Here is a 144,179-nt window from a genome sequence, read left to right on the forward strand (position 1 = left end):
GTCATATTGGGAAAGGGAACAAGCTGTTATGTAATATGTGGTGGTTCAGGGTAAAGGTAAAAAGCCCCCAGAAAATTCTGAAAGTATAATCAAGTTAAAGGATAGAAAATGGCCCCACCTTGTTATCAAGACTGGGAAGTGGTCTCAGAGCTATATTAATGCCAGGTATTTTAATTAGTAATGGTGCCATTTATTTATGCTTCAGTTGTTTCATATTTTTCACGTCAAAATATAATAAAATGTATTGTGTTTTCAAGGTAGCAGTCTTCTACTTCATCCTTCTTGTGGATAAAAGTTTACCCTATCAGTCACAAGTTGGAAAAATGGCTAGCGTAAAGGTAAGAATTATTTGTTCAATTTGTGGTGAGTGTGTTAGACACAGTCACTGCAACTCTAAAGGATTTAAAATTTTTAATATTATTAGAGAACAACAGTTAGTAAATTGGTGATTTGCAAAATGCTCCCAGAAAGTTGGAGAAGAAAACCTAGATGCCTTGCCATTTTATATATTTGTACAGACACATATACATACACATACCCACACACCATTTGGGATAAGAGTCTGGGATCTGTGGCTGCTCACCTAATAACCCTAATTCATGTTATTTAAAGGAACGTTGTGCTGCATTCAGTCCTTTGTATGTGTCATTCACTGCTTCATTGTCAATATTTAACCCTGACAGACTCATTTAACAAATATGCTTCTGACCAAATCGTAGGTCAGCTCAAAGACGACATCTTGAAGGAGCAACTGAACTTGCCTCCCCTGGCAGGATATCAACCTGACACCCAAATGTGGAGAACATTGAATACCACCTGTTGCTCTGTGAGGGACTATCAGTTTGTATGCAGATGTGATGTGTTGGAGGTGATCACTCCTGTGTGCAGTCAGGTGACCAGGAATGACCAGTAAAATTAGTTAGAAGGGCCAGCTGCCCTTTCTAATATGTACAGTGCAGTTAAAGTAAAAGGTACGAGCAAAAGAGGAATCTATAACATGGATGGACAGTACTGCATAGTAACTAATTGAACAAGCTATAATTGTTGAGGAAACTAGAGGTGCTATCACCATTCCAAGCTTTTATTTGAAACCTTTACTAAAAACTAAGATTGGGCAGACAGTTGTCACTCCAGTTTCCGCTTTTGAGAACATTGCCATAATTAATAGTCATTCAGTTTATCAAAGCGTGACTATAAATTTAATTCCTCAGTTGTTTGTGCCAGATGGCCCATTAGTTCTTTTATTCTTAAGCAATCAACAAAACAAAATGATAGCTCTGTGTGTGGGTGGAATTAGGAAAAGGTGTATAAAAGATGTTATTAACCTCAGAATCCCAACAGGCTGGATCACCACATCTTTTACACATCTTTTCCTATTCCACCCACACATGTCCAGGACCATATGTGATAAAGTTTCAGCATTTAACCACACGTGGTATTCCAGCTAACCACAGTTAAACTTCTGACCTCTGGCACAAGACATTTGTGTCAATAAATCATGTATATCAATGTAGTCTGATTGTCTAGCTACACAATTGAAAAAAGGTCCCCAAGAACTCCTTACGTCAAAAATAACTGGAAAGATTGCATGTACCTGTTAGTTTGTGATCACTCTGAGAACACAGGATGTGTGACCTGGGATTAAAGCCTGTGGCCTATTTCAGCCACCTCTGCTCACTCCTACCACAATCTATTATTTTTAGTCTTTAATAGCTTTTAACATTGCCTTCTTTAATACAGCAAACCCTAACAAGCCTATTATTCATGTTTTCCTATTTGCTGTGACATCTTAAATAACTTCCATTATTATTTCTACAAGCGTGCTTAGCAAATAAATGATGTTTTGCAGAAAACTATATACCCTCCAAGATCAGGTCAGGGATTAATGGTCAACACTGGACAAAACCACCAATCTGCCATCGCTCAGGCCTGCAACCTGGGCAACATCTTTTACTCCAACATCTCTCTAGGTCCTCACATCTAGGCCATAGGTAAGTCTTGCCAGTTCTTTCTGCATAACATATCTAAGAAGTGGTCTTCCATAGCTATCCACAGCTAAAACTTTCATTCAGGCTCTTATCTCACATTTTGATCTACAGCAACAACCTTTATTCCAGCACCACTCTTATCCATTCAGAATGCTGCTATACAGATTATTTTCCTAGCCTGTTGCTTTGAGCTGGTCACCCTTCTCTCTGCATCCCTTCACTGACTCCCTTTGCTCTGTTGTATCAAACATAAGCTACTTGTGTTCAGTTGCAAGGTCAATCATCACCCTACCTAGTTTTCTCTCATTCAGCTTTGAAATTCGATAGGGTGGATTCCCGTATCTGATTGGCCCGTGACGCCAGCCACAAATGCCCACTTCTTAAATTTTCAAACAAGCTCCCATGCTCTCTCCCATGTTGTCCTGCACACTGGGGAGGAACTCCCGGTACACATCTGCAGAACTAACTCAAATCCTCCTTAAAACTCTGCCAAGATGCTTTAAAAAAAACTGGACAACAGCTGGGATGCTGGTGTGCTGATAGTACTACTTATCATGCTGTCTCATTGTTTCCTTGTGCTCCCCCATCTATCTCCATCCATCCATCGTCTTTTATCTTGACTTATACTTAAATTATGAGTTGTTTGGGCAGGGACCCTCTTTTTGTTCTGTTTATGCAATACCTAGCACAATGAGGTCCTGGTCCATGACTGGGGCTCTTAGACACTATGATAACACAAACAACAACCCTCACCCCGGTGGCCATCTTCAAAAAACTTTTCCAGGAGCTAATAATAAATTCTAATCTAATTTCTCCAACCACGGAGTTGCAGTTCAGCCTGGCTTTGTTTCTTTTAGTACCTTTAAAATTATAAATCATTATTCCCTGCTCCCCCACATCCCACACTATTTCTTTCTTCCTAAACACACTTACAAAGTCCCTTTTAACTCTTGATAGAAAGTCCTTTGTTATTGTGTTTGTGCAAATAGATAGATAGATAATTCAATTAAGAAGTTTTAAATTACAAATATCAAATAGTAAAGAGGGCAAATAATTCTCAGCAAGTCATTTATTCAGCATATTTTGCCTTTTTATGAACCATCAGCGCACAATTTAGGATTTATTTGTTATTTAAAATTCTTTGCTAGATAACTTCTGAGACAGATTCTGTTATGTTCAATGGGACTACTCATAACAGTCTATTGCAAAAGTCTTTGCAGGACTGAGGTCCAAGGATTACTCAAAGGGCTAGATTCTACTCTCACCCATGTTATATATCTTACGTCTTAGTCATATGGAATTGAGTAGGGTCACTCACAGTGACTAAAAATTCAGTTGGACAACTTGCATGCATAAAGTTAAGCACATTCATAAGTCTTCGAGGATCAGGGCCTTTAGTCTGTCATTCATTCATCAGCCATTTATTGTAAGTGCTGAATATTCAAAAATCAAGCTGTGCCAATTAGATTTGACTGGACATTGCCATCATATGGTATGTTTCTGTTCCATGATTGTTGAGTGTTACTCTTAGAATCAGGCCTGTGGTGAGTATACTTGTGTTTATGAATTCAAGTTTTGCTTTCCTTGACAATTACCATTATTAAACACATTTACTGTCCCAACTCCTTTACTTTCTGTTATGGTTTTTGTTATAATAGTCTCAGAAAGCATTCATGAGAGTGATGCAAACACAATTTAAACAAATTTAAAAATTAAAAAGGATTTTTTCAGAAGTTTTTTGACTCTTTGTCCAACTTATTAGAATTCTCATAGCTACATCATAATTTTCTATTACATAGCTGCTTATCTATTTTTCTTACTAAACATATCATAAAGTAGAATTAACTGACACCAACACTTCTAATTCAGTGTTATGCAAGAATGACATTTCACTTTTTTGGAAAAGTATATTCTATTGCAAAGACATATTGAATCTTGCATGTGCAAAAAAATGTCATACCTAGACAAGACTGCTGTGGAATTACCATAGTTATCTTTATAATTGGAATTGAGAGAGCATAAAATATATTCTTTCTTTTAACTGACACATACATCCACAGGCTGGTATCTACTTCCCAGATTCTTCCCTTACATGTACCAAAGAATGAAAACTGGAGACATCTTTACATCCATTCAGCTGTTGTTTCAACAGGATCAAATTAGGAGCTTGTACTAATAACCTTAGGATTATAGAATCATATTAGAAACACAACTTGCTGCCCATTTAAGACACTATAATCAAAAGCAACTTGATTTTAACAAGCTGTGATCTAAACTGCAGACTCAAAATGCCAATTTATTTAATGCATTTGACAGACTTATCAAGGTACTGTCATGACAAAATGCTTATAAAGCATTCAATGAGACTGACAGCTGGGTTAGTACAGAACTGAGTCCACTTGATACCTCGTATACACATATGTAGACAAATAGGCTAGCATCTGCTCAGGCTTTTCTTCATCTCCTTGCTAAAATTTCCGTACATCATACTGTGGGGGTGGCAATGAAGAAAATTTTCTTTCCTAAGTAGGAAGTTGCTCTTATGCCGTAGCTTAAAGCAAAATTCTTCGGGTTACCACCACACACAGCAGGCCAGCATCTCCCTTCTTTCCCTCCGTGTCTTGCACTCTAAGTGTTAAGATGTACAGGGTTGCTGCACTCAGTCAATTGTACAGATTTAAGGGAAAAGTATTTCAATGAGCTAGAAATAGATATGACTACATTACAAGGTAACCACAACAAGGGTGTAAACTAGCAACCTTCTTCGTCAGCCTGGGAATTATCAGCCATTCCCAAATCAGTTTTTGGCCCTTACCTCCTCAGAACATTTATTGTCCAAATAATCAGTGAACTCACCAGAGAAAAGACAGCTAGGGCTCTCTACCCAACCACAACTCTCAAGGCTTCCCACCTTCCCTTCTCCAAGTACTATTATGTGAAACTGTACTATACCATACTTCCCTTCTTCTATCTTCCCCTTCCTCTTTATAGGAAACAACTATCCCTTCCTCAGCTGTACCTGATTAGTGAGCAGGGCTGGCTGGTCCCTGGCCTCTGCCCTGAAAGGAGCAATTCAACCTGTCACACAGGGTTTGAACACCTTGAAGACACATCTTAATACTTTGTGGGTTGTATGTTCGCTCTGCACATATGCAGGATAACCACAGTATTCCGCCCCCTGACCCCAAAAAAGAGTTGGCAAACCAAAGGCAAGGGGGGGAATGAACACAGAAGAACTGGATGATAGAACACAATGAGAAGGCAAATGAGGGTCTAGACAGACAATAGGGACAATAAGATAAAATCTCACTATCAGCACTGTGGTGATTTTAGTTATGAGTGTCAGTATATTGCAAAATGTAAAAAGTAAATCTAAAAGAAAATATTAGACTGTCGCTCTTAATGTTATACTATCTAGGAAGAAGAGAAGATAGGGGAATATTAGCCGGCAAACCATACAATCTACTTAAAAAAGCCAATTGCATCCCTAGTGCAACTCTATAGTCTTTAGTGGAGTTACACAGAGATGAATTTGCCCTATGATTTTTGAGTTAACAAATAGAGAGATATTACTTATAATGGGTTCCAGAAACAACCAACAGCCTTTAAAATAAACAACAAACAACAACAAAAACATGACTATCTTCTATTGAAATGGCATTTGGTACAGCAGGAGAAAAAGAAGTTGTTCCCCCAAATGCTCAAATTAACAAAGCAGGATGGATGGGAAATGAGAAGTGGCCTGTAGAAAGCTATAAGTCTCTAATATTTTTAAGGTACAATTTTGACTGGCTGTATTACAACTCTACACAAGGTAATCATTAGCAAATGCAAACCGATAGTTATAAAAAAAAAGTGTTGGTGGTTGTAGTCTCTTTCTCACACACACACACACTCATACAGAGTTGTACGCATAGGAACATCAGAATGTCCTTTTACAACTAAATCCTTTCTCATAATTACTTACTACTTCCTAATCATTACTAGTTTTATTAGCCCATTTATGTAGCACTATAAATATACTGGTTGCTTCTCTGAAGCGCTTACAGTCTAACACAGACAATATAGAACAGGGGAGGGCAAACTATGGCTGCATCTGGCCCTCCAGACATTTTAACCCATCCCTCAAGCTCCTGCTGGGGAGTGGGGTCTGGGGCTTGCCTCACTCCGCACAGCTCCCAGAAGCAGTGGTATGTCCCCCCTCTGGCTCCTATGTGTAGGAGCAGCCAAGGGGCTCTGCACACTGCCTCTGCAGCTCCCATTGGCCGGGAACCACAGTTGGAGCGGTGACAGAAGCTGGAGCGGGGACATGCTGCTGCTTCTGGGAGCTGCTTGAGGTAAGCGCCACCGAAAGCCTGCACCACTGACCACCTCCTGTACCCCTGCCCCAGCCCTGATCCCCCTCCCACCCTCTGAATCCCTCCTTCCCAGCCCAGAGCACCCTCCTGCATCCCCAACCCCTCATCCCCACCCAAGAGCCCGCCCCCCGGGCCGGAGCCCCCCTACCCCCCCAATCCCCAATTTTGTGAGTTTTCATGGCCCGCCATACAATTTCCATACCCAGATGTGGCCCTCGGGCCAAAAAGTTTGCCCACCCCGATATAGAACATGAGACATATAAGACCAAGATGAGAGAAATGTACAGGTAAGGAGATATATAGGTAAGGTCGTTAGAGGTATGTGTACAACGTTGTCCAGCATACAGATAAACTGTATGAGATCACTAATCAGGAGAAGAATTTACGGTGGAAGCAGATTTTAAGGAGGGATTTGAAGGACAACAGGGAGTGCTTGGCAGCCGAGGAGACTGTTGTACTTAGGCAGCAGATAAAAGAACACAAAGCTGAGTGGGAGAAGTAAGGAGAGGGGAATAGGAAGAACACAGGGAGCAAGAGGCAGGCAAGGAAGCAGGATCTCACCCCGAGCTCTGTGGGGGTGGGGAGGACAGCTCTACTGTGACTCCAATGCAGCGCTGTGTTTTTAAAGCACAGTCTAGCCCATAGAAATGACATAAAGGTGTAGAAGCCGAGTACAAAATTATAAATCAGATCTAGCTATCTGTCACACCACTATAATAGCAAAGAAAGAAAACAAACACAATGATTTTATACATCATGTCTGCTTTGGTATTCTTTCAGAGGGAATTTGTTCAGCAGACATGGGAGGAGAGGAAGGTATTTATAGATAAACTAAGTGTTTGATTAGAAATGGCAAACTGTAGGATTTTGTTATTTCATGAACTGGATATTTTAAGATCATCCTGCTTTTCAGGAACTATTCTTTAGAAAGAATTATTTTAATGTCAGTCTACAGAATACTTTTTAAAAGAAAACTAGAATAGCTTCTATGTAGTGCAGAATAATCCCACAGATAAAATTAGTGTTCTGGTAGTAAGGTTCACTTTAAATTTACAACACTTCAACATATGTAGACACCCACTAAGGCCTCGCCTAAACAATCTAAGTTTATACACCCACGTGAATGCTACCTGCTTTTTTATCATCACCAACAAGAGCCAGACAACAGAGAACATGTTCTTATCCTGGGTTGCTATTGATTTCAAATGATGAAGTACACTATGAAGCAGAAAGAATGATGCTTTGCCATAACCTAAGTTGGAACAAATGCTGTAAAAACAACAAAGTGCTTTAACATGCAAATTGAGCAAACGTAATATGAAACTATGCAAGGTCTGTGAATACATCTAGCATTGCCATTTAGAAATGTTATTAAAAGTGATTTTTTCACAATGGAGGGGATTCAGATCTACTACTTTTATGTTTTAACCCCTAAAACTCGTATTTCTTCTTTTGAACTGTAGAAAGAACAGTCAGTCAACTTTCAGGGCTTTGTCTTATAAAATTTTAAAATGACTTCCAGTTATTTCTGTCTGTAGGACTTCTAAGTTGCAATTCCATATTTCGTCTTACTATCTTATATGTTTTTAGCGTGGCATCTTCAGTGCATACCCTACTAATAATTAACGTGAAAGAAAATTTTGTCCACAGCCAAGAAACTGAGAAGTTAGCTGACAAAGCCAGATTCAATAAAAATTCTGCCTTACATAGTGCCATGGATTGTTACTGCCAAAGTTATCAAAAATCAAAAAGAAATTGCTATACAAATCAAAGTTCATGGATGTGCAATTTACTGTGATGGCAAAAACTAAAAAGACTATAAAAGGGGAATGAATGGCAACCAAACTAAATATAATATTTCACTATAAATGTCAAGTAAAGTTATTTTGAAAAAAGTCATTGAACAATTAGATGGAAATGATTCCAACTATTATGCACTATATGAAGTTCACTTTTAATACAGAGAACAAGGGGATCAGTTCTACCATCACTTCATGAAAGGGTCTTTAAATAGCTCTTTTATAACCTCAGTTTTAAGGAGGATTTATTTGGCTATAAAACTTGTCCAAAGATATTTAAATTTTGATTTACAAGGTCTCAGTCTGGAAGCAATTATATTTCAAATTTGGTTTCAGACAAAAAATTGGCTTGGACTTATTAAAGATAATGGAATAGAAATAAATCAATAAATGTTTTAAGGTACCTCTTTTATTCCTTTACTGTAGGCATTGTAAATGTCTTTGTTCACAAATTCAATTGCTATTAGATTATTGTATATTTACTACAATTTTGCAGATCATGGATATTTTGGATACTTATGTGCTTTTTATTTAAGGCCAAATCCTGCTTCAATTAAAGGCCCTGCAATGAGTGCAATATGGATAGTTCCCTATATCAACAGACATACTGATGTCAGTACAGCTTTGTGTAGGGACAATGTATGGTCAGTCTGCATGGTAGTCATTGCAGATTATGGGCCTATGGCCTCAGTTCGGGAAGCACTCTTACAAATGCTTAAATTCAAACACTTAAGTAGTTCCATGGATTTCAATAGGACAACACAACATGCTTAGAGTTAAGGACGTCCACAAGCATTTGGAGGATTGGAGCCTAAGTCAGTTGGAGTTTTAAAAGGAGAAATATTGGGCCTATAAAAGCAGTTTACTGTGAACTGCTATTAAATGAGCCTTTTGCAGAATATTTCATAGGGGTTGTGTGTGTAAATTCAAGCCCCAGTTCAGCAAGGTGTATTTCAGCATGTGTATAACTTTAGTATGTATTTACCTTAATGGGAATTATCACATGTTTTAAATTATGCACATGCTTAAGTACACTTTAATAAGTGTCTTGCTGAATTAGGGCCTTGGTCTCGAGTGTAACATGCAAATCTGTAAATGCCAAAGTTCTTGTCTAGTCACTGAAGCAATATACTCTAATAGCTGTAAGTCAATGGAGTAAAATTATGTTGCATTAAAAAGAGTCCCTAAACATTTTTGAAAGGGACAAGTTCCTCAACAGGGATTAGCACAAAGAAAAGCTTTTTTTTAAAGTTGCCTGCTCTATCATGCATTTCCATGACAAAATAGTTACTCTTCTTTAAAACAAAGGAAGACAATAATAATGGGGGATTTCAACTATCCCCATATTGACTGGGTACATATCACCTCAGGACAGGATGCAGATGACTGCTTCTTGGAGCAGCTACTCCTGGAACCCACTAGAGGAGAGGCAATTCTTGATTTAGTCCTAAATGGAGCACAGGATCAGGTCCAAGAGGTGAATATAACTGGACAACTTGGTAATAGTGACCATAATATAATTAAATTTAATATCCCCGTGATGGGGAAAACACTACAGCGACCCAACACTGTAGCATTTAATTTCAGAAAGGGGAACTACATAAAATGAGAAGGTTAATTAAACAAACATTAAAAGGTACAACACCAAAAGTAAAAACCCTGGAAGCTGAATGGAAACTTTTTAAAGATACCATAATAGAGGCTCAACTTAAATGTATACTCCAAATTAAAAAACATAGTAAGAGAACCAAAAAAATCCAACAAAGTACAAGAAGCAGTGAGAGGCAAAAAGGCATCCTTTAAAAAGTGGAAGTTAAATCCTAATGAGGAAAATAGAAAGGAGTATAAACTCTGGCAAATGAAGTGTAAAAATATGATTAGGAAGGCCAAAAAATAATTTGAAGAACAGCTAGCAAAAGATTCAAAAAGTAATAGCAAAAACATTTTTAAGTACATCAGAAGCAGGAAGCCTGCTAAACAACCAGTGGGGCCACTGGATGATCGAGATGCTAAAGGAGCACTCAAGGACTATAAGGCCATTGCGGAGAAACTGAATGAATTCTTTGCATCGGTCTTCACGTTTGAGATTGGGAGGGAGATTCCCAAACCTGAGCTATTCTTTTTAGATGACAAATCTGAGGAACTGTCCCAGATTTAGGTATTGTTAGAGGAGGTTTTGGAACAAATTGATAAGCTAAACAGTAATAAGTCACCAGGACCAGATGGCATTCACCCAAGAGGTCTAAAGGAGCTCAAATGTGAAATTGCAGGACTACTAACTGTAGCCTGTAACCTATCATTTAAATCAGCTTCTGTACCAAACGACTGGACGACAGCTAATGTGATGCCAATTTTTAAAAAGGGCTCCAGAGATGATGCCAGCAATTACAGGCCAGTAAGCCTGACTTCAGTACCAGGCAAACTGGTTGAAACTATAGTAGAGAACAAAATTGTCAGACACATAGATAAACATAATTTGTTGGGGAATAGTCAACATGGTTTTTGTAAAGAGAAATTATGCTTCACCAATCTACTAGAATTCTTTGTGGGGGTCATTGAGCATGTGGACAAGGGGGATCCAGTGGATATAGTGTATTTAGATTTTCAGAAAGCCATTGACAAGGTCCCTCACCAAAGGCTATTAAGCAAAGTAAGCTGTCGTGGGATAACAGGGAAGGTCCTCTTATGAATTGGTAACTGGTTAAAAGATAGGAAATAAAGGGTAGGAATAAATGGTCAGTTTTCAGAATGGAGAGAGGTAAATAGTGGTGTCCCTTAGGGGTCTGTACTGGGATCAGTTCTATTCAACATATTCATAAATGATCTGGAAAAAGGGGTGGCAAAATTTGCAGATGATACAAAACTACTCAAGATAGTTAAGTCCCAGGCAGACTGCGAAGAGCTACGAAAGGATCTCTCAAAACTGGGTGACTGGGCAACAAAATGGCAGATGAAATTCAATGTTGATAAATGCAAAGTAATGCACATTGGAAAACATAATTCCAACTATACATATAAAATGATGGGGTCTAAATTAGCTGTTACCATTCAAGAAAGAGATATTGGAGTCATTGTAGATAGTTCTCTGAAAACATCCACTCAATCTGCAGCAGCAGTCAGAAAAGTGAACAGAATGTTGGGAATCATTAAGAAAGGGATAGATAATAAGACAGAAAATATCATATTGCCTCTGTGTAAATCCATGGTATGCCCACATCTTGAATACTGCGTGCAGATGTGGTCGCCCCATCTCAAAAAAAGATATAATGGAATTGGACAATGTTCAGAAAAGGGCAACAAAAATTATTAGAGGAATGGAGCATCTGCAATACTTTCAGCTTGGAAAAAAGATGACTAAGGGGGGATATGATAGAGGTCTATAAAATCATGACTGGGGTGGAGAAAGTAAATAAGGAAGAGTCGTTTACTCCTTCTCATAACACAAGAACTAGGAATCACCAAATGAAATTAAGAGGCTGCAGGTTTAAAACATACAAAAGGAAGGACTGTATTTTTTCACACAATGCACAGTCAACCTGTGGAACTCCTTGCCAGAGGATGTTGTGAAGGCCAAGACTATAACAGGGTTAAAAAAGGAACTAGGTAAATTCGTGGAAGATAGGTCCATCAATGACTATTGGCCAAGATGGGCAGAGATAGCGTCCGTAGCCTCTGTTTGCCAGAAGCTGGGTATGAGCGACGGGGAATGGATCACTTGATTATCTGTTCTGTTCATTCCCTCTTGGTCACCTGGCATTGGCCACTGTCGAAAGACAGGCTACTGTGTTAGATGGACCTTTGTTCTGACCCAATATGGCTGTTCTTATGTTCCTACATTCTTGTCAAGGTTCCTCCCCCACTCTGAACTCTAGGGTACAGATGTGGGGACCTGCATGAAAAACCTCCTAAGCTTATCTTTACCAGCTTAGGTCAAAACTTCCCCAAGGTACAAAATATTCCACCCTTTGTCCTTGGACTGGCCGCTACCACCACCAAACTAATACTGGTTACTGGGGAAGAGCTGTTTGGACGCGTCCTTCCCCCCAAAATACTTCCCAAAACTTTGCACCCCACTTCCTGGACAAGGTTTGGTAAAAAGCCTCACCAATTTGCCTAGGTGACTACAGACCCAGACCCTTGGATCTTAAGAACAATGAACAATCCTCCCAACACTTGCACCCCCCCTTTCCTGGGAAATGTTGGATAAAAAGCCTCACCAATTTGCATAGGTGACCACAGACCCAAACCCTTGGATCTGAGAACAATGAAAAAGCATTCAGTTTTCTTACAAGAAGATAATAAAATCTTTTAATAAAAATAGAAGTAAATAGAAATGAAGAAATCCCCCCTGTAAAATCAGGATGGTAGATATCTTACAGGGTAATTAGATTCCAAAACATAGAGAACCCCTCTAGGCAAAACCTTAAGTTACAAAAAAGATACACCGACAGAAATAGTTATTCTATTCAGCACAATTCTTTTCTCAGCCATTTAAAGAAATCATAATCTAACACATACCTAGCTAGATTACTTACTAAAAGTTCTAAGACTCCATTCCTGGTCTATCCCCGACAAAGAAGACTACAGACAGACAGACAGACCCTTTGTTTCTCTCCCTCCTTCCAGCTTTTGAAAGTATCTTGTCTCCTCATTGGTCATTTTGGTCAGGTGCCAGCGAGGTTACCTTTAGCTTCTTAACCCTTTACAGGTGAGAGGAGCTTTCCCCTGGCCAGGAGGGATTTCAAAGGGGTTTACCCTTCCCTTTATATTTATGACACAAGCTGGGTATGAGCGACAGGGAATGGATCACTTGATTATCTGTTCTGTTCATTCCCTCTTGGTCACCTGGCATTGGCCACTGTCGAAAGACAGGCTACTGTGTTAGATGGACCTTTGTTCTGACCCAGTATGGCTGTTCTTATGTTCCTACATTCTTATGTAAAAACCCACCAACACACACAAAATAAAAATAATGCAGATAATTTTAACAGTTCTGTGTTAAGGAATTGATTTAACCCCATTAAAAAAAAAAACACAACAAGCTATTCTCAAAGCAAAGATGCTTGGACTTACCTGTGTGATACCCAATGACATGAAATCCTTGTGCTGCATGCTGGAAACAGAGCAAAGCAGAGACTAAAACTCCTGCCTTTACTTACTCAGCATTTCTATGTATTACTATGAGGGTGTGTGGGGGAGGGGGTACAGCTGTTTTGGGTCTCTGGAGGTAAGGGACTACATAGTCATGCTGAATCCTGGCCCAGTGGTGACAGTAGGACTTGACAATGGCTGGAGTTTAAGGGCTTAATTCCAAACAAGGGTTAAGAGACAGGTCAGGAAGACACTTCGAGCTAGCACTGAATAGATCCATATGAAACTACCTAACCTCAGTAATTTACAGAAGAGGGGTTACCCCAACAAATATGTGGGTTTGCCCAGGTAAAAAGCCAGAGAATGCTTGGAAATATAAGTACAACATTATTTGCTTATGTAAGCAGAGTCAGTATGAGCGCCACCCTGACATCTGGTGGTGAGTTGTGGCAAGTTGTGGAAAAGAACTTCAGGGGCTGATCTCATTTGCATAGGCATACCCACCCTGCCTAGCATGAGCCCATAGCTGCCCAAATGGTCACTTTTGGTGCTGTGGCATCCCTAGTTTCTCTGTTATTGGGGCAGGAAGAATAAATTGTTATTATCCTGATTATGTGAATCAAGGACAGTGGAACTGTACTTGGCCTTTTGTTATGATGGAGGGACTCGCCATCAACTAAGTAGCACTCGCTAGGCAAGGGACTTGGGTTCCAAAACTCAGTGAATTGAGAGACAGTGTGTGTAAAAATACAATACTTCTTTTTGTATGTTTTAAACCTGCAGCCTCTCTCCACTGTAGAATGTTAGAGCTAATTTTGATTCCATTAGGAGTCTGGTTACAGGCTGCTGAGTTGAATTCACTTTGGGCCAATGGTGGACCAGCACTGAGGCTCCCCTACTACAAGCTGAAATCATAAAAGAACTGAAATCACTGAGTGTTGTGTTAAGTAGTGGGAGGAGCCTGAAGATATATTGCAGAGCAGTTTGTGGGATGGCAGGAGCAGCTCATGGGACAGCTGGCAGAGTGGCGTGGCTGCTGGAGCAGAGCAGTTGCAGAATGGCTGGAGCAGCTTATGGGTGGGGGCTGGCAGAGCAGAGAGATTTGTGGGGCAGCTGGTAGAGCAGAGCAGAGTGGAGCCCCATGGAGAAGTGGGGCAACTGGCTTCAGACCATGTAAGGTGCCCCTTAACCCTCCCATTTCCACCCAGGTTGGGAGGTAAAACTGCAGATAAACTTTCGAACTCTGGGGCTACACTGACCAGGGACAGAGACTTTTGGGTTGTTGGACTTTTGGGACTTTGGGTGACTTTTGGGTTGCTGGACTCAAGAACCAAAGGGAAAGGACACGGCCCAATTTGCTTGGGATGGGTTTTGCTCATGGGTTGTGTTATGAATCCTGTTGGTGGTGTTTCCCCAACATAATGCCACATTGTTTCTCTCTGTTATTAAAAGGCTTTTGCTACACTCAGACTCTGTGCTTGCGAGAGGGGAAGTATTGCCTCTTAGAGGCGCCCAGCGGGGGTGGTATATATTTGTCCCAGGTCACTGAGTGGGGGCTCAAGCTGGTTTTGCATTGTGTTATTGGAATGGAACCCCTAGATACTGAACCCGGCCCTTGTTGCTGCCAACTCTGATGGGCAGAAGGGTTACAATTAGTTTGAGGTTCCTGCTAATAAAACATTGTGGAAAAAAATATAGTTAGAAATTTCTGTTAAGCTAGCATCAATTTGTGCTAAGCGAGAATCTTTGCAGTAAAACCCTTCCCATCAGTTACCAGTAAAATCACTCCAGGAGGGTAAGATGCAATCAATATTGCCAGACAAAGAGGAACCGATCACCATGCAATGTAAAGTAGAGTAACTAGCAGAGAAATACCTGTACTATCTAACTGTGCTCATTTGATACATTTAAAAATTTGATATTAAAATACTTGAAATATAAATGTTTAATAAAAAGTGTCTTATAAATAGTAAAATGTTCTTGATATCAAATACGTGAAATGTAACCTTCTATAGGCTTTGTCAGTTTTTCCAACAAAATATTTAGCTATATTTCTTAAAAGACCCCTTTCCCTTAAGGGACTTTTTTGCCAAGGGGTACGGGGGAGGGAGTTTAGGTTGAACATTCAACTCATGGATATGCTTTCAGGGTTAATCATGAGGATTTTATTGTTTAACTCCCATTAAAAACAACAGAAATCTCACAGCCAAATTCCTGAGCATCATAGTTAAAAGTTACCCTGCAGTGCTGCTGTGAAGATTCACCAATTGGTTTTGTTTCAGAGTAGCAGTCGTGTTAGTCTGCATCCACAAAAAGAAAAGGAGGACTTGTGGCACCTTAGAGACTAACAATTTATTTGAGCATAAGCTTTCGTGAGCTACAGCTCACTTCATCAGATGCATACAGTGGAAAATACAGTGGGGAGATTTATATACACAGAGAACATGAAACAATGGGTGTTACCATACAGACTGTAACAAGAGTGATCAGGAAAGGTGAGCTATTACCAGCAGGAGAGCGGTTCTGATGTCTGATTTGTGTCCATTTATTCTTTTACGTAGAAACTGTCCATTTTGGCCGATGTACATGGCAGAGGGGCATTGCTGGCACATGATGTATTTAAGGAAGAGGAGATGTTAGGACTAATCCATGAATATAGTTGATGTATATGGTGGGGGCGCCATTTCAGATGGGGAGGGGAAGGAGCAACTTTAACCATGATTCCAGGTGCTACATTGGCACCTGAAAACTCTAGGGTTTTCTTTGCAGATAATAACTTAGAAATTAGCTGACAGAAGCACTGTATCTAATTCCTATATTTAAACAAAGAGAAATAAATAAATATTAGATCCACTCAACTCTAATAGTATCATGTTCTCACATCTTGTGTCAGGCCACTTCAGGGACACTGGTTAAGTTTAAAATTTTAATCTATATTCTGATTTTGTTACTAACTCTTGAATACAATTGAATTTGAAAAACTGAAACAACTATAGAAAAATCTAGATGACTTTCTATCACTTTTTTGCAGTTCACTAAACGTGGAACAGATCGTTTAACTTTTGGAAACATTCTACTAGGGCAAGGCTCTGTGAGTTTATACTGCACCTGCCTGAGGCTCAAGGAGTGTTACCCTTACTGCAAATAATAGACTAGAAACCAACCATAAACAGGAGTCAAATTGACACTTTCAAGTCACATTTACCATACTGCCAACCCCAAATGTTAAAAAATCATGAATCAGGCTCACCAAAAATCACGAGATTGGCTTTGAAATCATGAGATTATGTAAAAATAATAGATTTTTTGTTCTTTTTATTTGCCTTCTGCTTTTTGAGCCTTTAGGGTGCACTGGGATATCACTTTGAAGCTTTCTGCACAGCCACAAGAGCGAGAAACTTCATTTTTCTTTAAGAATAAAGGCTGAAATCATCACATATCCACTTGACTCCAGGAGCTGGGGCTTTAAAGAAAACAAAAATTATCATAAGACTCATGACAAAATCATGAGAGTTAGCAACACAGCTTTCACTTCTGTTTCAAGGTGAGTTACTTTCCAGAAGGCTCTTAAACTCAACACTACAGCGACTGAGCTGCAGTTCAGGAGAGTATTTAAAAGCAAACACCAAGACAATTCCAGATTTTAAAGCTGGAAAAAAAAATACTTCTGAGCTATCTCAGGGCCACTGCAGGCATGAAAGGAAAATAAACAGGCACAGGAGCTCTGGGCAGCTCTGTCCTGAAAGAAAATTGGAGGGTCAAATCTTCTATCAACCTTAATCATGTAAAATTTCCATTGACATCAGCACCTCCACTTATAAATATTAACATGTGCTCAATAACTATACACTTCATACTTAAATATCTGAGCCATCTTATCTAGGAGAAATAGGTGAGACATTGCAAAGCACTTAGGTACTATGGTGATGGGACCACTTAAGTACCCCAGGTTGAGTGGGAACTTCTCTATACCACTGGTCTCCCTTCCCTGGGTTTTGGTTCCTTCTTTTCACCTATGCCCCTCAAATCTCCCTCTTTTCTGAATGGTTTCAGAGTCGTAGCCGTGTTAGTCTGTATCAGCAAAAACAACGAGGAGTCCTTGTGGCACTTTAGAGACTAACAAATTTATTTGGGCATAAGCTTTCATGGGCTAAAACCCACTTCATCAGATGCATGGAGTGGAACATACAGTAGGGAAGTATAAATACAAAACATATGAAAAGATGGGAGTTGTCTTACCAACTGGGGGGTCAGTGTTAATGAGCCAATTCAATTTAGGTTGGAAGTAGGCAATTCTTAACAGTTGACAAGAAGCAGTCACAAATCACTTTTGTAGTGTTAATGAGACCAATGTAAACAAGGTGGCCCATTTGAAACAGTTGACAAGAAGGTGTGAGTATTTAGCAAGGGGAAATTAGTTTTTGTAAAAACAACGAGGAGTACTTGTGGCACCTTAGAGACTAACAAATTGATTTAGTTTCTGTAGTGACCCATCCACTCACAGTCCCTATTCAGGCCTAATTTGATGGTGTCCAGTTTGCAAATTAATTCCAGTTCAGCAATTTCTCATTGGAGTCTGTTTCTGAAGTTTTTTTGTTGAAGAATTGCCACTTTTAAGTCTGTTATTGAGTGACCAGGGAGATTGAAGTGTTCTTCTACTGGTTTTTGAATGTTATAATTTCTGATGTCAGATTTGTGTCCATTTATTCTTTTGCATAGAGACTGTCCAGTCTGGCCAATGTACGTGGCAGAGGCGCATTGCTTGGCTCAGAGGCTTGGCTGTATTTCTTCTAAGTCCTCTGCATTTTAGCTTCAACACCCTGCAGAGGAATTCCTGTTTTACAGGCAATCATGAGCCCTTTCTTATCTTAATCACCCTGCCTCAGTTTGTAAATAAAATACTGCCTGTCTGCCCCAGAGGCACCTCCTCTCTGCAGAACTCACATTCCACACTTACGCCCATGCTGTAGTTAGGAGCTCTGCCTGGGAGCACACCTCCTGTATGAAACTCAGGGGGCTGCAGGCCCCTTACCCCAAATTGCACCCCTGAAGATGCACAGAACCCTACTTATTTCACTTGTCTGTGGAAAGATTCAACTCACATTTCCGGGTTACTCTTGTGGGTGTGCTAGTGAGAACAGGTTCCATTCTGGTCCTTTGTGGCCAGTTAGTGAAGACTTTTACTTATACTTTTGCTAGAAGCAAGTGCCAGCTATTTCCTGTCAGCTGCATTTCCAGCTAAACAAAGTTACAATTCAAAATAATGCAGTCCATCCTGTCAAACAATCCTTCCTGTCAAACAATTTTAAACATATATTTGAGACCAGACAGCAGCTGAAAAATAAATCATTCTAACTATCCCAAAATAATTGAAGCCAGCAGTGAATTATTCAATACCTGCATATTTCTGCCTGTTTGGTTACATGGAAAATAACTGTTCAGTACTTCTGATTTGCTTTTCAGATGCAGCTGGAGTTCCAGATTTGCTGGTGGCCCACAATGCACCTGCTGCATTTGCTGCCTGGTTGCTTTCCAAAGAATTTTAGTCAAAAAAGAAAAACAACCCCTCTCATTTCTATGCTACTGACAATTGTGTGGAAGCTGGATTTTGTTTTTCCTTTTACATTGCCTTCTTCACATGGCATCTGTGTGACTTGTATGCCATGAGCTCTACAGGAGATGGGCAAGTATTGCTAAAGGCAGCTCTACAGTTAAGCCTATTGCTAAAGTCCTGTAGAGTGACTTCCACTGTTCTGTGAAGCAATGACAATGCCGTAGGGCCAGAATACATTTTTAATCTGTTCTTAGAGGGCAACTGTTATTCACAATCACTGGGGGATAAATAGTGCAACCTAAGGTCCAAAACATACCTAACACAGCTGTTCGTTTCATTCTGTAATTCTTTCTGATGCAATATGAAAATAACATTGCAGATTTAGATTGCGTTCCTAACATCTGTTAGGAAAATAAACTCATCCATTATAACGGATGGTGTGACTGAAACTGTATATATCTGGTGATATTTAAGAGTCAGAATAAGTGACAAGTTTAATCATACAGGCACAAAGTCTGCAAAATGATGTGCTAACTCAGACAGCTATTAACATTAATTGTTCCATTGAAGTGAGTAGGTAATCTGCATGGGCACAGGAGGATTCTGCATGGATGCATAGGACCACATTAACAGATCCTGAGGTAGGATGGGTGCCATAATAAGTAAGAAATATCCTATTATTTTAGAAAATGTTTTTGTCTGATTAAAATACAACAGAGGAAATCTAATTCAATATTTGTTATTGATGTCACAACTAATTTAAAAAATACCTACCTGTTAGGTTTCAGAGTAGCAGCCGTGTTAGTCTGTATTCGCAAAAAGAAAAGGAGTACTTGTGGCACCTTAGAGACTAACCAATTTAAATTTAATTTGTTAGGATTTCACTAATGTTTAGTGACAATTCTAGGTTGTAATCCAGGCCAGTTGTCCACCTTTCCTAGCTGTTTTTTGTCATTCTCTGTTTAGCTATTACCTTTCCCTTCAATGACATTCAAATTATCTTCTAATTAGAAGTGCTAAGAGGTCTCTCTGTATCAGCTAGCCTTTATGCAGACCACCAGGAAAGTTAATTAAGTTTCTGAGAGAGAAACGGAAGGATTGAGGTAGCTCTTTTGTAGAAAAGAGAAGAGACAGCTAGAAATCTGGAATATTTTCAGAAGTGTTTATATGAAAATAAGAGGCAATTAACAGTCCTAAAAATACACTTACACTTGATCAAAAGAAAAAAAAAACACATCTATTTTTAATCCCATAGCATGAGCCCAAGTCAGTTGACCGAGGCTCTGAAACTGATTGCAGGTTGGTGTGGGTTTTTTTGTTGTGTTTTTTGTTTGTTTGTTTGTTTCAGTGTATATGCACTCAATAGCATCTTTGCCTCAATGTAGAGCTATTGCCTAAAGTCATCAACATCCCCACCCCTCCTTCCTGGATTTCTTTTGCTACCGATTGTAAGACACAGTACACGTATCCCCACATCTTTCCCACTCACCCCCACTTATGTCAATGCACCTACTGGGATAATCCTCATACATGTGGATTGCTCAGATTTAAACTGGGATCAGATGGCATAAACCTGATATGTGTGGTCTCTAGCAGAGACCATATACAAGAAAAACATAACATGTACACATATTTCCAGAAGAATATAATACACTAAGACTGTGTCTTAGTTCTACCACAGTGGTTTTAAAATATAGCTTTGATGTTCTTTATATGACGCTTCAGGCTGTTTCATTACTCCCTTTCCTTAAACGTTCTTGTTTACATCAGTTAATGTCTATAAGAATAATGTACTTATGGTTTTCAATCTATTTTTTTATAGAGAGAGACTATATGCTTCCACTCAAGAAATATTAGATTGTATTTTCTAGTTAGTAACACTTATTCTATTTATTCCTTAATATTCTTTGTATCTCTCATTTTTACATTAATATTGCTGTAACATTTTTTTAAAAAAACATTTCACATGACATTTTCAAGGAACAGTGATAATCCCTCACCAGCTAACCTTTAAGAAAAAGGCAAAGTGTAGATCTGATGGTGTTGCTTTGACAAGCTAGGGTAATCTATTTAAGCAATCACCTCATCTCCTGTTACTTTGCTTTAGCATTAATCTGTACTGTAGATGAATATTCTTTGCTAATGTATGGAGTAGGTTCTCTTTTCTGCTCATGTATGTCACCTTTTGCTTTTCCGGATATGGACTTAGTGAGCATAGAGATTGAATTCTGCTCTCAACTTCAACCAGGCTATTCTGGTGGAAGTAAGGGGAAATTTGGGCCTGTGATTTGCTAGAAGCTAGATTTGCTTTGTATTTTGCCAAAGATTATCTAATAGCTCTGGTCAGTATATTAATGCAATACAGTAAGTATAACAATCATTTCTACATTTCTTCATGGCCACTTTTTCAATTGAATTACTTAATAGTTTCTATGAAAGAATATTATGGAATCGGTGGAAAAGATTCAGCAGTAACTACTGGAACTGGTCAAACTATTTTATGTTCTTGTTTTCAGTTACGTTAGCTCCTTTCATATTTGTTAATTGTTCACAAACAGATCACGGTTTTTGATAAGTTGTTTGCTCGTCAGTATTTGACTGACTGCTTTTTGTTGGAAAGGCTCCTAAATTCCATTGATTTCAGTGGGGGCTAAATACTTTTGTGGATTGGAGCCAAAATGCACCTCATTTTTCTTGGCTCTGTATTTATCTTGCTCTTTAGAATGACATCAGGGGAGCACACTATCAGAAAGCTCAAGACTGCTGCTTTCTCACTAGAGTTTATCATCCACATTCCTTTTTTATTTTATATGCACAACACAGGTGACAGGAGGAGCAGCTGCTCCCTTGAGATGCAGCCTCAACGCTGCAACTCCTCGTTCAGCACATCTGGCTGACTTTCACTCAGGATGGCTGAAGACCTTTTCCTGGAAATCTTCTTGGGATTAGATGAAAGGCTGGTTCATCACTGCTGTTGTGCAGAGAGCTGATACATCCAGGGAAGATTCAACCATCGGACACAGCATTTCCCTCATTCCCTTCATAGTCAGGTTTAAACTCCACTGGTTCTCCATAGGAGCTGTGTTGCTATGGCTACAGCCTCGCCATGCATCGCTGGCCAGTTTTGGGGTTGCACTGCCAGGTTGTCCATTCTCTCAGTGCCTGATAGTACCATGCACAACAAATCCTCCCTTCAAGAGGGACTTTCTGCAGCTAAGGGCCAGCTTTCCCAATCCATACTGGCTTCTTCTCATTTGCTTCCCTGAAATCAGATACCCTTCTAGCACTGTGATTTTCCAATCTGTTCTTTAATATAGAGAAGTCCAGTAACTGGTGTTTAATTGGCTCCACACTTTCAGTATTCAGAGTAACAGCCATGTTAGTCTGTATTCGCAAAAAGAAAAGGAGTACTTGTGGCACCTTAGAGACTAACCAATTTATTTGAGCATAAGCTTTCGTGAGCTACAGCTCACTTCATCGGATGCATACTGTGGAAAGTTTAGAAGATCTTATTATATACACACAAAGCATGAAAAAATACCTCCTCCCACCCCACTCTCCTGCTGGTAATAGCTTATCTAAAGTGATCACTCTCCTTGCAATGTGTATGATAATCAAGGTGGGCCATTTCCAACACGAATCCAGGTTTTCTCACCCCCCTAACCCCCCCCTCACACACACACACACACAAACTCACTCTCTTGCTGGTAATAGCTTATCCAAAGTGACCACTCTCCTTACATTGTGTATAATCAAGGTGGGCCATTTCTAGCACAAATCCAGGGTTTAACAAGAACGTCTGGGGGGGGGGGGTAGGAAAAAACAAGGGGAAATAGGCTACCTTGCATAATGACTAAGCCACTCCCAGTCTCTATTCAAGCCTAAGTTAATTGTATCCAATTTGCAAATGAATTCCAATTCAGCAGTTTCTCGCTGGAGTCTGGATTTGAAGTTTTTTTGTTGTAAAATAGCGACTTTCATGTCTGTAATCACGTGACCAGAGAGATTGAAGTGTTCTCCGACGGGTTTATGAATGTTATAATTCTTTACATCTGATTTGTGTCCATTTACTCTTTTACGTAGAGACTGTCCAGTTTGACCAATGTACATGGCAGAGGGGCATTGCTGGCATATGATGGCATATATCACATTGGTGGATGTGCAGGTGAACGAGACTCTGATAGTGTGGCTGATGTTATTAGGCCCTGTGATGGTGTCCCCTGAATAGATATGTGGGCACAGTTGGCAACGGGCTTTGTTGCAAGGATAGGTTCCTGGGTTAGTGGTTTTGTTGTGTGGTATGTGGTTGCTGGTGAGTATTTGCTTCAGGTTCGGGGGCTGTCTGTAGGCAAGGACTGGCCTGTCTCCCAAGATTTGTGAGAGTGTTGGGTCATCCTTCAGGATAGGTTGTAGATCCTTAATAATGCGTTGGAGGGGTTTTAGTTGGGGGCTGAAGGCGACAGCTAGTGGCATTCTGTTATTTTCTTTGTTAAGCCTGTCCTGTAGTAGGTGACTTCTGGGAACTCTTCTGGCTCTATCAATCTGTTTCTTCACTTCTGCAGGTGGGTATTGTAGTTGTAAGAATGCTTGATAGAGATCTTGTAGGTGTCTGTCTCTGTCTGAGGGGTTGGAGCAAATGCGGTTGTATCGCAGAGCTTGGCTGTAGACGATGGATCGTGTGGTGTGGTCAGGGTGAAAGCTGGAGGCATGTAGGTAGGAATAGCGGTCAGTAGGTTTCCGGTATAGGGTGGTGTTTATGTGACCATCGTTTATTACCACTGTAGTGTCCAGGAAGTGGATCTCTTGTGTGGACTGGACCAAGCTGAGGTTGATGGTGGGATGGAAATTGTTGAAATCATGGTGGAATTCCTCAAGGGCTTCTTTTCCATGGGTCCAGATGATGAAGATGTTATCAATATAGCGCAAGTAGAGTAGGGGCGTTAGGGGACGAGAGCTGAAGAAGCATTGTTCTAAGTCAGCCATAAAAATGTTGGCATACTGTGGGGCCATGCGGGTACCCAAGCAGTGCCGCTGACTTGAAGGTATACATTGTCCCCAAATGTGAAATTGTTATGGGTGAGGACAAAGTCACGAAGTTCAGCCACCAGGTTTACCGTGACATTATCGGGAATACTGTTCCTGGCGGCTTGTAGTCCATCTTTGTGTGGAATGTTGGTGTAGAGGGCTTCTACATCCATAGTGGCCAGGATCGTGTTTTCAGGAAGATCACCGATGGATTGTAGTTTCATCAGGAAGTCAGTGGTGTCTCGAAGGTAGCTGGGAGTGCTGGTAGCGTAGGGCCTGAGGAGGGAGTCTACATAGCCAGACAATCCTGCTGTCAGGGTGCCAATGCCTGAGATGATGGGGCGCCCAGGATTTCCAGGTTTATGGATCTTGGGTAGTAGATAGAATATCCCAGGTCTGGGTTCCAGGGGTGTGTCTGTGCGGATTTGATCTTGTGCTTTTTCAGGGAGTTTCTTGAGCAAATGCTGTAGTTGCTTTTGGTAACTCTCAGTGGGATCAGAGGATCACTTTCAGTAAGAAATCATCTTCTCTGTGAATCACAGGTTAAATAGGAGCTTGTGATCAGATAATGTGAAAAAAACAAAAACAATTTGATTTGAGGTGGTGCATAAAGATATAGAGATGCAATAAACCTCTATAGTGTACTGCTGAAATAAACTTAATTAAGTGCAGAGTTTTGATATCTTGATATCAAATAAGATATCAATAAATGAGGAAGGAATTCAAAGAACAGGAGAAAATCATAAATGAATCCCTATACCCCTCTTGTGTAAAGAGGGTGACATATTACAGAATGATATATGGAGCTTTCCTAAATGATGACTGTGGGGGTATGACCACTATCTACCATTACTTGAATGGAATAAGATGAGAGAGAGGCATGTGTGACATTGGGAGATACAAATAAGAGTAATATAAGCAATTAGGCTGAATACTATGCTATATTTTGTAACAATGAGATCTCTTAATTTGTGCAGTAATCTCCCAGGGGAACTGGTAGAAGTACCATTACTTCAGTCATCCACAACTGGAATAGACAAAATCACAGGGAAAAAAAGGCAGGGAAAAACTCACAGGGGTAGAGCTATGGAGCAGGTGAGTTAGATCTCAAGTATCTTAGTTTTTTCCTACTTTTTCTTGTTTTCTTGGTTTGTGTCTGTTCTTGGACCAAAAACGAAACCAGTAAAATAATCATTTAACTGGTTTGAGCCTTCTAAGAGAGAGCTATCCTCAATCAGATCTGCAGCAAAAGAATGAACATTAAAAGATGAAGTTCTAATAGGGTTGGATGCAGTGCCATTTACTTTAAATAAATAAAGTATTGAATATATATTACTGGATATCTTTTTGTCCATACTGGTGAGGGATGCAAAATTAACAACTTTGGAGATTTAAGTTCTCAACTAGAGTTAGTCTAATTATTCAGGGTAGCTAACTAATCTGTTGAATTTGGTTATTTTTTCTATTTGCAAACTGATCCTGTTTCCCACAAAGGTTTTTGATATATGGGAGTATTAACTAAACACATTTCCACGCATGGCGCATTCCTCCACTATTCATTTTTTCTGGTTTGCATTTGGTCACTTAAATCCAGGGCTGCCAACATTACAGATCTTGTGGGTTTTCTGACCTGCCTAGGGATCAGTGGGGAAAACACTTTTGATTGGCTGCCTTCCCCACTCCTCCACCCCTGAGGGAAGGTATCCAATCAGAGTTGCTCCACAGATTGAGGGACTTCTTCCTCTCTCAAGGTATGGAATGGGCAGAGCCTCTTGCGCCCCACCTCTTAAAGGCCAAGGAGTACTCAACCACCTTATTCCCACTCCCCCAGCACCTCCTCTCAGGCTCCCAATGCCACAATCACCACCCTTGAACTGGGATGGTGAAGAAACTCCTTTCTCTCCACGACTGCTAGAAGTAGGAGGCTCATAGCTACCCCTGCCTCCCAGCCTCACCCAGCGTTGGTAAATGAGCAAGGGAGTGCAGCAGCTGAGAAAGAGGCACAAAGCAGAGTAGTACGGTAGGGAGTGGCAGTGTCACCTGAGTGTTACACCAGCCCCCAGCCGCCATTAGTGACGGAGCCTGTGGGCTGGGGAGGCAGAGTAATTCATGGAGGGTCTGTGTTAGGGACAGCAGATCGTTTTATGGGGAGGCAGGACATTATTTCAGAGGAAATGTGTGTGTAGAAGAGGCAAGAGATAAATGCATGCTGTCTTTTTCTGGACAAAACCCTTAATTGGGAGATAGAATCAGCAGGTTCCTGCCACCATCCTTGGTGTGGGGGTTCCAATAGCAAGGAAAATGCATGGTGAGTCTTTTCCTAATCTTGTCAAGGCTAGGGCTAGACTGGTATCGCCGAACCTGGCTACCCTTTGTGTAAACAGGTAAAGATACTATTTGTATCCATGACGTTTATCCCTGTTTCAACTCCAGGGTAAGCTCCATGCTAGGGGTTGCGATGGTGCAGCTATATAGCTGGTGTAAACTGGTACAAATCCCTAATCTAGACAAGTCCTAATTCAGTTTACATACATCCAACATCCCCCCATCCTTTTGTGATCAAATAGGTTGGCAGGTGTGCCTAAATCCATTAGAGGTTTTGGTCCCTGAGTAGATAGCTATCCCCCTTTGAAAAGGGAGAATAATGAGCAAAAATTGATGAAAAGCAAATAGGAGTCATTCTTTTTCACACAAAAATACCTGCCAATATAAATATTTGTATAAACAGCCATTCTCTAAATTGCTAGGTGAACAAACGTTCTCAAGCACTGTTCCTACACTATTCAACCATCTATATCCTCTGAGAGTAAAACACACACAGCAGCAATGCAATAGTCCTTATGCTGGTTTGTTGACATTGTAGCTAGGAGGGCTCCCCCGGAATAGTGAATATGCATTACATATCTTTCCCCACTGATGCCTGGGCTTTTCTGGGCTCCAGAAGTCACCTACTACAGGACAGGCCCAACAAAGAAAATAACAGAAGCCCACTAGCCATCATCTTCAGCCCCCAACTAAAACCTCTCCAATGCATCGTCAAGGATCTACAACGTATCCTGAAGGACGACCCATCACTCTCACAGATCTTGGGAGACAGGCCAGTCCTTGCTTACAGACAGCCCCCAACCTGAAGCAAATACTCACCAGCAACCACACAACAAAACCACTAACCCAGGAACCTATCCTTGCAACAAAGCCTGTTCCCAACTGTGTCCACATATCTATTCAGGGGACACCATCATAGGGCCTAATCACATCAGCCACATTATCAGAGGCTCGTTCACCTGCACATCCACCAATGTGATATATGCCACCATGTGCCAGCAATGCCCCTCTGCCGTGTACATTGGTCAAACTGGACAGTCTCTACATAAAAGAATAAATAGACACAAATCAGATGTCAAGAATTATAACATTCAAAAACCAGTTGGAGAACACTTCAATCTCTCTGGTCACTCGATTACAGACCTAAAAGTTGCAATTCTTCAACAAAAAAACTTCAAAAACAGACTCCAACGAGAGACTGCTGAATTGAAATTAATTTGCAAACTGGATACAATTAACTTAGTCTTGAACAGAGACTGGGAGTGGATGGGTCATTACACAAAGTAAAACTATTTCCCCATGTTTATTCCCCCCTCCAACCCCCACTGTTCCTCAGATGTTCTTGGCAACAGCTGGAAATGGCCCACCTTGATTATCACTACAAAAGCCCCACCCCCACCCCCGCTCTCCTGCTGGTAATAGCTCACTTTAAGTGATCACTCTCGTTACAGTGTGTATGGTAACACCCATTGTTTCATGTTCTCTATGTATATAAATCTCCCCACTGTATTTTCCACTGAATGCATCTGATGACGTGAGCTGTAGCTCACGAAAGCTTATGCTCAGATAAATTGGTTAGTCTCTAAGGTGCCACAAGTCCTCCTTTTCTTTTTGCGAATACAGACTAATATGGCTGCTACTCTGAAATCTGCTCAGATTGGTTGGCATTAACTTAGCAGCTCTGTTGGCAACGTGGCTTCACTTTACACAATACACTCGTCCAGTATTTCTTGTCAGTCAAAAAGATCCTAATAGATCTTAACAGAAACTTTACCGAGACTAACCATCCTCTGCCAAAGCTGCTACCAGCTAACGTCTGTCTTACCAAACACACTTCACTTAGGATGGACTTAAGAGTGTCAGTAGATTCCCCAAGAGAATCAACATCAAGCGGGAGCAGTCAATTTTAGAAAAAAAAATAGCGTGTGTACAAGAACATCTGAAACATCATCAAAACTCCCGAGAAGCTTTGTAGGCACGTGTTTAAATAGAAGGAATAGAGCTATCCAAACTCTGCAGGTGACTGAATCGTATACTCCAAAAACTCAGTTTGCAACTCAGACAGAAGAATAAGTGTTGGCAGGAGTCAATAGTTTTCTCCACTGATTTTTTTTCCCTGTATGTTTTTCGTAGAGTTCTGGGTTCACAATCACTTTTACTCTCTATTTCCTGATATTTCACATGCATTGAAATGGGAACTGCAAGAATATTGCCACACGTAGGAAAGACTTGGGTAGTACCTTATGGTTAGGGCCCTACCAAGTTCACAGTCCATTTTGGTCAATTTCACCATCATAGGCTTTTAAAAATCATCATTTTCAGAGTTTCAGATATTTACACCTGAAATTTCATGGTGTTCTAACCGTGGGGGTCACAACCCAAAAGAGGGTTGGGAGGGGAGGGTTGTAAGACTATTGTAGTGGGGGGTTGCAGTGTTGCCACTTTTATGTCTGCTCTTCTGCTGGCGAAGGTATTGATTTCAGAGCTGGGCAGCCGGAGACCAGCGGGCAGTGATTGCATGGGTGAGGGTCACATGGTATGTGGGGGGTTAGCACTTTTTTAAGGGGGGCAGGGACAGCCTTATGAGTGGGTGACCACCCAGGTCCCTGTGGTCGGGGGGTGCTATGCCTCCCCCCCCATGCATACAGCCAGCAGAAGTCCTTTTTAACCCCTGAATGCTGTGCCCAGAGCCAGCAAGGGGCAGGCCTGGGGGCAAGGGTGCTGGAACCTTTTCAGTAGTGGGGGGACCACCAGTGCTGGAACCAGCGAGGCTGGGGGCCATGCCCCCCACTTTTTAATATGGGCATAGTTTGAGGGAGCAGGGGACAGTGTAGCGCCCTCCCAACCTGTAAGCCTCAGGCACATGTAGAGCAGCACCACCAGGGCCTGCTCTTCATTGTGGAGGAGCCGATAATGGTGCCCCCTCAAACTATGCCCATATTAAAAAGTGGGGGTGTGGCCCCCGCCCGCAGTTCTGGTGCCATTGGCTGGAGGTGCCCCAGCCAGGGGCTACTAGCATGCACTGGGCTCCAGCTGCTAGTCCTGGCCAGGTTGAGAAGGAACAGGACTTTCTCTTCTCCTGCAGGGGATGCTTCCAGGGCTGGGTCAGACCCACCTCTGGGGAACCTTCCCCCTGGCTTCAGGAAGCTCCACAGCTGCTCCCCATAGCTGGGGGGCATTGGGCAGAAATTGGGGCGGGGTTACAGAGCTTCCTGCCCCTGGAGGAGGTTCACAGAGGTGGGTCCAACATGGCCACAGGAGCTGCCCCTACAGGATTAGCAGGAAAAAGGAAAAGAGGGAGTCCCATCCCTTCGCAGCCCCAGCAGGATTAGCAGCTGGAGCCTGGTGCATGGTAGGAGCCCCAGCTGGGGTGCCCCCAGCCCTGCCCCTGCTAGCAGATTTCAGAGGGAAGACCAGATTTCACGGTCCCTGACACATTTTTTGTGGCCATGAATTTGGTATGGCCCTACTTGGGGTACATACCTCTGCATCCTTTGTTTAAATGCTGTTTGTAGCTTTCTGTAGCAGTAATCTTCAATGAACCAGAACAGAAGTCACTGCATCCTTCAGAACAGTTTTGCCTTTCCAGCAGCAGGAGAATCTGTGTTACAAAATGTAGTCCTACCCATCATTTTTCTGAAGCCCTACAGAGAACCCAGTAAGTCGCTCATATGGGATGCAGACCCACAAAAGAATAAAACATTACATTTTTAGCCCCTCATCCTTAATCTACCAAAAAAAAAAAATCCCTTGCAAAATCTATAGAAAATGGAGAAAAATAAAACAGAAATGAAGCAATACAGTGTTATGTATTTCTGTCACTGGCAAACATAGGAGAATTTGGAGGTCCTTTGCTAGAATTAATATTTTCTCTACTTGACCTATATGAATATTGGGGGTACCTGAAATGCTGGAGTTCTAGTAATGCCATGGCAGCACCAGATGCTGATGAGCCAATGCTCTGATATCAGTACTGGAATTTTTCTCATCTTGACACTAGTGCATTCAGGCATCAATGTAAGTCCTGCCCTAGGAGGATTGGGGTGAACAAGTCCATGGGGCCTATTAGAGTTATAGTTGCAGCATCCACCTTTGATTAGTTTGCAAGTGGGGAGGAGGAATGTGTGAAGCAACAGGGAGCATGAGAGAAGAGCAGAGGACAAGAAGAGATCAGAAGCTGTCAGATCTCTACCCTCACTGCAGGAGGCTTATGCAGCTGTGGGAGCAAGGAAAGCAACTGTTTACCTAATCAACTCTGCCTGTTTCCTCCACAATTCCCAGCATAGCCCCTGGGGCAGCCATATGAGGGAGGGGACAGTCATCTGTGCAAGGGAAAAGCCGGCATCAAACACCCTTCATTAACCACCAAAGTGGCATCAATGTCCTAGGAACAGGGTGGTACGGTCCTGTACACCATACCAGTAAGATATTTATAGCTGGTACAGAATACCGGAAAGACAGAGGAGGAATCCATTCCCAACCCTTCCCTGCAGCTGAGTCTCCTGAGTTCTCCTGCCTGGGGTCTGTACAGCAGCCCCGCCAGAGGACAGGGTTGGGGGGCTGTACAGCAGCTGCGCCAGAGGAGCTGCTGGTGTGGGGCTGCCTGGCGGCCCCACGTTCTGCTCCTTTGCCCGTGGTGGTATCCAGGAGAGCTCCGCAGTTCAGGCTTGCAGCAGTGATAGAATAAACTGCAGATTCAAATCAAGTCTCTGGGGTACATCCACAGCTGGGGTGGGTCTTCAGTCCTGCTTCATACCTCTGGAGGGACTTTGCTACACTGAAGCTTTGAACCAAGGACTGAAAGACCCATCCCAGCTGTGGGTGTACTCCAGAGACTTGATTTGAACCTGCAGTTTATTCTATCACTGCTGCAAGCCTGAACCAAGAACTTTGCCATTACTGTATGTAATTGAGTCCATTTAACCAATTCTAGCTCTCATCTATATCTTTTTTCCTTTTATGAATAAACCTTTAGATTTTAGATTCTAAAGGATTGGCAACACCGTGATTTGTGGGTAAGATCTGATTTGTATATTGACCTGGGTCTGGGGCTTGGTCCTTTCATTGCAGAAGAAATGAAACTGCAAGCCCTGAGAGACGGCCTGCAGTTGGAACATGAGCAAAAACTGGTAGAAATTAGAATGAGAGAGAAGCAAGCTTTGGCCCAGCTGGAAAAAGAAGCTTCTGAGAGACAGAAGGAAAGGCTGGCTGCTAAGGAGAGGGTCCCCCAGATGAAACAAAAAACTGACAGGCTTCAGCTCCAAGTCAAAAAAGCAATGGAAGAACAGCAGAAATTGTATCCTCTTGAAAGTCCAGTATATAACAATGTTGGTACGTTGTATAACTCTGAGCAGTTGTCTGAGTGTAACCAAATGTATCCCACCCCTACCACCATGTCAAGGTTCCTGCTGAGTCCATTTTCTTATCCCGCAAACACTGTTTTATATCATCCTTGGACATATTCAGGAATTGCTCCTGTATCATCAAATCCCGCATTCCTCCAAAGCTAGTTACAGCCCGTCCGTTGAGCCATTTATCAAACAGATCTGTCATCTGGTTTACATAAACCAGATTACTTAGTTCAGGCCCTCTCTTAAGGGCTCTAAATTTTACTCTGTAAGTTTCAGGTGTAACTTGATTTTGCTTTAAAACCAAATCCTTGAATTTATTATAGTCAGAAGCCTCATTAATAGGCATCTTATTGAATATGTCCAGAGCTCTTCCAGTCAATTTTGCGATGAATGTGGTCATCTTGTGAGCTTCAGGAATTTTATGGAGAGTGCACAGTCTCTCAAAGGTGAGAAAATATTCAGCAATATCACTGGATTCATCATACTGTGGACATAGTCACTCCCATTTGTGAATTGTTGGGGAAGGATTTTTAGCGTTATCCAGTAGATTTCGCTCAGCCCTTGCCTTCTCCATCCCAGTTCATGCTTCCTCTCTTTTTCCTTCTCCTCCTCAGCATGCTTCCTTTCTTTTTCCCGCTCCTCCATTTCCTTTTCCTTTGCCTCCATAGCTCTCCTGAGGGCAGCCTCCATTTCTTTTTCTTTGGCCGCTTGTGCATCAATATCCATCTGTCTGAGTTCTACCCATCTTTCATGTTCCTTTTGTCTTTCCTCAGCCTCAAATCTGGCTAATTCCAGTTTCTGTTGGGTATTGCTTTCTGTCATTCTAACCTCTCTGCTTTTAACCTAGCTATACCTGAGAGTTTACTTCACTAGCTTTAAAAGATTTAAAAGATTTATTGGAGGACATCACAGGATTGTTTGACAGACCACTACCAGCTTGTCTCCTTCTTTGTGTTTCGGTTTCTCCCCATGTATTTTGCTGTCACACCCTGATAGCCACAACTCACTGGAATAGGTCATCTTTGTCCATGCCTCTCCTCCAAAACTGGGAGTGGGTGTAGGTTCTAGAAACTGCTTACCTGACAGCACCTTAAAGGTTACAAATGTTTTTGCTACTTTGAGTATATATACATGAAGTTACCCATTCAACAATAATCTTCACAAAAGCAAAGTTTATTAAAAGAAGAAAAACTGGAACAAAAAAGTTTCCTTATATATGAACTTGTATTTTTTCATAAGCTAAACTAGCTAAGGTGTTCTTTCTTCCAGAGAAAAACAGCAGTCAATAACTTACATCTATTGTAAACAATACTCTTACTCTGACCAGTCTCTCAGTATAATTTGTATGCAAGATAGAAATTCCTCTTTTTTCCCCCTCCTTTGACATGATAATTAATTGGCCTTCCTGGTTTTCCCAAATAGTTTTCTGAAGACAGAGACAATAGGGATAAGTAAAATTTTCATATCCCCCTTCTAGGAGATTGTCCACTGAGGAAGAGAAAACCCTTAACAATGATTAATGGCTGCCTTTTAAAGACTTAAACCTAACTCATAGTCTTTTTACATAACACCTTCACTAAGTGTATCAAGTTTTGGTCAAGTCCTCAGGGAAGTTTTTTTGCCAAGTCCCATGAATTATGAACCTGGCTCCAGACCCCTCAGTTACAACTTGATTTAAAATGTTTTGCTAATTGCTGTTAAAATAGCTTCAGATTTTTACTCTTGGACTTGATCATGCTAGATTCAGAAGCCCTTTCTGTGCATGCTCAAAGTGTATTTATATGTGCATTTTGACAAAACAGAAGATTTTGACCATTCCATTCTCACCTTATATGGAATACAAAGGCTGGCTTCTCTCCAAATTGTTGAACTTAACGGTTATAGTTTCCATGGAAACAAGTGACAATAAGGTTGAACATTGAACTTTTTTTGTTACACACAAGTTAGCTCAGCAAAATATATAGTAGTCTCAGATAAAATTGAAAATCCAATCTGCTGAAGCATGTATTTTAATAGGAAGAGTAGTTGGTTTTCCCCCAGTAAATGACTTTTCATTAACATTTTCCCCTTTCCTTGAAAGCTAGCTTTAAGCACTCATGTTCAAGTATCTGTAGTCTCACATTAAAAGAAACTGGTTATATAAGATAATCGCTTGACAGCCCTACTTAAAAAAATTGTGATTAATCACACTGTTAAACAATAATAGAATACCATTGATTTAATTATTTTTGGATTTTTTTTACATTTTCAAATCTATTGGTTTCAATTACAACACAAAATACAAAGTATACAGTGCTCACTTGATATTTATTTTGATTACAAGTATTTGCACTGTAAATAGTATTTTTCAATTAATCTAACAAAGGTACTGTAGTTCAATCTCTTTATCATGAAATTTGAACTTACATATGTAGAACTATGTACAAAAAATAACTGCATTCAAAAATAATACAATTTTAGAGCCTACAAGTCCACTCAGCCCTACTTCTCGTTCAGCCAATTGCTTACACAAACAAGTTTGTTTACTTTTGCAGGAGATAATGCTGCCCCCTTGTTCACAATGTCACCAGAAAGTGAGAACAGGGATTCACATGGCACTTTTGTAGCTGGCATTGCATGGTATTTATGTGCCAGATAGGCTAACCATTCGTATGCCTCTTCATGCTACAGCCACTGTTCCAAAGGACATGCTTCCATGCTGATAAAACTCATTTAAAAATAATGCGTGAATTAAATTTGTGACTGAACTCCATGGGGGAGAATTGTGTCCATCCCCTGGCTCTGTTTTACCTGCATTCTGCAATATATCTCATGTTATAGCAGTCTTGGATGATGACCCAGCACACGTTGTTCATTTTAAGAACACTTTCACTGCAGATTTGACAAAACACAAAAAAGGTACCAATGTGAGATTTCTAAAGATAACTACAGCATTTGACCTAAGGTTTAAGAATCTGAAGTGCCTTCCAAAATCTGAGGGATGAGGTGTGAAGCATGTTTTCAGAAGTCTTAAAAGAGCAAAACTCCAATGCAGAAACTATAGAATCTGAAGAAAATGAACATGCGTCGATCCACACTGCTTTGGATTGTTATTGAGCAGACTCCGTCATCAGCATGGATGCATGTCCCCTGCAATGGTGGTTGAAGCATGAAGGGACATATGAATTTTTAGCGCATCTGGCACATCAATATCTTGCAACGCCGGCTACAACAGTGCTATGCAAACATTTCTTCTCACTTTCTTGTGACATTATAAACAAGAAAGGGGCATCATTATCTCCTCCAAAAGTAAACAATCTTGTTTGTCTTAGCGATTGGCTGAACAGGAAGTAGGACTGAGTGGACATGTAGGCTCTGAAGTTTTACATTGTTTTGTTTTTGAGTGCAGCTATGTAACAAAAAATTCTACATATGTAAATTGCACTTTTATGACAAAGATTACACTACAGTACTTATGAGGTGAACAGAAAAATACTATTTCTTTGATCATTTCACAGTGCAAATATTGTAATAAAAATAATATACACTGATCTCATTCACAGCACAGAACACAATATATATGAAAATGTAGAAAAACATCCAAAATATTTAATAAATTTCAATTGGTATTCTCTTGTTTAACAGTGCAATTAAAACTGATTAATTGCAATTAATTGTTTTGAGTTAACTGCATGAGTTAACGGTGATTAATCAACACCCCTAAAGCTAAGCCTATCGAAAAGTATGTGACTATCTACTAGGCTGTAGTGAAACATTGTCAAATGGGTAAGAGAAAGTTAATTTTTAATGCAGACAGAGCCCTAACAAGGTACCAATGATTGGTCTCAAGGTACCACCAGAGACACCAGTTCCTGTCTCTCCTCACAGCTGGTGACCACTCAACCCACCCATCAAGAAAACACACCTTTTGTTCCAGTCCTCCAGCATTTCTTTGCAGGACCACACCCACCTGCAACCCATTTAAAAGAGGCCGGGGGAGGGAAGGTCCATCACAGTGTACCATTCTAGACCTGACCTTGCATTCCTCCCAGATAAAATTCTCAAAAGTCAAGAAGCCTGATTTTCCATGGCCTTGCACCACACGCTGTCGTTTGCACCTGTCCAAAGTAAGTGTAAAATACTGCTACATCAGAACACAACTCACACACAAGTGGTAACATGTTTCAAGCACTACATTTCCAAGAACAGATGTAAATAATGCAAGTGACTCCATTTCATTTACACATATGCACAGTGCTTGGAAAATGTGAGCGTGATTGGTGAATTGATATGGCAGTATTTTAGAATTGCTTTGTACTGGTGTAAATGACCTTGCAAGATGTAATAAGGCCCAAGGATTGCAGGATAAGACACAATCTCTGTTGTGAGTATGTTGATAGAGCAGTCTAGTGCCCAGTATTTTGAGGTAACTAGCTGATAAGTTTCAAAAGAAGTAAATTTGTATATGTGTTAAGGGTGCAGCAATACTGAAAAAAGGCATGGTTGAGCCACTGATAACTAATCACTCTCTTTTCATGAGCCTCTGGAGTTCCTAAGAAGAGTAGGTATGGGAAGTAAAAGAACTCTTATTTAAATAGTAATGCATTTTCACAAAACTCTAGCTAGAGTGAACTCAGAAATAAAGCCTCTATTTGCAAATACTTACCCGCATGGAAAAAAATCAACATTTGCAATATTGATATTATTCACAAATTATCCCATTAGCTCCACCCTTAGCACCCTTCTCGGAGTTACACTTCAGCAAACTAATTTGAGAGTCTAGAAACTCAGAGTTTTCATAAAGTTAATATTTTAACTCTTTGAAGTGTCTTAGTTCAAGCAGTTCATTGCTTCTGAAGCTGGTAGTGATTGAAGCTAAATGATCTAAATTTCTATCCTCTCATCTAGATAATAGGATTTTTATTTATTCAGAAAGAAAAATGCTTTGGAGATAACATATGCTGGCTAGCTACTGAACAATAAAGGAAAGTGAGGACATATGGAGAGAATAAAGTCTTAGCTAAAACTTGTGTTTGAGATAGGGGAAAGGAGAAGAAAGGCCTGCCAAGAAACCCACAAGAGTTGTATGCCATTTAAAGATATACAATGAAGTGAAATCCATCTAAATTCCACTAAAATTCACCACATTTGGAGAAAGATTACAGATGCTATACAGGCAATTAATATGAATCATAATATCATCAATATATGATTTCTGTATGTGGAAATCACCGAGGATGCAAAGAACCAGTGCCAGGACATCTGCACCATTTAAGCCTCACATTGGGGCTGGGTGGTGCTGGTGGGGAGAGAACAGAGCATCTGTGCAGCAGTGCCAGCATATTGTCTGCATACTGTGAAAGGGTCTCATGTCACCCTTGCATAGGTTAGCTAAGAGCACTGTACTGTCTTGGAAGGAACCATGTAATCCATGTTTTCCACGGCTCCAGTGTTGCCAATAGCCCCTACAAGTGGCCAGGAGGGGCTGAAGCTACTAATCTTGCCAATAAGGAACCACACTTATTCCATTTTGGATAGGAAATGCTACAGGAATAAGAACTTTGTGTACAACAGCTGTTTCCACCTTAGGTTTATAGTTTAAAAATTTCATACATTGCTGAATATAAATAATATTAAAATATCCTTAAAATGGCTGCAGATTACCCAAATAGTCTGGAGACTGACAGCCCTCACTCAGGGTTGGTTGGTAGGTAGCTCTAGTGGCTAGGGCTTTGGCCAGTGACATGAAGGGGGGTTGTTGGTAGAGGAGCTGAGGCCTTCTCACTCCACCAGGCTCTACCCAGGGTTTTTTGAGGGCTATCAGTGCTCTGACAGCCAGAGATGCTTAAGGCCGCCTTCCCTTGGCCATTTCCTACTACCTCCTTGCAATCATCCTAAGGTCACAGTGACAGGCTGGACCCCCTGGGATGTCACCTGGTGGGCTGGAATGCCGCTGAGTCAGACTATTCTGCCAGCCTGGGCCCCCTTTTAGCTGGTCTTGCTGGGCTAGGCTCCCCAGCACTTTCCATCCATGCACACAGGCAGGGCCACACCCAGCTGCACAGAGAGATAGAGATCCACTCTGAGAAGGCTCATCTTAAGGCGTTTGCCACAGCACGCAGATGTCTCTCCCTCCCCCCCCCCCCCGCCCACCAGCCCGCCCTTGGAGTACAAACCCAAAATTATATGAAATTTGCCTCTTCCCTCAATGTGGAGGAGGGTATGCACAACTTCTCACCCACCCACCCACCCCCAGTTAGAAATCACAAACTAGGTTATGTTGTAAACCAGAAATAAAAATTAACCATAACAAGTGTATTTTAAGTGGTTAAGGAGGTAGCCAATGGAACAAGGCAGATAACTAAGAAAATAAAACAGAGCACACAAACTAAGCTTAATACACTAAAGAAACTGGTTACATGCAACTTCTCACCCTAAATGTGGTTCTAATAATCTTCTTAACTGAACCCAGGCTGAAAGAGCATCTGGCCTATGCTTTCCCCCAGTTCAGTCTTAATTGTTTCCAGCAGTCATCTTGAGTGGGGTAGCAGGGAAGAACTGATGACCTGGCTTACCTGACTCCCCACCCTTAAATAGGATTTGCATAAGGCGAGAGTCCTTTGTTTCCTAGTTTGACCCCCCTCCCCCCCCAGCTTCTCGTGAAAAAGAACAGTATCAGGTGACATGGTCACATGCCTCTGTAGGGCTCCTGTAGCCATTCTTCACAGGCTGACCCACAGGAAGACTAAGCTCTTTTGCAGTCCACTGTCTCTTGCTGATGGGCCATCAGCACTGTTGGGCTTTTTCATTGTTGAACCTAAAGTGTTAGCAGGGGGTGTCACCTGAAGTAACACAAATGAAATATAGTTACATAGTCAATATTCCTAATTTCAGATACAGAAATGATACATGCATACAAATAGGATAATTGTATTCAGTAAATTGATACCTTACAAGAGTTATCTTGCATAAAGCATACCTCCATTATGTCATATTCCTACCACAAGCATATTTTCATAAAGAATACGGAGTATAATGTTAGAGTCACCATCCGGGATAAGGCAGCATGAGGGTTGTTTGCTTATCACAAGTCACCACCTGGAAGAAGCGTGGCAACTGCCTCCTCCTATGCTATGGCCCAGCCTCCTGGAGGCCAGCTCAGTCCAAGGCTTTCTCCTGCCAGGGTAGCCCAAGTAAAAATAAAAGGGATCAAAAGTCCAGAATTCAGATGAGAGGGGAATGCTTCCCTCTCAGGCTGTCTCTGCAGCAAGGCCCTCCCTTACCCCACAGAGGGGCCTTTGGATAGTTGTTTAGGAAGAGACCCTGCCTTCCCTCAGTGCCTCTCCCCTGAGGCTGCCAGTAACAGATCTGGTCTGCCCCCAAATGAGCTGCTCCTCTGCCTTTTAACTACTCCTCTAGTTGGTGCATTTGCCACAGGTATGGCAGGGTGGGGCTGACTGAGCCCAGAGACATTCCTTAACCCTTTCTTGCTCAGTTTGTAAACCCCATCACAGAGACTTATTTTGTGTGGAAAAGAAATTGATAGCATTACTTACAGTAGAGAAGGTACTAGAGGATGGAACAAAACACACTTATACAAAAGAGTGCTAATTATAAATTGACTTTGCTGAAGTTGGGAAGGAACCATACCTGTGAAAAGAGAAATAATTTATCTGACTTGGAATAACTTGATGAAGTGTGATTGTTTTAAAAATATTTATTTATTTGTGTATTTATTTATTAACATTTGAAAGCTGTTTGAGCATTGGTAGTGGGGGAGGGGGGTTAATGAAAGAAAATAAATAGGAAGGACACTACAAGTGTAAGGAGAATTTCAAATTGTGCACAAAGACGCATCAGAGGAGGAATTAATTGTAACATAATTATTTTAATTTCTTTCTAAGTTTACTACACCCATTCACGTAATCAACATTATTTGGGAGAGTTGTGCAGCTGTGTTTACTTTTTCATTACAATTGGATCACACTCCCAGTTTCAACATCAGTGAAAGCCTATTTTATTTTTTATTAGGCACTGAGTTACTCTGTTACATTAACTTGATGTGCTTCTTGCTCTCAGAAGATGGCATCACCTTCTCCAGGCATGTGTGCTGTGCTGTGGGTTCAAAAAGGACACTGTAATCATGCTGACAATATTTCCCTTCCAATCAATGTCTCTCATTTTATCATTTTCAAGTGCTGAGGGGCCTATTTTTCACAATTTTATCAGCTATTTATGTTCAATTTCTGTATTATGTGCCCTGCAGTGTGGAATAATGCTTCACAGCTTTCACATGCAGATATAACCACATGCAATATCCAACCATTGATGCCAGTGAATTTTTGGAGCGGATTAAAAGAAAATCTGGAGTAGGTGGTAAGCAAGTCCAAGCTTTAGAGTCACATGCAGATATAACCACATGCAATATCCAAGCATTGATGCCAGTGAATTTTTGGAGAAGATTAAAAGAAAATCTGGAGTAGGTGGTAAGCAAGTCCAAGCTTTAGAGTATTGGACTGGAGACAGGATTGTTGTGATAACATTACAGATAGGGAAGCACAAGCTGGATGAATTTGCCTGGCAGGTAAAATGACCAGCAAATAACTAAACGATGAATAAGGCTCCACATTTATATAAACTTCAGCAGCTAAACATGGGAAAGAGACTAGATGCTCTCGTATGTATCTCCCTAAGTGAGATTGATCCCTTCAATATATTTTCTAGTACTTTGTCCAGTCTGAAATACTGTTAAACATGCCAAAGAAAGGGGTTCCGTCAGATATCTTGGGAATACTGTTCCACAACTTTTTAAAATTAGCATATGCTTGTGGTTTTGAAAGCAATGGGAGTAAAGATTGAGGTGTGCAGGGTGCCTTGAGAGCATAACCGATGGATAAATGTTTGTGTGGAATGTTAATTTTACGGTTGTTGACATTTTGAAGATGTGGGTTTTAAGTTTTGGAAGAAACCACAGAGTTACCTCCGGCTGGGTGCTTATTTTTGTATGGTTGTGAACCAAAATAAATCAATATATAACACCTCACAGCAGGAGGAAACTTTTCCCTGATAAACAGCCTACACTTTTCTCTTCTCCTAGTTGCCAGCAAATAATTGCCTACAAATCTACAAAGAATTAAAGAGCACAAACGTCCTATATAAAGAAGAATTATTCCGGGTGTGTTTATGTCCTACAATTGTCACTGATTATCTAAACTGTTCATACTGGATTATTTTCACGTTCCTTCATGAATCAATTATTTTAGCCCTATGATCACTTTTGTTGTTCTCTGAGCTCCCTTCAGTTTTATATATTTCTAATAATGGCAAGCTCATGTGCGGTAACAGAAAAGCTTCTCAGAGAGGGACTATAGCTTACCTACTCTAGAACAAGTATGAGTAGTTTTTTTCCCTCCTGTTCCATATCTTTATAATACATTACCCCCCCCCCCAAAGTGTTGATATTTTTTCCAGACTGAATTCTATTTTCTTGTTTTCATAGATTTCCAAACTCTCTGGGTTACCTGCAGCAGAAATCGGAGGCATTCTTGCATTTTAAAATACAGAGCACAGATATATTATTGTTACAAATGATTGGAATAGCAAGTGTCTTAAAAAACTTGTGTGTGTCCTACCTTTATACCTACCTACAGCTAGCAAAATGGATCTCTGTTTCATGCTCACTAAACTCATTTGCAAACCCCAAGTATCTCTAATATCAAGATTTTAAAAAGAGAATTAGGATAAAATGTAGTTTAATTTTATACCATTCTTGCTTAATATATCCCAAATAACTTTACAAAGCCATGAGTTACAGCACATGCAGATAGTGTAGAAACCATGCAGTCTAAGCACATGTAACAGATATTTTCGCATGCAGCCTTGGAAAATAGAACCGTCATTACTGAGAGGGAATGTTGGAAAGGACACCATAGCTATATTTTAATAATAGAATATGCCATGAGAAGGATCTTAAATTTAAACCTGGCCAGTCCCAAAATCTGCAGAAAGGAATCTTAGTTTAACTAGCCAAAGGATGGCCTTCTAAAAGTGGATCATTCTAACACTACAGTGCAGTGATAGCAGCGGATTCATGCTTAAGTCATGGGTGAGGTACCTGATTCTTCGCAACCTCGTCTAGTCATTTTATCCTGTGCAAAGTGGTGGTCAAATACTACCCCTAGAATTCTGATCTGTTGCATTCAACATACGTTCCGCTCTCATTTTGCTTTTGTGCTAGTGACTACACAAAGTGCAAAGTAGTGGAGAATCAGGCCTATGACTATATAAGCCATAGCCAATCATACACAGAATGTACCTTATACTCCTGGGGGAATTCTGCAACAAAAATTTAAAAATTCTGCAACAACAAATTAAAAATTTTGCGCACAATATTTTCAAATTCTACAAAATTCTGCATATTTTATTTTTTGAAATAACACAATATAATCACACCAGTTTCAATTATTTTTGGCAATTTATTTCAAAATACCTGTCAGCAAGTACGTCTGTAACAATACAGACAACAAAAAAGATTCAGGAAATGTTTTTTTGACAAATAGATACCTTACAAGGCATATTAATACAGAACTCAGAGTAATAATTAATTTAAACTACAATACAGAGCCGTATATCCCACACCCCTCAGAAGCAGTGCAAAGGCTTGGGGGAGTCAGGGGTAATGGAGGACCTGAGGGAGAGGGAAGTAATTGCTGGGAAGAAGCCTGGATGTGAACTTGGAGGGTTGTTGGCTATGGATGGGAAAAGTATGGAACATGTTTGGGGTAGGGTGGTAGGGAGGGATTTTTAGGGAGCTTCCTCCATGCAGATCCTGGCTGACACCTAGCCTCTCCCATTCAGTCAGGCACATCTGTCCATGTACCCGTGTGTCCTTCCACCGCCTCTCTATGTATGCCTCCACCCCTACTCAGACAACCACTCCCCCCCACCTCCATGTGGCCTTGCACACCTCCCCCATCCCCATGTGTCTCTGTGCCCCCACTCAGCCACCCCCACTCTCCCTGTGTGGCCTTGCACCTCCTCCCCCATTCCCATGTGGCCCTGCACTTCCCTCCCTCTGTGGTCCTGAGCCTCCTTTCCCAGTCAGCCCCTGCCCCAGTCTGTCCTCCCCCTCTTGCCCTTATAAGATCCTGTCTGACCCACCCGCCAGCAGCCCCACGCTGTCTGTCTTCCAATAGCCCCTGTTTCTGACCTAGCCCAACAGGCACTGTGAAGAAGGCAGGCTCTTTCTCTCCTAGCTGGCCTAGCTTCCCCAACTAATTCCCTTAATTTTTTAAAGTTTGCGCTTTTAAAATCATGGACCCTAGTTGCAGACATATTTTTGTTTATCCTTCCATTTAGTTTAAACTGAATTAGCTCATGATCATTCAAACCAAGGTTGTTCTCTACAACCACCTCTTCTATGAGTCCTTGCTACTCACCAATACTAAATCTAAAATGGCATCACCCCTTGTTGGTTTGGTGACTATTTCGTGAAACAATCTGTCAGTTAGCACATCCAGGAAAATCTGGGCTTATTAGTAGCACTTGTCCTTCAATCTGTATCTGGGAAATTAAAGTCTCCCATAATCAGACAATTCCTAGCAGTATTTATTTCACTAAAATATTAAAGAGGTTTCTATCCATATCCAGAATGGATCCTGGGAATCTATAACATAGTCTAAGCACTATCCCAGTGGAGCTTCTGTTATCTTTCTTCCCCAAATTGATTTTGACCCAAACAGATTCCATTTTATCCATTCCATCATTTCTAATTTGTTTACCCTCTATCTCATCATTAATATACAAATGTTACTCCACCACCGTCACCTTTATTTCTGCCTTTCCTGAACAGCACATACCTTTCAATAACGTATGCCAGTCAAAACTACAATTCCACCATGTTTCTGTTATCCCCACAGTATCTGGTTTCACTTTCTGCATCTAGTTTCTCCATTTTGTTTCCCAGACATCTTAGTAGCTTCAGGGTGGCGTTACCCAGATGCCTTGTCTGATTAGGTACAGTCATTCTGCTGCCAGTATTGCCTACCTGAGTGTTAGGGCCTATATCAATGTTTTTCTTCTTGATGTCTATTCTTCTATTCTCTGTTGTTCCTCTCTCTGTTGCTGTATCTTCTTATTTTATATTCCTCCTGCTAAATATTAGAATCGGGTGTGGAGATTACATGAGTATCTCCCAACCGTCTTGCCTGAATTCCTAGTTTAAAGCTCTGGTAATCAGTTGTCCCAACCCCCTTACCAGAAGTCTGTTTCCTTCCCTACTCAGATGAAGAAGTCCATTCTGTGAAAACAGTCCTCTATTTGTGAATGCCTCCCAGTGGTTGAACATCCCAAAACCCTCCTTATAGCACAATTGCCTGAGCCATTTGTTGATCATCATAATCTTGCCTCGTTTTTGCTCTCCTACTCAAGGAACAGGTAGAATCCCACTGAAGATCACCAGAGCTTCCATTTCTTTAAGCATCTTCCCCAGCCTGGCATAGTCTCCCTTGACGTGTTCCAGTGAGAATTTAACAATGTCATTTGCTTTCACATGAAGGACAATCAGTGGATTCTTTCCTGCTCCCATTAGGATCCTCTACATCCTCAGGGCAACAACCCATATCTTAGTTCCTGGAAGACAGCACATCCTTCTGTCCTCTGGATCAGCTCTGCTGACCGGCCAGTCTGTCCTTCTCAGTAGGAAATCCCCAGTGATGTAGACTTGTCTCTTCCTGATGTTGGCACAGTTCTCCAGCCTTCCTCCTTCTGATCTTTCTGACTGCAAGTCTTCCTGTCTTTTGTTCTCACCCTCAATCTTCTGTGAGTCATCCTCTGCCCTCCTAAGGCTCTGAATTCTGATTACTTCCACTGACTCTTCCTTTTGTCTTGTAGGCTAGTCATTCTTCTCTGCTCCATTGCCCTCCTACCTTGTTACTGCCTGCTGAACCCCTTCGTTTTCCAACTTGGCAAACTTTTTCCTCAGCTCTATTTCTCCTTCACTAGTAGGTCTTTTTTCCTCTGCTTTGTTCTTGTAGTCACATGCTTCCATTGGCCACTTTCCTCATCCCACAGTCTTCCCCCACAGTTCTCAACTCCAGCTTGAGTTTTTTCATGCTATCAGTTCAATTTTGTATTTATCTGTGAAACTAGTACCTTTCCCAGATCTGAGAAAGAGCTCTCTGTAGGTTGAAAGCTTGTCTCTTTCCCCAACAGAAGTTGGTCCGATAAGAGATATTACATTACCCCTCCCCCTCCCTGTCTTGAGGTTTTCCTTTCAGCCTCCTCTCCCCTTTCCTCAATCATCTGCTCAAATCCCCTTTGAAATTCAACCATAGCTTCCTACGTGCATTTCCAAACTTCAGATCTTCTCTTCCAACAGATCTTCTAGGTGGCACTTCACAGAAATGAAGCACCTTTCAAGTACCTGCTCCAGGATAATATACATCCTGTAGATTCCACATCCAGTCATCTTCATTGTCTCTTGTATTCCTTGAATCACTACCACTTCTGTCTCTGTAGCTGTCATAGCCTTCCCTCCCACCCTCGTTTCTCTCTGTCTCTGTCTCTGTCTCTCAAACACACATCTTACAATCTCCCATGCAAACTCCTCTCTTTTCAGTTCTGTTTGCTGGCTCCTATGGCATTGACTGGCTTGGCATTTGGCTGTCTTTATAGGCCACCCCCTCAGGGAACCTCTGCCTCCTGATAAAAGGCTCTACTTCTCTCATGACACACTTCCCCCTACCAGTCTCTGCAAACTGAAAATCAGAAAACAAACCAAAAAGCAAATAAAACACCAAAAAACCTCTCAAGAACTCACTCACTGCCCCTAAGGAACAGGGCCTTGCCTCCCTTCCCCTCCAACAAATCTCCACTCAAACTCCCCTGTTCTTAGCTCTGTTTGCTGGCTCCTGTGCCACTGCTACTAGGGGAATAATAAATAATAGGGAATAGTAAAGCAGTCCAATATATTTAGTTAATCCAACAGAAGATTCAGAGGAGACTTGATCAGTCTCTAAATTCCACCATAGGGGAAAGAGATTTCTGATTTCAGAGCGGCTTTTAATCTAGCACCAAGTAGCACAATGAGATCCAATGGTGGGAAGCTTGACAAATTCAGACTAGAAATAATGGCCACATTTTTAACAACCAGGGTAATTAACCATTGGAATAATTTACCTATGAGCATTATGGATTTTCTATCACTCAAAATCTTTAAATCCGTACTGGATGACTTTATAAAAGATATGCTACAAAAATGATAGGCTTCATGCAGAAATTATCGGGTGAGATTATTCAGCCTGTGTTATATACAGCAGTGCAGACTAGATCATCATAATGTGACTTTAATCCATGAATTTATTAAAGTTACTGTCTTATTGTGTAAACGCAGGGAACTGACAAGATTGGAAATATTTTAGTTAAGAGGCAAATTAAGGCTTTGAGAGGAGTAGCAGTATTATATGAGGAAGGAAATAAAGGTACCTACTACCTAAAAGTAGCTGCTGGGGACAGTAAATCTCTAAACTGTCTATACTAGAAAAGTGCACCAGCTTAATTAAAATTATTTTTAAATTGATTTAGTTAAACTGGTGCAAAACCCCTCATTTTAAAGAAATGATTTAACTCTAGCATATATTGATTTAGCTATTGTAACTTTTTAACGTGTAAGTGTCAGTGAAATTTTGACAGGTCTAGGATGCAATTCTGGTCAAAATCAGAAAGTGAGAGAGATCCCAGAATAGCCTGCTGGTGAGGTTGCTTGCCTGAGAAGTGCATCTCCTACATCCCTGCTAGCATCTGAAGCAGGCAGAGCAGGGAACATGAGCATGAATCTCCCACATCCCAGGTGAGCACCCTCACCACCAGGTGATTGGCTACATCAGAGTAGGGTTCTCATTTCCCACCCAGTTCTATCACTTACCAGCTGAACCTGCTAGACCTGAGAAACGGTCCTCCAATGCAACCCTCCCTGCATTGTATAAATAAAGGAAGAGCCTCTAGCAGATGCTATGCCACAAGAGGGGATGATATCCTCTCTCTGGGAAAGTGGGGGAAGTAGTTGAGTCCAACACTCTGTCCCTGCTCTGCCGAAAATCTTCTGTTCCCCATGTCTGTGTGTGTGAGTCTTGACTAACTTCCCCCAGTTCTTGCTCCTGTCTTCAAGTAACATGGGGCAAACGGCTCATTGCAGAAACAGATAGAAGCTGAGGTGAACATTTCCTTGAACAAAACACAACAGTGAGTCCTCAACTCGGGGATTGGGGTTGTGGGTAATGGTTCTGGATTGTTATCTGATTTAGGGCTCAGAAATTGACACAGAGGTGAAGACTGCTGTCCTTATTTTATAAAAAAGATAAGGGTGCCAGCTGGTGAAGTCAACTTGAGGATGAACCCCTGAGCCAGTTTCTCTTGGTGATTTTCTCCCAGCTCTGCCAGTTCAGGCTCTGACGTTGTGATCCAAACAGTATCTTCACTGCAGCTGCAGTTCTATGGGGCAGTTATAGTCCTGATGTGTGGGGAGAGGTTTTATGTGGGGAGCGGTTTGTCTTCTCAAAGACATCAGCACAGTTGCAATACTTGAGTGGGAGGGGAGTTCCATAGTTTTTCCCCAATGGGTGTTTCAGTGCAGGTGACAACACTTACTTGAGCCTTCTTCTTGGGTCTGGATACAACATTCACTGGCTCCAGGCCATCCTGTTGGCAGAATTCTGACAGGAAAGTGACCTTCTGATCTCACCATGAATGAGGGGGTGGGGTCATGAAGGGCCAGCCAGGAGATGCCAAGGATTAGGGGGAAATGCAGGAAACGGATCACACCAAATTGTATCATTTTCATGTTCCTGAATAACACCCTTTTCGAAGGACAGCTGCTCTACAACTGGTTCTGAAGACAGCAGGGAACCATCAATAGTTTAAATCATGTCTGACATGGCCTTTCATAGCAGGGGGATCTGTAAGGCCCAAGCTGTAGCTGCATCTGTGAAATTGTCCACTTCTCCTGAATCAATGAGGGCCTGCTGGAGAAGAATTCATCCAGGAGTCCTCCAGGATGCCTGGACTGGCTTCTTTCTTCAAGTTCCTTGGTGTTTGTACTGGACAGACTGAGATGGCAAGGGCAAGTTTACCATAGTAGAAGCACAGGTGGTACTGACGACACAATTCCTTTTCTTCAGGGGTGAGTCCTTGACAATATAGATCTGCTTGCATGGGTTATTGAGGATGATACACAATCTGAGGTCACAGTACACAGGTGGTGGGCAGGGGCTGCAAAAAACCTCTTTTCTCCTCCTTTTGTTCTCACAGCTGATTATCTATGTGGATGGTAAGGTCCACAAGGGTATTTAGGCCCATAGGTATCCCTCTGTGGACGAGTTCTTCTTTGATTTCTTCCTGAAAGCATCACAAAAACTAGTAAAACTGCACTTCTTTGTTCCACTCTATATGCACTATGAGGTAATGGAAGTGTACTGCATAGGCTGTGACTGTGCATTGTCCCTTCCAGGCTGCCCTCAGGGTGGCTTTGACCATTTGAGCTTCGTGTGAGACATCAGTTGGAGAAAGGTGCCCCAGTTTGACTATGGTCTTCCAGCAGAGGGAAGGCCAAGTCTAATGCACCTCTTGTCAGCAGACTGATTACTAAGGCCCCTTGGCTGGGTCAGAGACCTAGCTTTGGGGATGCATCAGAAACAGAGGGCAACATTCATTCATGAAATCCCAGAATCATCAGTGGTTCCCATTGGACTGTTTGGAAAAGAGGATCACAGGCCCCTGTTCAGGCGTTCCATTCTCTGTTTGCAGCACAGTGTTCTCAGCACTGAGCTGCCTCACTTGCTCCTGAAACCACTGGTTTTCCCTGATCAGCTGCACAGCTTGGGCCTGCAATGCTTGATTATCCACCTGGAAGCAGGAAGCTCATATAGGTGAGTCCAAAGCTTCTGGTGGCCACAAGTATGCTTCTGGATCCACCTTCCTGCTCGGTCCTGCAGGTGTATTGCTGTCCAAACAAGCTGCCATAGCTGGGTCATGGCGGGAGCAGACTTAGAAGTTGGAGCCACAGTCCACAGGCATGAGACAGGAGTTAAGAGTCGTCTGGGTTGGGATACTGGGAGGTCAGAGACAGGAGCTCCTGACCTCTGGAACCCCAAGTCAGATGCCAGGAGTCAAAGCAGATCATAATAGCAAAAGATCTAGCCCGGGAAGCAGGAAGAGTGCAGCCCAGAGAGCCAACTTGTTCAGATGACTTCCTGTTCCTGATGCTGGCATAAGTAGGGCTAGCAGGCCAATTGGCCACTCAAACTTTGCCAATCCAACCTCAGGGGCAGAGCCTTGGCTATGTGTGTCTCAGATAAACTATTACTAGCTGGATGCCAGGTGGAGGATTGAAGAGTGGCTTCTCCCATGCACCTTGCAGGCCTGGTTGGAGACGCATGGGTCATGACAAAGAGTGACCCCCAATGTGATGAAAATGTCCTGGCATCAAGTTACTAGTCTTGTGCTGCACCTTTTTAGGAGGGTTCTAGCTACAGCAAAGGCAGCAGTGACCCTAGCAAGATTTTGTTCTAGAGCTACTATACAGTAGCACTACGCGTACAAAAGCACTGACTACATGATGTCATCAATAACATAGTGGTATAGATGAGAAATAGGGGAACATAACTGAGTATTAGTAAGCCCTGACTCAACTGCAGAGCAATATAGACCAGTGTGAAGAGGGTGAATGGAGTAAGAGAGAGGGTTGTGGCTGAGAAGGAGGTCCAGGACAGGAGACCTTCTGGAGGAGAGATATGGTCAGATATAGTAGAACTTGTAGAATATCCTAGCTGATGATGGTGATGTTTGGAATTCCTACAGGACCATTGGTTGCCACTGTTGTGCTTTTGCCACTCCTCCTCAGGCAGTGTTACAAGAATCAACCCCAAAGCACAGCAGCAATTGAGAAAGTTACCTAAGAGAGAACAGTGCTTCCTCAGAATTCACAATTCTCCTCTTGCTCTCTACCTTGACCCCAAATTGCCATCCCTGGAAACATTCATATTAACAAACTAAGTATACTTTCTCTGTTCCTGGATCTAGGTAGTTATATTAAAATATTAGACCGTGCATGATAATGTGCAGACAAATGCCTATGAGCACTTATTCCCTTCACACTGTGGTGAAGATGAGGGGAAACTAATTTAGTGATTGGATTAATATCAGTTCAATATGTAACTTGTGGTGTGCTAGTCATTTCCCTTAAAAAAAAAACAACGGAGAGCAATTGGAGTCATGAAAAAAGCAGGGAAAAATTGTCAAGATGTTTGACATTGAGTTATGATAAGGGCTAAGGAAATAGGGCAACAATTTTTACTAGGCCCCCAATCTCTGTTTCCCACCTCCCCCCACCCCCACCCCATCAAACATATGTATTGTCTGTGTAAATAAAGTGAAATGTGAGGGGGCAGATCTCCAGTGAACATGGTTTAACAGGGTCCTAAATTTGTCTTAATAGGCCTGGTTATGAGCTACATTTGTATGGATCTCTGTTCCCATCTTATTTTAAAAGTCTCTGTTTGTATTATTAATATCACTGTTAATGATATTTAACTATTTGTAAAGAAACATTTTCATTAAAAAAGATACAAAAAAACAGAATCCCTTTGTAGATTACAAGATAAACAGTGCTGCCCTATGTGCTACTTCCTTCCTTCCCCTCCCCCCCTCCAAAAAAAGGTTCTATAAAGTGAAGCTGCCAATGAGAAGCCTAGGGAAAAGATGCACTGTCCCAAATGTGCTTTGGCAGCACTGTCAGGTCTTTAAACATTGGGAGATGGCCAATAAGGCTATATTGAAACTGCAAGATCTGGTAACTTGTGTCCAGCTGTAGCCTCTTAGTAATGGTGCCTCTTCTGGAGACATACCTTTTTCTCTTCTCCATGCATGCTAACAGCTGCTGCTACTGCTTCTATGGGACTTCATTATGTACATAATCACTCAGTCTCAGTTGATCAAAAAGGTTTTGTGAAGAAGATAGTAGTGTAAATCTGAAGCTAGGAATTGTAGAATATTGATAAGGAAGTAAAGGGACACAATGAGAAGTCTGTTGCCAGCAGAGTTAAGAACAATAAGAAGGAATTATTATAAGTATATTAGGAACATAAAGAATCCTAACAATGGTATTGGTCCATTACTAGATGAAATTTGTAGAATTATCAATAATAATGCACAAAAGGCAGTTCAATAAATATTTCTGTTCTGTATTTAGGAAAAAAAATAGATCATGTGGTCATATCAGATGGTGATGATAACACCCTTTCCATGCCATTATTATCTAAGGAAACTATTAAACAGCATGGTGTTTTGAGGATTTGAGGCTCAGCAGGTTCAGATAACTTCCCTCCTAAAGTTTTAAAACTTTCGGAGCTCACTGGAACATTAATGTTGATTTTTCAGTTAGTCTTAGAACACTGGGAAAGTTCTAAAAAAGTGGAGGAAAGCTAATGTTGTGTCAATATTTTAAAAGGGTAAACTGGATGACCCTGGTTTTATAGACCTGTCAGTCTGACATCTATCCAAGCAAGTTAATGGACCAGCTGATACAGGACTTGATTAATAAAGAATTAAAAGAAAGCAATATAATTCAAGCCAGTCAAGATGGGTTTACGGATAGCTCCTATTTCACTTCATAAATACTTTAATGAGAGTACATGGCACACATTAAATGGATTAAAAACTTGCTTACTGATTAGTCTGAAAATGTAATCGTAAATGAGGAATCATCATCGAGCAGGGATTAGTTCTTTGCCCAACACTATTTAACATTTTTGTCAATGACCTGGAAGAAAAGACAGAATCATCACTGATAAAGTTTGCATGTGACACCAAAACTGAGGGAGTGGTAAATAATGAAGAGGATAGATCACAGGTACATAGTGATCTGGATCACCTGATAAGCTGGGCTCAGTTAAACAATATATGTTTTTAATATGTCTAAATGTATACATTTAGGGACAAAGAATGTAACCAAACTTGTGGGATGGGAAGCTTTAGAGTCTGTTTTGTAATAGAAGACTTACAGTGACTCTGAAAAAGACTGGGGAGTTGTGGTGGATAATCAGCATAACATGAGTTCCAGTGTGACACTGTTGCCAAAACTGGACACCAGTTGTGACTAAGGCAATCCTTGGCTGCATAAACAAAAGAATCTCAAGTAGGAGTAGAGACGGGGCAGTCCTAGACTAGCTGCCAGCAACTGGTGCCCTAGGCGAACCATGCAATCGGTGCCCCCACCCCCAAACCTCCAGGGCAGATCTAGGTGTAGGCTTTTGATAAACTGGGAAACATTTTGCCCCTTTTTTTCCTTTTAATGTTTTTAAGCGGTTTTTTTTTTTTAAACAGAGGCTTAATTTATTTGGTTTGTCCATCCGTCCATCTGTCCAACCAATGTTTCTGAGATCAGATAAAATAGAGACATGAAATTTTCAGAATGGATTTGTACATAACAGCTAGATGATATTTCAGCCCGATTTCAAATAAAAATGCATTAAAAATGTTAATTATAATTTTTATGATTATAAATCCAAAATCATCCATTACACTGTCCTGCTTTAACTGCCATTACGACCACATCCAATACAGAAAGAAATAAGAAAACTCTTCCATGAACTTTAACCTGTATTTACAAAACACTCCAAATAAAAAACACTCTGTGCTCTTAACACATGACTTTTCTTGCTTTAAGTTTTGAAAATTCAGTCACTAGTTCTTTTAGATCCAGTTTTCCAGCTATTCCATGCTCTATTGACATTGTGGCAAGTCCAGCAAGTCTCTCTTGCACCATTGTTGAACACAGATATGTTTTTATCAATTTTAACATTGAGAAGCTACATTCCCTACTAGCTATGGAAACTGGCAACATTAAAAGAATACATAGAGCTATAAAAATGTTTGGAAAACTGTGAGTTTATTTTCACAAACAAACCTCAGTACTTCTTCAGGAGTGGAATGTTTCCTAGCCCTGGTCTATACTAGGACTTTAGGTCAAATTTAGCAACATTAAATCAATGTAAACCTGCACCCGTCCACATGATGAAGCCCTTTATTTCGACTTAAAGGGCTCTTAAAATTGATTTCCTTACTCCACCCCTGACAAGTGGATTAGGGCTTAAATTGGCCTTGCCAGCTCGAATTTGGGGTACTGTGGACAGTACCAGAACAGGGACCCGAAGCAGTGCCGCGTGAAACTGAAGGAACTGAGGCAAGCCTACCAGAAAACCAGAGAGGCGAACGGCCGCTCCGGGTCAGAGCCCCAAACATGCCGCTTCTATGATGAGCTGCATGCCATTTTAGGGGGTTCAGCCACCACTACCCCAGCCGTGTTGTTTGACTCCTTCAATGGAGATGGAGGCAACACGGAAGCAGGTTTTGGGGACGAAGAAGATGATGATGAGGAGGAGGTTGTAGATAGCTCACAGCAAGCAAGCGGAGAAACCGGTTTTCCCGACAGCCAGGAACTGTTTCTCACCCTGGACCTGGAGCCAGTACCCCCCGAACCCACCCAAGGCTGCCTCCTGGACCCAGCAGGCAGAGAAGGGACCTCCGGTGAGTGTACCTTTTAAAAAACTATACATGGTTTAAAAGCAAGCATGTGAAAGGATTACTTTGCCCTGGCATTCGCAGCTCTCCTGGATATACTCCCAAAGCCTTTGCAAAAGGTTTCTGGGGAGGGCAGCCTTATTGCATCCTTCATGGTAGGACACTTTACCACTCCAGTAACATGTACTCGGGAATATTGTACAACAAAGCATTGCAGTGTATGTTTGCTGGCGTTCAAACAACATCCGTTATTTATCTCTCTGTGTTATCCTCAGGAGAATGAGATATAATTCATGGTCACGTGGTTGAAATAGAGTACTTTTCTTCAGGGGACACTCAGAGGAGCCCATTCCTGCTGGGCTGTTTGCCTGTGGCTAAACAGAAATGTTCCCCGCTGTTAGCCACAGGGAGTGGGGAGGGTTGAGCGGGTAGACACGCGGTGGGAGGAGGCAAAATGCGACCTTGTAACAAAAGCACATGTGCTATGTATGTAATGTTAACAGCAAGGTTTACCCTGAAAGAGTGTAGCCACTGTTTTATAAAATGTGTCTTTTTAAATACCGCTGTCCCTTTTTTTTTCTCCATCAGCTGCATGTGTTTCAATGATCACAGGATCTTCTCCTTCCCAGAGGCTAGTGAAGATTAGAAAGAAAAAAAAATGCACTCGAGATGAAATGTTCTCTGAGCTCATGCTGTCCTCCCACACTGACAGAGCACAGACGAATGCGTGGAGGCAAATAATGTCAGAGTGCAGGAAAGCACAAAATGACCGGGAGGAGAGGTGGCGGGCTGAAGAGAGTAAGTGGCGGGCTGAAGACAGGGCTGAAGCTCAAATGTGGCGGCAGCGTGATGAGAGGAGGCAGGATTCAATGCTGAGGCTGCTGGAGGATCAAACCAGTATGCTCCAGTGTATGGTTGAGCTGCAGCAAAGGCAGCTGGAGCACAGACTGCCACTACAGCCCCTGTGTAACCAACCGCCCTCCTCCCCAAGTTCCATAGCCTCCACATCCAGATGCCCAAGAACGCGGTGGGGGGGCCTCCAGCCAACCAGCCACTCCACCACAGAGGATTGCCCAAAAAAAAAGAAGGCTGTCATTCAATAACTTTTAAAGTTGTAAACTTTTAAAGTGCTGTGTGGCATTTTCCTTCCCTCCTCCACCACCCCTCCTGGGCTACCTTGGTAGTCACCCCCCTATTTGTGTGATGAATGAATAAAGAATGCATGAATATGAAGCAACAATGACTTTATTGCCTCTGCAAGCGGTGATCGAAGGCAGGAGGGGAGGGTGGTTAGCTTACAGGGAAGTAGAGTGAAACGAGGGGTGGGGGGTTTCATCAAGGAGAAACAAACAGAACTTTCACACCGTAGCCTGGCCAGTCATGAAACTGGTTTTCAAAGCTTCTCTGATGCGTACCGCGCCCTCCTGTGCTCTTCTAACCGCCCTGGTGTCTGGCTGCACGTAACCAGCGGCCAGGCGATTTGCCTCAACCTCCCACCCCGCCATAAATGTCTCCCCCTTACTCTCACAGATATTGTGGAGCACACAGCAAGCAGTAATAACAGTGGGAATATTGGTTTCGCTGAGGTCTAAGCGAGTCAGTAAACTGCGCCAGCGCGCCTTTAAACGTCCATATGCACATTCTACCACCATTCTGCACTTGCTCAGCCTGTAGTTGAACAGCTCCTGACTACTGTCCAGGCTGCCTGTGTATGGCTTCATGAGCCATGGCATTAAGGGGTAGGCTGGGTCCCCAAGGATACATATAGGCATTTCAACATCCCCAACAGTTATTTTCTGGTCTGGGAATAAAGTCCCTTCCTGCAGCTTTTGAAACAGACCTGAGTTCCTGAAGATGCGAGCGTCATGTACCTTTCCCGTCCATCCCACGTTGATGTTGGTGAAACGTCCCTTGTGATCCACCAGAGCTTGCAGCACTATCGAAAAGTACCCCTTGTGGTTTATGTGCTCGGAGGCTTGGTGCTCCAGTGCCAAGATAGGGATATGGGTTCCGTCTATGGCCCCCCACAGTTAGGGAATCCCATTGCAGCAAAGCCATCCACTATGACCTGCACATTTCCCAGGGTCACTACCCTTGGTATCAGCAGATCTTTGATTGAGTGGGATACTTGCATCACAGCAGCCGCATCAGTAGATTTGCCCACTCCAAATTGATTCCCAATTGACCGGTAGCTGTCTGGCGTTGCAAGCTTCCACAGGGCTATCGCCACTCGCTTCTCGACTGTGAGGGCTGCTCTAATCTTGGTATTCATGCGCTTCAGGGCAGGGGAAAGCAAGTCAAAAAGTTCCATGAAAGTGCCCTTACGCATGCGAAAGTTTCGCAGCCACTGGGAATCGTCTAAGACCTGCAACACTATGCAGTCCCACCAGTCTGTGCTTGTTTCCCAAGCCCAGAATCGGCGTTCCACAGCATGAACCTGCCCCATTAGCACCATGATGCATGCATTGGCAGGGTCCATGCTTTCAGAGAAATCTGTGTCCATGTCCTGATCACTCACGTGACCGCGCTGACGTCGCCTTCTCACCCGGTATCGCTTTGCCAGGTTCTGGTGCTGCATATTCTGCTGGATAATGCATGTGGTGTTTAATGTGCTCCTAATTGCCAAAGTGAGCTGAGCGGCCTCCATGCTTGCCTTGGTATGGAGTCCACACAGAAAAAAGGCGCGGAACGATTGTCTGCCGTTGCTCTGACAGAGGGAGGGGCGACTGACAACACGGCTTACAGGGTTGGCTTCAGGGAGCTAAAATCAACAAAGGGGGTGGCTTTACATCAAGGAGTATTTCAGGCAGGACTTCATGGAGGGTTCCAATAAAAAATGGTGCACCTAAGTTATTGTTCTTATTGGAACAAGGAGGTTAGCCTGGCCTCTGATTGATACATGGCTAGATTTACCTCGCTGCACCTTCTCTGTGAGTGACTGCAGTGTGACCTAGAGGAATGAGTCCCCTAGACAGGGGAGGGGGGGAAGCAAATGAGTACAAAACAAATCTGGTCTATTTCTTGTTTTGATCCACTCCATCTATCTTTTACATCTTTGGCTGGCAGCAGATGGTGCAGAAGGACTGCATGCCATCCACATCTCATGGCTGCTCGGCAGAAGATGGTACAATACGACTGCTAGCCATCGTTATCTCTTGCCTGCCCGGCAGAAGATGGTACAGTACGACTGCTAGCAATCCATATTGCCTGCCTGCTCACCATAAGACGGTTCAATAGGACTGACTGCAGGACTAAAGAGAATGACCTGGTCAAGTCACTCCAAATTTAGTCCCTGCGCCCATGTCTGCCCAGGTGCTCCCAGCCGATGTGGCCAGGAGCACCTCGGACATGACGAGGACGGCTACCAGTCGTACTGTACCGTCTGCTGCCAGAAGGCAATGGGTTGCTGCTACTGTTTAGCAATGCCGTACCGCGTCTGCCAGGACCCAGGAGACATACGGTGACGGTTACCTGAGCGGGCTCCATGCTTGCCGTGGTATGGCGTCTGCACAGGTAACTCAGGAAAAAAGGCACGAAACGATTGTCTGCCCTTGCTTTCACGGAGGGAGGGAGGGAGGGAACGGGGGCCTGACGATATGTACCCAGAACCACCTGCGACAATGTTTTAGCCCCATCAGGCATTGGGATCTCAACCCAGAATTCCAATGGGCAGCGGAGACTGCGGGAACTGTGGGATAGCTAACCACAGTGCAACGCTCCAGAAGTCGACTCTAGCCTCAGTACTGTGGAAGCACTCCGCCGAGTTAATGCACTTAATGCACTTAGAGCATTTTCTGTGGGGACACACACACTCGAATATATAAAACCGATTTCTAAAAAACCGACTTCTATAAATTCGACCTTATTCCGTAGTGTAGACATACCCTTAAGTTGCCTTGAAAAGCCTGAAGCTCACTACACAAATCTGTAGGATCCATGTCTTTTGAATTTTCATGAGTCAATGCCAACTCCAGTTTTATACAGAATTCTCTTATCTGTTTTGCTGTTTTCTTTTGCAAGCTGTGGATATCATATAGAAAGCCAAATGCTGACTTGAGCATCTGCATCTGTTGAAATCTTTCTTCAACCGAGTGAATAGCAGTATCAAGGACTGTGAAATAGAAATTCACTTTGAACCTTTGTTTTGGGTTCTGAATGGGTGTGTCTCATCCTTCATACGAAAGCTGCTGTTTCTTTGGCCAAATGTCAACAGGCTCTGGTTCAAACTCTGTCGGAAAGTCTATTTCTTCAGCAAGCTCAAGAGAATCTACTAGGGTTCTTCTGAACCCTTCATTACTTCTGAATTCCTCTAGAATATTTTTAGTTTGCTGCAGTTTTTGAATGTATGTTCAGAATGTATGTTCAAGTTCTTTTCCTGAAGTTGCTTACTAGTGCGGTTAATCTCGAAAAGGATACTATACCACAAAATGAGTGAAGTCACAAATTTGAACTTGGAAAGGTCATTTGCAAGACCTTCTGCGTCTGAACTTGTTGTATTGCCAGATGATCCAGTAAAGGTAGTATCATCAGAAATTTCAATTAAGGCATCAGAAATGTTTCCAAGTTCATAGCGAAGAGGCTTCAAAGCATCACTGTAACTCTCCCATCTTGTCTGACGAAGTGGTTTCACAGTTAGAGAATTCACATGGCGAGTCAGAATCTCCCAACGGTGTGTTGAGCCTGAGAAAAACACATAAACCCTTTGCACCAGGTTAAAGAAACTGCTTGCCTGCAAACAGCATCTAGCAGCATCACTGACAACCAAATTCAGAGAAAGTGCACTGCAAGGAACAAAAAAAGGCCCCAGGATAGATTTCCATCATTCTCCTTTTCACACCATTGTCTTTACCCATCGTATTATTCCCATTATCATAGCCTTGGCCATGTAAGTTTTCAACAAATAATGACATTGTTTCAAGCTCTTGTAGAATAGTTTCTGCCATAAATGCTCCAGTCGTCTCCTTCAGTGGTATGAAACCCCAAAATTGTTCCTTTATGAGCACTTCAGCATTATCTTCACCTGCAGACTTTTCCATATCCACAAAATGAATGATGATTGTCATTTGTTCAACATGACTCACATTTGGTGTACAGCCCAGTATTATTGAAAAGTATTTTGCAGAATGGGCAGCGTCTACAGTTTTCTTTTTAATGGCATTTGCTAGGATTTGAATCAGTTCATTCTGCATATTTTTTCCTAAGTAATGAACCTGTGTTTCATGATCAGTTATTTTACGCAGATGCTCCTTCATGACTGGATCAAACAAAGCTAGGTATTCAACAAATTTTAAAAAGTTTCCATTACCTGGAGTGTATCATTTTTCATTTGTACCACAACCGAGGAATGCTAAATTTTTCCCACCAAGAAGTGTCACTAAATCAATAAGACACTCTAATATTTGTTGCCAATATTCTTCTTTCTCCTTGATCACATGTAAATTTTCTTCATCAGTAGTGTTTCCTTTTTTAAATCGTAATTCAAGTTCTTTCCAATTTTGAAAACATTCCAAATGTTCTGTACTTCTTTCCTGTGAAGAGAGAATTGAAAATATGTTTTCCAGTCCTTCCAACCATTTTCAGTAAGTGGTGTACCAATTGCTTGATTTCCAAACAACTTGAAGCGAAAGCAATACACAGAGTCCTTCTACCCTGAATATGGTAACCAGTTTCGATGAATTTCTTCCCCATTAATGAGTTTCCTCTTGTAATGCTGAGCAGAGAATTTTCTTTTATTTCCATCCTTAGGGAAGGGAAATTCAGGAACTTGTTTGGGTCCATGTTCCACGAGAATTTGCCTCACACTGTCATCACATCTGGGCCATGGTCCCAATATTATAAGTTGTTTGTAACTTCCTCATCCTTTCTTCCTTCTACTTCATTTACTTCAATTTCTGCATGTGTCTCTGAAGGTGAATACATTTTCTCCACTTCCATATCAGTCTGATGCTGTGAGCTGCCTTCATCTAGAAGTAAGTTTCCATCATCTTGAGTTTCCAGACTGTTTTTTTGTGGATGTGAGCTACCCTCATCTCAAAGTAATATACCTTCATCTTGATGTTCCAGACTGCTTCCGTGCGGATGTGAGCTAACCTCCTCCTCTCCAAGTAAAATTCCTTCATCTGAATGCTGTGAATTGCTTCCATCTTTATTTGGATTGAAGAGAAGATATTTCAGGAAGGATCCCTGCTGTTTTGCACCTTTTCCTTCTCAGCCTTTCATTTACGATACTCAGCTCCTGAGGGTTTTCTTTTTCCTCTTTCTGCCATGGAGCATTTGAATATTGTTACGTACTCTGCTCCCAACTGCAAGCATTATAGCTTTAAGGATGGCTGACACACCACATGGTTGGCGATTTAAACCACATTGCAGCCATCCCAGCACATCTTTTCACTGCTTAAAGGTTCAGTGATTAGTAACATACACTCACTTACCTATTAAAACTGTTAGTTACAGCATTTACATGGAAACAAAATGACCTTTTTCAACATTATAACCCGACACCGGTTGTTTGGAAAGTAATCCCCTTCCTCACGGTTACCCGCTTCGAGTGTGACGTCATCACTTTCATAGTCTATTAAGCATTAATGCTGTTACTTTTCTTTTATAGACCTTATTTATTACATGCAAACCAGTTATAACAAAGAAAAGTTCATAACTATACAGTCCAATAATAATGATAAGGTTTAATAATGCTTAAAGATACTCACATTTTGGATTTATAATGCTGAAAGACATTATTCTTTATGCTTTGGCATCAAGAAACACAATTTTCCACTGTATTAGCTTAATTCTTAACCATCTACCTGCGATGTGTGTTAAAATGATCATTTGACATGTATCAACTCGTGATATCTCTGCTCTACATGAATTTATGGCTATGCAACCTTGATGTTTATTCGAGTTAGGTGTCACTAGCATTGCAGCTCTTGCCGCTGGCGGATGTGTTTCATTGTGGCTGAGTTATTGCTTATCAAAATTACGGAGTGGGTCATCTTGACCCTACATCACAAATTGAAAAAATATTTTGCTAAAATATTATTTATTTTTGCAGTAAATAAAAGATTTGACATATTAGTAAATTCTCAGAAATATAGAGAAATTAATTATAATTCATATTCCCTCCGTACATGCACAGGAATTGAAATAATGACATCTTCATTATTTTATTTGTATTTTTTTTCATCTTTTTCATTTTTTGTTCATTTTATTTTTTTTATTTGATTTTTTTCCTCGAATTTGGTGCCCCATTTAACCTGGCATCCTAGGCGACCACCTAGTTTGCCTAAATGGACGGGCCGATTTATCAACATTTATCCAATGTATCCGATTTATCCAATTTATCAACATTTATCCAATGTTGATAAATTGGAATGTGTTCAGAGAAAAGCCAGAAGAATGATTAAAGGATGAGAAAAGCTACCTTATAGTGATAGACCCAAAGAACTCAACGTATTCAGTTTAACGGGAGTGACTTGATTACAGTCTTTAAGGATCTACATGGGAAATAAATACTCAATAATGGGCACCTCAATCTACCAGAGAAAGATATAACTTGATTCAGTGCTTGGAATTTGAAGCTAGACAAACTCAGATTGAAAATAAAGTGTACATTTTTAACAGTCAGGTTAATTAACCATTGAAACCAGGGGTCATGGTGGATTCTCCATCTGGAGGATTATTTTAAATCAATATTGGATTTTTTTTTTCAAAAACTTATGTTCTATAATTATTTTGGGGAAGTTCTATGGCGTGTGTTTTTCAGGAGGTCAAGACTAGATGATCACAATGGTCCCTTCTGGCCTTGAAATCTATTATTTTTTCTGAGGATGCTGTGTGCAGAGGTGAAAGTAAGTCAGTACACCCCGGCACGGTGTACCGGCAAGAGCCGGTGCGCCGTACCGGGGTGGATAGGCTTCCCCAGGTGCAATTTAAAGGCCTGCAGCTCCCAGCGCAGCTGGAGCCCCCGGCCCTTTAAATTGCTGCCAGAGCCCCGGGGTAGCGGCAGTGGGGCTGAGCCAGTGATTTAAAGGCCCGGGGTGGTAGTGGCGGCCGGAGCCCCATTCCCAGAGCCCTGGAGAAGCGGCGGTGGGGCTCCGGGGACAATTCAAAGGGCCAAGGGTTCTGGCTGCCGCTACTGCCCCGGGCCCTTTAAACCACTGTCAGAGCCCCCAGCTGCCGCTGTTACCCTGGCGGGGGGAGGAAGAGAGGGGGAAGGAGGCACTTACCGGTAGAGGGTGGACCAGGGTTGACTCTGACCCCCCAGACCCACCCCTTCTGGGGGCCAGAACTGGCCCCAGCCCAGTCCCGTACCGGTAAGTCCCTAGACTTAGTTTCACCCCTGGCTTTGTTCCAATTTTGCAACTGCAAACTAAATGTGAGGCTTAATCATAATGTTAGATGGATTGGAATCCAATATTTCCCAGGATGTGTAGTCACTGGGAGGAATTAAATAAGGCAGTCATCTAAATGTACATTAATGAGTTAGGCTTCAAACACTTAGCAGACTCTGGGGCCTGATCCTGCAATAGTGACATGCGTGATTGAAGTCATTCACAAGAGTAGTCCTATTCAATAGACAAAGTCACATGCATTGGTGTTCACAGGATCAGGCCTTACAGCTCTATTAATAACGTAGACCCACTAGAAAGGATTTGCAGAGGGCGGTTGCTTGTAAAACATCATATTCCATAGCATAATGAATAAATATGAAATAATTTTGAACAGTGGAATATGGAATAGTTTCCCTCGGTTGATAAATCAGAAAGTAAACAAGATAATAGCCTTGAGGAGCACAAGTCTCTCTGATCTTTCTCAGCCTGTGCTGTTTGTATTCTTGTAAAACAGTCAATGGGAGACAGATGGAGTCTTAAAAATAAATAAAAAATCTGCTCCTAGGTATAGTGGCAAGTTTGCAGATTGTATAATAAATATTGATATTTTAAAATGGAATAATGAACAAATACTACGTGTTCTTGTTAGTTCATCAAAAACAGCTCAACTACCTCTCTCCCAGAGAAACAGAATTAGTATGATTTCTGCAAGCCTTCCTGAATACATGCCTTGGAGACAGTCAATACTAAGTAACTTAAATGATGTGTATAGTCTCAACCAATCCATCATGCAAATGCATAGGAGAAGCTGTCTGAACATTTCCAGGAGAGGTCTAATTCTACACTCAGTTTGGACAAAGATGTCACTTACATGGAAAAATTCTCACAATGCCATATATCCACAGTAGAGCTATTGATCTGAAAAAGAGTGTTCTTCCAGTGTTCCGTTTTACTTGTCACTATTTTGTGTAATTCTATTTGAATATTTATACCCTGACTTAAAAAAAGCATGTAACGGGGAAATGAGAATGGAATTTTTAAATAATTTATGCAGTTTCTTCTATTCTTTGCTCACATAACAGCTGGGTTCAAAGAATTAAGGTTGTTTGTGTAACCCTAGTTTGACTCCTTTTGTCTATATACATTATTATACAGCCTTTAAATTACATACCATTTTTTCCATAGGACCCCTGCCTCATTAAGTGCACAGGATGGACCTGGTCTGGGGATGAATTAGGGTTGTTTAGCAAAGGAGGATACTGTGTGAAGGAATCCAGGCTTGTTTGTTACAAAAGCTGGAAGGAGTGTAGTGAATGAGACAGATGATTGCAGAAAGAGAAAGGATGGCTCATGGTTAAGACAGCTGAATAAGTCCTGAAGAACTTTCCTCACCTCCGCCACAGAATTCCTGTGTGATACTAGGCAAGTCATTTAATATCAAACTTTTCACAGGTGGTCACTAACTGGAGGCTCCTCATTTTACGGCTGCCCACTTGATACCTTGAGCTCTGATTTGCAGATGTGCTGAACATTCACAATTCCAGCTGAAGCCAATGGGAGCTGTGCTTTGACTATGTCAAGTCCTATATAATACTAAACACTCTGAAAAATCTGGTCTTAGACCTCTTGAATTGGGAACCCAAAACTAGCGGATGTTTTTTCACCTCTGTGCCTCATTTCCTCTCTTGTAAAATGGGAATAATACCAACTCCTCACCTCACATGGGCATTTAATGTTTGTGAAGCACTCAAATACTATAATGATGAGTGCTAAGGAAAGCCCATGAGGAAATTAATTATTCTGTCTTCAGAACAGTGTTTGAATAGTGGACAGTAAATAAGGCCGGGACCACACATTGACCAATGAGAAGAAAACAAAATATTGAATAGCTTGTCATTAATTGAGCACTGTCCATCCTGTGTGCTGAATGAGGCTGGGGTCCTGTGGAAAAAATAGTATGTGATCAGGCAATTAAAGACTGTATCATAATGGATATCCACAAAGGGGAGGGGGTAAATCAGGGTTGCATGGTCAGACTTAATTCTGACACTTCCTAGCTTCTGAGTGTTTGACTTTGCAAGCTTATTAATAAGGCTGGCTAGAAAGCAAGATTTTTGTTTTGTGAAAAACTTAGATGTTTCAACACTTCTTTTCATTCCCTATTGAAACAAAAACTAGACCTTCCAACATTTTTCATGGGGCAGGGAGCCAGCAAGGAACTAAATGAGTGTCTCCCATCTCTCAGGTGAATGGCATAACCACTAGGCTTTTATCTCTGCTGGGTTCCCCCCCACCTTTCTCTCTGTCAGAGTGGTTTTGACAAGAAATTCCATCCTGCACTTGATAAATGGTATTGATGAATTAACAATTTCCCAGCAAAAAAAACAAAAACAACACTTTGAAAAGCCCCTGACCAGTTCTACTTAATGTTCTTTTAGCATAGTTTTTTGTATGTAATTTCCTAGTTTTTTTAAAAAGGCAACTGAAAAAAACAAATTTCACCGTCTGGCATCATACTGATGTCCATGTGGTTCATCAGTAGGATGGGAGCCTTCAGAACCACTGCTCAGGCCTCTACCACTTTAGCTAATGGAGTATTTGATAGAGGATAACAACTTGGTACTGCAATGTGGACCCGCACTAGAGGGGAGATAAGACACATTTTGTCAGGCTAGACTGTGCTTTGTTGTAATACACCTGCACAGGGGATTAAGAGCCTGTAGGGCTTGCCCCAATCTTGTTGATTAGCAGCTCCAGGTACTGGGAAAAAGAATAGCCTACACTTCAGATGCTCCCCACTGCAATCAAGGGGACAGGGAAGAGTGAGCAGAGTCATGGCTCTGTCCCTTTAGACACAAGCCAACAGTGGTGGCTGGACAAATAGGGGGGAGTATAATGTGTCTTTTTTAGCTTTGTACCAACTTATTCCCCACAGTACAACAGGGGTGCACCAGAGAAATCAAGCTGAAGCACAACATCACCTAGGTCTACCTTGAAACCAGCATGTATATGTTCCATCCCATACTCAGCATTGTTCCTAAAGGTAAAATCTAGCTCGAATTCGAAGTATCACTGGAAAATGTAGTCTTTCTGCTCCTCAGCTCTCTCTTGCTTGTATCCTTCATAATGTCTGTCTTTCCAGTGTATTTTATATATAGGCTTAGTCATAACAATGTATAGGCAAGCGTCAGAAGACCTTGTGCATTTCGCTCAACTTCACTACTACAGGAACACGCTGTCAGCATCATTCACTTAAATCCTTGCCTAACATTCTGTTTACAAGAGAATGCTTGTGATATTGCCTGTCAGTTCTTATTACCTTTTGATCAACAGCTTCTCAGGAATGGCACTGCCAGAAGCAGTTGACTTTGACAATGTAAATGTGTGTAATGGAGTTCACTTATGTGTAAGTTAGTCATTTTGCAGCAGGCATAATAAATTATGTTAACTTTTATAGACAATTACAGCTGGGTGACCTCTAGGGCTATATGGTTTAAGTTAGATCGAAACAAATATAAACAACTTTGAGGGCCAGTGATAACTTTTGAAATGTGGTGTCATGCAAGTCTCAAAAGAGATCAGATATGAAATCCTGAAACAGCAAATAGCCTAACAATTTAAAAATATAACACATACTCTTCATCTGTGCATCCACAGAGACTAACTCATGTTTGCCTCTCAAACCAAAAAATATAAATTCTTACTCTGTTTTGAATACATTTGACCTAACAAAGACTGAATATTGTTTGGTGGATCAGGCCAGGGGACACTTTCATTATGTGAATCTTCCAATTCTCTCTGAAAAATGCTGCTCATTCCCAAGAAGGCCTTTTTATCATTTTGTTCCTCCTTACGTAAGTTATTTTTATTTAGAGCTTTCTGTAAGTGTAAAAAATATGGCTAATCTTCAACAGACTAGTGATTAGAACAAAGCCACCTGAATAGGATTTTAGGTACCATCTACAAAGGGAAATGTATTGTGTCTAAGAACTATGTAATATGGTAATTTGATCTTGCTTGCTTAAATGACACATAATGTTACAGATATGCTCAGAACCATGTTAGACCTATGGAGTTTACACAGGCCCTTAACATACTACATTGAATAAGCCAAGTGTGTAAAGGTACCTATGGGCAAGGTTGCCTGTTTGCTTTCATTCTAAAAGATCTTTTTCTAGATGCTTACACTTCTGTTAAACTTTTACCTTCTGAAATATTCTGAAATTTTGGCCTAGAAGCCATTTTTTCTCAATTTTTGCTCAAAAAGATTTTGAACACAAAAACAATGGAGATACACATATTTTACCAGCCAGTATTTAAAAAACAAAAAGAGAACAAAAAATACTATTTGTAGGGACTCTAGTTCTTCAGCAGAAGGTGGAAAACACTTTAAATCTAGTACTGAAATAGCCCCTAGGTTAAAAGTGGCCCAGTGAAAAATCCATTTTGATTTTGCTGAGTTATAAGGGTTAAAATACTTTATACAATAACAGGTCTTTCTGACAAATGGTGGCTCAAACTCCCCATGGGCACCATGCATGCATCTGTCTAGGAACAAAGTGAAAATGATCATTCTCAATCTCCTTTTTTCCTTCTATTCATATATGTGTTAGAATAAGTTTAGGTTTAGAACCTGCTCCTCCATCATGATCTACTAGCACAGATCCCTGTAACAGTGAATGGCTTATTGAAAAAAGTGGGACTGCATGGGAACAAAGATCCATGATAGTGGAATCTCAAATCAGCACTGGGCCACTGGTATATAGGTGTATGTGGAATATGCTCTGTGAAAGGTCTGTGATATTTTTAGACATAATATGTAAAAATGTAGGTGCTCTTCAGTAGCCCTTACCTGAGTACAGTGTAAACATTTATTTTGGCAAGGACTACACAGAAGCACTTGCGCCATTGAGTGCACATAAGAAGATAAGAATGGCCGTACTGGGTCAGACCAAAGGTCCATTCAGCCCAATATCCTTTCTATTGACAGTGGCCAATGCCAGGTGCCCCAGAGGGAGTGAACCTAACAGGGAATGATCAAGTGATCTCTCTCCTGCCATCCATCTCCACCCTCTGACAAACAGAGCTAGGGACACCATTCCTTACCCATCCTGGCTAATAGCCATTAATGAACTTAACCTCCATGATTTTTTCCAGTTCTCTTTTAAACCCTGCTATAGTCCCAGCCTTCACAACCTCCTCAGGGAAGGAGTTCCACAGGTTGACTGTGCGCTGAGTGAAGAAGAACATTGTTTTATTTGTTTTAAACCTGCTACCCATTAATTTCATTTGGTGCCTCCTAGTTCGTATATTATGGGAACAAGTAAACAACATTTCCTTATTCACTTTCTCCACACCACTCATGATTTTATATACCTCTATCATATCCTCTCTTAGGCCGGTCTACACTACAAGTTTATGTTGGATTTAGCAGCATTAAATCCGAATTAACTGTGCACCCGTCCACACAATGAAGCCATTTTTTCGACATAAAGGGCTCTTAAAACCGATTTACGTACTCCCCAATGAGGAGATTAGCGCTGAAATCAGCATCGCCATTTCGAATTAGGGTTAGTGTGGATGCAATTCAAAGGCATTGGCCTCCGGGAGCTATCCCACAGTGCACCATTGTGACCGCTCTGGACAGCACTCTGAACTAGGATGCACTGGCCAGGTGTACAGGAACTTTTGAATCTCATTTCCTGTTTGGCCAGGCGAGCTCATCAGTACAGGTGACCTTACAGAGCTCATCAGCACAGGTAACCATGCAGTCCCAGAATCGAAAAAGAGCTCCAGCATGGACTGAACGGCAGGTACTGGATCTGATCACTGTATGGGGAGAGGAATCTGTGCTATCAGAACTACGTTCCAAAAGACGAAATGCCAAAACATTTCAAAAAATCTCAGAGGCCATGAGAGACAGAGGCTACATCAGGGACGCAACACAGTGCCGCGTGAAACTTAAGGAGCTCAGACAAGCATACCAGAAAACCAAAGAATCAAATGGACGCTCCAGGACAGAGCCCCAGACATGCCGCTTCTACGCTGAGCTGCATGCAATTCTAGGGGGGGCTGCCACCACTACCCCACCCCTCTGCATGGACTCCAATGATGGGGTACTTTCCACCATTCCTGAAGATTTTGCAGATGAGGAAGATGAGGAGGAGGACGACGAGCTTGGGGAGAGCACACAGCACACCGTTCTCCCCGACAGCCAGGATCTTTTTATCACCCTGACTGAAATACCCTCCCAACCCAACAAAGCCAGAGAAGGGACCTCTGGTGAGTGTATCTTTTAAAATATAATACATGTTATAAAAGCAAGCGGTTTTTTAATGATTAAGTAGCCCTGAGGACTTGCGATGCATTCAAGGCCAGTACTGCTACTGGAAAAGTCTGTTAATGTGTCTGGGGATGGAGCGGAAATCCTCCAGGGACATCTCCAAGAAGCTCTCCCGGAGGTTCTCTAAAAGCCTTTGCAGAAGATTTCTGGGGAGATCAGCCTTATTCCGTCCTCCATGGTAGGACACTTTAGCACGTGATGCTAATAGCAAGTAATCTGGTATCATTGCATGACAAAGCCTGGCAGCGTATGGTCCCGGTGTTTGCTGGCATTCAAGCAACATCCGTTCTTTATCTCTCTGTGCTGTCCTCAGGAGAGTGATATTGTTCATGGTAACCTGGTTGAAATAGGGGAATTTAATTAAGGGGACATTCAGAGATGCCCGTTCCTACCGGGCTATTTGCCTTTGGCTGAAAAGAAATCCTCCCCGCAGTTAGCCACGCGGTTCGGGGGGGGACATTGGTGCTGAGCTGTTTGCGTTTGGCTATCAGGGATCTTTCCTGATACCGGCCAGGCGGTGGAGGGAGGGGTAAAGCGATCATCCCAGAGAATTGGATGGGGGGAGGGGGTTAGTTTGATTTCTGCTGCTGCACATTAACAGGAAAACCACAGCACTTAATGGCCAACTCAATGGGATTTGCTTGGTTTGGGAAAGGAGGGCGCTGCTGTTATGAAGGTTGCAGAAGCCAAAACACTACAGATCTGGGGACCTGCATGAAAAACCCCCTAAGCTTATTTTTACCAGCTTAGGTTAAAACTTCCCCAAGGTACAAACTATTTTACCTTTTTCCCTTGGACTTTGTTGCTGCCACCACCAAGCATCTAACAAATATATAACAGGGAAAGAGTCCGCTTGGAAACGTCTTTCCCCCCAAAATCCTCACAAACCCTACACCCCCTTTCCTGGGGGATGAAGTGAGCTGTAGCTCACGAAAGCTTATGCTCAAATAAATTTGTTAGTCTCTAAGGTGCCACAAGTACTCCTTTTCAGAAGCAAAGATGAGACCTATTCCTTTACAGGTTAGTGTAGGTTGTATGAATAAGTCCTGCTGTGTACAGCTTAGCAGTTTAAGTTTTACTGCAGTCTTTTTAATCTAATCATTTTAACTCAAACACAACACACAACTGTGGGTGATCTCAAAACATATCAATAAAAATCTAGTTCTCAAAGCAAGGTTCCAACATGACCTGGGTACTTCTTAACTTCCCTTTATTTAAGTGATTTTTTTAAAGTCTTTCCCAAAGTTTAGCTTAGTCCATAGGCTTTACATCCAAAATTAATAATCCAGAGGTTTTTTTGTCTCTTTCTTACAGGTAGGCCTGGCTATTTGGTTCTCTTTCATGACAGTTTCCCCCATCCCTCCTGTGAAGTAAGCTTCCTACAAGACTTAGGCATCCCCTTGTTCCAGAAAGTCCTCTTAAACTGCTCCATTTGGTTAGACTAGCCAGAACCCGCATGTTGAAAAGGGGATTAAGTAAAGTGCTCCTTAACTTTCTGGTATGTTGATATGATCTCCAGCTTCTTATTTTTCACGCATTGAGAACCAGGGTCACACCTTTCAATCATCTGACCAGAAGTAGCAATGTGCTCTTAAGTCAGTTTATTACTGAGCTAGTCAAACCAATGAGATTTTCTCTTTTTTTTTCAGGATAAGCTTCTTTTCTGTTTGTAGGCAGTATTGTCCTATAGGTAAATTGCCCTACTCATGAATTGTTGGCGTTTGAATGTGGATTCTGCTGTTAACCCAATACTGAACAGGATAGACAATAGACCACCTTTCAATTTTAAACTAAGAAATAATAATACATATGCTTTGGGGTTGACAATTTTAATGAAATACATAGAAGCTTTAAAGTTTGGGATTTGTACTAAAACTATGACTGTCTGTGAACTAGCAATTTTCTTTTTTAACAAAGTATTCACTGTAGCTATCATGTTGCAGAAGGATGGTCCCAGGGTTAGGGCACTTGTCTGGTATTTGGAAGACCTGCCTTCAAGTCCCTGCTCTGTCACAGACTTTCTATATGACCTTGGGCAAGTCACTTAGTCTCACTGTACTTCAGTTTCCTATCTATAAAATTGGATAAAAGCACTTTCCAACCTCACAGGGGTATTTTGAAGCTAAAGATTATCAGGAATCTGATATTACAGTAATGGGGGTCATAAGTACCTAACCATGGCTTGTCAAATATTACTCAGGTGCTAACACAGCTACATAGCTTTTGGTTCAAGGAGACGACTTACATTACCTGGTAATATTATAAAATGTAAAAGTTCTTCAGATTTTCAGTTTTCAGATACTAGTTTAATGAGTATTCAGTGCGAAATAAAAGCCCGTGGGGCCTGCTTTTCCAGGGACTTGCACTTTTGTGGATTGATTTCCTTCTGTGCCAAGTGGATATAAAATGCTACCGCCTCAGGATGGCAGCATTTTATATTTACTTTACAGAGATGTAAGTGACTACACAAAGGGCAAGACAGTGAAGAACTAGGTTCTTGTACCCCTAGTCAGCCATGAAAGTGCAATTTACTAGTGTTTGGGGCAATGATGGTGCACACATATCTCTCTAGTGGTTCACCCCAACATCTTTCTATCATAACCTGCTTCAGCAGAAGTGGCCTATGTGTTTGATGCTGAAGGATATCAGTATTTATCATACAAGCTGATCATTGTGGTGTCTGTCAGTTTGTGGACAAAGCTTCATTAGAAAATACAAGTATTCTTAAAACCTTCTCCTTCTAGGGTACTCTTTGTTCCCTGGTAGTGGCCCATCACCTCTTTATTTTTGAGAAGTTAGTCTACAAAAATCCAGTTTCCACGATTCAAACCACAAATGCAATTGTACATTTCAGTCTGTAAAGTAATTGTTCAGTCCTGCAGTCCTTATTCAGGTAATAGACTCATCAACTTCAGTCTGATTAAGGACTGTAGGATTGGTCCCTGTATCTTGTATCGAAAGAAGGATGGACTATTGCTAGTATTGTAGGTATTTTTAATCACTAAGTATTGTGATAGAAATGTGAGCCACAAAAAAATCTCTTTTCTTTCACTGTTACCTGGTGCCTATTGCATATTTGCAGGTACTTCTGCTATTGGTTACTGAATCCTCAGTTTTCTCTACTCTAACTTTAAAATAAAGGGTTGTATTTGTGAAGCTAGGCATTAGCAATGCCACACACATTGGCACACAATTTATGCAAACAAATGCCAGATATGTGTATGCAAATCAGATATTTGCACATGGTAACTCAAGAACCAAGCTGGATTTTTACTCATGCAAATACCTGATTTCTGTGCCTTCAAATATCTAATTTCTGAACACATGTTGGTGTTTATAGCTTTGAAAATCTGGCCCTAAGTTTATATTGTTCTCATAGCCTGCATTCTGATACTTATACATTGTCTCATGTACTGTTTGGGCCCTACAAATCAACCTAGGCTGTACATTCCATCTTCTTGGAACTGTACAAATAGTACACAATACTTTATAATACCAGGAAAGGTGGGTTTTAAGAGTACATTATAAAGAACTGAAATACAGACAAAGATAGTGTCATGAACACAAGAGAAATAATCATTTTAACCTCCCTCCAGTAGTTGCTGTAATAGAATATAATGAACCAAAAGCTCTCTTCCACTAACTCCTTTTCTGAGAATTTTACAGAATGAACCATTTTTTGCAAAAGAGATAAGTGCTGAGTGTTTTGTGTTCACATGATGTTTCAGAGCTTTGAAACAGAAACTTTCTCTGAACATTGCCTTTTAACTTTTGAAAAGATTTTGGTTTAATTAAAATATATATCATTATTCTAGTAACTTTACTAGAATTTTTATTGAGAAATTTTTACAAGGAAACCATTTTTGAATGTATAAACTACCAAGCTGTGTGCAGTGTTTTGGCTATAAATACTGCTTTAGGATTTGCTGCAGTTAGTTCTTGCTTCACTGACCTTGATGGCTGGACAATTACTTCAAATGGTGTAAAACTGCTTGAAAAAAAATGCCATTTGTGACAGACATTTAGACAGAAACACTAACTGAAAGTGTCATGTATGGACTGCCAACATACTGCCAAGTGTCACCATTAGTTAAAGCACACTGACAATGAACTAGACTCAGTCTGTGGGCCAGATCCTGGGGTCAGGATGATCGTCAGTGCAGGACAGGCTTGTATGTTCAAATGTGACATACCACTACTGCCTCTCTGCAAGGCTCCCCCCGAGAATCATAGAGTCATAGAATATCAGGGTTGGAAGGGATCTCAGGAAGTCATCTAGTCCAACCCCCTGCTCAAAACAGGACCAATCCCCAACTAAATCATCTCAGCCAAGTCTTTGTCAAGCCTGACCTTAAGAACCTCAAAGGAAGGAGATTCCACCACCTCCCTAGGTAACACATTCCAGTGCTTCACCACCCTCCTAGGGAAAAAGTTTTTCCTAATATCCAACCTAAACCTCCCCCACTGCAACTTGAGACCATTACTGGTTGTTCTGTCAAGATTAGAAGTGTTAGAGCAACCTAATTCCTGGCTGTTTTCAGTGGGTAGCATAGACTAGAGGAATCCTCAAGGTGATCTAACTGTTTGTAAAAAGACCAGCTATGTACAGAGGCAATACTGGATCAGGAACATACAAAGGTAATTTTAAGTCATCAGAACATAAAAATGGCCATACTGGGTCAGACCAAAAGTCCACCCAACCCAGTGCTTTGTCTACCGACAGTGTCCAATGCCAGGTGCCCCAGAGGGAGTGAACCTAACAGGGAATGATCAAGTGATCTCTCTCCTGCAATCCATCTCCACCCTCTGACAAACAGAGGCTAGGGACACCATTAATGGACTTAAACCATTAATGGACTTAACCTCCATGAATTTTTCCAGTTCTCTTTTAAACCCTGTTATAGTCCCAGCCTTCTCAACCTCCTCAGGTAAGGAGTTCCACAGGTTGACTGTGCACTGAGTGAAGAAGAACATCCTTTTATTTGTTTTAAACCTGCTACCCATTAATTTCATTTGGTGCCCCCTAGTGCTTATATTATTATATAACTTTTCCTTATTCACTTTCTTCACACCATGATTTTATATACCTCTATCATATCCCCCCCCTTAGTCTCCTCTTTTCCAAGCTAAAAGGTCCTAATCTCTCCTCATATGGGACCCGTTCCAAACCCCTAATCATTTTAGTTGCCCTTTTCTGAACCTTTTCTAATGCCAGTATATATTTTTTGAGATGAGGGGACCACATCTGTACGCAGTATTCAAGATGTGGGCGTACCATGGATTTATATAAGGGCAATAAGATATTCTCTGTCTTATTCTCTATCCCTTTTTCAATGATTCCTAACATCCCGTTTGCTTTTTTGACTGCTGCTGAACACTGTGTGGATATCTTCAGAGAACTATCCACGATGACTCCAAGATCTTCCTCCTGATTAGTTGTAGCTAAATTAGCTCCCATCATATTATACATATAGTTGGGGTTATTTTTTCCAATTTGCATTACTTTACATTTATCCACATTAAATTTCATTTGCCATTTTGTTGCCCAGTCACTTAGTTTTGTGAGATCTTTTTGAAGTTCTTCACAGTCTGCTTTGATCTTAACTATCTTCAGCAGTTTAGTATCATCTGCAAACTTTGCCACCTCACTGTTTACCCCTTTCTCCAGATCATTTATGAATAAGTTGAATAGGATTGGTCCTGGGACTGACCCTTGGGGAACACCGCTAGTTACCCCCTCCATTCTGAAAATTTACCATTTAGTCCTACCCTTTGTTCCCTGTCTTTTAACCAGTTCTCAATCCATGAAAGGATCTTCCCTCTTATCCCATGACAACTTAATTTACGTAAGAGCCTTTGGTGAGGGACCTTGTCAAAGGCTTTCTGGAAATCTAAGTACATGATGTCCACTGAATCCCCCTTGTCCACACGTTTGTTAACTCCCTCAAAGAACTCTAATATATTAGTCAGATATGGTCTCCCTTTACAGAAACCATGTTGACTTTTGCGTAACAATTTATGTTTTTCTATGTGTCTGACAATTTTATTCTTTACTATTGTTTCAACTAATTTGCCCGGTACCGACATTAGACTTAACGGTCTGTAATTGCCAGGATCACCTCTAGACCCCTTCTTAAATATTGGTGTTACATTAGCTATCTTCCAGTCACTGGGTACAGTAACTGATTTAAAAGACAGGTTACAAACCATAGTTAATAGTTCGGCAAGTTCACATTTGAGTTCTTTCAGAACTCTTGGGTGAATGCCATCTGATCCCAGTGACTTGTTACTGTTAAGTTTCTCAATTAATTACAAAACCTCCTCTAGTGACACTTCAGTCTGTGACAATTCCTCAGATCTGTCACCTACAAAAGATGGCTCAGGTTTGGGAAGCTCCCTAACATCCTCAGCCATGAAGACTGAAGCAAAGAATTCATTTAGTTTCTCTGGGATGACTTTATCATCTTTAAGAGTTCCTTTTGTATCTCGATTGTCCAGGGGCCCCACTGGTTGTTTAGCAGGCTTCCTGATTCTGATGTACTTAAAAAATACTTTGTTATTACCTTTTGAGTTTTTGGCTAGCTGTTCTTCAAACTCCTTTTTCACTTTTCTTATTACATTTTTACTTTTAATTTATGCTCCTTTCTATTTACCTCACTAGGATTTGACTTCCACTTTTTAAAAGATGCCTTTTTATCTCTCACTGCTTCTTTTACAATGTTGTTAAGCCATAGTGGTTCTTTTTTTAGTTCTTTTACTGTGTTTTTTAATTTGGGGTACACATTTAAGTTGAGCCTCTATTATGGTGTCTTTGAAAAATGTCCATGGAACTTGCAGGGATTTTACTCTAGTCACTGTACCTTTTAATTTCTGTTCAACTAACCTCCTCATTTTTACATAGTTCCCCTTTCTGAAATTAAATGCTACAGTGTTGGGCTGTTGACATGTTCTTCCCACCACAGGAATGTTAAATGTTATTATATTATGGTCACTATTTCCAAGTGGTCCTGTTATAATTACCTCTTGGACCAGATCCTGTGCTCCACTCAGGACTAGATCAAGAGTTGCCTCTCCCCTTGTGGGTTCCTGTACCAGCTGCTCCAAGAAGCAGCATTTAAAGTATCTTTCTCCATATGCACGCACACACTTCTCTGACCTGCCCTCTCAGCCAGATCTGGCAAGTTTTTTCCAGAGCACAACTTAGAATGTTAGCAAGAAGCCTATGCATTTGCACACTCACTATGAACAACTATGTCCAAGTTTGGTGATCGCTGTATAAAAAGGATTTAGAGAAATTGGAAAGAATCCAGATGTGAGTGATAAGGATGATCAAAAGGATAGAATGAAAGACATATGAGCAAAGGATGAAGAAACTGGGTATGTTTAATTTGGAAAAGAGGAGATTAAGGGGGGGACATGATAGCTGTCTTCAAATACTAGAAAGGCTGCCATAAAAAAGATGGAGAAAAATTGTTCTTTCTTGCCACAGAGGGCAGGACAAAAGTCAATGGTTCAAACTACAGCATGGCAGATTTAGATTAAATCTCAGGACAAACTTTCTAGGCCATGTCTAAACTATAAAGTTAAGTCAACTTTATGTAAGTCAACATCAAGCCTCCAATTTAAGCAAGTCGATCTTGCGTGTTCACGCTACACTCATTGTGTCAGTGGAATGCATCCTCACTAGCAGGGCTTGAATTGACACATGGAGCATTGCACTCTGGGTAGGAGAATGTGGAACTGGGTAATGTAGAACTACAGCATCCAGCTGCTTTTCTTGAACCTCAACCAGATGCCTCAACATGTCTGATTGCTCCTTCATAATATGCAGCATCTCTTCCTGCATGGCACGCTTGTTTTCCCTGCATGCTCTCCTGTACTTCCTGTCCATGTGCAGATTATCAGACAGTGTAATGCTCCATGCTTTGATCTCCGATTTGTCACTCTCAGAGGTGCATGTTAACTCACTGAACATTCCTCCCGAGTCTTCTTTTTCTGCCTTCTAATCTGGAAAAGTCTCTGTCCCAGTGTGGAGGATATACCGACGGACAAAATTTCAGCTGCATGGAACGCAAAGCACAAGGGCAGCATTAATAGTGCATACATTATTTCTGGTGCAAGGTTAATTTTTTTAATAAAAAAAAACACCCCTCAATACACTTCCCTGCAAGCCACAATGTAATCACAACCACTGGCTATTATTGCAAGAGTCGGTTTGCTGCTCCAGCCATGGTGAGTGGGGCCACAAGGCATGGGCAAGAGGTCTTGTGCTGCTGCTTTTGTGAAGACATCCTTAGGATCACAGGTTGGAACTCGAGAAAATCCCCCTTTTCCCTAGTAACCTGGATGGTGCTTGAGGACAGGCACCAGTGTAAAGCCTGCAAATAGTTCATTTTTTACAAAAGCAGCACTGGGTCAGAAGGGAAGGGAGACAACAGGAAGCTGCCACCTCCCCCTTTTTTCCCCAATGCTGGCTTGCCATACACGGTGATCTCTTCCAACCACAACCATGGCACATTTGGGAAAACGTGGTTGTGTGACCCATATTTCACCAAACAGGCAGGGAGATTACTTGTTGAATTGTTTGTGGCTTAAGGGCTAGCATTGAAATCTTTTCCCCGGGTGACCCTATGCAATATCACTCTCTTGAGGGTAACAGAGACAGCAAGGGAGCAGATGCTGCAAGTGTCTGGGTACAGACCTGGTCCTTATTCTGCAATGTGGTGTGCTGCAATGATGCCAGCAGAGGTAATACTGGAGTGGCGCGGGAAAGTGTCCTAGCATGGTGGACAAAATAAGGCAGCCTTTCCCAGAAACCTTCTGCAAAGGATTGCAAAGTAGCTCCAGGAAAGCTTCCTAGAGATCTCCATGGAGGAGTCCCGGGCCATCCCCATGCACATAAGCAGTCTTTTTCAGAGAGCACCCTCTTTTTTGTTCAGATTAAACATAAAAAATAACAGCATTTAGCCCCTACAGTTTGATTGGAAATGTGTACTCAACAAAGGCGCCTTCATGAACCATCATGTTCCACCGCCAACTAGTCCTGTGAAGGAATGGGCTCCAGGGTTAAAAATAGTTCTTGGCTGTCAGGAAGAATGGATTCTCCACTTGCCTGCCTCACATTATTCTCCTCCTCCTCCCCTTCCTCATTAACAATGTCCTCCTTGTTGTTGCTGGAGGTTGCCCGGGGCTCCTGGGAGGTATCCATGGAGCGTTTTGGGGTAGTGGTGGGAATGCCACCAAGCATCGCATGCAGCTCCTCATAAAAGCGGCATGTCTGTGGGGCAGAATCAGAATGACTGTTTGCCTCCCTTGTCTTCTGGTACGCTTGCCGAAGCTCCTTTATTTTCACGAAGCACTGCTGTGTATCCCTGTAGTAGCCCTTCTCCCACATGACGCTTGAGATCTTGGCATAGATATCAGCGTTTCTTCTGCTGTATTGTAGCTCTGCCTGCACAGACTCTTCTCCCCACACAGCAATAAGATCAACCACCTCCTGTGTACTCCATGCTGGAATGTGTTTGCGGCCTTGAGTCTCCATGATCAGCTGTGCAGGTGAGCTCTCCACACTGATCAAATTCAAAAAATTCCCAAAATTTCAAAAGTTCCCAGTGCTTTAACAGGGGAGTGGCTGTTTCCTGTGTACCTTGCTGACATTCAGTGGAGTTGAAAGTGCTCTCCAGAGCAGTCACAGCAGAGTACTGTGGGGCACCTCCTGGAGGCCAATTCATTCGAATTACACAACACAGTGTCTACACTATCCCAATGTCAACCCGTGGATGTCGAATCAAGAGCTGTGCCTCTTGTAGAGATGGAGTACAGAAGTCAACTTTACAGGCCATTTAGGTCAACAGAAGGGACTCGATAGTGTAGACACATACATTAGTAGATTGACTTAATACAGGTTATATCGACCTAAGTTTGTTGTGTATATGAGGCCTAACTGTAAGAACAGTAGGACAATGGAACCAACTTCCTAGGGAAGTCATGGAATCTCCTTTGCTCCAGGTTTTCAAAAAGTGGCTGGATAGCCATTTGTCTCGGATAGTTTAGACACAACAAATTCTGCATCTTGTCAGGGGGTTAGACTAGATGACACTTGTGGGCCCTTCTAGCCCGATGGTTCTTCCCAACTTGAGTAAATGGACATGTACTAGCTCTTCCCAAATTAGGCTGCTAAAAATAGCAATGTGGCCAGGAGATAGCGCAGGTGGCAGCTCTGGGCTGGCTGCCTGAGTACGAACCCACCCAGTGTGTGTACTCTGGTGGCTATCCAGAGCCACCACATACAATCACCGCTACGCTGATCTTTTTAGTGACATTCATGATATTTACAACCATCTGAGGGAAGAATGTGGTTCGCTAGATGTGAAATGTTGGACTATTAACCAAACCATCTCTCTGTAGGAACTTCTCAATGAGCTATTAACAAACAGGCCAAAATCCCAGTGTTTCCTCCATCCTTACTCAGAGCCGGATCATGCCTCGCCCCTTGACAGGTGAAGAAGTTTTAAGGTTCAAAGAGCTGTTCCCCATCATGCTCATGCATACAGTACAGGCACAATTGCAATCCCCTAAGCACAATGACTGTTCCTGGCTAAAAACACCAGCCACCCAAAGAGGGCATAAAGATGTGAGGAGGATTCAAAGGCCCTGCTTCCTCTGCACTGACAAGGAAAGCTCTGCAGTCCTGCAGGGTGCTCTTTACCTGGTAAAAGCACAGTGCTCTGGTTACACTCCACAAAAGCTTAACAGGCATAATGCCTTCTTGAACTGCCAATTTGGCAGCACCCTTCCACACAGCTCTCACTATAAGATCATGACGTCAAGTTACTCAGATACTGTAGTGATGAGCGCCAGGATCAAAACCTAGAGAGAATGCACAACTGAGCTCTCAGGTCTTCCTCACTGAAGTAGAGACTTCAGTATTTGGCGTTCTCCAATATGGAATATGAAACTTAACCATTTAGCTTGGGAAACGTTAATAAAAGCAAACCACCACCACCACCACCACCACCACCCCCACACACACAATTCACATACAATATATTTAAAATTTTGCAGGTAGTGAAGCACTACTGAGGTAGGGATGGCAACTGTGCCAAAGATATTACACCTGCATAAGCCAGAGATGCTACACTCTTTGTGAGTCTGTAATGTACCTTGTCTCCAGTTCCAGCTTCCGAATCCATCTGGGAAAGGATTCATCACTCATAGCACTAACAGCCCTCTTTTATGTTCAGGGAATGCATGCGGAACCAGCAAGTCTGCTTCTTCTGCTTGTATGGTAAGAGGCTCTGTCATGGGGGTGCAGGTACCCCATGCTAGTCCAGCAACCAAAGGGTTAATACAGGCATTGCCAGCCACTGCTGATTGGCAGGCTTGGAGGATAAAAGGGCTAGGAAGCAGAGGTGCAGGCAGCTAACAGAGGACTGAGCAAACAGGAGGACAAAAGAACTCCTTTAACAGACTGCTAAAGAGCCACCCAGGGACAACACCCCAGGAAAGGGCAAACAGGCCAACAGAAGGAAGAGCCTATAGAGGGCTGAGGGAAGGTAGGAAGGAGCTCAGGGCACTGTCAGAGTCAGCAAATCCTGACTTTCCGTGTCTAGCTTGAGGGCCCTGAGCTGGAACCCAGTGGAGTGTGTGGGCCTGTGTTCTCCTACTAATCCACCCGATGGAACTGAAAACAGAGAGGGTTTCCAGATTCTTGGACACTAGCGTTGAGGCTGACAGCCTCACTGAGCTGAGTGAGCTGCAGCCTTGCCCCTCCCATTTGGACGTAGGGGGGCACCTTTGCACTGATGTGCCATCTTACAGGCTCCCTGTGTTCTTTCTCCACCCTATTCCCTCATGCTCCCACCCTAGGGTAGCCAACTTTCACTGTGTGTGACAATGACTGGCACAATGGAGTGAGGTAAGGATGAAATTATGGCTTTTGAATCTGACTCCTGGAGTTCTGATCAAACTTTTCATTTTCTTTCTATCTTTGTTGTTTCACATCTTTAACATGTCAAAAGCATCCTCAACCTTTGCAAAAGACTGAGGAGGAACAGAATGAAATTCAAGGGGGGGAAATTTCAGCCACTATTCTGTGCAACTGTTTTATGTGTTAAATTTTGGATCATGTCCTGTGGAAAGAAGTGGTGCTTTGATATAGCATTTTTTTTTTGTGATTTCTTACTTCAGAGGCCAATTTGTCACTTATGGTTTATCTGTTCATTCGTCTTTGCCTTTTTTTTTCTTCCTGATGGAAATATTAAACCACCAAATAGAAAAGCCACTAAGGATTTTCTTGGAAAGATGGGTTGTATTTTAATATGCTTGATTTGCTTTTTAATTTGAAAGTTTGCAATTGCATAAACTGTTTAACCTGAGCATCTGCAATGATAGTTCAGATCTTTAAAAAGAAAGAAGGAAAGAAAACATGTCTCACATTCTTCTGGTTGCTAGAAAAAACATTAAACATGAAAAAAAAATCCCTTTACAATGACAGGATATACGGCAGATTAATGATTGTTATTTGAATCTACATTTTAGTTCATTTTGCTTCAAGACATAAGTTAATAGGCTATTGATGGTATTCAAACTGAAAAGAACGTGCTCTGTAAACAAAGACTATGTAAACTTTGATAGGTCATCTTGCCAACTGATCTTATACCTTCAGAATGTGAGGTTAGTTCCAAGGGAGATTTCATAGAAAGGGGACTTTATTTTTCACTTATAAAATTACATGCTGTCACGTTCTGGGGTGCATTCCAGACCAGTGAGGAGTTGTGTCATTGCCTGCTCTATAACCCTGGGTGCATTAAATGCTCTGCTGCGGTAGATCACACTGTGGACACTGACAGCCAGCAGACAAGCATGCAGTATCCTGAGGGTCTGTATGCCATGCAGCCCTGGTTCAGCACTCTGACCCTGTCAGACTACCTACAACATAACAGCCCCATTGTAGTCTCTTATCAGCTATGTAACTCTATAACCCAGGATTACAGAGCAGTGGTGACCTCAATACACTCCCAGGACCAAATTTCCCCCAAGCCCTCTGCCCTGGAGTGTCTAGCCCCCTCCTGGAACAATGAGAGAAATAATGAGGCTTGTTTTCACCTTTAAAGAAACCAAAGCACAGCTTAAACAATGAGGAGTCCTTGTGACACCTTAGAGACTAATAAATTTATTTGGGCATAAGCTTTCGTGGGCTAAAACCCACTTCATCACGAAAGCTTAAGTCCAAATAAATGTGTTAGTCTCTAAGGTGCCACAAGGAATCCTTGTTGTTTTTGCTGATACAAACTAACATAGTTACCACTCCGAAACAAGGCACAGGTTATCACTTAGAATCATAGAATCATAGAATATCAGGGTTGGAAGGGACCTCAGGAGGTCATCTAATCCAACCCCCTGCTCAAAGCAGGACCAATCCCCAATTAAATCATCCCAGCCAGGGCTTTGTCAAGCCTGACCTTAAAAACCTCTAAGGAAGGAGATTCTACCACCTCCCTAGGTAACGTATTCCAGTGTTTCACCACCCTCCTAGTGAAAAAGGTTTCCCTAATATCCAACCTAAACCTCCCCCACTGCAATTTGAGACCATTACTCCTTGTCCTGTCCTCTTCTACCACTGAGAATAGTCTAGAACCATCTTCTCTGGAACCACCTCTCAGGTAGTTGAAAGCAGCTATCAAATCCCCCCTCATTCTTCTCTTCTGCAGACTAAACAATCCCAGTTCCCTCAGCCTCTCCTCATAAATCATGTGTTCCAGACCCCTAATCATTTTTGTTGCCCTCCGCTGGACTCTCTCCAATTTATCCACATCCTTCTTGTAGTGTGGGGCCCAAAACTGGACACAGTACTCCAGATGAGGGCTCACCAATGTCGAATAGAGGGGGATGATCACATCCCTCGATCTGCTCGCTATGCCCCTACTTATAGATCCCAAAATGCCATTGGCCTTCTTGGCAACAAGGGCACACTGCTGACTCATATCCAGCTTCTCGTCCACTGTCACCCCTAGGTTCTTTTCCGCAGAACTGCTGCCTAGCCATTCGGTCCCTAGTCTGTAGCTGTGCATTGGGTTCTTCCGTCCTAAGTGCAGGACCCTGCACTTGTCCTTGTTGAACCTCATCATATTTCTTTTGGCCCAATCCTCCAATTTGTCTAGGTTCCTCTGTATCCTATCCCTGCTCTCCAGCATATCTACCACTCCTCCCAGTTTAATATCATCCGCAAATTTGCTGAGAGTGCAATCCACACCATCCTCCAGATCATTTATGAAGATATTGAACAAAACCGGCCCCAGGACCAACCCCTGGGGCACTCCACTTGACACCGGCTGCCAACTAGACATGGAGCCATTGATCACTACCCGTTGAGCCTGACAATCTAGCCAACTTTCTACCCACCTTATAGTGCATTCATCCAGCCCAAACTTCTTTAACTTGCTGACAAGAATACTGTGGGAGACGGTGTCAAAAGCTTTGCTAAAGTCAAGAAACAATACCTCCACTGCTTTCCCTTCATCCACAGAACCAGTACTCTCTTCATAGAAGGCGATTAGATTAGTCAGGCATGACCTTCCCTTGGTGAATCCATGTTGACTGTTCCTGATCACTTTCCTCTCATGTAAGTGCTTCAGGATTGATTCTTTGAGGACCTGCTCCATGATTTTTCCGGGGACTGAAGTGAGGCTTACTGGCCTGTAGTTCCCAGGATCCTCCTTCTTCCCTTTTTTAAAGATTGGCACTACATTAGCCTTTTTCCAGTCATCTGGGACTTCCCCCGTTCGCCACGAGTTTTCAAAGATAATGGCCAATGGCTCTGCAATCACAGCCGCCAATTCCTTTAGCACTCTCGGATGCAACTTGTCCGGCCCCATGGACTTGTGTACGTCCAGCTGTTCTAAATAGTCCCTAACCACCTCTTTCTCCACAGAGGGCTGGCCATCTATTCCCCATGTTGTGATGCCCAGCGCAGCAGTCTGGGAGCTGACCTTGTTCGTGAACACAGAGGCAAAAAAAGCATTGAGTACATTAGCTTTTTCCACATCCTCTGTCACTAGGTTGCCTCCATCATTCATTAAGGGGCCCACACTTTCCTTGGCTTTCTTCTGGAGTTTTACTGGAGTTAGCAATCACTTTGATTCAAACACAGTACTGGCTTGGCTTAGATGAAAAGTAAAACAAGTTTATTAACAAAAGGGAAGAGGATTTTAAGTTCAAGTATAAAGAATAGTGTAAGAAATGGTTACCAGCAAATAAAAGTGAAAAAACAATTTTAGAGGCTAAGGCTTAACGTAATAAGCTGCAGCCTTTGTTCAAGGCAGCTTTCTTACCAGTCTACCTTGCAGGAAGAGGGCTGACCTACTGCTCTAGTCTGAATCTCCCACAAAAGCCAAAGTGCTTGATTCCATCATTGTCTTAGGTGAAACATAACTTGGGGTTTTCTGCCCCTCTCTTTATAGTCCAGGGAACCTTTGAAACCAATTCTTCTGAAGGTTATCCCCAGAGTAAAGTTCATTCAAGCTGTGAGGAAGGCGACATAGTCTCCTGGTGAAGTAAGTTTCATGCTGGTTTCTCCGCATGCTGGTTTCTTCACTTGCTGGTGTTCACTGGAACACAAATTGATGTGTTTCCTGAAATCTCCTCCCCCTGACATGATGCTCAGTAGTTTTCTCCCTGTTGGCTTGATGGTCCTACTTACCTTCTATGTACATTGCATTCCCATTGTCTCTTCATGTATCATGAACATACCTTCCGGGTGGCATAACCATATTCCTTTTTCTAGGGTGGAGTAACTTCAGCCCTGCCTGGCAGACACATTTTGATCATATAATTCCCAATATTGTAATTTTGAATTTGTTCTTCATACATACACCACACAATAATATTACTATGGTATTAGCTTTTTATTGATATCTTACTTGACACTTTTTAGACAAAGGTTATGATATTAGTGAGTTGGGGTACAGCTGAAACTCACTACTACATACCAATAAACACCTTGCCATCTTGCATTCAGATGCCATGAGGGTCACACATGCATTTATGATGTTTTCCCATCCATTAAATTATTATCCTAACACATAAGCTAATTAACTGTTTGTTTACGTTTGTCCTTTTTTTGGCAAGGAATGTAACAAAATCACAATACATAAGACAAGACTGTTATTCTTGTTAATACAAGCCAAGTTCTGTAGGTGAGGACACTGTGTATTTACAGAACATATTATTCTCCCTGTTGCAATTAGTACAAAATAATAGGTCTGTGAAACTATTTGTGCTGTGAACTATTGGTAACTAAGTTTGATCAGTTAAAACCTGAGGGGTAAGACTCCCCATTTCCCTTCAACAGGACCATTTGTAATGTGAGTTGCTACTGAGTATGAGCAAGGGTATCAAAATCTCAGGCATAGTGACTATCTATTTCTTTTAAACAAGCGCTTCTATTTCAAATTAATATAATCCACCAGTGAAAATAACATTTCTGTTTCAAGGCAGATAGGAGCAAAAGAATGACTTGTGCCATAAGTAAATGCAAAATGCTGTGAATATTCGGAAGAATTTCCTAGTGATGTCTAATGTAGACTCTGGAATCACCATTTTAGGAAACAGATATAATCACGGCATGTCAGTCGTAATTTATGCTGCCTCAACTCTCCTGTATTCTCGTTTCTTTTGTATTTGTCACCCTCTCTTAATATTTATGTAAGAAAATAATTTGTTCTGTCAACAATTTTTTTTGCTATATTTTGGTTCCAAGTAACTAAAGTAATAGTATGTGTGTGCTTCCTTTTCTGCCCTCTGAAATTTCTTGAGAGATCTTTGTTCAGATTAAATCATATGGAAAAGACCTTATTATCATATCACCCTCAGTAAGTTCCCAATTCAGTAAGTCACCCCTATTCAACAAAACACTTGAGCACATTTCAAGGAATTCAAGCATATGCTTAAGTACTTTGCTGAATCAGGGCCTAAATGTACTAGGGACTTGGGTACAAAAACTAGGGATTATACCGATGAGAGACAAACATGGAAGGGATGTTGCACAGGGATCTTGCTTTCCCCATGGAAATTGGTATCAGATATCTCTATGACAATGTTTCCCTGCTTTCCCTACATCTGGGAAACCACATAAGGGAAGAGAGGAGGAATGGGTGGGTTGGGGTGGAGCTATGGGACATGCACCATCTTCCCCTCCCGCCCCCACGCAAGTATTCAGGTAACAAATTATGGAACAAATGTTTTGTGGAGCACACTTTAAATACTTCATGATCAGAAGATTGCGGTCTGGCATCTCTATTTGGGCAGAGTTACGATAGTCTGGCTACTTTTCTTGTTTGACTTTCTAACCATTGAGGCTTTTTTAGCTTTAAAATTCTTGCAAGGTTATATGCACTCAAACACTGATATGTTACTGCAACTTTAACTTCACCTTAACAATGATTTTGGGCTGAAGTATGGAGTGAAGTATGGTTACCAGTATTGACAGAAGCCAAAAGTTATGAGACTCCATCCTTACGAGAGGAGTGTGAGTTAAGATTTAGTACATTAGTATATTCTCATGTCCTAGATGTTGATACACGGAGTGTAGGCTAGGAACCAATGTTAGCTAAATTCAGCTGTGTGGGATTTTTTTATAACACAGGCTGAAAACCTTGTAAGCTATCAGGCAGCCAAGCAGCTGCAGTTTTCACTTTCAGAGAGTGGCTTGAATGTGTTTGGAGTATCTTTACATTTAATCTTAAACCTTCTGAAAAAAAGAGTGAACTGGGAACTGTTCATTACACTGGATGCTACATGTCACAGCTGGTGTTGACAATAGAGGAGATTCAATAATATATACACTGAACATGAACTTTAAAATAGTTGCAGGATGGGAACTTACCAACAAGCAAAAAAACGTAAAGATCACTCATCTAGCCCAGGGGTCAGAAAGCATAAAAGCTTTACCAATTTGTCATTCTGTAGTCTTTCAACTTATTTAATGCAAGTGAGCTGAAATATAGTGCAAAGTTATCTTGTTGAAATCATGCTCAAAATATTTTACAAAAATAAAATCGTATTAGTGAAAAATATGGTATGTCTATGCAGCAACTTGTGCCAGCAGTGAATTGGACCCAATAAGTTAAACAGAAAAATTAGTTTGGATTTTTTTTCAGCAGACATCTGCCAAGACTATGGCAGAGCCTAAGATACCCTGCTATTACAAGACATCCTATACTGGGCAGTGAGCTCTATAAATTCTGCCTACCTGCACTGCCAAGGGGCTTGGGAAGGGTGAAGAGTGTTGCTCTTATCCTATTGATTTGTTTTCTGTCTGTGTTTGTGGGATTCTGATAGTTTAAAATTACATACATTTTTGGCCTGCCTACGTGGTTTTCATTGCTACTTGTTTAGTACCACCTGTTGGCTGTTACATACCATCTGCTTAGTTGCCAGCCAAAAGTTTAAAAAAAAAAAAAGGATTGCCTTCACTATTCCAGCTATATATTTTTGTTTATATAAGTATTGACTACAGATGCTCAAAAACCATTTTTAAAGTATTGAAATATTGTGAAAATTTCAAAACCCATTTCATTCCGCTAGTTTTCAAAATGACTGACTTTTATTCTTGAAATTTTCCATGGAAAATGTGTATCATTTTCCCCCGTTTTTGAAAATTGCCTTTTTTTTTTAAAGCAAAATGTGTGTTCCAAAGTTCAACGCTTTCTTTTATGATAAATCCTACCCAAGTGCCCAACCAATTGGAATTTGCTTGGGGATAGGGCAAATAGTAACACAAAATGGAAATAATAAATTAAACATTTAATCAAAACTTTAAGAAATCAAATGTTCTCACAGTTTTTTAAAAAGACTTTATCAAAAAAATTGACTAGCTCTAGGGCCATCCTCAGTGCAAAGTGATATGATATTTGTTATTCTTACAAAACAAAGGAAAATTGTCTGTAAGAAACAGGTGTGAAACAGTCTTATAAACATGCAGTAGCTTTTTCTAAAAACTAGATATCCTTCTCTTGCTATCTCTCCAAAAGGCAATAGTTTTGGAAGAAGTTTTCTGAAACATAAATAAAACCTGGGGTATATGGGAGAAATATTTAAGAGACCTGCCCCATAAGAGCCCCAATAGTAGTTGAAAACTGCTTTATAAAAGAGGGGGGTGTTACTAGTGATGTGTCAATTATATTCTGTCTCAGACCAAAGTGCCCATGTCTGAGCCATTGACTAGATGGACAGATGACGATGAACACCTTTAGCCTGACATTACCATCTACATCATAATGTAGGAGCAAAATGAAGAACAAGACCCAAGTACAACAAGACCCATTCTTTGGAATGGAGGCCTTTTAATTATTACTGTCTCGTTATTTGTATTGTTGTTGTTCCCAGGAGGCCTAATTACAGACCATTACCCCTTCTGAGCTTAGTGCTGTACAAACACAGACCAAAAAGGCAGTCCCTGCCCCAAGGAGCTTACAATCTAAGTATAAGACAGGAGACAACAGATGGATACAGACAGACATGGAGTAAAAGGAAACAATGAGAACATAATATCTACATAGTCAAGACAGACAGAGTAGTGGAAGCACATAAGCAGAATCAGAGTAACAGTATGTTCACAACAAATGACAAGTTAGTCCCATGATTTTATTTAACTGGGGGGAGGAGGGGCAGGGGAACTACTTAAGATCCTGTCTGGGTCCCATTTTACCCCTTCCCTCAGATTCTTCCCAGGGGAACCTCAAGCACCTCACTACCACCTGCCCTGGTGGAAAGAAGTCTTGTCTTTGCCTGCTGTGAATCAGTTCCCTGACTCCATCAACCTCTGGCAACAAAAACATTACTTCCAGGCCTCTTCAGGCCTTGCGCTTTCGGTACAGGTTAGTGATAAGCACACATCAGCCCTCAAGTCCTCAAAAGATCCCTCTGGATTGCTCAGCCTCTGTTCCACTTAACAGATTCTTTACTCCCTGAGGAATAGCACACACCCACCTTCTTACCAGATTTAACTCAGGATCATCACTGCTTAGCACGCAGCACTTAGATATATTCATAGTGAAAACAATAATATATTTATTATCAAAGAACAGAGATTCAAATGATAGTAAGTGAGAATAGTGGAAACAAATGGTTACATATAAAATAATAACACACTTGTCAGAGCCTAAACTTAACTCATAAGACATTCCTACAAGGTAGCTTATCCCAAGTCCTTTTCCCAGTAATGTCAACCAGGATGGCTTAGATCCCCCTTTCGTAAGATCATGTGCACTGGTACCTTGCTTTCACAGACTGCAGGATGCCAGAGCATCTCTTTGTGCCCCAAGATATACCAAGTTCAGACCTTTCATCTTCACCTGAAAACTGGGTTTTCCCCCTCCAGCGGTTTACTTCTTCCTGTTAATTTCCTTCTGAAATCTCGGCAAACTCTTCATTAGCATTTGACTCAGTATGCTAATAGTCTTGTATTGTAAAACACACAATGGTCCATCAGGGAAGTAAGTGTTTCCCACCTCCTGTCTGGAGAAGCTTGTCTCCAGGCATGCTACCTTTGAGTGATCTGCCTTTATCTATAAAGCCCAGAGAAGATAATTTTCAGCATATACACATAACTCCTCACATATTTGCCATACCTACATCTTGCAATGATTATGATAACCAATGTGCCTTTCATTAGACACCTTGAATGACATTCTTACGGTGAACCCAGGGGATACTGGTGTCCCTGTGGCCTCTGCCAGTTCAGTCTGCAAAAAAGAAAAGCTAATGATTACCAATACTGCTTTTTTCGGTTGTGGCACTTTGCATTACAGCAAAAACAATTCTTTGAGAAACTATATACTGCATATACCTAATATTTTAATCTGAATGTACAAAAAATGATTGTTCTTATCCAGGTGTATTTCTACTCTTTTCCAAATAATAAATAAAAAGTTTTTCTTTCATTGTAAATCTGAAACAAGAAGTGATGCTGTAGCTTGATTTAATCAAAGACACAGAGGGACAAATTAATCACTAGTGCAACCTTACTGGCGCAGGAATATATCCCAAACTGTTTTTATCTCAGACTAATTTGTCATAATTTTGTCTTCATAGAAAAAATGCTGATTACACTATCAAACAGAATCGGATCACAGACCCTGATCCTGCAAGGAGATATGTTCAGACAGACCCCCATATGATGTCCATTGAATCTCTTTGCAGGATCATGGCCTTACTTACTCCATTGTAAATTCAAAGTAACAATCAAAGACAACAGAATTACTTCAGATGAGCCCAAGTATAAATAGAATCAGAATCTGGCCCTATACTATGTCTTATTCTGATGGTTGGTTCTAAGCAAAAGTTTTGGTAAACTTCCCCAGTCAAATTCAGCACTTGCTAAGTTGTGCCCGCTTATGCAAGGATTAATTTGTCTCCCTGATTTAAGGGGCTAGAAAATCTCTTGGTTTGTCTTGGAATTCTTTGACTTGAAAGGCCACATTCTGCTCTAAGTTATACTCTATGAAAAGCCAGCAAGACAGATTCTAGCCTCAGTTTCATAGGTGCAAATTCAAAGTAACACCATTGAATTCAAAAATGAATTTTTAATAGACTCAGTAAAGTCCTACTTACCATCTCCAGAAGGTCTTTGTTGCCAAAGAATCCATAGCTGCTATCATCTATATTTTGTATTTGGATATCTGACCTTTATTATTCAACGTCTCTCCCCTTTAGTTCAACTGAATTGTAAAGTGAAACTGTGAATCTTGAAATGTTTCAGGGGATACATTTGCACACTAAAATATTAAACTCAACTTAATTAGATAAATTAATGATCAGGCATTTGGTAAAAGCAATAGGGCTTGTTTTGCTATTTTTTATCTTAGAAACACATTGCCAAAGTTCTTGGAACCAATTCAGAAGAGAACTTATTAGGGGAAAATTTAAAACATTGAACTTGGGAGTGGGGGGGAGAGATAAAATAAAATAAAACCAAAATGTTATTATATGCTTCCTGGCAGTCTGATTAATTTCTGGTTTGTGCCTTATAAATGTAATTAATGTAATCCCATTTGACGTGTAGAGTTTTACAAGTAAGAAAAATATCTTAATGTTTCATATTAAGAGGGAAGGGAGTAAGAATTAAATTAAACTGCATTCTTAAAAGGTTAAGTAGTATGTGTTCACTGGCTTTTCAGGGAGCTAAATAATAAGATTAATATTTAATTAGAGAACATTAAGGAATAACTGGCTTGCTGCATACAGTGGCTCTTTCTGCATTAAATGAAACTGGTGAGAGGATTTTAGTGAAAATCTTACTCTTTCTTAAAATGACTTGTTCTCAGCAAGACACCGTACTGATTAGGATATTCTCTTGTTCCCACTGTTGCTCAGGGTCATGGGATATATTTGCTGAATGATTATATTGCTTCTCACCTTTCTGGACACACAATATGCTGATACACTGATATTTTACCGATTGTCACAAAGGATATCAACACTTGTTTGGATTCAGAGATGTTCTGTTCTTGTTCTTTTTCTTTTAGTGTGTGTGGTGGTGCGGGTGGCATTATCCATTTGGCATAGGTAATAATGGGTGTGCTTAAGCTAGCTTCTCAAAGTGAATGCCTCTTCTGAGGACCTGACAGAACAAAGTGGTGATTGCCACTGATTTTAGTGAGAATGAGGACAGTCAATAATACACAGTGTTGCCAGTTCCAAGCATTCAAAAATCATGAAAAATCATCTTAAAAAAACAAATAAAAAAACTTTTGGTTCCTCTTACCTTCAAGTTTTTGTGCATTACAGATCACATTTTCAATCTGTGCTCTACAATCATGAAGTCTAGAAACCTTTTTGAAGGAAAGCTAAGAGTCTCACATAATCACATGGCTCCAGGAGCTGGGACTTTGAGAAAAATACCAAAACTGACTAATGATAAAATTGTAAGAGTTGGCACCACTGGGACCCTTGGGGAAAAAAAATCCCTTTAATGGAAACTGGAGATGTTCAATGTTATTTCTGGTACAGGACATCCCATCATACCCAACTTCTGTCAAGTGTTGTACGAAAAACACTCTCATTACTTATCCAGACAGCTTCGATTATCTTAGAGATGGAAGAACCTTACAGTGTTAAGTCTGATGTTTTAATGTTGAATTGTTCTCAACGGTATATTTTCCAGAGTCATGTCCATTTGAGGTGACTTTATAACAACAGGGTTCAAGGTAAATTAAATTATTTTTGTTCAGTGCAAGAAATCAGAAATCAGATGTGTTTTTTCACTAGTAATGTGGTAATTTCTTCATAATGAATGGATTAAAAATGTTTTGATAAATTTAATACCATATGAAAATAAGCTGAGAGAGTTGAAAACCATAACTCTTCTCAGCCTTACAAGGGGAGTTTAAAAATGGGAATATGTGACAATAACATTCATTCTCCCCCTCCCAGAATAGTCCTTCCTTCCCCCCAAAAACCTGAAATTTTAAAAACATTCCCAGAAGATTCCTAACTTGCAGTTTGACCATAGATATGGAATTTCACTCTGTACCATTAAACATAGAATAATTACTATGGTAGCCAATAAATAATGTAATGACAAGCTGGGGTTACATATCCAGTCACTGTATCCTTTGGTAAGAGGGTAACTCAATGGTGCGGAGGACCAGTGCGAGGCCTTCCACTCTACATAAAACTCATTTCGGACAACACGTGATGGAAGGCAAACGGAATAACAATGCAAGGGTGCCTGCAGGTCTCTGTGACTTCCCTACATAGGCCAGCCCCAAGGGCCATGATGTGGGTGGGTCAGGTATGGGCCAGGATGAAGGAAGCTGATGGTATCAGTATTTATGCTGATACAACTGCCTCAATGCTCCATATAAAGCTTCAATTCCTGGAATAGCAGGTATGTGGGGAGGGGGAAGTGCCCCATTCACTGGTGTTGGTTTGAGAGATGGGTCTCACTCTCCAGTCCCTCCACACTCCACTCACACAGAACCTAGTTTTTGGGGTCTTGTGCAGGGGGAATGGAGTTCACTCTCTGACCCCTATAATGCACTTCTATCCTTGCTCTGCCCACACATGTCATATCTGTTGAAAAACACTAGCAATAGATTTAGTAAAGCTTAATTCTGAGTCCACATGCACATCAATTGTAAACTGTTATAAAGATAACAGGAAAGGCTCACCTTTCACGTGAGAAGGAATTCTGGATTATATTAATTTAATCACCACAAATCATTGGAAGGGAACACATCTTGTTAACTGCAGCTAATCAGATATTAAGCAGTGGCTCGTTAGCTTTAAAAATATCAGCCTAGTTGTGCTGTCTTTGCTCTGTATAGTAGAATAATGAGTCACATTAGAGACAACACAACATGCCACACATAAGAACTGCATTTGCCTATTACCCAGACTATGTGCATAAAATCTTCCCAGAAAAAAAAAAAAAAAGTGGGAAAAGACACTCATTTAAAGAATGAGAGTGCAGTGCTGTGATTGACCTTCATTTTCAGAGCTCTCTACTGCTTCATTTTGCAACTAAGCTCTATTTAGAATCTGGTCCTACATTCCTTATGCTTTCCACACTCTCATTGGCTTAGATAGGAGTGCTGGATGCACAAGGAATACAGAGTTGAACCTGACTCTGTTATATTAGAATCCTAAGGAGAAAGTTCTCACCCCACTACCTCATCCCCACATATCAGTGTGTTTAAATCTGTTTGTTTAAATATCTTTTTTTTTGCAAATGAGCAAATAGTAGAGAACACAAAAGCTAGACAGAAAACAGATCCACAAATGTGCAACTATGAAAGCAATCACGTGACAGATATATTTAATATGCTTTTAAAGGGAGGCATAATATTTCTGTATTAACTGAGTCCCCTCTTCCATTAATGTGCCTGAAATGGTCATAAGCCTTTGCTGGCTAGAGTTTCCTTTTGAACACTCCAAGACAGACTCAGTGCAATTTCAGGTACCCAGGGGTTTTCAGAAATGATGTTTAATCATGCCCAAGACCTCTGAGTGTTCTAGGTACCTGCGTATAGCAAGTAGACACAGTGTGCTGCATGGTTGAAGGGGGTGGGTGCTTAACTACCATTTTTAAGAAGAGCTCAGAGGCCCAAGGCACTCAGCTAGTTGCTGCTGATTTATTCATGTCAGAGGCACAATAGGCACAAGTTAGGCCATGCAGGCAACAGCCATTCACTCCTTGCTCTCCACATCACAAGCCTGGGGAGGCCACACCAAATTTATTTTAAGATACAAACACATACCAAAGCGTCAGTGTGAGACAAATAGGCAAATCGAGTTGGGAAGACCAAGACATAATTACGGCTTTGTTGATACACAATGTAATTTATATCAATGTAATTACTGCAATGTAACTAAAAGCCGCAGTGTTCACACCATTTCACTTGGCTGGTGCACATTTCAAGCCATGCAGTGCACTGCTGTTAGGGGGCTTATTCCTTCACCCACTTACTTCCCTGGTCCTTCTCGCATGAATAGAGAGCAACAATACCCGAAGTCCAAAGGTGCAAACAATTCGATGTTTATTGGGGTGAACTTCCAGCAAGCATGATTCCAGTTTCCTTCCTTAGTATCCTCCTTCCCAGCTCTGACACCACAGAGCCTTACACCTGTGTCCCTGTTCCCATTCCTACCCTTAGCCAAACATGATTCCAACTTCCTTACTCCCATTCCCTGTTCCCATTTCCCCCTTTAGCAAAACATGATTCCAATTTTCTTACCCCCATTCCCTGTTCCCATCTCCCCCTTTAGCAAAACATGATTCCAATTTTCTTACCCCCATTCCCTGTTCCCATCTCCCCCTTTAGCAAAACATGATTCCAATTTTCTTACCCCCATTCCCTGTTCCCATCTCACACACCCACATGCCCACCCCCACCCACACCCCCACCCCCCATTGACTACAGATTATATAGTAAAACTTGAGTTCTGCTTAGCTATACCTTAACCAATCATTTTCCTGAAATTTAACTAACCAATCCTAACATATTGTAACATGATTATGTAACCAATTATATCCCACCACCTCAATTAGTTTACACCTAGCAAAATTAATTATACAGCAGACAGGAACAATCACAGAACCAGACAGAGATTATACAGACATACAACAGCAAAGTGGGAACTATAATGACAAAACAATACAGAAGTGAGGATTTCACATCCCAGCTATTGATAAGTGAGTTCTTGCCAGACAGGATGCTATCAAACTAAGTTTCCTTTTACATTTTCTAGGCACTTCCCTTTCTCTGGAGGTGATAGGGATACAATCCTGTCCTGATAGTGCCTAACAGCCCAATAGCACCTTATTTCAATGTGACTAGTTTGGAATGTGGGGATGTGACCGTTCGCTTCCCAGCTTATGGCTGCCTCTGCTGCTTAGCCAAAGGCCTTAGCCTAAGAACAGGGCCTCAGACTGTCACAGTAAGAGAAGGCCCTTACACCAGCAGACAGTGATTTTGATTCTTTCTTTTATACCTCTATCACTAGCCAAGTGATAAGAATACACCTAAATTCTTAGAGTATAGGCCTTTACAGACAGGCCTGAATATCTATATCCTAACAACTGCCAGTGGAGGTTTAGCCACTGGGCACAATGGGGCCCGTGCCCAGGGGCCCTGGCCAATTGGAGGGCCCAGAAAAATGGGTGATCCCGCACCCTGACCCCACAGCCCCCATTTGCCCGACTCCTTCCAGGGAGCAGGGTCAGGGGCTTGCACCGCACTCCTGCCGGGGCTCCTGCCAGGGAAATGGGATTGGGGTGTAGGGGCCTGCCCCCTCCGCCCACCTAACATTTCTGCCAGGGAGCAGGGGAAGCCCCTGCGCCCCAATCCCACACCCCGGCAGGAGTCTTGGAGGAGCAGTGCAAGCCCCTGCCACCAACCCCATTTCCCCAGCAGGAGCGCTAGCAGGGTAGGGAGACTGCAGTGGAAGGGGCCCCCATTAGCTCTGGCCCAGGGCCCCACCAATCCATAATCCATCTCTGTGCACTGCAGTGATTTACACATAGTGCAGTCTTGTGTGGGTATCCCTAGGTCCCTTCCAGCTTCAGAGCATTCTCGTCAGTTTTGACAGTGGTTTGCAGGATACCTCCTACTGTCCAAAGCAATTCTACAAGTAGTAGGTCAATAGTCCGTCTGCCCTCCAGCTGTATCCACAAACCTATCCTAATGTCTTTGCCATTTCTAAAGTACCAAAATGAATGTGGCCCAGAGGAACACTGAGCTCCTGTCTATTGTTGGGACAGAAAAGCAGATCTTCTTGTATTGGTGAGTCTGCAGCAAGAAAACCATGGAGGCTACCAGAAGATAATTAATGGGACTTGCTAGTAGTGGAAGTCGCTAGATGAGGGACTTGCATTTAATTGTGTGCAGACATTTCTATACTATCTAATGCTCAATCAGCTTCAATTGGTGGAGCACTGTTTCTCGGCCCATCCAATTAACACCAAGGGGTGGGACCAGAGTGTTGTGGACTTTTAGGCTAACATAGTAGTCTCCAGAAGGCCAGTCAGAGCATTGAGCAGATGGTGGGTCTCATGAGCCTTTCACCCACTACTTCACACAAGGCTAGCATCACTTTGCAATTCATCCTTTAAATGCTGTACTGCTTCATCAACGTACCTAGTTTGGTAGTTGAGTACAACATCACTTTTCTCAAAAATTGTAAATGATACCTATTTCGGGGTATATTTGCCTGACATCCAGGGCTTTTCACCAAGGTCTTTTGCCTTCTCAGGGTGTTACCACTGCCTCAAATATCACAGGACTCTATGGTGATGCAACTGCCATGGTTGTTACAGATGCTATTTAGGGTGACTACCTGTTTTGTAATTCAAAAGCTCTTCCTTATCAAGGTCTAATATCACAGTTTGTATTTGGTATGTTGCTAAGTGAGAATCCATGGTATTACAGATACTAAGAAACTTTAGTCAGATAAAAGCAATAATCCTGCAAAGGAGACTACACAGTGGCAGAAATCTTTTGTGACTTTTGTGCAATGGATCACTACAGGGAGGTTGTATATTGGTCTCTAGATACTTAGCTGGCAGCCATTCTTGTTGTGGTTGTAATATCCCTTAAAATCTTTGCCTTGTTTTTCATTGCATTGTCCTCTGCTGGTATTGACCTTAGTGTCTTCGTCATAGTGGCCACAACTACAAACAGCAAAGAGAACAGAAAAGGAACGGACAATTCTTGAGTACTGCAGTTTGAACTCACTTTAAAAGTAGGACTATAATTATTTCCTGTCTCTAAAAAATGGATATTAAAGAAACTCTAGATTTGATGTGAGAGAAGGTAGACGGGTCAGTGAAGGGGAAAATCTCAGGCTGTTCACTTTTCTGTCACAGGCAGGTACAGGTCATGCCTGAGAGCATCAGAACCTCTACAGAACCTCCAGTTCCTCATGGCCTGATATTGTTTGCTTAACTGCATGTCATATGGCATGGTGTGTTCTCTAGCAAGGCACCCTGTAAAATCTGAATTTGTATGCAACTCTACAGAATTTTTTGTCTAAGGTTCATGGTAACCTAGATATTGAGTTCTTTGCTAGGGTTAAAATGTGCATCAGCAGAAGAGAAGAGTACTTGTACTTTGTACTTACTACTGCATTAATAATTAGTCAGGCTTAAGGCTGTAGCAATAGCAGGATTTGTCGTTGCACTTTTCTTGTGTGAAGCCCTATTGTTTGCTGTGTAATTACCATAAACTGACAGTGATGTATGTTAGTCAGTAGGATAATGCGCAGTCATGCTCAGCAGTCTGTGTTTACAGTTCAGATGTGTAAGAAGAGGTGGGACTCTTGTTCTCCATCAGGTTTTTGTCTCTGCAGTTTCCTCACCCTACCCACACAGAACACAGATGATCAGGGGTTTTTTTCTTTCTCTCTCATATCAGGCATACAGTTAGCAGCCTGACTCCATAAATATTCTGCATCTGAGGGAACCTGAAGGATGTGAAGTTGAAAGAATCAGATCCGATGATATCAATGCTAAGAAGGATATTTCGGGAGCAGCTGGCAGTCCATAAAATGTGAGAGTTAAAATGTAGATAAAACCTCCAGCTGCTATTATCTTTGTGTTCATAAAAATATGGGGTGGGCTGTATCCTGTGGCAAGGCTGACTTGCACAGAGCTCTGGCAAGGATGGTGTGTGTGCAAAGGTGGTTTAGAGCCCACCCTATGAATTCCCCAAATCCTGTGCTAAATCTATGCATGGTGGACTTCTCTGCACTGGATTAGAGCACTTCTGAGGACTGCTTTAAATTATGCCTGTTGCAAATGGTCATAAGTGGCCAAAAATACAGGTGAATATCAGCATGATATAAGGGTATACTAGCCACACACAATATCCTCTAAACATGCCTCCTTTTTCACCGGCATAAAGTCTCTAAGCGAGAACTATGCCATCCGTTTATCAGCCTTGCCTGTGAATAATACTCACTGGGCCAGTTACATGAGCTATAGATCCAGTTTACATGGAGGTGCAGTGTAAACTGGTCTCATCACATTAGAGAATGTGGCATGTAAGGACACTTCCTGTAAACCACAGGAGAAATACCAAAACAACAACAAATAAAAGCTAGATGTATAAAGGACTATTAACTTCAAGATGATAATTGAAAACAAAGCTAAAATGTAAATATAGTATACTATTGAGTTTTAAACAGAAGGAAATCATAGCAATAATTAAGATTTTTAGGCAAAAATGTTTCAGTAGGGTAAATAAAAACAGAAATTCATTCTGTGAGAGGAAGAGTGCAGAGCCATCTGCCTGCTTGTTGCTGTGAAATGGAGTTTTGAACTATTAAATGCAAGACAAAGAGTAAAAACTTTCACTGAGCCTGTAAGCATCTTAAAAATGGATTGTTTGAGTTCCAGTAGGATATGGTTTTCATCTTCACTTTCTGTCTTAAACTGTTTCTTGTTTTAGTGTCATTCACATTTAAATTTGTGCGTATTTAAGCTGGCAGACCATATTCTGACTCAAATTGTAAACCTGTCATAAGGAAGAAAACAGAAAATCTGTACTCCACAGAATGAAATCAGCTCTGTAGGATGCAAAGACTTGTGCCCCAATTCTGCTTCCAGTAAAGAGATATGAACAGATCAGACAGCATGATTTACATGAGTCATAGCAAAGAAGTTGAGGAAAGGGGGATGGCAAAGGTATTTGTTACTTCTTCAAAATGCAACTGGATGTTCCTCTGGAAACAGGGTTTGTGTCCAGAATCTGCTCAACTTACTCCACTTCAGACCAGGAAAATGCAATGGCTGCTCTTCAGTTTTATGCAGAAGGAAAAGATCTGGAGTTACCCATTCTTAAGCACATGTAAACACTGATGCTGCTTTAGCTGCATGTGCTTACACCCAAATTTGACTCAAAATTTAACCCAAGTATTGCTTTCAGTTCCACCATTATAAATCTGGAGAAACATCATTACCTTCTAGAACAGAAAATTCAGACTGTCAGTGGTGTAGAATAAAGGGCTTGGTTCTGCCATTCATTCTTATGCTTATCAGTACCTTACTTCCTGAATTGCCCCACTGAAATCAATGATGCATAACTTCGACTTGTAGAGCCCCTCTCTGTTAGAATTGGCAGATGCTTTACAAACTTTGATTAAGCCTGAAAGGATACTACATATAGCTGAATCTGCAGGGGGAACTTTGAAGGAAAAAAAAAAAAAACAGAAGGAATTTGTTTAGGGAGTGGGGGGAAATTGCCTTAGGAGCTTTCATATCCACAAGGACCATGGTTTTATATCTCATTTGAAAGACAGCCCCTACAGCAGTGCCGCATCCCTGAATACCAGGATGAGACCACTAGTTCAGCATTGATTCTGGGAGCCAAGTGCCTCTTTGGATGTCTCCTGTCAAAGTTCTAACTTGACCTGACCCAGGTTACGCAGGGTTTCATGTTCATTCATCTGAGGCAGGATTTAGCCATTTGATTACACAAAGGGCTTAGGCAATGGTTTCACAGGATCTTTACAGACAATGGTTTGCTTTCAGCATCAATATATCCACAGTCTTTGGACTAACATTCCTCTGCCCAAATAATAAAGACATTCCTTTATTATCAAAGCCTGTTTTCACACCCTTTCAAATTACACAAACGTGCTGCAGTACAATTCGTTAGATTCATTTTCTTCTAGCATACCAGGTGTTTCTGAGAAAATAGGGTGCATGTACTTCTAATCATCCCTTCATAATCATTTTCCTCGTGAACCTCTGTTCTCCTGTTTCTTAAAGGATATTAAAACATTTAAAAATCAGTTAAATTAAATGTGGTAGCTGGGATAGTCCAGGTGCTGGAATAATACCAGATGAAGCTGATACTGCTGGCTGCAGCTCTCAGCATCTTATTACACTCTTACGCACACTCCATGACACCGTACATCCGAATGTCCCAAACAGAAAGTTCCAGGTACCTAGATATATTACACTCATCACCACGGTACCTGAGCACCTGGTAGTTAGCACTGGTACCAGACACACTGTATGCAGAGTGTAGCTCAGTAGTTCTCAAACTATAGCAGAGCCTTTCCTGGTGTTCCACAGAATGAAAAATATTATGTACAGGGTAGAGGTCCACGGGGAGATCTCTCTCTCTCACAAACACACGGCATGGTCTGCAGAATGAAAGAGCTGAAGAGCCACTGGCATAGAGCATATGATTGCTCCTAAGCTTATACCACAATGTTTTGTATGTACAATATTTGTAGTTTTTATACAGGGTATTATGCAAAAGGGACCACGTTATGAGACAAAAGGTGATTTTTTAAAAATCAGACTGACAATATCAAACACTGTTATGCTATGGCTAGAAAAAAGACACTCATAAGCATACAGTATTGTGTCCATCTAGTTGAAAATGAGTTTGCTGTACATCCAAACTGTTATAGAACATATAGTTCCGAGGGTATCTTTCAGCTTGACACAAAATAAGGAATGCTCTATATCTTAATATGAGGACAAAAAATCATTTTACACGGATATCACAAAGGACAGTTGAATACAGCTGTATAGAGACTGGTTCAAGAACTCAAAGCTATTGCAATTCAGTACACAAGTGTATTCCCCTAGGTTGTAATGTACCATACACTTTTACTCCACATCCATTTTTTTTAAAGGGAAAAAGACAGAAATGAAGACAAGGTAAGGAGAAAAATAACTTCAGTAAGTGTCACCTATATACCACCATTTCCCACCTCTTCCTTTATCCGAACAATACTATTACATCAATGGGAAAATCAGTAAGGAGTGATTAATCTTATTTCCAGTTTTTGTTATGGTGCTATGCTTGTTCTGGAGTTTTTGTGTTCTGCCTTCAGAGTTCATTAATTGCCTTTTTTTTCTTGACACCGAAACTCTATGCTTTTAGTTTCCACGGAAATCCTTATAATGGAATTTACTGAAATCTAGTTACTAGAATCTTAGTTTTATGGACCAAGACTGGCATCTTCTGGTGAAGAACATTCAATTCACTGCAGGAATAAAATAGCCTCAACAATGCACTAGTTATATGTTCAGCTAAAAGGATGCTTTCCAGAGATGATAATACAATTTTTCAAATTTGTTTTTTCCATTAATTCTAGATTAATAATGTTACAGTATTTCATAATCTAGCTGACAATTAAGAGTAGAGAGGGGGCCTTAAATTAAAAGATTCTGTGTTTTCAGAGTTGGATTAGTAAAGTAACATAGCAACCTACATGTACTGTCTATACCTAAAAAGAAAAGGAGTACTTGTGGCATCTTAGAGACTAACCAATTTATTTGAGCATAAGCTCACGAATTGGTTAGTCTCTAAGGTGCCACAAGTACTCCTTTTCTTTTTGCGAATACAGACTAACACGGCTGTTACTCTGAAACCTGTCTATACCTAATTGTGGTTAGATGAAAGAAATGCCAGTTGTCTGTGGAGATCCTGATGAATAACTAGGGCAATCAAATTATTATTTAGTAACAATCAGATTGAACAAATAAGCATGCATATAATGAATGCTTGTTTCTAAATTTTCTTGCAAGCTAGTTAATGTATTGCACTGGCAAGGGGAAAAGAAAGATTTCAGGTTCTGCAATAACAGAAGTAAGATTTAAGATTGAATAATAAAAAAAAAATCAAAGTTTCTTTTCTAGTATTCTTACTACTGTGCCACTAAAAAAATATTAGTGGCACAGAATATGCTTAGTGTAGTCATTGATAAACCATCACCAGATTTCCTGAAGCTAGATTCTCTGTTATACTCTCACTCAGGAAATAATATGGTGGGACAATGACATTTTATGTACAGTTATGGGTTTGTTTGTTTTTTTGGGTGTCGGGGTGAGAGGATGATTTGAATTTGTGCTAATTTTGGAGATGCTCAGATTCTATCTCCCAGCCTTCAGATACAGCAGATCCTGTGGCTTGGAAGTGGAGCTGACAAACACTGATATTTTCCTGTCCTCTGCAGAATAATCTATTAAATGGTCACTAGAGCGAATAGTAACTCTCCAGTGGAATTATCCAGGTGGAATTTTTTTTATAAGTTACAAATGTCACAGGGAAGGAAAGAGCAAACTTTTTTTGTTTCTCGGTCAGTCTTAGTCTGGTCTTTTGTGTTCCACAACCATTGGAAATATAAGCAAAGACGGACTAATTCTCCTGGAGAGTTGTTCTTGTTGTTTTTCAGTCTAGCAGAAGCTGTTTTCTAACACTGCTGGCAGAGATTGATTTGTGCCCTCTAATCCAGCCCTACTACTGGACATTATAGGCCATGAATTAAAAATGGAAAGCTTATGGGGAATGCTTAAGGAATGCCCGTATTTCCTCCTCCAAGCAGATTTTATGTGGCTGTCTGTCATATTCCAAGTATACAAAAAAAGAGTATATAGGGTGTGTCAGTCAATAATTCTACTCCTCTCCCCCCCCCCCTCCAGTTTTTGGCAGCTAGCATGCTACTAGCACTGGAAACTGACATTTTCTGCTTACCCACAGCAGGGTCAGAAGCTAACATCTACACAGCCTTCTGCTAGTGTATCTCTAAACTAACCTGGATGAACCATGCCTGACTACAGGTAAAAGATTAGGAGGCTTTCCAGAACTACTTCATCTTTCATCTCACTGTTAAGACTGCCAGCGAGGAAACCAGTTAGTGCTAATTCTGCTACTGTTTTTAGGTGTTGCAAAGAGATACTTGTCCAACATGAAATGGTAGTTTGAGCCCACTGATACTATTCACATATGTCTGAGAACCACCAAGTAGTAATCACACATAGTGACTATTGATCCAATTCTAATCTGAATGACTCTCTACTCCATTTGCCAATCGCTTGAGCCATTTGACTCCTATCTATTTGCGAGAAGGACATGACTCAGCAAGGCACACTTGGCAGCTTGCACTTCTGTTGTGCCCGGCCTGCCTACTACTGGTTAGTACTAACCAGGTCAGAACAGAGTGCCATCTATATGATTAAGACTGGAAATCAGTATACTTATTTGTCTAGCTTTTCAATCTCATTTGGAGATCATCTGGCAGAATGCCAGTCACATCAAGGGTAAAGTAACTCATTCCCTTGTGAATGAATATCCAGAAAGCTGTCAGCGAGTTGCTATTGATGAGATGCTGTCACTGGGTAACTGACTCTTCTATACTTGTTCAATTCATTTTAGGATTTAGTGTGAATAATGATAATGTGAAAGGTCTGCTTGTTACAAGGAAGAAGAGGGTGATATTTCTAATTTGTAGATATCTTCATTTACTTTATTGTAAATCTTATATAGTAACAATGCTTGTTCTGTATGTTGCAACAGATCATTCCCTGGGGGGGGGTATAAAAGTGTATTTCAATGCCAAGAAGTCTAGTAGAATTATGTTATGCTTCTAAAGGTGATTAGCTGGGAGATACAATTTTGTCCACCCTTTTCCGTATCTTTGTCCACTTCTATTATTATTCTCATGAAAACTTACAAACAACATTTATGCTATGGAGTAGCTCTCAAAAATTATAGGATATCTTCATGACCATGGCTTAATTTGTGCTGGGGCTTTCCAGGGCTGAGCCCCAGCATCTCTAGGCTTGGCAGTTCAGAGCCGGCACCTCTGGGCTTGCTGCATCAGTTGTAAAAGTAAAAAATTTGTTTGAGCCCCAGCACCTAATTGCTTGAGCCCCTGCATCTCTTTCGTTCCAAATTAAGCACTGGTAACGACAACAGTCATAAGTTGCATTTCCTTTTTAATTATTGTTGACCTGTCATGCTAAACAGGAATTCAATATTTTATTTTAAAAATCACTTTTGTAAATCTTCTTGTTTTTTATAAAAGAGCCTGGGACTGAAAATTAAAGGTCTCCAGCTATGTTTTTATGTTGTTGGAAGGTGAAATAATGAGGTGCTATCAGCTTCATACTCTAATTGCCTGGAGCAAGAAAACAGGGTTGTCTCTATTATGCCAGGCAACAGTCAAGTGTCAGACAAGTTGCTGACTATTTTTCATAACGAACATCTGGCTTCCTAAATAACAAAGGTTTTACTGTTCGTGATAGTGGAAAAATAGGATGTTTCCAAAAGAGAGTTCTACTTTGAATGTCTAACAGTGCCAATTAGTGTGAATGCCCCTGCCATCCAGGCTGCCGTGCAGCTCCACAATTTATTTCTGAAGGTGGTAAACTGTCTCCAGCTGTTTCCTTTCCTGCTTCCATAGCTACGTGGGACAGCCATTCACATCAGCAGCACTGGGCCCAAGTAGCTGCTGTAAATATTTCTGTGACAGCAGGTGTATTGAAAAAGACAGGAGGAAATAAAATAAAAATGTGTCCTTTGTAGTTAAGAAGTGTAGGGGGTTTTGTTGTTGGGAATTTCAGTGCTTGTGTAGGATATTGGATTGACAGCTCTGGGGAATAAGGTTCTGTATCCATAGAACAAATACTGCGCAGGCAGCAACAATGTGAGCTTGTCCGTGCTGCCCTAGAGCCTGTTTCCGGGGCTGAGGGGTGTACAAAGAAGCCAGTGAGGCAGCGTGATCTAGTGGATAAGCTCACTGGACTGGGAGAAATGGAGGCAGATCCTCAGCTGGTGTAAAATTATCACCGCTCCATTAACTTTAGTAGAGCTATGACAATTTACACCAAGTGAAGATCTGGCCCAGGAGACCTAGTGTTATTCCTGGCTTTGCTATTAGACCAGTATGTGAACTTGGACAACTCAGTTTCCCATCTGTAAAATGAGGATAGCAAAACTACTTACTTTGCTTTGAAAAGCACTTTCATATCTGTGAATGAAAAGCACTAGTGGTATTGTAAGAAGGGAATGTTTGTGAACTGTTACCCCAGATATCTGCCATTCTGGATATCAGGGAAAATTCTAGCAATCTGTGGTGTAGCAGGTGTTGGCAAATTCTGACCTTAATGCCAACCACTCATTCAGTCTTCAACCTTTTCAGTCCTTGGCCTGTGTGCTGACAGAGGCCGAGGATATAGTTTAGTGTGATTGTCATGTGGATACTTGGCCAGTGGGAGCTGGCCTGATTGCATGAGAGGAAAGTGATCAGGAACAGCCAGCATGGATTCACCAAGGGAAGGTCATGCCTGACTAATCTAATCGCCTTTTATGATGAGATTACTGGTTCTGTGGATGAGGGGAAAGCAGTGGATGTATTGTTTCTAGACTTTAGCAAAGCTTTTGACACGGTCTCCCACAGTATTCTTGTCAGCAAGTTAAGGAAGTATGGGCTGGATGAATGCACTATAAGGTGGGTAGAAAGCTGGCTAGATTGTCGGGCTCAACGGGTAGTGATCAATGGCTCCATGTCTAGTTGGCAGCCGGTGTCAAGTGGAGTGCCCCAGGGGTCGGTCCTGGGGCCGGTTTTGTTCAATATCTTCATTAATGATCTGGAGGATGGTGTGGATTGCACTCTCAGCAAATTTGCGGATGATACTAAACTGGGAGGAGTGGTAGATACGCTGGAGGGGAGGGATAGGATAGAGAAGGACCTAGACAAATTGGAGGATTGGGCCAAAAGAAATCTGATGAGGTTCAATAAGGATAAGTGCAGGCTCCTGCACTTAGGACGGAAGAACCCAATGCACAGCTACAGACTAGGGACCGAATGGCTAGGCAGCAGTTCTGCGGAAAAGGACCTAGGGGTGACAGTGGATGAGAAGCTGGATATGAGTCAGCAGTGTGCCCTTGTTGCCAAGAAGGCCAATGGCATTTTGGGATGTATAAGTAGGGGCATAGCGAGCAGATCGAGGGACGTGATCGTTCCCCTCTATTCGACATTGGTGAGGCCTCATCTGGAGGACTGTGTCCAGTTTTGGGCCCCACACTTCAAGAAGGATGTGGATAAATTGGAGAGAGTCCAGCGAAGGGCAACAAAAATGATTAGGGGACTGGAACACATGAGTTATGAGGAGAGGCTGAGGGAGCTGGGATTGTTTAGCCTGCAGAAGAGAAGAATGAGGGGGGATTTGATAGCTGCTTTCAACTACCTGAAAGGGGGTTCCAAAGAGGATGGCTCTAGACTGTTCTCAATGGTAGCAGATGACAGAACGAGGAGTAATGGTCTCAAGTTGCAGTGGGGGAGGTTTAGATTGGATATTAGGAAACCTTTTTCACTAAGAGGGTGGTGTAATACTGGAATGCGTTACCTAGGGAGGTGGTAGAATCTCCTTCCTTAGAGGTTTTTAAGGTCAGGCTTGACAAAGCCCTGGCTGGGATGATTTAACTGGGAATTGGTCCTGCTTCGAGCATGGGGTTGGACTAGATGACCTTCTGGGGTCCCTTCCAACCCTGATATTCTATGATTCTAATGTCTCATAGGCCACACAACAGAAATGTTTAAATAGTAAGGTGTATCCAACATGTTTTTCCTTGGAAAAGTGCATCTTTATGCTTCATGGTATTCATATGTGCTGTATATGGCTTCACTGTGTCCACTGGCAAAAGAAATAGCAAACTCCATTTGATTAAATCTGCACTTTCAGTAATTGGAAAGAAGCCACTTCATAAGCACAAGTCAGGACACCAACAGTCTAATGTATTTATAGATTTTAAACTCTCTTTCCAATAACCCTATGCAAGAATTCAATGTAAATATTTACTGCAGAGCCAAGCTCGGGGTATAAGCAGTTCTCATATGCAGAGAAGCAGTTTTTAGACATTTATGCTACAGTAGGATGAAGACTTTATCTTGTCATGAGAACAATTTTCAAAATGATTAGAGGTTCACTTTGGCTCAAACCATAAACTCATGGAAATTAATTCAGATCTAATTTTTTTCAGACTTGTGTAACTTTGGTGATTTTAACAGGACAGCTGTGTAATTTAGATCAGAATCTAAACATGGGTCATGTACTTATTAGGTATTTAATCCACCTCAACGAGATTGTTTTCTGGGGGTAGGCGTATTAGATTTTTTTTCCAATTCTTCCTGTTTGTTCTACCTAACTTTTCCATTGAATAATTTCATTGCTCTACTTCTTTTTACACCCTCTTTTATTAAGCCAAATTACCCTGTCGCCTGACTGACTATACCCTTCAGATATCTGTAGACTATCGTGTTCCCATTAGTGATTTGTTCAAGCAATATGTATTAACTCTTGATCTTTTCTTGTCAACCAATCCCTCCTATTACATCACCATTTTTGTTGTTTTTCATTGAACTCCCTTCAATTGGTCACTATCTTACCATTAATGAGGTACCCAGAGCCACACACAACATTCTAGGTGTGATTTCATCAAAGCAAAAGAAAGGGACTATTATCTTCCTGTCTCTTGACAGATTGTTCCAGCATCACTGTAACAATTTGTAAAGTGGGGGTTATGAGAGCCATTGAAACAAATTGTAAATCCTGTATATGATGGAAACCACTTCAAGCCAGGGTATGTGGCAGCACACCCAGCACCCCTAGTCCATGCACCTATTTGTGCAGCCGAATGTTACACTGGCTTCCTATCTGTTGCTGTCCATTATCATTCTTAAGTCTGTTTATGATATAACCAGTTTCCAGGCTTCTCCCTCCCATGGAATATCTGTGGCTTGGATTATTTCTTCCCAAATATCTTGGCTTGCATTTTTCTAAAGGTAATCACATTTGTGCCCGTTTCTAATGTCAGCATTTGATTTTTTTTAAATGTTTCTCTGTTCCCACTGCTATTTGGAACTCTTCCCAAGTTAGTACAATCCATATATTTTCATTTTCTCTCCTCTATCATTAATAAAGATGTCATTGCAGGGAGTGAACATGGATCCATGCAGTAACCCACTACTTACTGCCCCTCCTTGATAATTCCACACCTTTTGTATGATCATTCAATCAGTTTTTACTCCACATTACAGCATGTATATCCAACCAAACCAGAATTAGTTTTGAGTAACATTATATGAGACATTGTAGCAAATGCTGTATTGCAATCCAAGTATGTTGCATCTATCACTTTTTCTTAATCTACTAATTTTGTAATTCTTTATTTTAAAACTCTCTTTAACCCCTACAGTGCTTGCAGGCAGTTTCTCTATTTCATCACGGTTGCACATGGTTACATTATTTTCTAGAGGCTAGAATGTGTCTGGCTGCTTCAGGATTGTGCATGTGCGTGGTAATACTTCTCCCCTTAGAACTCTAGTTCAACAGGTAGCCATAGTTGTATTCTGTGGGTCCCCCTAGCACAGGGACTCCTCTCTTTTAGTATCCCGAGCTGCAAAACAATCCAAAGGGGGCAGAGGAGACAGACATAGTATATCTCCCACTACATACCAACCTGTAGCACTGTACAGGGGGCAGGAATAGGAGGGAAATGTACTTCCACTCCTGAAGGGGTGGAACAGTGAAAGTACTCTCTTGCACACTGGGTGCTTGCAGAGAGAATTATACCTCCTTAAAGTAAAATTCCTTCCCACAGCTCCACTGGGGCATTGTGGCCAGTGACCTACAGACACATTTGAGCCCTATTTTTTAATTTTTCTCAGAGCATTGCTGTGTCATTTTTGTTTCTCTCCATTATCATCACCTCTCCAGTTTTCCAGTTTTACACACACACACACACACAGTGATGAAAACATTTGTTCAGTCCTTTGAAATATCTCAGGGACATATAATCCAGGACATCTGATTTGTCTATGGTCACATTTCCCTAATAATCTCTTCTCTGCTCATTATAAGTAGTCATTTAAATAAGATCTTCCTCATTTTCTAATTGTGTAAATTGCTTTTATTTCCCATAGTTTCATCAAAACTCCAGAGGCCTCATTGCCCACTGCCCTACATCTTGAATAGTCATTTGCACCTTGATGAAGTAGGAGGAAAACACTGCAGAGGTGTAAATGTTGCCGATTTGGCAGCATTTTACACTCTTTGCACAGATATATAGATACAAAGACAGCAATGGAGAATCAGGATCCAAAAGTTTATCAAAATTTCCAGCTGAAAGAGAGACTTCTCTGAATTTATCCTAACCTGCTTGATCTGGGAATTAGGCAGGGAATTATATAATCTAATGAGATTTGCAATACTTCCTGCTATCATCCAGGACAAAAATACTTCAAGACAAGTTTTTTGGGAATGCTTAGGTACTTATGATTGTGATTCTGAATAAAGCAAGGATGTGCAGAGGTAGTTCAAATGTTATTTAAAAATTATATGCAGTACTGTAGTCATATTAGTCCGAGGATATTACAGAGTTAGTTTCCTAGACCTGAAGACGAGCTCTATGTAAGGACAAAAGCTTGTCTCTCTCACCAACAGAAGTTGATCCAATAAATATTACTTCACCCACCTTGTCTATTTAAAAATATTAACTACTAATATTTAAACCTCCAAGTTGAAAGCTGACGTTTGAAATGAGTTCTTGCTTCAGCTTCCTAATATGTTCAAAGCTTTGGTCAGATTGATCCTTACTTCATCTTTTCTCCATTACTTATCCTTAGTAGCAATCAAAGAACAAGGTAAACTATAATAGCTAACATGACTTAAGCTATACTGGGACCTAAGTAAATATGACCTGAGCATTGATGATTTACTAAGACAGATTTTTTTTTAATATTTGATACTTCATGGCATAAAGAAGACCTAATCCATAACTTTGATATATTGCTACAGGAAGTGCTGCAAAGAAATGAATTGTACTGCTGCACATACAGATCAGGACACCTCATTTAGCAGCTAACCCAGGTATTTTGACCTTGTACAGGGTACTGTACATCTTTACGTAATCTATCTTTTCAGGATTGTTTTGATGTGATGAGACTGCAGGGGAAATGTCCATACTGTTTGTGGTCTACAAAAACTGAACTAGCAATTGCAGTATTTCAAATCAATGAGTACTTAAGCACTGATCCCACAATTAATATTGCCTAAGTGGAACCCCTGTGAATTACAACTGTGCACTATTGACTGTAGAATCAGGCTCTGAACCAAAACCATGAAAGTCAATGGGTTAGATTCTCAGCTGGTGTAAATTGTTATGGCTTCATTGAAGTCAATGAAGCTATGACAATTTACACTAGCTGAAGATGTGCTCCAATGAAAACATTGCCTTTTGAGTTCAGTAGGTTTTGGATTAATGCTCAGCTCATCATAAAGGAGTACATTATACAATGAGTCAAAGGGGCAAGAAATCTACTCTATATATTTGATCATACATGAATTGACATTCATCCTATCTAATACCTACCTTACTCCATGTAGATCAGAGAAGTCATGGAGATTTTGTTCATTAGCTATCACTTGTTGAGCTGATGGCTATTTGGTCTCCAGCTGATGAAATATAGTAGAAGAACAGAGTGACCACACTACGAAATGTTAAAAAGATTTAGAAGTTTCACTCATTCAGGGGATTTCTGTCAGATAGACTGTAGTAGTTAAATCCTGAGTCTCGCATAAGCCCCTTCAGCTACTAAGAGTGGTCCATGTGAAAATGAAGGCCTTGCAAGAGATTTGCCATTATAATCAATCCCCCACCTTGTTCTGGAAGTGCTCTGCTTCTCACTCCTGAAGTATTAGAATGTGAAAATGCAGCCTCCAGCCATCTGCGAGAAAGTCGGTCACTTCAGTTTAATTTAATTTAAGAAAAATCTGCCTGGCAGGCCGGGAGCTGGTCTCCACAAGGGTGATGTTAAAACAAAACAAATGTCAGGTAAAATTATATCTGGTGACTACATTTCTTCCACCCTAGTCATTCAGCTAGTCAAATAAAAATATTATAAACATTGGTTTCAGTAGAGGTTACTCATCAGTAACACAGATTATTTGACTGAAACGGAGTTTACAGTATTCTATCATTATAAATGGTGTTAGAGAAATAATGTTCACATTTATATCATTTAAAAATTCATATTATGAAATGCTTATTACATCCACTATTTTTATGAAGTGGCTCTAAAGATTATTGCAAATATTCTGATTTTTGCAATCCCCAGTGACAGAACTGAGACCCTCAATCACTTGACTCACACCATAAAAAGTCTTAAGCTTTCTGAGCTATTCTCACACGTTTACTTCTACAAGTCACAGGGTGTGCAAAGACTTTGTGAACATTTTAGACTGTAGGGTGTTTGCAAACTATTTGTTTAAGCTATGTGTTTATTTGTGCTGTGTGACCGGTCATCTGAGTCACATGGTATTGTTTTCATCATCAGATTTGCGGACTTGAAATTTTATAAAAAGAAAAAAGTCAGATATTAAAAGATGATCACATGAACCTTTCTATGCCTACTCACCCGAACATTCATGAGAACTTTCCTTCTTCTTCAAGTGATAGTCCCTATATGGATTCCATTGTGGGTGCACATGCATGCAATGCACCAGAGCCAGAACAACTTTGTAGCAGTTTGTCTGCTGACCCTCATGTGTGTCGTGCATCATCCTCATATCTGCAGCTGAGACTAAAAGAGGCCGAGCGGGTTGAGGCCACTCCAGTTCCCTCTTACCACTTCATGGCCAGAGTTGGAACCCCGGTTCCTCTGCACTCTTAGCCTAGCTGAGAGAGTTAGTTGTCCATTTTTCCCTCTTGTAAATAGTTGTTTTCTTGTTTTTATATTGCATTAGTACAGTAGTTAGTTAGGTTTGCTTTCAGACTTCCCCCTTTGGGGAGACCCCCATCCTGGGGACTATGCCCCAGCAAATCAGCTTCAAAAATGGTGCTTCACGCCCTCGCTCCTTCTCTGTGACTGACAAGCACCAGTGATGCCTATGCTGCCTCAAGGAAGCCCATGTCATTGTCCACTAAACCATTTACCGGCCATTCCTGCCCCTGGGAAGTCAGGCAACTTCATCTGCGTAAGCTCCTAATGGAAAAGGCTCTGCGCCCATACGTACAGTCAGATACAGGACCACCAGAATGGCATCTATCATCACCAGTGAGCACCCCTTCATCTTCCTCCTGGACACTGGATCTGTCGGTACCAAGCCTGCCGTGAGCTTCAGAAGCATGGCCATGGGCATAAGAGCAGATCTCTGTCCGGGGCTGCCCCTAAATGCGTTGCCTCCCTCCCTGGGCCAGATTGGGTAAGAAGTCATGCACTGATCTGGCTGCTCCAGGTCCCAAGAAGCCCTGGATGGAGCACAAGGAGAAGCACCAATATGATCCGCTGGTACCACCACCAGCTGTGGTCACCATTCCAGTGGCATCCTTGCTGCATCTGCTGCTCGTACTGCCAGCACTGTTGATGCCTCTGAACCCCTCCAGTCTGCCACACATGGTCCCCTGCATGCCTGGCCACCTGGAACTGTTGATGCCCACTGCAGTGTTGCTGCTTCCATCCCTAGGTTCCCTACTACTTTCAGGTCCCCCAGGCACCTCAGTCCTGCCTTCTCCTACATACAAACCACTCTATCCTCAACTTACGACCCTGCCGCCAAGCCATGGTACCCGCGGGGTCCACCGCTGCCTGGAGACCTTTACGCTTGGCCCTACTGGGCCTACCTCAGACCTGTACCAGGACTGGGACACCATTGGCAGCATCATATCAACTATTCCCTGTCCGAACCTCACCCTCCTCGGTCTATGAAAAAAGGGGAGCAAGAGGCAGTGCAGTCGGTTCCACCAGTCCCCACAGGGGCCTCATAGTCACCGGATGAGGCACTGATTCCACCCTTCCTCTCCCCTCCTGATGTCCATAAGCAGTACCACGAGCTGCTTCAGTGGGTGGCAGCAGATCTCAGACTCCCACTGGAGGAGGTACAGGACATGCACCACCAGCTCCTGGACATTCTCCAGCTGCAAGGACCTTCCCTCCTAGGATGCTCTTCCCTTCTATGAGGTTATCCTGCAACTGGTGCAGATGGTCTGACACACACCAGCCTCCTGTGCCCCTACCCACAAGGGCACAGAGAAGTAAGAGCGATACTGGAGCAGTACTGACCCACATGTCCTCTTATATCCTCAGCTGTAGACACGAAGATGACGCACAATGTGCAGGTCAGTGAATACTGCTACAAAATTGTTCCGGCTCATGGCACATATGTAAACCCACATTTGGAATCCAAATAGGGACCATACATCTCAAAGAACCTCCAGTTACAAGTACGTAACCTCCTCTTTCAGTGACAACTCCTTGAAGTGTCACGAGTACCATCACATCTGTAGGTGGTGTTTGAACCAATGTTCCCAAACTTTTTCAGTATTTTCCCAACTGCAATTTTCACATAGTCAAGAAATTTTAGTTTCCCACCTGCACTACTTCAACTGAAGCTTTGAAAAATGAACGGACATACAATGAAATGAGTTATGATGATACAGAATGACAGCCTTAACTCTAAATAACCTGGCTTTTTCCAATGCGTGTCACAACCTTAATGTTGTCTAAATGCACCAAATACTTATGTAATTTCAGTTCATGGGCAATGAAACAAACTGTCAAAGGAAACTATGGAATTGTCCTCATTAAATACTGAAGGTTGAAGCTGAATGTCCACTTTTTGTGGCTGGATTCAGAATAATTACGTTCACTTATGTGGTCTAGATGAGTGGTTAGAGGTTCCTCACAATCCAAACAATGCTAAAGTTTTAAAGGCAATATTTAATTTATTTATAAAAATATATAATATTTAAGTGATAGAACCTACAAAATGCCAGACTGTGAAATTTACCAGACAGCATGTCATAAATATAAAGGGAAGGGTAAACCCCTTTGAAATCCCTCCTGGCCAGGGGAAAGCTCCTCTCACCTGTAAAGGGTTAAGAAGCTAAAGGTAACCTCGCTGGCACCTGACCAAAATGACCAATGAGGAGACAAGATACTTTCAAAAGCTGGGAGGAGGGAGAGAAACAAAGGGTCTGTGTCTGTCTGTATGCTGGTTTCTGCCAGGGATAGACCAGGAATGGAGCCTTAGAACTTTTAGTAAGTAATCTAGCTAGGTATGTGTTAGATTATGATTTCTTTAAATGGCTGAGAAAAGAATTGTGCTGAATAGAATAACTATTTCTGTCGGTGTATCTTTTTTGTAACTTAAGGTTTTGCCTAGAGGGGTTCTCTATGTTTTGGAATCTAATTACCCTGTAAGATATCTACCATCCTGATTTTACAGGGGGGATTTCTTTATTTCTATTTACTTCTATTTTTTATTAAAAGTCTTCTTGTACAAAACTGAATGCTTTTTCATTGTTCTCAGATCCAAGGGTTTGGGTCTGTGGTCACCTATGCAAATTGGTGAGGCTTTTTATCCAACATTTCCCAGGAAAGGGGGGGTGCAAGTGTTGGGAGGATTGTTCATTGTTCTTAAGATCCAAGGGTCTGGGTCTGTAGTCACCTAGGCAAATTGGTGAGGCTTTTTACCAAACCTTGTCCAGGAAGTGGGGTGCAAAGTTTTGGGAAGTATATTGGGGGGAAGGACGCGTCCAAACAGCTCTTCCCCAGTAACCAGTATTAGTTTGGTGGTGGTAGCGGCCAGTCCAAGGACAACGGGTGTAATATTTTGTACCTTGGGGAAGTTTTGACCTAAGCTGGTAAAGATAAGCTTAGGAGGTTTTTCATGCAGGTCCCCACATCTGTACCCTAGAGTTCAGAGTGGGGGAGGAACCTTGACACAGCACTAGAAAGTTATGTGCCTCACCAGGGCGAAAGATGCACAAGGGCCACTAGGGAGTCATAGCTCTCATTGAGCGTGCACCTTATTCAGTGAGGCAGTCATTTAAATTGTGCAATATTGTGCATTGAACATTGTGCATCTCCACCACTTTCCTCCGGCAGCTTCAAATACTCAGTGGAATAAAAGCTTCTGTAGAGAGTGAATAGGATAAAGGTTCTTTCACATAATACAGTGTCATATCATACCTTTTTTTCCCCTTAGTCTTGTATATAGTTCACTGCTTAGCATTGACTCTCCTGCTATTGAGATGCCTAATTGTGGCCTGAAGTCCCATTGACAGTCAGTCAACGTCAGAGAAACTCAAGCTGGCAAGAGCAGACAGAGGCACAGTCTCAGCATAACATTGGATACTGATGCTGCTGTCACACTGCTTTCTATGGGTTTTTTTGCTCTGGATGTGGTTTTCCCCAATGCAGGATAATATGGACGTTGCAAGTTTTTTTAAGTGTTTCCACATCCCAGCCATGTTTTTCCAGGATTTATTTTGAAGCAGCAGCTCTTCAAAGGTATGGCCTAAATATCCTGGAATAGCTAGGAGCTGGTTTGCCTCTCAAGTGAAGATCAAGTCACAAACTAGACAGAGCAAAAGTTTGGTGGAAAAAATACAATGCTTCTCTGTGGAATCTCATTAATTCTTAGAACTCATGATGATGGTATTTTACATAAACAAAGTCCCGCCATATCCTGAATCTAGATCACAGATACTTTGTAAGACCAGCCTACCCTACCTGGAAAAAAAAATCATACCTTAAATCAGGTATTGGCTTGTTCTTTACTCCATATATATGTAATATTGATTATATTAGTTATTTTGACACTAGCAGCTACAAAGAAAATGCCCTACCATATTTCCTGTACATCTTCTCTACACTGTACTATTAAAAGTGGACAGATTGTAAGCAAACATTGTTATTACCTGTTAGTAAATATTTGAATCCTTTACTTTCAGTATATATGATTTATATGTTATCTATTCTTTAGAATCTTCAGGATATTAACAAAAAGAGTATTTTGAATTCTAAAGCACATCTAAACCTGGGAAACTGATAAGGGATAATTGTTACAGTCGATAGGAAAGAATAATTATGGGGGAATAAAGACCCACTGAAAGTCTTCGTTAGTCCTCTCAGCTGTAAATAATTATGCCTTCACAGGTAAACTGGGAATGTACAGAAATAACATCCAAAGATATGTTTCTTTTGACAAAGAGGTTTTCTTTGTTTGAAAACCCTATATAATGACATTGGTATGGGAACTTAATTGGGGAATGAATCTGCCGTGTCCCTCCACATACAGTGAAGAGACACATAGCCAGCTTTTTATCACCATCGTCACATGAAAGGGTGGTAATGTATCTATTCTTTCTGTATAATGCTGTACTTCTCTGATTGATCATCTTTATTAAATAATTCCAGTTCACCCTGTTATTTGACAATCTAGAATCATAATTAACTCTGACACACAACAACATAATCTGACAGTACAAAATTATACCATGTATGTTGATGTAACCTAGAACAATACAATGTGACATTTAAGAAATTAAACATGCACACCTTTTTGGTTTTGCACATTATGGAAACAATTCATGTTCCTAAGAAAAGGAAATTATTCTTGTGCTTAATACACTTACCAAGTTGCAACGTTTCTCAAGACAATGTGATTAAGTTGCAAAATAGAGCTGGTCAAGAATTTTCTGATGAAACAGGTTTTCCATAGGAAATGTGTATTCAGTGAAATCAAAACATTTCATCAAAATTTTCTATGGAAAAGTATACTATTTTGATAAGGTCAAAATGTTTTGTTTCTGCTTTAGAACTTGAATGTGCATGTTCTAAATAATAAAATATATATTTTAACAATAAAATTGAAACAAAATGTTTTGCTAAGGTTGAAACAAAATATGTTGGAATATTTCATTTTTGCAAAAAACCTCCAAGATTTTTACTTTTCATCGTGATTCAAGCCTCAGATAAAAAGTAGTAACTAAGAGATGGAGGCAAGATAGAAATGCCTGGGTTCAGGAGAAGGTTGCTGAAGCAGAAGAACAGCAGAAGGGAGAATTCAAGCAGCTCTGTAGAATAGCAAAAGACCTCAGGAAGACCCAGACCACCACGGGTGATGCTCTGATGGACAAATGTTGAAAATGCATGAAGAACAAGGCAGATAATGCAAAGAATATTTCCTTTCCTTATTAAACTGTCCAGAGCCAACAGTCATTCACAGGTTCGAGAAAAATGTCAATGATAAAATAGAAATGGAAGAGGGGCCAATAATACCCAATGAAATTAAAGCAGCCGTCAAAGGGCTCAAAGTGGGGAAGCTCCTGAAGTTGACAGAATTTAAACAGAGGTAATAAAGGCAGGAGGAGAAATTCTGATTGATCAGCTAACAAAACTCTGACAAAGTCTGGTGAGAGAACAAGTGCCACTAGACTGAAAAGACGGAAGCATCGTGGTATTTCCAAAAAAATAAAAAAAGAGAGATCTTACTCAGTGTATGAACGGGAGAGGTATTGTACTGCTATCAATCCCAGGCAAAATTTTGGCTACCTTTTTGCTGAATAGAATGAAGACGACAGTAGATGAAATATTACAGAAAGAGCTTGTTGAGTTCCAACCAGGTAGATCACGTTGTAAACAGTTATAACCTCTTTGGCAGCATTTAGGAATGAAAATGTCAAGGAAATGCACATACCATGATGAAGTGTTTCAAACACCAAATGCTACCAGACAAAAGTTCGTTATTATTATTATTGAACTTCCCAGACTCAATGAAATGTCTTTTCTCTGCAAGGAGTGTGTTGCACTAAATCATACCTACCTATAGATACTTTCCTCACTTACTTTAGCTGTGGTACTCCTCTTCCAGGGATGACTGCATGGATATGTTCTTCATCATGCCTTATCCAGAACAAGACTGATCAGACAATTAAGTGGATCTCCTTTAAATCTATAGCAACAATTTGTTCCTTCATAAATCTAAATGACTGCAGCCGCAATGGGACGAGCTGCTCCTAATGAAAGAAAACATTAATCTACAGTATTTTGAAAAGGTTCTTCTAGCCACTCAATTGGCCAATCCCTAAAGTGCCACTAACAAACATTTTCCCTCTTTCCTTGTCATCAGAGTTGCAGCTTTTTTCCCTCTGCAAAATGCCATTAGTTTAGGAGTCCAAGTAAGAGAATGATCATGCTTCTAATTTACACAGTTTCTCTCACCACAGTTCATAGCTCTGTTGCCTATCCATAAATTATCTCCAGCCTTCACATTAAATAGAAAAGGCAGAGACATTTGTAAGTCAAACTGGACCAACTATTATGGCTAGCACTAGAAAAGTTTAAAATTGAACTTGAGCCAAAGGAATCTCAAGCCTACAGTATTTGAAACCAAATGGTCCAGCTGGGACTTTTTCTTCCATTCCAGACTTCTTCTTCCTTTCCTGAAAATAAGGCTGATCTTTATTTACCTAGACAACTAAAGGCTTTTAAAAGCTCTTTTACAATTGCACAGCAAACAAACACTTTTGTAAGAATTTGGCTTTAAGTCAACGGTGAGGAGGAAATATTCTGATTAGAATTTCAGGATATGTACAATGTCAAATAACGATGAATAAACCTCACCAAAATACAAAGAGCCTTTTGGACAGTTTACAGAAGCAAAAAGGTGAAAAAAAATCAAAGGGCTGTGTTAGGATATAGATATTTGGGCCTGTCTGTAAAGGCCTATACTTTAAGAATTTAGGTGTATTCTTATCATTTAGCTAGTTATAGAGGTATAAAAGAGAGAATCAAAATCACTGTCTGCCGGTGTAAGGGCCTTCTCTTACTGTGACAGTCTGAGGCCCTGTGCTTCGGCTAAAGCCTTTGGCTAAGCAGCAGAGGCAGCCAAAAGCTGGGAAGCGAATGGTCACATCCCCACATTCCAAACCAGTCACATTGAAATAAGGTGCTACTGGGCTGTTAGGAATACAATCCTGTCCTATCACCTCCAGAGAAAGGGAAGTGCCTAGAAAATGTAAAAGGAAACTTAGTTTGATAGCATCCTGTCTGGCAAGAACTCACTTATCAATAGCTGGGATGTGAAATCCTCACTTCTGTATTGTTTTGTCATTATAGTTCCCACTTTGTTATTATTTGTCTGTATAATCTGTCTGGTTCTGTGATTGTTTCTGTCTGTTGTATAATTAATTTTGCTGGGTGTAAACTAATTAAGGTGGTGGGATATAATTGGTTACATAATCATGTTACAATATGTTAGGATTGGTTAGTTAAATTTCAGAAAAATGATTGGTTAAGGTATAGCTAAGCAGAACTCAAGTTTTACTTTATAGTCTGCAGTCAATCAGGAAGTGTGTGGGTGGGGGGGAATGGGAACAGGGACACAGGTAAGGCTCTGTGATGTCAGAACTGGGAAGGAGGATACTAAGGAAAGAAACTGGAATTATGCTTGCTGGAAGTTCACCCCAATTAACATCAAATTGTTTGCACCTTTGGACTTCAGGTATTGTTGCTCTCTGTTCAGGCGAGAAAGACCAGGGAAGTGAGTGGGTGAAGGAATAAGCCCCCTAACAGGCTGTTTAACAAATAAATAATTCTCTCTTACTACTTGTGCTTGATTTTTCCAACTAAATATCCCAGTTAAAATTATGCTCCTAAATTACAAATGGATTTATTATTGATAAGCCTCCTTTGTGTATCTTTTCCTCTTTCGCTAGAGTTCTCACAGATGAACTTTTAAATCTTTTGCAATGCTAATTTAACAGGAGAACAATGCCAGATTTTCTTTTTCCAGTTGAAGTATGTAGACCATGTTTGGTAGCAGTGAAAGATACATAGTTCAAGTCCAGAAGAAACACAGATGCAATCAATGAGTGTGTAAGATGCAATGTTTTTCCACAGTGAGCGTAATTAACCATTGGAACAGATTACCAAATGATATGACAAATCCACCATCACTTGGAGACGTTAAATCAAGATTGGATGTCTCTTTAAAAGATGTGTTCTAGTTACTGGTCTCAATAGCATTTCCTTATGTAATAAGGAAGAATAATTCCCTCAGTTGCAGGAATTACTGGGTGGAAGTGTATGGCCTGTGTAATACAGGATATAAGACTAAGTGATCCCTTCTAGCCTTAAAATTTATTAATTAATTCACTCTGTTCTATCTATTCTGAAGGACATGTAGCTTTGGAAGAATACAGAGCAGGGTGTTAAGAATCTTTCTGTTTGACATTATGTCAAAATACAACTCCAGATGACATAGAACTACTGCTTGATGAGTAGGGAGAAATCTAAAAGGTATTGCTCTGATAGTGGCTTTCAGTGGTTCCTATGTCATTTTTGAAAAGGGGACTTGGGTCTTTAAATCACTTAGATGGCTTTGAAAATTTTACCTTGGATCTCATTTTTTACAATAGAAATTAAACATGTACATGCAGTAAAAAATAAAAACTTCCCTTATATAAAAAGAAAATGATCTTCAGCGACCACTGTACTTATTGGGAAAGGCTGCATTATGTTTTACAAAGAAGAATATAAATTAACCCACATTCACTAAATCTACAAACATCTTGTATTCCAAAACAGTGGTGATTTTGTGGATTGTCTTTTTGTTCTCACCAGCATCTCACAGAAACCATTAAAATATTTAAATTTAGTTTGTGCAAGAAGTACTGTAAATATAAGCATTCATAATGATGTAATGCCAGTCTTGGCTAAGGGCTTGCATTAATTGATGAATTTAAAAGTAAAATTTAGCCACTGAGACCTCCATAAGGATTTGAATGCCAAAACAATGTGATATAATGGATGACTAGCTCCACCTACAAGCACTGAGGCCTGGTCTACAGTACGTGGTTATTTTGGAATTAGCCGAGTTACCTCAAAATAAAACTGGTTCCATCCATATGATCAAACCAGTTTTTTCGATTTAAAGGGCTCTTTACTCCGATTTCTGTACTCCACGTTGGCAAGTGGAGTAGCGCTAAAATCAAGATCACAGTTCCGGGTTACAGGTACTGTGGACGCAACTCGACGATATTGGTTTCCGGGAGCTATCCCAGAATGCTCCTTTGTGACCATTCTGAACAACACTCTGAACGCCAAAGCACTAGCCAGGTAGACAGTAAAAGCCCCTGGGAATTTTTGAATTTCCTGTTTGGTCACCATCAGCACAGTCCACCGTCACAGGCGACCACGCAGCCCCAGATTTGAAGATTAGCTCCAGCATGGTCCGAACAGGAGGTACTGGATCTCATTGCATGTTGGGGAGACGAACCTGTTATGGCAGAACTACGTTCCAAAAAAGGAATGCAAATGCATACACTAAAGTCTCCAGGGCCACGACAGAAAGAGGCTACTCCAGGGACACAGAACAGCGTCGTACAAAAATCAAGGAGCTCAGACAAGCTTACCAAAAAGCCAGGGAGGCGAACGGGCGCTCTGGGTCACAGCCCCATACATGCCACTTCTACCGTGAGCTGCATGCAATTATGGGGGGTGATGACACCACTACCCCACCACTGTTCATGGGCACCTGCAAGGGGGGAGTAGCATGGAGCGAGGAGGCTGAGTTTTTGGAGGATGAAGAGGACAGTGCACAGGCGGCAAGTGGGGAATCTGTTTTCCCCCCAGCCAGGAACTATTCTTAACGCTGGAGCGAATACCCTCTCCCTACTCCCAAAGCATACTCCTGGACCATGACCCTGGAGAATACACTTCTGGTGAGTGAGAGCTTGATCTGAGCCACTTGGTGGGGGGAAACCCAGTGGTGCTGGGCTGTTCGTGTTTAGCTTAAAGGATTCATCCCCTGCTCAGAGCCTCATCAGAGCCCCGCAGTGGGTGTGGGGGGGGGCATGGGGGAGGTTGTTATGTGAAGCAATCATCCCAGAGAGCCCACAGGCTGCCTGCAAGCTGAATTCTGTTGCCTGGCTGCATGTGATGGCTTACTCACACCAAAGTGGCAGGCACTTCAGTATAAGAGGCAAAATGAGACCTTGTACAGAAAGAACATGTGCTGCATACTATGAATTGCCTGTTTCACTGAGAAACAGTGTCCCCTTTGTTCTCTAAAATGTATCTTTTCAAATACGACCCTCCCTTTTTCTCCTCCTGCAGCAGGTGCAAATGTTTCAATGTGGCCCCTATCTACTCCATCCCAGAGGCTGGTCCAGATTAGAAGGTGGAAAAAATGAACTCAGGATGACATGTTTGCTGAGCTCATGCAGTCCTCCTGCACTGATAGGGCCCAGTTGAACGCATGGAGGCAAACAATTGCCGAGTCACATAAAGTGTTACATGAATATGAAGAGGAGGGATGTGCGCAATGAGAGCAGGCAGGATGCTATGTTCAAGCTCATGGGGGAGCAAACTGACATGCTCCGCTGTATGGTGGATCTAATGCGGGAAAGGCAGCAAGACCACAGACTGCCACTGCAGCGCCTGAATAACCACCTTCCCTCCTCCTCAAGTTCCATAGCCTCCTCACCCAGATGCCCAAGAACATGGGGGGAGGCTACAGGGACCCACACAGTCAACTCCAGAGGATTGCACAAGCAGCAGAAAGCTGGCATATCCTACATTTTGATTTGGTTTCTGAACTTGTCCTTCCCTCCCCCTCCTCCATCCCCTTAACCCAATAGCCACCCTCCCCCGTCTAGCTTCTGATTCCTCTCAATGTTTTGTGCAACAAATAATAAAGAATGGTTTTTAAACAATTGTGACTTTATTTCCTTTTACATTATATATAAAATGGATGGAGCAGGTAACTAAGAGAAACACACACAACTCTTACACCGTACCCTGGCCAGTCATGAAACTGGCTTTCAAAGCTTCTCTGATGTGCAGCGCGCCCTGCTGCGCTCTTCTAATCACCCTAGTGTCTGGCTGTGTGAAACTGGCCACCAGGCAAGTTGCCTCAACCTCCCACCTCACCATAAACATCTCCCCCTTACTCACAGATATTGTGGAGCACACAACAAGCAGCAATTACAATTGGAATATTGGTTGTGCTGAGATCTAACAGAGTCAGTAAACTGCATCAGCGCGCTTTCAAACATCCAAATGCACATTCTACCACCATTCTGCACTTATTCAGCCTATAGTTGAACTGCTCCTTACTACTGTCCAGGGTGCCTGTGTACAGCTTCATGAGCCATGGCATTAAGGGGTAGGCTGGGTCCCCAGGGATAACTTTTGGCATTTCAACATCCCCAAACAGTAATTTTCTGGTCTGGAAAGTAAGTTCCTTCCTGCAACTGTTCAAACAGACCAGAGTTCCTGAAGATATGAGCGTCATGCACCTTTCCTGGCCATCCCACGTTGATAGTGGTGAAACGTCTTGTGATCCACCAGTGCTTGCAGTGCCATGGAAAAGTACCCCTTCCGGTTTATGTACTGGCCACTCTGGTGTTCCAGGGCCAAGATAGGGATGTGTGTTCCATCTGTCGCCCCACCGCAGTTAGGGAACCCAAGCGCATTAAACCCATCCACAATGATCTGCACATTTCCCAAAGTCACTACCCTTGATAGCTGCTGGTCAAGGATTGTGTTGGCTCCTTGCAGCACAGCAGCCCCCACAGTAGATTTCCCCACTCCAAACTGATTCCCGATTGACCGGTAGCTGTCGAGCGTTGCAAGCTTTCACAGTGCTATGGCCACTCGCTTCTCAGCTGTGAGGGCTGCTCTCATTTTGGTGTCTGTGCTTCAGGGCAGGGGACAGCAAGTCACAAAGTTCCATGAACGTGGCCCTACGCATATGAAAGTTTCTCAGCCACTGGGAATCATCCCATACCTGCAACACTATGCGGTCCCACCAGTCCATGCTTGTTTCCCGGGCCCAGAATTGGTGTTCCATGGCATGAACCTGGCCCAACAGCACCATGATCTCCCAATCACCACATGCTGTGCCATCTGTGTCCATGTCCTCATCATATAGTAATCGTGCTGTTGTCGCTTCCTCACCTGGTTTTGCAGGTACTGCACATACTGCTGGATAATGCTAGAGGTATTTACAATGGTCAAAACTGCAGCAGAGATCTGATCGGGCTCCATGGCTATGGCGCCTGCACGGGTAATCCTGGAAAAAGGGAGCGAAACGTAGGAGAGCAGAGTGGCAGCGGAAGCTGTGCTGTTTGGTTCACGGTAGCCGAACAACAGCGGAAAATGGTTGTCTTCTGTGGCTTTCACAAAGGTGGGAGCCCAGGACAGACAACATGGAGAAGCTCAGAAGCGTAGCAATAGCAGGAGAGCAGAGTTGGCAGCGGAAGCTGTGCTGCTCAGTTCACGATGGCCGAGCAGAGTTGAGTTGGAGAGGTGGATTCATACTAGCAGGAGAGCAGCGGTGCACCATCTGCTGAAAGCAGTATGGCATCTGCACGCCAAAAAGGCATGAAACAATTGTCTGCCGTAGCTTTCTGATGACACACCGATAAACATCCATGAGAATGTTTTTGCCCCATCATGCACTGGGAGCTTAACCCAGAATTCCAATGGGCAGCAGGGACTGTGGGAACTGTGGGATAGCTACCCACAGTGCACCGCTCTGACATTCGATGCTAGCCTTGGTACTGTGGACTCAATCCGCTGAATTCACGCGCTTTAGTGGGGACACAGAAGACCCCATGTATGTATAAAATAGCTTCCAAAAATTCAAATAGAATAATTTCAAAATAATTTCGTACTGTAGACGTATCCTGACAAAGGTACTCAGTGAACTACGAGGTGAAAGAGATTGTTTAGAATAAAGTAGTTGATGCATATTGTAAGAGACCATTCAAGGTGCAGTGGCCTGTGGATTACAGATTGTTGTAATAAGCCATACATCCAGTGTCTTTAATAAGACCATGTTTTTTAGTGTCTAGCAAAGTCATGAATTTAAGTTCCCAGGGTTGTCTTTTGAAAGTGTTGTCCAGGTTTCCTTTGAGGACAAGGACTGAGAGGTCAGATATGAAGTGATTGTTCTGTGAAAAGTGTTCACCCATGGGTGATATGGTGTTCTTGTCTTTTATCATTTTTCTGTGTGAGTTTATTCGACAATATAGTGAATGTCTGAGTTCACCCATATAGTTGTTGTTGGGGCAGGATCCATGGATCTAGAAAAGTCTGTTGTGTGGATGGGGGAGTGTTGCAAACAAGTATGTTACAGAGCATTTAAAAAGGAAATCAACATGTGCTTCAATTCAGCTGCTCATAGAGCTTTAACTAGCTGAATTAACACAGCTGAGATGTTCATTTATGCAAGCTACATAAAGCAAGGCTTATACAATCTTATTTGTAATGAAGAATCTTTGTTGCTTCCTCTTATTCTGGATTTGTTTGTGTTCATATTGCATGCATTACACAATGGAGCTGCAGCTCCTGATGCCATCGTTAAGACTGCATTCTGAAGGAAATTTAAAAGTCTAAGGTGCCACAAGTCCTCCTTTTCTTTTTGCGAATACAGACTAAAACGGCTGCTACTCAAATCTCTCCACACTGTAGTTCTTTCAGAGTGACATTTCACAATGTTAGAGAAAAATCAAAGGACGTAAAAACTATTTTCATTTTTTTGTAATATATATTAATAGAGGAATTGAAACTGGTCTCTGGCTGAAATCTGTCAGAGTTCTTAGGGTTTTACTCCTGACATGTATCTTAAAAACACTGTTTATCTACACAAAAATTAGTAGATAAGTGAACCTTGAGTTGATGTGGTCTAGGGTACTGTCAAGGTTCCTCCCCCACTCTGAACTCTAGGGTACAGATGTGGGGACCTGCATGAAAAACCTCCTAAGCTTATCTTTACCAGCTTAGGTCAAAACTTCCCCAAGGTACAAAATATTACACCCGTTGTCCTTGGACTGGCCGCTACCACCACCAAACTAATACTGGTTACTGGGGAAGAGCTGTTTGGACGCGTCCTTCCCCCCAATATACTTCCCAAAACTTTGCACCCCACTTCCTGGACAAGGTTTGGTAAAAAGCCTCACCAATTTGCCTAGGTGACTACAGACCCAGACCCTTGGATCTTAAGAACAATGAACAATCCTCCCAACACTTGCACCCCCCCCTTTCCTGGGAAATGTTGGATAAAAAGCCTCACCAATTTGCATAGGTGACCACAGACCCAAACCCTTGGATCTGAGAACAATGAAAAAGCATTCAGTGTTTTACAAGAAGACTTTTAATAAAAAATAGAAGTAAATAGAAATAAAGAAATCCCCCCTGTAAAATCAGGATGGTAGATAGCTTACAGGGTAATTAGATTCAAAAACATAGAGAACCCCTCTAGGCAAAACCTTAAGTTACAACAAAGATACACAGACAGAAATAGTTATTCTATTCAGCACAATTCTTTTCTCAGCCATTTAAAGAAATCATAATCTAACACATACCTAGCTAGATTACTTACTAAAAGTTCTAAGGCTCCATTCCTGGTCTATCCCCGGCCAAGACGACTACAGACAGACACAGACCCTTTGTTTCTCTCCCTCCTCCCAGCTTTTGAAAGTATCTTGTCTCCTCATTGGTCATTTTGGTCAGGTGCCAGCGAGGTTACCTTTAGCTTCTTAACCCTTTACAGGTGAGAGGAGCTTTCCCCTGGCCAGGAGGGATTTCAAAGCGGTTTACCCTTCCCTTTATATTTATGACAGGTACAATTTTTTAAAAGGACATATTTAGACTTAAGGGTCACTTGTACCATTGTGCTTTAAAATTGAACATTTATCTTAGGAGACACTAGTGCACAAAATCTTCTCCTTCAGAGAACCTGACAAAGAACTGTGCCTTTTCACAATGGCACCATCTCCCACTGTTTTCAGTAGGACTGCAACCACAGTCTGCCTTCAATTACAATGGTCTTTTCAAAATGGCCACCCTCTTGCATTATTTTCATTGGGCTTAATGCCACAAGCTGCCCTCAGTTGAAATGGCTGCCATTTCTCTACAGCCGGTTCAGGAGGAAGTTTTGGTTGCTCTTGGCAAAGATGGCCACCACTTCCATCATTCATAACTAGGCCCCTGCCAGATTCACAGCCATGAAAAAAGTGTCACGGACTGTGACATCTGGTCTCCGCCATGAAATCTGGCTATTGTAGGAGGGTTGCAGTATTGCTTTCCTTACTTCTGTGCTGCCTTCAGAGCTGTGCTGAGGAAGAGCGATGGCTGCTGGCCATCAATCCAGTTCTGAAGGCAACAGTGCAGAAGGGTGGCAATACCATAGCATGCCACCCTCGCTTCCGTGCTGCTGCTGGTGGCAGCGCTGCCTTCAGAACTGGGCTCCCAGTCAGTAACTGCTGCTTTCCAGCCACCCAGCTCTGAAGGCAGTGCCAGCAGCAGTGCAGAAATAAGAGGGGCTGTGGCAAGGCAGAAGTAAAACCCCTTGAATGCCCTGCTACAATGCTGGCTAAGCCCTGCTTTCTGGCAGAGAGGTCAGGTGTGGTGGCTCAAAGCAGTCAGCAGGGAGCGCAGCTGCGGGCCCTAACGAGGGCTGGCTCACTGCAATAGGCTGAGCTAGGCAGTGACAGCTGGGCTGAAGACTGGGAGGGCTATAAAAGCCCTGAACAAAACTCAGCCTGGGAGGGAACAGGAGGCTTCAGCTCTGTCTCCTCACCACAGGAAGGGAGCCTCACGGCCAGGAGACCCTGGAATGGATTAGAAAGGGGCTCACTGTTGGGGGATAAAGGGGACTACACTATGGCACTGTAAATAAAAGCACAAGGGTGAAACACCAGAAGGTGTGAGGGCTCTTATTTTGCCAGCTTAGTCACAGGGAACAGGGGGGAAAAGGAGGAAACCCGTGCAGACCCTCTGAGTGTGGCAGTACCACAACCCCCATTCAATATCCTTGCAATCCCCCCTGTGGCCATCTTTGGGGTGAGGACCCCCTGGATACAACGCTGTGAAATTTAAATACCTGAAACTGTGAAATTTAAGATATTTAAAATTCTGACTGAAATTTACCAAAATGGATCATGAATTTGGTAGGGTCCTACTCCTAACACATGATTTTTGCTAACACCACATGTTCAGAAATCATGAGCCCGGCCCCCAAAGGATAAAATTTTAAGAAGTAACACACCATTTTGGGGTTGTTTTATTTACCTCCTGCTTCCTGAATTTTTAGGATATGCTCATATCAGGTTTTTAAGCTTCTCTGCAACCAGAGTGGCTAGAAACTTGCTTTTTTTTTTTTTTTAAATGAAAGCAGAGATTCTTACATCTCTTGATTCCAGAAGCTGACACATTAGGAAAATCACAAAGTATCATGCGACTCACAATAAAATCACAGAGATGGCAACATTTATTAGGAGTGAAGCTAGAGATTGCCCTATAGGAAGATGGAGGTCCCTATGTTTTCAGGAGACAGGGATGACTGTGCGGAGTAGGTGAATATAGGAGGACGTGGATGGCAAAAGGAAAAACTCCTCTGTGTGTGGAAGGCAGGTGGAAAACTGAGATTATGTCCAAGGGAATTTATGGAGTGGAAGAGGTATTCCTAGATTCCAAGGCCAGAAAGAGGGATCATTGTAATCATCTAGTGTAACCTCCTGTAAAAACAAAGGCCATAGAACTTCCCCCAAATAATTCCTAGAAAAAGTAATCCAGTCTTCATTTAAAAATTGTCAATAATGGAGAATCTGCGATGGTCCTTGGCAAATTGTTCCAATGGTCAATTCTCATTAAATTAAAAAATGTACACCTTATTTCCTGTCTGAAATTTGTCTAGCTTCAATTTCCAGGGTTTGGATTGTGTTAGACCTTTCTCAGCTGCATTGAGAGCCCATTATTAAGTGTGTGTATATATATATATATATATATATATATATAATCCCCATATAGTTTCTTGTAGGCTGTAATCAAGTCACCCCTTAATCTTTTCTTTGTTAGACTCAAGGAGCTCAATCACTATAAAGTATGTTTTCTAATCCTTTCGTCAGTCTCATGATTCTTCTCTGAACCCTTTCCAACCCTTTTGGAATTGTGGACACCAGAACTGGACACATTATTCCAGCAGCAATCATACTAGTGCGAAATACCAAGTAAAATTACTTCTCTACTCAAGAGTCCCTTGTTTATGCATCCAATGATTTCATTAGCCCTTTTGGCCACAACTTTGCAGAAGGAGCTCATGTTCAGCTGATTATCCACCAAGATCACCAAATCTTTAGAGTCCCCAATCATGTATGTGTGCCTATATTCTTTGTTCCTAGATGCATACATTTAGCCATATTAAAATATGCATTATTTGCTTGCCTATCTTATCAAGCAATCCAGATCACTCGACATCAGTGACCTGTCCTCTTCATTATTTACCACTCCCCCCAATTTTTGTATCATCTAAACTTTATCAGTGATAATTTTGTTTTCTTCCAAGTCATTAATAAAAATGTTAAATAGTGTGGGGCCAAGAACCGATTCTTGTCAAACCCCACTAAAAACACTCATTAGGTAATGATTCCCTGTTTACAATTGCATTTTGAGACCTATCAGTTAGTCATTTTTAATCCAATTAATGTATGCCATGTTAAAATGGCTGTATCTGAGAAGGGAATGTAGATAGGTCAAAAGAGGAGAAAAGTAGGGACTTTGTGAAGAGGAATGTAAGGAGTTTCATGGGGAGGAAACTGAAGTTGTGGGAAGGGGAATGTAGGGCTCTGCAACAGAGAGACAGTGGGGAGAATGTGGCGGAGTGGGGAGTTAGTAGATTGTGGGGGGGAAGAGAGGAAATTTGGAAGTTAGGAGAAAATTGAGGAGCATAGAGGGAATGTGAGTGAGACTGAAGACTGAGCGTGTTGGCGGGGGAGACCGGGAAGGAAGTGGCAGGGGAGATCAGGAACGAGGCAGGATATTGTTAAAAGAGAAGGATGGAAAGGTGTAAAATGGTATTTCACATTGCACTGGGTATCCCTAAATCTCTGACTGCCAGAAGCAGGGACTGGATAAAACGTTCAATGAGATCCTGCAAGCCAGTGCTGCCCCAGATCCTGACCAGCCAACACTGATGTTCGTGAAGTATCGCCAGTGATCCACCAATGCTTACATAACCACAGAAAAGTAGTCTGTTAATTTACTCTGGCAAGGTGGTTTGGTGCCAAAATAGACATATGGATGCCATCTATCACCCTACCACAGTCTAAGAACTCCTTTGCTGCAAATCCATCCACTACATCCGGCATATTGCCAAAAGTCAGTCCTCACAGAAAGATAATTAATGGCCCTGGACACTTGCATGACAATGGCCCCACAGTGGATTTTCCAGCTCCATAAATAACTTCCCACTGACTGGTAGCAATCCAGCATTACAAGTTTCCATGGTGATTTAGTTCTTATGGGTCTGCAAATACTGGAGGTTTGTGCATCCTGTGCTTCTAGTACTTATGACAATAGCGCAGAACTATGGAGGCTCCATGCTTCTGTCAGAGATGGTGGACAGCAAGGAGAGTTGCTCAGGTTCACTGGATTTTTAATATAGATGACATTATCAGCTGGAGATGGTTGCATGCTGGGAAGTTGAACCCCTTATTCCCAGTCACTCCTGTTTCAACTGTTTGTGCCCCACCATGGACTGCTAAAGCTTCCAGAAAGACAGTGTGCTGGATGGTTAGAGGTTGTGCACTGGGATACCTAACCATGATACCTAACCATGATGTACCACACCATGCATCGACATAAGCACTCCTGGTGAGCGTCCACAGAGCCAATGCAAGGAGTCAAGTAATCATGCGCAAAAGCATTATACTAACTGCAGCAGCTTTATGCCAATGTAACTTGCGTTGTCTAATGTTTGTAGAGTAGACATGGCCTGAGTGAAACCCTGGGTCTAACAAACTTTGTTTCCAACACTTTCATTTTTATTGCCTGCCTTTTAATATTTGGTGTTTCTTCAAGCCCCACTTGGCATTGGCAATACGACATGACTCACCACAAAAGGAGCTCCTCTGTGGTGAAGTAAACAATGAATACTGCTGGGAAGCTGTGAATAGTGAAGAGAAAGTTTCAAGGGATAGACCAATGTTGGGAGGGGCGGTTGGCAAAGGGGATACTGAGAAGATGGTATTACTGGGAGGCTTAGATGTACAGCCCACAATGTACAATGGCTGTGCTAAGGGTAGGTATGTGCCTGTGGGCTTAGGACATGTATCTTTAAGTGGCATAAATTTGCATTTCCTTTGTTTTTGTGTCAGGTATGTTATGAGTAGCAAGTTTAACTATTTCACAAAAAAGATTTTTGCCTTTATAGGATACAAATGTCAGCATAACTGTTTTGTTAGCATGAATTTTAAGGAAGCAGATCGGGAGCTGAAGACCCTGGCTGAGGGCAGATAAATAATCTTTGCTACCCTAGAAAAGGTTTGTTTTAACTGTGTGACCCGAATAGAGGGCCGAGCCACTGAAGACCCACCAAGCAAGGCTGACAACCTAAAGAGGGTACTAGGAGTGGGGGAAAAGCCTGTGGTACTGCATGCAGCCGCAAAAGGCACTCAGGAGGTGAGTTACCCTCATCACAGGCCTGGAACCCACTGTCCCCTTGCCATACTGCTGCAGTTACAGCCATCCAGGGATGGCTTCAGCTGGATCTCCATGATACAAAGGAGAGGGGAGGGGGATGCTGGCCAGGTGTTCTCCATGAAGACCCCTTTCCTCTGGAACTTACTCCTCCCCCATGGTCTGAAGGTACTGATCTTTAAGGTAGGCTGCAAACCTATCTATTTCCCCTGGCTTTTGGGCAGCAGACTGAAATGTGGTAGTATGGTGTTGTCTATTGGGATTTTTTTGTGGTTGGTTGTGGGGGAGGGGGGGTGATTGTAGGAGATAATTGCACATCTAGCTCCTGTCGAAGGTGCTGAGAGCTGTGAATAGATATTCCAACAGATATAAAAGTAGAACCTTTGAGTTACAAAACACCTCAGGAATGGACATTGTTCCTAACTCTGAAATGTTAGGGAGGTGCTTCCGGGAGGAAGCACAGGCAGGAATGTCTGTGAGGGGAGGGCTCCTGCCTCATACTGGCAATGAGGGGCGATCAACAGGTTATCTCAAGTGCTTATATACAAATGCACAAAGCCTTGGAAACAAGCAGGGAGAACTGGAGGTCCTGGTGATGTCAAGGAACTATGACGTGATCGGAATAACAGAGACTTGGTGGGATAACTCATATGACTGGAGTACTGTCATGGATGGTTATAAACTGTTCAGGAAGGACAGGCAGGGCAGAAAAGGTGGGGGAGTAGCACTGTATGTAAGGGAGCAGTATGACTGCTCAGAGCTCCGGTACGAAACTGCAGAAAAACCTGAGTGTCTCTGGATTAAGTTTAGAAGCGTGTGCAACAAGAGTGATGTAGTGGTGGGAGTCTGCTTTAGACCACCGGACCAGGGGGATGAGGTGGATGAGGCTTTCTTCCGGCAGCTCACGGAAGCTACTAGATCGCATGCCCTGATTCTCATGGGTGACTTTAATTTTCCTGATATCTGCTGGGAGAGCAATACAGCGGTGCATAGACAATCCAGGAAGTTTTTGGAAAGCGTAGGGGACAATTTCCTGGCGCAAGTGCTAGAGGAGCCAACTAGGGGGGGTGCTTTTCTTGACCTGCTGCTCACAAACCGGGTAGAATTAGTGGGGGAAGCAAAAGTGGATGGGAATCTGGGAGGCAGTGACCATGAGTTGGTTGAGTTCAGGATCCTGACGCAGGGAACAAAGGTAAGCAGCAGGATACGGACCCTGGACTTCAGGAAAGCAGACTTCGACTCCCTCAGGGAACGGATGGCCAGGATCCCCTGGGGGACTAACTTGAAGGGGAAAGGAGTCCAGGAGAGCTGGCTGTATTTCAAGGAATCCCTGTTGAGGTTACAGGGACAAACCATCCCGATGAGTCGAAAGAATAGTAAATATGGCAGGCGACCAACTTGGCTTAATGGTGAAATCCTAGCGGATCTTAAACATAAAAAAGAAGCTTACAAGAAGTGGAAGGTTGGACATATGACCAGGGAAGAGTATAAAAATATTGCTCGGGCATGTAGGAATGTTATCAGGAGGGCCAAATCGCACCTGGAGCTGCAGCTAGCCAGAGATGTCAAGAGTAACAAGAAGGGTTTCTTCAGGTATGTTGGCAACAAGAAGAAAGCCAAGGAATGTGTGGGCCCCTTACTGAATGAGGGAGGCAACCTAGTGACAGAGGATGTGGAAAAAGCTAATGTACTCAATGCTTTTTTTGCCTCTGTTTTCACTAACAAGGTCAGCTCCCAGACTGCTGCGCTGGGCATCACAAAATGCGGAAGAGATGGCCAGCCCTCTGTGGAGATAGAGGCGGTTAGGGACTATTTAGAAAAGCTGGACGTGCACAAGTCCATGGGGCCGGACGAGTTGCATCCGAGAGTGCTGAAGGAATTGGCGGCTGTGATTGCAGAGCCACTGGCCATTATCTTTGAAAACTCGTGGCGAACCGGGGAAGTCCCGGATGACTGGAAAAAGGCTAATGTAGTGCCAATCTTTAAAAAAGGGAAGAAGGAAGATCCTGGGAACTACAGGCCAGTCAGCCTCACCTCAGTCCCTGGAAAAATCATGGAGCAGGTCCTCAAAGAATCAATCCTGAAGCACTTGCATGAGAGGAAAGTGATCAGGAACAGCCAGCATGGATTCACCAAGGGAAGGTCATGCCTGACTAATCTAATCGCCTTTTATGATGAGATTACTGGTTCTGTGGATGAAGGGAAAGCAGTGGATGTATTGTTTCTTGACTTTAGCAAAGCTTTTGACACGGTCTCCCATAGTATTCTTGTCAGCAAGTTAAGGAAGTATGGGCTGGATGAATGCACTATAAGGTGGGTAGAAAGCTGGCTAAATTGTCGGGCTCAACGGGTAGTGATCAATGGCTCCATGTCTAGTTGGCAGCCGGTATCAAGTGGAGTGCCCCAGGGGTCGGTCCTGGGGCCGGTTTTATTCAATATCTTCATAAATGATCTGGAGGATGGTGTGGATTGCACTCTCAGCAAATTTGCGGATGATACTAAACTGGGAGGAGTGGTAGATACGCTGGAGGGGAGGGATAGGATACAGAAGGACCTAGACAAATTGGAGGATTGGGCCAAAAGGAATCTGATGAGGTTCAATAAGGATAAGTGCAGGGTCCTGCACTTAGGACGGAAGAACCCAATGCACAGCTACAGACTAGGGACCGAATGGCTAGGCAGCAGTTCTGCAGAAAAGGACCTAGGGGTGACAGTGGACGAGAAGCTGGATATGAGTCAGCAGTATGCCCTTGTTGCCAAGAAGGCCAATGGCATTTTGGGATGTATAAGTAGGGGCATAGCGAGCAGATCGAGGGACGTGATCGTTCCCCTCTATTCGACATTGGTGAGGCCTCATCTGGAGTACTGTGTCCAGTTTTGGGCCCCACACTTCAAGAAGGATGTGGATAAATTGGAGAGAGTCCAGCGAAGGGCAACAAAAATGATTAGGGGACTGGAACACATGAGTTATGAGGAGAGGCTGAGGGAGCTGGGATTGTTTAGCCTGCAGAAGAGAAGAATGAGGGGGGATTTGATAGCTGCTTTCAACTACCTGAAAGGGGGTTCCAAAGAGGATGGCTCTAGACTGTTCTCAATGGTAGCAGATGACAGAACGAGGAGTAATGGTCTCAAGTTGCAGTGGGGGAGGTTTAGATTGGATATTAGGAAAAACTTTTTCACTAAGAGGGTGGTGAAACACTGGAATGCGTTACCTAGGGAGGTGGTAGAATCTCCTTCCTTAGAGGTTTTTAAGGTCAGGCTTGACAAAGCCCTGGCTGGGATGATTTAACTGGGAATTGGTCCTGCTTTGAGCAGGGGGTTGGACTAGATGACCTTCTGGGGTCCCTTCCAACCCTGATATTCTATGATTCTATGAAATGTTCCTAACTCTGAACAAAACTTGATGGCGGTTCTTTCAAAAGTTTACAACTGAACATGGACTTAATACAGCTTTGAAGCTTTACTATGCAGAAGATAAATGGTGCTTCCTATTTATTTATTTTTATTAGTTTATGGTTAACACAGTACTATACTGAATTTGCTTTTTTTTTTTGTCTCTGCTGCTACCTGATTCCATACTTCCAGTTCCAAATGAGGTGTGTGGTTGACTGTCCAGTTCATAAGTCTGGTGTTTATAACTGAAGTTCCACTGTAAGTGGAGAATCAGTGAAGCAATGATATTACAGAAGAGTGGATTATACAGACTTCATGATTAAGAAATGAATTAATGTTAAAAATTGAGAGAAATTAGCTAGTCAGTAAAGTGACTAAAAAAAAGTTCAGCAATTAAATTGATAAGTAGACAAGACATTGCAGACTAGATCAATTAAGCAAACAGAAAATTAATTAAATTATAAAATTATCCAGATAGCAATTAATGAATGAATTAAGCAGTGGAGAAATAAAGAGCAGTCAAACAATGTGAGGGTGCCCTGTTGCCAGAAGGGTACAAGGTAATTGCAGAAGAGAAGCAAAGATGTCAACAGCCATTATGGCTGCAGAGGTATGTCCTTCTCCCCCATGGTGCCATGCACTACCCCACAGTGAATGGAAGGGGGCAAGTGGAGAGAGTCTGGGGAGTATGAGGAAAAGAGGATAAGACTGAGCTTGAAATTGCTCAGCTGAAAATGTAAACATCTTCAGTCATCTGACTTTTGAAGTGATCATGTGTGTGTAACGCTTACTATAAAAACCCATGTGTGAAAGTTCTAATAAGGAAACAATTGACACAATGGCTATTGTCTCACTTATTCTTGCTATACATCTTCATTCTGTCTCTCTTTAAAGTTATGAAAAGCTGGAGCTAACCAGAAGGAAGAGAGGGTCATCTGTTATTGCTTGCTAAACTAACGATAGCATTAGATCTAAATCCTGGCTGGCTGGCAGCAAGAAAAAGCTCAAAAATGAGATGGTAAAAGCCAATCTTACAAATTCAGAACTGTAGGCTTGCAAATGGCTTTAAGGCACTGAAAAGAGGTAATTTTTTTCAATTGCCTTTTTTACTTTAAGTATGTCTTTCTCTACTGGCAGAAAATACTCTAGAAATAAGACTCCGCTTCCAACAGTTTATCCAAGAGGGCTTACAATGAATAATCTATAGATATATATAAAAAGTAATAATCGTTAAAATTCTGTAAGTCAAATGAGATCAGTGTTCATACTGGTGACATTTGTTAACTCAGCTTAACCACAAGCCTTATGGATTTTTATTTTATTAAATCAATGCTCTTTGTACTGTTTTGCTAACATCTGCCACATTTATGATTTCAAGGGATAATAGTTTATTGCAAGGTTAAATCTTGAACAGTACGTATTAATAGGATTTATATTTGTTTTGTCTTCACCAAGTGTTGCTGTAGGTTAAATTTTGAAATTTTAGAAATATTTGAATCCCCAATTTTGGTTTCATTCCAGCTATGTGAGATTGTAATTTTTTAAAAAAGCCACTTCATTTAACATCAAAGTAAGTCCTATCACTTGAATCATTTTAAGATTAGCCTGAAAAAAAAAACCACACTAAATGTATGATAGATAGAAAGTTGACTCAGATCTTCAGTCTGAGCTGAATGGGACTATTCACATGCATATTTACAAAGCCGGGGCCTTCATTCTTTGTGTTGTAAGCATTATGTATCAATCTACTAGAATGAATATAAAACAATGTGGGGGTTGTTTCTTTTACATTAGCATCACTTCTAATTGTAGTGACTGTACCATACATCATGACTAATATATGCACAAATGGCTTGATCCATAGGTCATTGAAGTCAATGGCAAGACTTAGTAATTTCACTGGCTTTTGGCTTGTGCCCATAATCTTTGTTAAATTACTTATGTTCTGCATAATTAAACTATATAGTGATAACAACCGAAGTTGCTCAAAGCATGGTGTATTGTGTGGTTAACGTCAATCCAATATATCATGACCTGTTTATAATTAATAAGTAGACATAAATGTCAAATTGCTATTGAAATCATGCCACAAGGATATTTTTTGCATATCTAAATGCTGAGTGGCTGCATTTCATATCTTAAAATCAGATTCCCACTGTGATTGTTCCCAGGGTCCCCAAGACTTGAATCACCTCCTGCCTCCAGCAAGAGGGAGATTTGCTTATACTTAATGAGCTCCTCGACATCCCCAGCGTGTTAGCTAATGTAGCAAGGTCAAGACTCACCGGCACGGCACCTCCTGCTGGTTGTCCTGGGAATTAGCTCTTCCAGCCCCAAGCACCCTCTGCAGGCTAGTGTCTCACCTGCCACTGGCGCCCCATGTCCTTTCTGGACCCAGTGCCCCTCTACATCAGGGTTCTGCCCCCAGCAGTAACACACAATCTGGGTCTCCCCACCCAGGGGAACCCCCAACCCTCTATCCCCACCTTGCCTCACTGGCTACTGCCAGTCACCATCTAGCCCCCTCTCACTGGGGCAGACTGCAGTCTATAAATCACTCATGATCGGCAAGGGGTTGGACCAGCTGCCTCTGCCTATTCCCAGGCTACACCTCTGTAGCCCCAGTACCTTTCCGGGCCTTTCACAAGGCCTGCAGCCTCAAGGTTTTCCAGGCTGGAGCTCCCCAGCTCCTCTGGCCTTCCCCGAGCCCTGCTCCACCCTGGTACCCTGCTCAGCTCCTAGGCAGCCAGGTCCTTCTCTCTCAGAAGCTAGAGAGAGATTTCCTGAGCTCCTGGCTCACAGCCCTTTTATAGGGCCTGATTGGGGTGTGGCCCCAGCTGTGGCTGCTTCCCCATCAGCCTAGGCTGTTGGCTCCCTGGGGCAGCCCTTTCCCAGGGCTTTAACCCCTTCAGGGCCAGAGCGGGTGACCACCCCGCTATAGCCAAGCAAACAATCTCCTCTGGGCTATGCCAGCCCTTCATTGTGCAGTGCTGCATACCCATCCTAGATTGTGTCGCTGATTAGAAGAACCCCAGGGAACTATAGAACTTGCTGCAGGTGCATGCAGGGAGGCAGTCTTAAATATAGATGCGTCCCATGAGAGATGAAAGTTCTTGCAGCTTGTAATTCCAACAGTTGCCTTACAGATTAACAATAGGTGTACCCAGTCCCCAAGTCCCTTTGAAATGTCCCTTGTAGCCCCTTATCCACTGAACACACAGAAATACCAGGTCTGCTGTCCCCAGAGGAGCAGTGTACACAACACTTTGTATGATTCAGCTCAGGATCAGCACCTATGTTAATATCACATTATTTAGATATATTTGTAGTGAAATCAAGGATAAGCTTATTAGCAAAGATTCAAATGATAGTGAGTAAGGATAATGGAAAAGAAATGTGCTATGACTTTGTTTTATACGTGTAACCCTTCTGCCAGGCCGAGTTGATAGCAGCAAGGGCCAGGTTCAGTACACCGGGGTTCCCTCTCATCAAAGCAAATGCAAAACTGGCTCAAGCCCCCACCCAGTGACCTGGGAAAATCTTACACACACCCCTGGGCACCTCAAAGAAGCAATACTTCCCCTCTGGCAAGCACAGAGTCGCGGTGTAGCAGAGAATCTTTAATAACATGAGGTAAACGACATCAGCATTAAATTGGGAACACACCACAACTAGGGTTCATCAACCAACCATGAGCAAAGACCCACCCCAGAAAATTGGGCCATGTCCTTTCCCTCGGGTTCTTGAGTCCAACAACCCAAAAGTCCAGCCCCAGAGTTCAAAAGTTCATCTGCAGAGTGTTACTCCCCCATATGGGTGAAAATGTGGGGAGGGGGAGAGGTAAGGGGCACATTACATGATCTGAAGCTGACTGCCCCTCAGCTCCATAGGGCTTCACTCCAATCCGCTCCACCAAGCCGCTCCACTCCGCTCCACCAGCCGTCCCACAAACCACTCCGCTCCGCAGGCAGCTCCCGCCATCCCACGAACTACTCCGCCTGCCAGTCCGTGAGCCTCTCTAGCCGTCTCACAAACTGCTCCGCTCCGCTTGCTGTCCCGCAAGCAGCTTCTGCCATCCCATGAACTGCTCCGCCAGCCGGTCCGCTAGCCTCTCCAGCCATCCCAAGAACTGCTCTGCTTGGCGTCCCACAAGCAGCTCCCGCCGTCCCGTGAACTTGTCCACCAGCCGGTCCACAAGCCGCTACACTCTGCAATAGGTCTTCAGGCTCCCCACTACTTAACACAGTGCTCAGTGATTTCAGCTCTTAGTAATTTTAGCTCTTCAGTGATTTCAGCTTGTAGTAGTGGGAGCCTCAGTGCTGGTGCACCATAAGGCCAAAGTGAATTCAGCTCAGCACCCGTAGCTAGACTCCTAATAGACTCAAAATTAGCTCTGATGTTCCACAGTGGAGAGAGACAGAGGTGCAATTGATGTTTCAGGCCCTTACAAAGGGGCCCACACCACCAGATACTAATACCTGTCTCCAGCCTCTCTCAATTCACAGAGTTTTGGAAACCATGTCCCTTGCCTAGCGAGTGCTACTTAGTTGATGGCGAGTCCCTCCATCATAACAAAAGGCCAAGTTCAGTTCCACAGTCCTTGATTCCCATAATCAGGATAATAACAATTTATTCTTCCTGCCCCAATAACAGAGACACTGGGGATCCCACAGCAGCCAAAGAGTATCTCAAAGATAGCTGGGAGTGCTGGTAGCGTAGGGCTTGTACAGCAAATTCCTCCAGCACAGCAAATTTCACAAGCCAAAACAAAGAAAACCTAATACATTTTCTAGCTAGATTACTTACTTACTTTACAGAAGTTGTATCCTTGATCTGTTCCCGGCAAAGGTATCACACAGACAGACAAAAGCCTTTTTCCAGCCCCTCCAGATTTGAAAGTATCTTGTCCCCTCATTGGTCATTTTGGGTCAGGTGCCAGCCAGGTTACCTGAGCTTCTTAACCCTTTACAGGTAAAAGGACTTTGCCTCTGGCCAGGAGGGATTTTATAGCACTGTATACAGAAGGGTGGTTACCCTTCCCTTTATATTTATGACACATGCCAAAAGAAACAAGTGAATAAACACTTTTGTCTGATAGAAAATCTTTTTTAAAGTCTGTCTCAAGGCACAGTGACAAACACATTTTCACTACACATACATCACTCCTTACATACTATCATTTCACAATGATATTAATAACCAGCGTGACTCAGGCTTTCATTTAAGACCTCACATGATATGCTTTGGTGAACCAGAATGTATATAACAGAATCAGGATATTCTTCTATTCCCCCCTCAGGTGGCATTGAGGGGTTCATGACTTATGAAGTTCAAGTTAAAGCCTTAGCAAAACCTGCAGAATTTAATTGTAATCAACTAATATCTGCTAACTTATTTGGTTAAGGCTATACATACAATTTTCTCTCCCTCACAACTCTCCCTGCCTAACCCCACAAAAAAGAAATGACAAGTAAAAACCATTGTAAGTCATGCATCAAAGTCCCAAATGATGTAGATCTGAAGCAAACCTTGGATTAATGTCACTTCAAACAGGTGCTGTGTGGCAGAATCCCTAAATTGTGTCCAATATGACCATTTGATTTTATGGCCGGCAGCAAGAAAGTATCCAGAACACTATCTTATGGTGGCAGCAAGACACTCTGTTATGAGGGAGCCATTCAAAAATCCCCAATTTAGATTTAGAAACCGGGGTCCATGTGAACCCTTCTTTCCACACTGAATAAATCACAAAGGTGCAGGTGTGCATGCCAGTTTCATGTGGCATGAATATTTAGTGTGAAATGTCCTTTAGGGCAGACAGTATTGAAAAACAAAGTTTGTTTAAGTGTTTAAGATTGAAGCTCATCTCTTCATTTCCCATAATACTGCTTCAATAATTGATAAACAGATTGTGTAAGTAAAGTATAAGCCCTTTGCAGTCAATATTCTGATGAACTCTCTTTACAGGTGATTGGTAGAAATGTTCCCCACCATTGGTAGTATGTAAATAATAAGACTATAAAGGCCTCCCGAGGAAAGGATAGTATGCCTGCCACAAATACTATGATTGCATCTGCCCCACTGATTAATATTTGATATGAGCAATTTCTGACTACTGATAAGATCTATTAATAATTAATGCAATGTTATTGTGGATGATTAAGGCTATTTCTTTTAATGGGATTCTCAAATAACTTCTAACACTTCAGTATAAATTCTTTATGATCTCTAGCCATGCATGCATTTCAGCAAGACTGCTGCGGAAAGCTTTGTAATTACAATTCAACCAACCCTGCAATAACAACAAAGAACCAACTTACATGTTAAAATCACTTGCAAGAGAATACTTTAGGGACCTGAATTTTGCTCTTTTTACTTAATGTTATCATCTCTATTTTATGAAATTTCTCTCCTCTCTGCTGTCTACTTGACTGAATTTCTCATTAAAATTAATAACATCTCTGTTCAAATTAGCAAGTGACAAAGAAAATAAAGTATTTTGTCAAAGTAGGTTTACAAGACAGCAGATATTTCAATAATGTGACAATAACAATGAAATTGGGAGTGTGAAGAAGAAAAGCCCTCAGATATAGTCAGAGACGAAAGAAGAGTAAAAGATTGTTTATATCCAGCTGCAAATCTCTGGTGTCTTTGCCACATTACGTATTATGGAGTTATCCATCAGAAAAATGGGTCTCTTCAGTCTGAAATCAGTAAATTAAACTTCAGAAATGAACATTCTATTAGTTAACTTTATCCTTGTAAATTCATAAAATTCTTGCAAATACAAAAATATTTTGGTACATTTTTTGTCTAATTGACATAGATTTAATCTTAGATTTTAGTGCATGATTTTTTTTTAATTTGTGTTTGTACAGTGCCTACCACAACAGAGTACAGGTCCGTGACTGGGACTCCAAGGTGCCACCACAATACCACTACTAATAGTGGTAAAATACCGTATTTGTGGAGATTTCACATAATTTAAAATAAGTGAATACAGAGGAAGATACATACTCCTTGATGCTAAATCTAATCAGTTGCCAAACAACTTTGTAAACTAGATGGCACAACAAGCGTCTGGCAAATTCCTTTCACAAAAGAAAAGGAGGACTTGTGGCACATTGGAGACTAACAAATTTATTTGAGCATAAGCTTTCGTGAGCTACAGCTCACTTCATCGGATGCTCATGAAAGCTTATGCTCAAATAAATTGGTTAGTCTCTAAGGTGCCACAAGTACTCCTTTTCTTTTTGCGAATACAGACTAACATAGCTGCTACTCTGAAACCTTTCACAAAAGAGTTTCATAGACTCTCTTGTCAATAGGGTGATGAATGTGATATAATGATCCCCTATTCATTAAGTCTGTAGTAGCAGAACATTTCCCAAAGAGAATCACTTACTTTAGGATAGGATTTTCTAGCATTCTTTATCAGATAAGTGATTTGGCACATGGACTAGACAAGACCTGTTACTGTTCTGAAATACATTAAAAACTGACTTTGCTCTGAATAAAATAAGTGATTTGGGGAGACGTCGCATACATTTCACAGGGTACATTGTTACCAGAAACAGAACCGAGCCTGAATTGGACAAACTGAAAAAATGCCTGCTTCTTCCTTGTTAGTCAATACGTATATGTTAGGCATCAAACACCACATTGAGTATGATGTACATGATATTAATACAATATACATTTTGTGTCTGTACATGCTCACGTGTGCATAGTGAAAAGTAATGTTAGCCAAATCTGCTATGCTCTCCCCACTATTCTATTCACCCATGTCAATCATTCTATGACACTTTGCCCTGGTCTACACTAGGACTTTAGGTCGAATTTAGCAACGTTAAATCGATTTAAACCTGCACCCGTCCACACAGTGAAGCCCTTTATTTCGACTTAAAGGGCTCTTAAAATCGATTTCCTTACTCCACCCCTGACAAGTGGATTAGCGCTTAAATCGACGTTCCCAGCTCGAATTTGGGGTACTGTGGACACAATTTGATGGTATTGGCCTCCGGGAGCTATCCCAGAGTGCTCCATTCTGACCGCTCTGGACAGCACTCTCAACTCAGATGCACTGGCCAGGTAGACAGGAAAAGAACCGCGAACTTTTGAATCTCATTTCCTGTTTGGCCAGCGTGGCAAGCTGCAGGTGACCATGCAGAGCTCATCAGCACAGGTGACCATGATGGAGTCCCAGAATCGCAAAAGAGCTCCAGCATGGACCGAACGGGAGGTATGGGATCTGATCGCTGTTTGGGGAGAGGAATCCGTGCTATCAGAACTCCGTTCCAGTTTTCGAAATGCCAAAACCTTTGTGAAAATCTCCCAGGGCATGAAGGACAGAGGCCATAACAGGGACCCGAAGCAGTGCCGCGTGAAACTGAAGGAGCTGAGGCAAGCCTACCAGAAAACCAGAGAGGCGAACAGCCGCTCTGGGTCAGAGCCCCAAACATGCCGCTTCTATGATGAGCTGCATGCCATTTTAGGGGGTTCAGCCACCACTACCCCAGCCGTGTTGTTTGACTCCTTCAATGGAGATGGAGGCAATACGGAAGCAGGTTTTGGGGACGAAGAAGATGAGGAGGAGGAGGAGGTTGTAGATAGCTCACAGCAAGCAAGCGGAGAAACCGGTTTTCCCGACAGCCAGGAACTGTTTCTCACCCTAGACCTGTAGCCAGTACCCCCCGAACCCACCCAAGGCTGCCTCCTGGACCCAGCAGGCGGAGAAGGGACCTCTGGTGAGTGTACCTTTTAAAATGCTATACATGGTTTAAAAGCAAGCATGTGAAAGGATTACTTTGCCCTGGCATTTGCGGTTCTCCTAGATGTAGTCCTAAAGCCTTTGCAAAAGGTTTCTGGGGAGGGCAGCCTTATTTCGTCCTTCATGGTAGGACACTTTTATCACTCCAGGCCAGTAACACATACTCGGGAATCACTGTAGAACAAAGCATTGCAGTGTATGTTTGCTGGCATTCAACCAAAATCCGTTCTTTCTCTCTCTGTGTTATCCTCAGGAGAGTGAGATATAATTCATGGTCACCTGGTTGAAATAGGGTGCTTTTCTTCAGGGACACTCAGTATAGCCCATTCCTGCTGGGCTGTTTGCCTGTGGCTGAACAGAAATGTTCGCCGCTGTTAGCCACAGGGAGGGGGGAAGGTTGAGGGGGTAGTCACGCGGTGGGAGGAGGCAAAATGCGACCTTGTAATGAAAGCACATGTGCTATGTATGTAATATTAACAGCAAGGTTTACCCTGAAAGACTGTAGCGACTGTTTTATAAAATGTGTCTTTTTAAATACCGCTGTCCCTTTTTTTTTCTCCACCAGCTGCATGTGTTTCAATGATCACAGGATCTTCTCCTTCCCAGAGGCTAGTGAAGCTTAGAAAGAAAAAAAAACGCACTCGCGATGAAATGTTCTCCGAGCTCATGCTGTCCTCCCACACTGACAGAGCACAGACGAATGCGTGGAGGCAAATAATGTCAGAGTGCAGGAAAGCACAAAATGACCGGGAGGAGAGGTGGAGAGCTGAAGAGAGTAAGTGGCGGGCTGAAGAGAGTAAGTGGCGGGCTGAAGACAGGGCTGAAGCTCAAATGTGGCGGCAGCATGATGAGAGGAGGCAGGATTCAATGCTGAGGCTGCTGCAGGACCAAACCAGAATGCTCCAGTGTATGGTTGAGCTGCAGCAAAGGCAGCTGGAGCACAGACTGCCACTGCTGCCCCTCTGTAACCAACCGCCCTCCTCCCCAAGTTCCATAGCCTCCACACCCAGATGCCCAAGAATGCGGTGGGGGGGCCTCTGGCCAACCAGCCACTCCACAACAGAGGATTGCCCAAAAAAAAGAAGGCTGTCCAATAAATTTTAAAGTTGTAAACTTTTAAAGTGCTGTGCTTAAAGTGCTGTGTGGCATTTTCCTTCCCTCCTCCACCACCCCTCCTGGGATACCTTGGTAGTCATCTCCCTATTTGTGTGATGAATGAATAACGAATGCATGACTGTGAAGCAGCAATGACTTTATTGCCTCTGCAAGCGGTGATTAAAGGGAGGAGGGGAGGGTGGTTAGCTTACAGGGAAGTAGAGTGAACCAAGGGGCGGGGGGTTTCATCAAGGAGAAACAAACAGAACTTTCACACTGTAGCCTGGCCAGTCATGAAACTGGTTTTCAAAGCTTCTCTGATGCGTACCGCGCCCTCCTGAGCTCTTCTAACCGCCCTGGTGTCTGGCTGCGCGTAACCAGCAGCTAGGCGATTTGCCTCAGCCTCCCACCCCACCATAAACGTCTCCCCCTTACTCTCACAGATATTGTGGAGCACACAGCAAGCAGTAATAACAGTGGGAATATTGGTTTCGCTGAGGTCTAAGCGAGTCAGTAAACTGCGCCAGCGCGCCTTTAAACATCCAAATGCACATTCTACCACCATTCTGCACTTGCTCAGCCTGTAGTTGAACAGCTCCTGACCACTGTCCAGGCTGCCTGTGTA

This window comes from Lepidochelys olivacea (genome assembly GCF_965140295.1).
Source record: "Lepidochelys olivacea isolate rLepOli2 genome assembly, chromosome: 2".
Classification (NCBI taxonomy): Eukaryota; Metazoa; Chordata; order Testudines; family Cheloniidae; genus Lepidochelys; species Lepidochelys olivacea.